This window comes from Acipenser ruthenus, chromosome 5 (assembly GCF_902713425.1).
Source record: "Acipenser ruthenus chromosome 5, fAciRut3.2 maternal haplotype, whole genome shotgun sequence".
NCBI classification, from domain to species: domain Eukaryota; kingdom Metazoa; phylum Chordata; class Actinopteri; order Acipenseriformes; family Acipenseridae; genus Acipenser; species Acipenser ruthenus.
This window is the reverse complement of record NC_081193.1, coordinates 85761272-85905450: the sequence shown is the minus strand read 5'-3', so window position 1 is coordinate 85905450 and position 144179 is coordinate 85761272. Positions and strand designations below refer to the sequence as shown.

The following is a 144179-nucleotide window of genomic DNA, read 5'->3' as shown; positions in this document are numbered from 1 at the left end:
GTATTTTATTTGTCTGTTAAAGTACAGTAGTGTGCAGATGTATTGGAACACCCTAAGATGTGTATCCTTTATATACGTACCTGCATGAGAATTTCCTCAGTAATCAGTAATATAGAAACAATAGGCACTCGTGTATGGCCTATTAAAGTAATCAATTCAATTTAAAAAAATTGTCTATCTTGGCAATTCTTTTCAGTTCCAGTGGTTTGATTTCATAGGCACAACAAATCAAAACTACAGAATATATGTCAGGGCTTGAATTTCAGCACGGAATCGCGCATTTTCCAAGTTGCTACCGCATATTTGCAACTTTCAGTGCGGGAAAATCCTGCAGAGATATTTGAAGACACCAAGCTAATGTATATTTCACCTAATTTAGAATGCCTGAAACGCTACAACAATCTCTGAGGAAGTGGGTGTCAGTGACGAAAGCACTATGAGCCGCATTCTGAGTAGTTCTGGTTAAAATAAATAAATAAATAAAAGTAGTGCTGAATATTTTAAGTGCCGCAAGACTTTATTCTATCGTACGTGATTCTAGGCCTCTATCTTTAAGCATTATAGAAACTCGGTACAATGTAGTAAGTAAACAGTTTTGAAAAAAAAATGTCTATCTAGGTGGTGTTTTGCAAGCGGTGACTTTCGCTTTAACTCTTAAAACTCACCGACGGTTACACACATATTACTCGGGCACTGTAAAAGCCACCTTGTTTAAAAGTACAGATTCTGGGCTTTCCAAAGACCTACTCAGTGTGTGTATGCGGTACTCCTAGCCGGAACTACAATCGCCTGAAGTTAAGCCTCTCATCATGTGACAGAGTTCACAGCTTAGGTTTTGTTTTGAGTATTGCTCCATCATTGCAGCAGCTAGAATGAAAGGGGTGGTATCGTTGGAAAGCTTAGAAGCTTAGCTCCCCCCCCCCCCCCATGTTCATTTCATATTGAGGTCAATGGTGCAATGGAGAGTTCTCTATCACACAATGATGAACAGCTGTTAGGTCTCCTGAAAGCAGCTTATTTTAAAGCAACACCAGTTGTGAATGATGATGCAGTAATTATATATATATATATATATATATATATATATATATATATATATAATGTATAGTTTTTTTTATATGTAAAAGTGCCTTTTTTTTTTTTGCCATTCCCCCTAAAATTTTGGAATCCCCCCCGTTGGCTGCAGCACAGGGGGAAATCCCCCAGCACACAAAAATGAAATTCAAGCCCTGGTATGTAAACACATTTGTAATGGAGTTAATGATTGCTGTGACTTTACAAAGCAGATGCAGTGTTTCTTTTGCCATACACACATAGCGCGAGCCATAAGTCTGCTGGATTAACATTTGGTGGCTTGATATTTTTGTATTTATTTTTAGTTTTGTTTATTATACTGTAATGTGGAAGGGAGGGGGGGGGGGGGGGGTCACAGTTCTTTGTGTTACACTGTTTGTTGGAGAAGCTTTCCAGTCTAGCAGTACCACAATAATGGTGTTTATTGTACAAGATCTTTTAAGGTTGGGTTGGAAACTTCTGTGGGTTGTTTTGCTGTGCCTGGCTGGTGACATTTTCGGTTCGTTGCATATTTATAGAGTTTCGTTTCATCTCCACTGGGGAAGGTATTCAACACATGGTTTTTTTTTTCAGTTTTTTTTCTTTTACTTTTTTTGAGATGCTGCCATTAATGTAAAGAATTACATTAATGGTCCACATGTAGTATATTTAAATGCACTTTGTATCTCTTTTATTACATAACCTGCATAAAAGCATTTCATATTTTTAAGTTGTTTAGAAATCTAAAATAATGTTTTTCAGACCCTGATCTTGCTCAAAAATAACCACAAAGTGTAATAAACCAACTGAAAAAGGCACTTTTCTGTTGCAAAATACTTTCTAGCAGCTAGAATGCTGATACCCACTCTGGTCCAATACAGCTGGTATACAGTAAACTCTGCTGTGTGTGGGTTTGTGACAGTATAGCCTAATGATTAAAGCTGACAACTGACAATACAAGACAAATCGTTTAGGAGTATTCCTATTTTACCTGGCAAAACATATTAATGCTTTATTCAGCCCTTTTGGACAATGCTCCTTCATAAACTAGCTATGAGGGTGTTGATCTGATCAGCCGATACCAAGTCAGAACAAGCAACAGATTTTTAGAGCATTTTACAGCACTCCCATGTCATTGCATCAAACACCTGTCTTTGGTTATCCTCTAAAAAACCATCTTATCCGGGCTGAGGTATAGCTGGAACAGATCAACCCGCAGGTGCTGTAGAAGGAGAAACGTGCCAGTTTGAATTCCTTTTTGTTCGAATGAACTGTTTTCTGTTTATTAAAGTCGTTGTCTATGGATACTCTCCTGCTCATTCATTCATTCTATCTATCTATTTATTTTCTTCTTCTTGTTAATCTTTGAAGGCGAACGGGAAGGGATCCCTGTGGTGTGTGGACCCAGAGTACAGACCCAACCTGATACAAGCACTGAAGAAGCAGCACTTCCCAGCAGCACATGCATTCTGCACACCACCTGCCTCTCCTCCAAGGTAAACGCCATCCATCAGTCTGGAGCAGTGAGTCTTACCAGCACACGTATACACCAAGCAGGGGGCAAAAAACTTATATGTAGGAAGAATCCAACAATTCTTATGGACAAGTGGATTAGGTCCCTGGCCACTGCTTCTTACATTCAGTGATGTAAATAAGACTCCTATTGCATAGCAGTTTCACCTTTGCCAGATAATTGCTATGAGCTTGATTAGCCACAGTGTGTAGGTAACAAACTCAGGTGTGTCTTATTAAGCCCATGGTAAAACCAGGAATGGATCAAACTGCTATGCACTAGGAGTCTTATTCACATCCCTGCAATGTAAGCCTTTTGTGCACATAGACCAACCAAGGACTGAAATAAAGGCTGGATATGCTTAACTTGCTCTAGATTTTGCTATCGCTTGCAAAGAATATGCTCTTTTGATAAAAAAAAAAAAAAAAAAAAAAAAAAAAAATTGTTTTCCCACATGGTGACCCAGTGATCATTAAAGGGTAGTCTTCCGCGGCAGTGCTTACCATAAATAGTTTTATATTAATCTGTGAAACAATCCACATAGGCTTCCTGCTGCATGAGCTTCCCAGCAATCCCTGGAATAATTAGTGCCGCACATCCTCGGGGAGAAACTAAAAAAAATGATCGCGGAGAACAGTTCTTACCCAGGTTGGTGTGTGTTACACTGAGATGTATCCAGTCGCCTTATTCGTTCTGCTACAGTGCAGCATGCTGTGCAATTAATTACTGCTCTCTTGGTACAGTCTGTAATGAAGCAAGCATTTAAACAACTGGAGACCTGCAGGTAAATGACTAAAGGGAATACGTTGGACGTAAATTAACAAAAGTAATGAAGGATTATCAGTAAAAAAAAAAAAAAAAGTTTTTAAAATGGTTAGGTTAAAATTTTACTGCAGATCTGATTCGACACACGTATAGAAAAGCCGGAATGTTTTCTCTTTGTGTCTTCAATGCAAAGTGGAGTTCTGTAGTGCTGCACAACCACATTGTGAGGATTGGCTGCAGTCTGTACTGAACGGAGCCCCAGTGCTTCAATCTCTGAATTGTTTTGCAAACTTGTGCTGGGTGGAATCTCCACTTCAGCCATTATGTTTAATTTATTCATGCAGAAATAATACAGGGTCATGGGACTGGGAGCAATTCACGACTTTTCATACAGCCTTGTATTAGTCGTGCAGCATGTGAAACCCAACACAAACCACGCTGCTTGATTCCAGCCATTTTTTTTTTTTTTTTTTTTTTATAAATGTGATTTTTCCCAGATCTGAACACCTCTTTACTGTGTGTTTTTTTTCCTTGCAGTGGTTCCTCACCTCCTCGACATTTGATTCTTCAAGATCAAGGATGTTCTCTAAAAGGTGAGATGTGAACATGGGCCTTCCTCCTTGTAAATCTACAGTACGGACGTGCAGTAAGACAATCTCTCTCAGTGATCATTTAACAAGTCCTGGCAGTGCAGTGTTTAAACCGTGTCTACAGGTAGGATGAGGGTCACAATAGTGTTGTAGGTAAACCAGACCAACTGAAGGAGGTGACTGAGTTCTGTTTGCACAGCTCTGGGTCTGTGCTTGCTCATTGTGCTTCAGGTGTTTGCTGAGATCATGCTGGCCTCCAGGTTGAACCACATGGCTAGCGTTTGTCACTGAAGCACAGATTAACATGTGGAGGAGCAGTTGCAGGCTTATCCAAATGCCTAACCACCCAAACTCCACCGTAATCGGAACCATTTTACAGCTGAGGCCAGTGTGTGGAAAGTACTGAAAATACCGGACCTGGGTTAAAATACAGCTCAAATCAAAGTGAAATTAGTTCTGAAAATACCTGACCTGGATTCAAATACAGCTCAAATCACAAGTGAAATTAGTTCTGAAAATACCTGACTTGGGTTCAAATACAGCTAAAATCACAAGTGAAATTAGTTTTCTGATGGTTGCAACCTTTTCCCCTAGTGGATGTTTGTCCACATCACAAAACTAGCACCTAGTTGAACCCGGTTTTGGTTGAATTATTATTATTATTATTATTATTATTATTATTATTATTATTATTATTATTATTTATTTCTTAGCAGACGCCCTTATCCAGGGCGACTTACAATCGTAAGCAAATACATTTCAAGTGTTACAATACAAGTAATACAATAAGAGCAAGAAATACAATAACTTTTGTTCAAGCAAAGTACAAGTGTGACAAACCACAATTCAATAATACAGCAGATAATAGTGATAGTTACATCAGGATATGATTAAATAGTGATAGTTACATCAGGATGTGATTAAATACAAAGTACTACAGGTTAAACACTTGGCAGATTACAGTATTCTGAAGTACAGGATTAAATGCAGTAAAATAGGGGGCAGATAAGAGCAAAATAAAGCACATTTACATGAAGGGTGATAGTGTCCCAGGATACAAACAGAGGAGTTCTACAGGTGCTCTTTGAAGAGGTGAGTCTTAAGGAGGCGCCGGAATGTGGTCAGGGACTGGGCAGTTGTCAGTCTCTGCTCGAGACAAGCCCAGGACTGAACGTTGGAGTGTTCACCATTGTACCTCACACTTTCATGAGCACTAACCAACCCCAAATCAATACACAGGCTCATTATTTTATCATTGTTACCTTTTTTTATTTTATTTTTTTAATCAACTCTCCTGTAATCACTGCAGAGAAATTTGGTGTAGAATTACTCTCTCTTTCTGTCTCTCTCTCTCTCTCTCTCTCTGTAACCTTGGCTACAAAAACACCATCAGCCAATTGGTTTTGCAGTTTGTGGAAATAGTCCTGCTTTTTAGCACAGGATTAATAATGTATACATTGGCCTCTGGGGGCTCTGTAGATTTCAATGCTGATGGGAATTATGGTAGAACAATACATCTCCTGAGTTTGTGTTTTAAAAGCAAAAGGGAAATACTCTGTGCATGAGTCTAAGAATAATAAATGATTATTCTTTTCTGCTTTCTTTCCTTTCAGAGTCTGATATTGATGCTGCCACTGCCATGATGCTTTTAAATTCTTCCCCAGAGCAACACAGGATGCAATGTAAGATATTTGATATTGCTGCTGGCCCACAGTTTAATCAATTAACGTAGCCAATTAACACGCTCTCTCTTTTCTGACTTGATTCTCTCTGTATAGGTTTGCACACTGTTGAATGTTTAAACAAATAACATTATTTTTATATATATATATATATATATATATATATATATATATATATATATATCTATATCTATCTATATATATATATATATATATATATATATCTATATATATATATATCTATATCTATCTATATATATATATATATATCTATATCTATCTATATATATATATATATATATATATATATATATATATATATATATATATATAATATAAATATTATAATGTGCCAGATCTTTTGTTTTTACCCCCCTTTCTGGACGTTTTAATAGTGCAACTTAAACCCTTGTGAAAACTCAGCCCTATAATAATAGTAGTGATGATGATAATAATCCTCCCAGTGAGAATACACTTCATTCCACTTATAATAATGCAGAAATAATAGGTTATTGTAGTCGCACAGCAATCAGGAGTCTTGAGCTCCTGTGATCTGATTTTGAGAGCCACTAGAAGTAAATTACAGGGTAATAGCAGGAATGGCTTGCTCCAAGTAGCAGCATTTGTTCAAATAGAGGGAAAGAGTAAAAGAGACCAGATACCATTAGTTAGCTCTGCAGCTCCCTCCCACTTTAGTTTTTGATCAGTTAATAATGTTTTAGTCTGTTCTTGCCTTAGGATTTCACTGTATCCTATAATCTCTCTCCCGCCCAACAGTACAGTTTTGTATGACAGTAGTAAATGTTACATCATGGTGGCCAGAACCACAAAGACTGTATTATAGATCGTTAGTTAATCGATTTTTTAATCCAAAGGTTGCGTTGCACCCAGTGCACTACACATTAAATTGGATGGTCCGCATGGTGTACTGTGGATCTCTTGGTGTTTTTTTTCTATTACAGCTGTGGCCAAAAGTTTTGCATTTCCCTGTAGAATTAACAAATTTTGCTTCATAAAGTCGTGGCATTATTTTTATTCATTTTTCCAATGTACTACTACTATTTTCTCCCAATTTGGAATGTCCAATTATTATTCAACCTGGCTCACCGCTGCAACCCCCGAACTAACTCGTCCACTTCTTTTTGCTCTGCAAGCCCGCCGTGCAGCCATATCCAGAAATTACAGCGTCCCAGGACTACGCAGTTCTGAATTGCATACAGGCAGGCCTGCAGGCGCCCAGCCAGCCACAGGGATCGCTGGTGTGCGGTGAGCCAAGGACTCCCCAGCTGACCTAAGCCCTACTCTGCCTGGGCAGCGCTTGGCAATTATGCGCTGCCCCCTGGGAACTCCCATCCACAGTTGGCAGTGGCATAGCTTGGATTTGAACAGGCAATCTCTAAGCTGTAGGGCGCATCTTGCACGCTGGGCGGAGTGCCTTTACCAGATGCGCCACTCGGGAGCCCAAGTAGTGACATTTTGAAATCAAACATGAAATACTGTACTACTATTATGGTTTCCGACAGACCTTTGCAATATTTGTAGTTCCTTTGATGTTAAATAAAACATCTTAATTATGTTAATATAGTTTTTTTTAATAATGTCTCAATCCTAAAATTCTAGGTGATGCAAAACTTTTGGCCAGAGCTGTATCCTACTAATTTTACAGCTGCTACTACTACGACGACGACTACTGAAACGCAAAAAGTGGTTTTGTTGGAATTGAACAGAATTTGACATTTATTTAGCTGTTTTTGTTTCACAGCTTGCAACAGAAGGTAAAAGGTAACGACCAGGAGTGGAAGGGACTCCTTGACCGGTTTTCATTTCTTTGTTGTTGCAGGTGGCAAGCCTCAGCAGTCCAGAATGCTGCCTCAAAAGAGGAGCTACAGCCACCACCACCATCACAGCAGCAGCAGCAGCAGCAGCAGTAGGATGCCAGGGGTGCAGGATAACCCTATCGATCTCTCCCGGCCAGAAACCGCCGTCGTCAGCAATGACCCCAAGGAGGATCACAACTACAGCGCCACTTTCCAGCACTGCGCTTCACGCTCTAGTGTGTCTCGCTCCAGCGTGTCATCCCTGTCCTCTGTCGACGAGGCATACGAGTACACCCCCCAGGCACGGCGGGCGGGCAGTGAGGGTTTCCATAGCGACGAGGACTCGGACCTGGCGGAGGAGCTGGAGCAGGCAAATGATCGGCTGGGAGACAGCGGCTACGGGACACAGCAGCGTGCAGCCAAGGGTCCAGCCAGCAAGAAGCCGCGCAAGGAAGTGAAGCAGGAGATCGACGAAGAGCTGAAGGAGGCAGCTGGGTCCTTGCTGCACCTCGCAGGCATTCGCACGTGCTTGGATGCCTCGAGACGCACGGCCAAGAGCAAGAGCAAGAGGCAAAGCAAAAAATAAGGAAGCCTGCGATTTGTTGTGGTGGTTTTTTTGTTTTGTTTTTTGTTGTTGTGTTTTTTTCATACAGAAAAAGAATCACACATGGCAATATTATCGTTCACAAAGGAGATCAAAGCCATATTGAGACTTTTACTAAGGGAAATGACATAAATAACAAGAACTGCTGTGAACATTTTCATCATTTTTCTTATATATATATATATATATATATATATATAATATATATATATATATATATATAAAACAAACAAGCAAAAAAAATGTGTTTCATAACTAGTACAATTGCATGCTTCCTTCCCATACAGTTTCTAGGTATACAATTGAACTATTTAAACAAGGATGAATGCATGGATATAAAATACAAATCCAAACACCTACCCATCATCGTAGTAGTTGTAGTTTGGTTTCTCCTACCAAGATGTTAAAAAAAAAAAAAAAAGAGGAAAAAGAATGTTGCCATTTTTTTGTTAGAAGACTTTGTTAGAGAATTGAGATACAAAGCAAAATGCAATAATAATTATTCCAAAACAAACTTTTTAGTTTATTTTTATATTATTCTTTATTTTGTTTTTCTTTGCAAATATACTACAGTATGGATTGCAGACACAGTTTGATGAAGAGACATGGATGAAGCAGTGTGATGCAGCTGAGAAAAGTGTGTTTTGGGCTTTGGCTTCCTAGAAAACAGATTGCAGCAGTTCCATACCTTACTTTTGGACTGAAAAGGAGAGAAATTGAAAGCGACACTGGAAGATTTGTCGGGGGACGAGGATAGGACGACTACAAATGTTGGACAATGCAGCAGAAGTCTTTCAGAATTGTGTAGGAAAGGAACATGGAGAAACCTGTATTTAACTGTCAAATTTACGACCAGGGAAAACTAATGCAGACATGTTTTATATTAAAATATGCAGTAAAACCAGGCATCAGCCCCATGTGGAAAGAAAACATTATACTCTATATATTACATTTACAAGATGCCATATGCATTTACATAGGTGTTCCATATATTTTACAATACAGTTTTAATAAACCATATATTTAAAATATGTGAAACTTCTACAATATAAAATGAAATGGGAGCTTTCTTTGAGGAAACGTCTTTACTTTTGAAAGAGTAGACCGCAATTCTGAAATCGTCCCTGTGTCGTCTGCATGACAAGTCAAAGCAGCTGCTCTCTCAATATTTTTCCTTTTTTCTTGTTCCGTTTTTGGCTTACTGAAAGATGTTCTATTATTAATATTGCTCTTTATTCTTCGTATTATTTTGATGTTGTTGTTGTTGGTTTATTGTTTCAATGAAAGATGTTTAGACGTGCTGGGTGAGTTTGGGTGCTGGTGTATTGCTGTTGTCCAATCCCCACCATGGTGCCCTGCTCTGAGCCTGTTTCAGAGGGCTTCTCGGTTCTTCCACCGCTGTCACTGCCCCGGCAATTGTGAAATGAGACCCTTTATTACAGGACCTCATGTAAAGGGATAATTAAACTAGCTTGTTATCTTTGTTTTTATCTGCATTTCTTTTTTTCCTTGAGCTCGTTCAGAGTCCAAGGCCACTCTTTACTGTCTGTTCAACTCCTGTGCTAAATGTTTTAATGCTGGAAGATAACAACAGATTGTAATGCTGAGTAAAAGCTCAGCATTTCAATACTTTTCTATAGATTACTACCAGGTACAGCTGACTCCTCCACAGATTCCACAAGGTCCAACTGGGCTTTGGCAAATCATGGTAATCAGCACTGAACATTCAATACTGCCTATTTTAATACATTTTTTTGTCAATTATTAAATTCTCTGAATTTGAAAATCTATAGTATGTTTTGCCTTTTACAGTCCATCTGTACACACTTACATTTTTACATGTACATAAGTTAATGTAGGTCAGTACTTATTACTGTAATTGATTTACAGCCATTCAAATAGTCGGTTTAGCATTTTAATATATTACAAATCACATTCGAAAAATAATTTGAATGGATATTTAGTGCCCTGCACTAAGCAAATAATGCCACTGCCCAGAATCTTTCAATTGTGACATATTGTACATTGTGTGATAGCAGCTCTGATTATGCATGACGTTTCAGTTTCTTTTACCCTTCCTAATGTGATCTAATGGACAGTAAAGATGTGTTTTAGACCTGCTGTTTGCTGGTTTAACTGCCACGTACTGGGGAAAGAAAGGGGTTGAACTTGCTATTTGTGCACTGAAAGCTAGAAAATTAAATTAGTGAATGTTGCCTAAAGCTGCTCTGTTCACTGCTTGTCTGTCTGAAAAATCTTGGTTTTGTAACAGGACATTCTTAAAAATCAACGACGTCACCTTGTGCTTTGCATTTCCTGCTGGAATCTTGGGAGAATCTCAAAAAAAACAAAGTCATAGGAGAAGCAGGGATTGACTGAAAATTCTCAGGCACTCAGTCTCTCAGCAGCCCTTGTAAAACAAACTCCCAGCAGCCTTCTAATTGCTGTGTCTCCTTTGAGTCACGTGTTCAAGGTGAAAACCGTTTCCGATGCAGTGTCAGAAAAAATATATATAGATGTTATTTACATGAAGTCTGTTTCATTACCAAGAGGCAAGCATGGTGAAAAGAACTGCATTCACAGTAAGGTTAGACAAAAATATATCCGTGGGAGTGGGGGTTGGAAAGTGTGTGACAATTAAATCCTAGCGACTCACTATTTTTGGAAAGCTCTGTTAAAAAATACCTCTAGAAACCAGGGGAGCGCAGAACTTCTTTTAAAAAATACGATTTACCAGGTTTTCTTAGTAGGCCAGGTTGTGGTAAATTAGCAGAACTGACGGATTCGTCACTTACAACATTTGCCATGTTGGTCCTATGGACTACTAAAAACAAGTTCAATCCGTTCTAGCCAGTTGCATAGTATTCCCCGATTTGAAAGTTACTTTGATGTTTGGAAGTTGTGTGTTTTTTCTTTTTTTTTTTTTTTGTCTTGATTATATTTTAGTTAGCTAGTTAAAACCATTTGCAGTTATTTAAAAAAAAAAAAAAGCAACAACAACAACAACAAAAAAGCAAACAGACTTGTAAAATGTAAGTGTCGGATGTCTTCGATTTGTTACTGTTCCTGAGGAATGATTCAGCAGCCAATGTGTAACAGTGCCATTACCAGATCCCGACACAGTTTCTCAAGGGTGTTGTATTTTTAGATTTTGTTTTGTATTTATTATAAAGATCAGTGAAGTCACAAGCTATCACAAACAAGGGGGTATATAGAACGGCTGTAGATACAGGGGTTCAAGGTACAACAGAGTAATTTACAAGTATTTATTTTCTTAAGCCAATTTGCCAGAATGACCAGGTTGTGTATTGTTATATATTTGCCATATAATATTAGCATTGCCTGATTTAAGTGATATAGGGTTGGCAAAATAAATCTTGCAGATAATCAAAGTTTGATTACGGACCTTTTTTTTTTTCTTCTTTTTTTTTTTTTTAAGGTTAAACTAACTTAAAGCTGCCAACACAATATCTGTTTGTGTAATTATGAGTTAAGCTGTCCGCAGTGTCAGTTAGACAGACACACTATGTTTTTTGTATGCGAACCTCTGTTAATAAAATGTTTATAAAGTTTATTTTCACCAAAGATATGCAATTGCATTATATATGGTATTGCTGAATAAAATGTTCTTGTTTTAACAATGCTGTGTGTTGTTCTGGGTGCATGTGATACAAAAGGTCCTATGTTTTAAAGCTGTGTATAAGACCAGTACAGTACTACTGGCACTAATGCAATAGACTATGTTTCACTTCCATTGAAGGAAAGTTGATCTGGTGGTCATATGGCTGGTTTCCTCACTGCTGTGCTGTTAGCTTGTGTTCCTTCCTCCAGTGCTGAAACACTCTCTTTATTTGCTACAGGGTTTTGCAGTTACACACAGTACCAATGTGGCCCCCGAGCGTTGCTCTCTTTAGACATGTCTGTGTCGCTTTACCCAGGCTCACTCTTGTAAATGGAAGGGGTTTGGCTGTCCAGAGGATAGTTCATGTGTGGGTTGCTGCCAACCACTTGTACCTCATTTTGCTCTGCTAGAAAAGATGTGAAATTGCTTCGAGCCTACACGTCAAGCCTCGAATTTAACCTAACAAGACAAGTCACGATTTATTTAAAAAATACATAAATATTTTAGGGGGTGGTGGTTATAAAAGTTATCATGTTAGTAAATGTTTTGAATTAATCGTTATCAAAATATACTTTAGTACAACACCTTTCTTCACATTGGGTGCTGCTATTATTAAACTGAATAGTTTCCATTTTACATGGTGTGTTGACAAGCACTACACAACTATAACACCAGCTAGTGCTTATCAGAGGAAAATGTGCCTCATTGAGTGATCTTTTGTGGTATATGGTTTTTATTTGCTGCAGGAGGATGTCCCAGTAAACCACAAGCCCCGACAGTTTATGTAAGGACATCCACCTAAGGTTTATATCAAGTATATATTTTAAAATAAATGGCAATAAAATTTGTCTCATTTAAAAATAAATAAATAAATTCATATGAATTCAATTAATTTTGGGGTTATTTTACGTGGCGGATCTTTAATTTTTAATAGACTATGCTACATTGCGGATTCATGTGGAACCCTGTTTATGGCCTCTTCGCAACCGTCTTTTTAGATAGAACCTTGAGCTCAGCCTGTCAATATCAGCAGCACCCCACTGGTTTGGAATGCAAGCAAAGACACATTCGAAACGTGCCCCGGCAAGCCTGTTATTGCACTGGAATAGTGGAATAACAATGTATCCCAAGCTCCATATACCCGCGCTTGTGGTATAAACAGAATTATGAGAGACGGCTTTAACTGAAACGCCAACTTAGAGTTGCTTGATCAGGAAGTGTAACACAGGTGCGTTTGAGAAAGCAACTTATTTGAATTGTATGGAAATAAACAGCACTGAAATTTAGCAACAGGAGAGGCATAGAAGCATAGTCTTCCGCTTAGGCTGCTCGTTTCTTAAGAGCAGCACACTAAATCAGCACTCGACCACCAGTTAGTCAGCATAGTCCGGCTCTATGTAACAGAATATGTTAGTAATCATGACTGCTTATAACGATGCCCGCTGCTGCTGAGATTTGGTGGGGGAGGGGGATGAGACACAAGCCCCTTAATGACTTGTTCAGACTGATCTGACTCGATACAGTGGTTAAAAGCCAAGGTTTTCAGAAAAGAGAGAGAAAACTGCTGACCACTACTGGCAAGATGAGGTAATAGGATCTACTATTAGGGCTGAACAAATGGAAGTATGTAGTAAACATACTGGCCTTGAATACAGTGCCTTATGACAGTCTAAAACTCGTTGTCTGTCTGTTTTAACCCGACTCTTATCCTGAACATTGTTTCCATCATAAAATGAAACACTTTTCTGCTGTTTTGGAATGGTGGAATGGGTGCAATTTACATAAAGGTGGCGGAAAAACTTTTCAGTATTTAAATGAAAACCTATATGTTAATGATGCAAATGACAGTTTTTACGTCTTTTCAGGATAGCAATCAATGGACAGGTGGGATTGAAAGGTAGTTAAAGGCGGAGAAAAACAAAACAGGTGTGTGTTTCAGGAGATACGGAGAAAGGAGAGAAGATACATTTAATAGAACACAATAAGCAAGTACATCAATCAGGTCAAAGAGAACAATAGTAAAGTTTAGAGAGATCCTATTTTAATATAGCCTAATTATGTATTATTATTATTATTATTATTATGATTATTATTATTATTATTATTATTATTATTATTATTATTATTAATGTCTTGGCTGACAGTCATCCTTATCCAGGCGACTTAACAGTTGTTACAAAATGTCACATTCCAGATAAGAGCAGTTATAAAATACAATAAAGTCAGTAGTAAGCAGTGGCGCACAGAGGGGGTGGGTGGGGGCTGAGCAGGCTGTAGCCCCCCCAAATGAACAGAAAAAGAGCTCAGCCTTGTTATAACGTTTCTTTCAACAGGTTACACAGCATCTGTGTTGTTTTGCTGTGCACGAGACTGACAGCTGACAGCTCTCTTGGTTAAAACCGAGGCGTGAGCACGGGGGGCGTGGCTAGACTGCATGTTCTGTGATTGGTTGTTTATGTTCTGTTAATATGTTAGGCACACTGGACTTGCAGGTCGCTTCTAGCCCGCAAAAGGTCAAAAAATCATGGAAAAGTCATGGAATTTTAAAACAGCGATTTCCAGGCCTGGAAAAAAGTATTGGAAAAGTCATGACAAGTCATGAACTGTCCTGGTGACAGTCCAAGTCGGAGGGGTTTGCCAGCGGTTCGACCTGCCTCATTCAGGGGGGGGGGGGGAGTAACGAGGCCACCTGCCGAGATGCCTCGCATTCTTGGTGTGATCGCTGTAGGATCTCCTCCACGGCTGGCCCAAAAGTATGTCCCAGGGATATGGTTGCGTCTAGCAGCGCAGCCTTATCCGCGTTGGGAACCCTTGCTTGCGACAGCCACAGCTGTGTGAGAGCCACAACCAGACTTGCCAGGCTCCGGCTTAGGGCTTGCCCTTGAAGACCGGAGATCTGGAGCAGCGTGCTTGACAGGAGGCGCAATTTGGTGGCCACCGGCTCCGGGAGCGGGGTCTCACGCAGTACACCGTCCATATAGGCTGTCAGCATATCCGCCGTGTTTGCTAGGCGGGTTACCTGTGCCTCCACTGCATACGCCCTCTTGAGTTTGTCTCCGTAACCCTGCATTGCGGGTTCGGGCACACAGGGTCTTTGGCCAATCCTCCCACCGGCGGAGCCTTGACCAAGGCCGATATAAGGGGCGATATAAGCATCGAGGCACTAGCACCGTGTGTGTTGGGCGTGTGCGCACCGGGTGCACCGAGCACCGTACAGCACAGTATGCACTTGCACCGAGCGCTGTGAACAACGTGTGCACTCTACACTGTTAGCACCAGGCACCGTGTGCACTGAGGTACCGAAGTACCGAAGCACTGGGGGGCAGCTATGCAAATGTGCCTACCCTAACCGCGTGGTCACACACCTGGTCAGCGCATAGCATGCACCAAGGAGACACAAAGGCCGAAGCCTCAGTGGGCGAGCTAAAAGTAAACATCAAACACAGTAGAACACACTATTGTTTGTTATGAAAGGCCCAACTCACCTAGGTGGTTGGGCCTATGCAACCGGCGAGGTCTACTCTACAGAGAGGTGTATGTAATACAGAACCCGGTGGAGGAATACACAGCTGGTTGACTGTTGTTGTTAACAACAGCCCTGCAGCTAATCCACAGCATGACCCACACAAGCAGGGTCGTGCAGTCTAATACACAGACAGGGGACGTGCAGTGGCTGCCAAAGAAACAAGGCCCAATCCAGCTGCCAGACAGCAGCTGGTGGAATCACTCGACAGTGGGGATGCGGCAAGGCCTAGCCCTGTGGAGGAACTGTATTCTCCCAAGAGTGTAGTTTTTAGAGAGAAAAAACACACACACACACTTCTTATAATACTGCACAAGCAGTCGCTCACATACGACAGACAGTAACAAAAAAGGCAGCCTGCAACACATGCGAGCAGGCTGCTGGAAGTGAGCAGACAGAAAAAGAAACAAGTTAGAAGTCCCTGCTTCCGGGAAAGCAGCAAGTCGGCTTTCAGCACGAATGCAGGGGAACTGCAGTCGACTCAGAAAGCTCTTTTTACAGACAACACTCAGTTTAACACAGAGGTATTACCATACCATCTTGAGAAGCAGAAAGAGAAATGGCTTCCTCAGTATGGCGGTTTTAATCTCTCGGTGGGCGGGACCGAGTGCGTCATCCTAGGAAGGGGCTATCGGCAGCTCTGATAAAAAGAGCTCAGTAATACCTACCCAATAGGCAGGCATATTCCATAGCAATGTTAGTGGTCATCTTCGAATTGAAAGGGAACCCTTCTTTACTCATCCGATATGTGGAATGCAGTGTCAGATAAATACATAAAGGGATCCCTATACAAAAAGAAAGATTCATTTTTATTACATCGAATATATTTAAGTAAAAATAAATGTCATGTCTTTTTCGTGCACATTTCAAAATGGCGGATCATACTGTACTGGCATTGAAGCTGCCGACACTGCATGCTGCATAGGAACAGAACAGTTTAATTGCGTGATAAATGGACCATTAGTTGTTTATAGTTAAAGCATGTTAACTGAAATTGCGTTAAACTGAAAAGAGTATCAAAGGTACATACTGATTTGGTATGCTGCAATCAGGATCTTGTTTAGTCTTTTAGCAGATGATCTACCTGTGATGATTAACTTCAGGTACGCTGCAATGAGGATTAGAAGGTGTACTAACTTTAGTCAAATCAAGTGGAATAAACCTGCTTAATCCACTAGTTAGACACAAGTGGACTACATTGGTACGCTGCAATTGACCCAAAGTGACATTCTCTGTGCTTATCTGTGTTTTCTTTTGTTCTGCTCCATGTGTTAAAAGCATTTACTGCCACTGTGTTGTGTGTGTGTGTGTGTTCCATTGTCTGTGACGTAGTTCTCCAGCGCCCCTCTTTGTAACCGCATTATGTTATTACTGTTGCTCTGGGTATGCTTTGATGAGTGGCTGTTAAAATATCTGTTCTTAATGGGTCAAGTTCGATGGTAGGGCCAAAAGAATGTGTGTGGGTTTCCTCGGAGGCAGAACCACGGGAACTAAAAAGGGGCTGTGCCCACCAGTCTTGATCTCTTGTTCCTGGAAGCAGTGTTAGTGTTAGGGCTGTGTTCAATCTTCAATAAAAGAGCATCCTTCTGTCTCGCCGACACGCAACAATACTCTTATGCAGCTTTATAAATGTGCAGTTCTGATCTGAAAGAACTAGCTTGCATGTTAATATGGGGCATTCCTTTAAAATGCCTACGTTCAGGGCAAGTGATGTACAAAATGCACTAGTAGACGTGCCCCCTCTTTTATATAAGCTGCAGAATCATTTATAAGACAATATGGTCACGGTTCCCCATAATACCATTTCACTTGCATATCCATTCTCATTATAATACCCAACTGGCAAAGTCTCTTAACAATGGCTTCTTACTACAGCTCTATAAAGGGAAGCACAGCAATTAAAGTAATCTAGAACAATGTATTATGTTGTCCTTCAGTGTAATAGTGGTCCTGTGACTTGAGCTTCACTACTGTCTGTGTCTTGGCATTCCTTCAGCAGCATTGGTCTTGACATACAAGCTGAGCAACTTTGAGCTGACCTTTCCACAGAAAGAATCTGTTTAGACAAGGGGCATCATTGTGAGTTCTTACATATGGGGCCTTTAAGCCCAAGTCTGTTATGAATTAATGCTTCTTCTTTTAAAATGGTTTCCTAAAAGCTGTTATGTTTTTACAAGTCTCTACCAAGCAGTTTTCAATAGAGACAGCAGTCAATTCTGGTATTTATAGAATTGGTGGGAGGGTGTAGGTTTTAATATTTGTTTTTAGACTAGACTCAATGTCAGACTAATTCTAGTAAGCTTGTTACAGAAAGGTAGTTATATATATATATATATATATATATATATATATATATATATATATATATATATATATATAGTATATATAGTGACTTCTTTAGCAAGGTATGCAACAACTTTTTACATGACATAAAAACATTTTCTAATGTGCACTGGGAATATAAAAGACATGTGCTTATCTTAATTTTCTGCTGAAATTCTAATTCCATTCATCTGTCTTTTTACAGAAACTCTTTAGTGACTAAACTGTGGAAATCCGGTAGGCAGCGCAGATACCTAAGCAGCGCCTTTTCAATCGTCAGTGAGGCTAAGCTGGACAGGCATTCATCGGCCTGGGTGTTCCGTGTGAATGTCTTTATGCTCTTTAAAGTCGAAAAAGATCTTTCCACTATGGCTGTAGAGTAGGGACAGGTTTGAATTAATGCTGCCTACTTGTTGACCTGAACTTTCTTCCTCTCTCTTTTTTGCCTTGGTTCATGTACACTTAGCTCCGACACCTCTTCCAAAACTCATCAAATGTTTGTCGCTTTCGGTGAATTCGGTCAGATGTCTTGCGAATCTGCTGAATACACCACACAATATCGTACATCTTGATTTGAAGCACATGGAACAACACGTCTGTCATTTCTAATATGTCACTGTAGAGGCAGAGGAGAAATACAAACTCAACATCGTCAAGCATGGTCAGAAAGCCCTTGGCTGAGGAATAGGATGGAGTGTCCCAGTCTGCTGGATTTTGCACCGCACTTTCAATTCGATCAGAGCTTCTTTGCTTTGCTTAACAGTTTGTAAAAGCCTCAAGTGAAAACAGAAGGAAGTCTTCATTTAATTATGTTGTGAATTATGTTAATTATGTTCCTCAGACCACTTTGTAGATCGAGAGAAAAATGCAGCTATTCCTTCAAAATCTTTGAAAAAAATCCTGCATTACCTAATATTCTTTGTTGCAAAACTAAGGACAAGATTTAAAACATGTGCATAGCAGTGAACAAAAAAGCAGTGAACTTTTCATGCACACGATTCTGAAGTCCACTCACTTCACCTGCCATTACTGCTGCACCATTGTATGTCTGAGCAACCAACTTGTCACCACATTTAAACATGTGGCACACCGCATCAACACACTGGAAAAGGACAGCTGCTGTCTGACAGTCACTAATATCAGTAAAACCAACAAAGTGTTCCACAACATCACTGTCCTTGGTTACATTACGCAGTACAGTCAAAAGCTGAAACTTATTGGCTATGTCTGAGATTTCATCAAGTAAAATAGCAACAAACAGTGCCTCCTCAGTTTCTTTGGCAGTTGCACATTACTCACTGCTTCGATTAGGTTATTCTGAATCTTGTTCAATGTCCCAGAAGAAACAGTCGAGGTTTCCAAATGCTGCTTTAGTAAACGATGAAACTCACTGACTAGTTGTAAGGTTTCGAGGGGGGCACTGCCTGAGTTTGGGGGTGATCCCAAAGAGGACCCCAAGGAGTTTCTCCAAATTTGAGTGAATTCTGCGGCATACTTGAAGAATGCTGGATTGATCAGCGAGATGGAACCCTCAAAGGGCATGCACTCAGATGGAGAACGTATAAAGGCAATGATTCTACTGGTTGGTATGAATTTAAAATTAGTTTTTTTAACTATTTTGATATATCTCTCAACAGCTCACAGCTCAATGACTAGAGCAGTCACCTGATGATGCCTTGGGCTCCTCCGTGATGAGAAACTACACCCAGCTGCTGAAGAAAGGGAGATTGGCACCTTTGTCATTGAGGTGCTGAAGCCAGAGTTGAGATGTCTTCTGCTGTGCCTTGTTCCAGGCTCCCTTGAAGATTTTATCCTCGGAGGTACAAAGGAAGAGAATTATCTGATGTTGTGCCAGAAAATAAATCTCAAATGAAAGGAAAACCAGACCTGAGGTCTGACACAAGTAAATTTAAAACTGAGCACAAAGGACGTGGGGTGCCATAAATGTGGGATGATTGGGCATTTATAATACAACTGCACCAAGGAGGGGAAGGCAGGATCATCACTAGAAAGAGTTTCAGACACTGTAGGTGTGGTGATACAACACAATCAAACCCCCCATGCTGTTAGAAGTCGCAGTTGAGGTTGGAAGCCTTGTGTTTTGTGGTCTGATTGATACAGGGTCATCAAGGACAATGGTTTCAGAGCAGGTGGTAAAGTGAGCGCCCACAGTGTGGGTGGTTTGCAGTGGAGATATTAAGCAAACTGTACTGCTGGCCTGCAATCAACCTTGTGAGCCACAGGGATTTGGAAGTCTTACTATGACTCTCTTTAACAAGACAAAGACAGGCTCAGAGCACTTGATGCCTCACTTGTTTGCAGAGGCACTGATTGGCGTCGATGTGATTGGGGAACTAGGGCTAATCATTGATATTGCTCATGGAAGGATTCAAGACTCTGATGGTGTGTGACTAAGAGTTTTAAAGCCAGCAGAGGAGAGTGTAGACCCTTCCACACCAGTGTAGTCTTTGAGTGAAGACAGTGTGCTTTCTTATGGGCAAGCAGAGCAGCGGCAATTCTGTGTTGACTGTCGCCATCTCACTGCAGTTACTGTACCAGATGCATTTCCCATGTTGAACATAAAGGAAATATATAAAGGAAATGGTATATTCAGTGTTTTATATCAGTACAAGACAGCCTTCATCACACACAAGGGACTCTACCAATTTTGTGTTATGCCATTTGGGCTTTGAAATGCACCCACCACATTCCAGTGACTGATGGGGGTGGTCTTTCAAGGTATGAGGTATAATTTATGTTTAGCATATCTTGATGACATAATCATTTTTCGAAAACCATGTTGAGCATCTCGGGAATGTGTGTTAATATTAATGACCACATAGTGTGTTTGAGTTAACTAAACACGGTTATTAAGAACTCTCCTTATTATTTTAAATCGTGGTTTAAGTTTACTTTTCTTTATTGTACTATATTCCTAAGGGGTATTTATCAGTGCACTGATTACTAAAGATAAGGTTTATTTTATGGGAGTACTAATGTTTTGTAAACCTGTCTCCAAGTGCTGCGAGTGAAATTTACTGTTGAAAAATGAATACTGCATGTAGAGCAGTTAATGTGTTAAATAAACAGAGACCTGGTGGAGAAAACAAGCCGTGGTGTCTTATGGCCAGACACAACTGCATTATTACATAGTAACATTAAGAGTTGGAGCTGCCGGGGCTGGTCAGTATCATTATTAGTTTAAGTACCACATGTAGTGTTACAACCATACCTGAAGGCTTAAATAGAAAGGAATAGTAGATTGTTACATCATTAACTACAGGTAGTGAACAAAAAATGGAAACACCAATGTAAAGTCACTTAATAGGGCGTTGGGCCACTATGGAATCCCGCTCTGTGGAGTTCTCGGCAGACCGTTTTTGATGAAACTGGCTGCTCGTGCCCCAGGTTGAAATTTGCAGTCAATTGATCTGCAGTTGCTTGCCTGTTTTGCCTTGCACTTCGAATTAATGCACGGATATCATGATCCTGGAGTATGCGCTTCCACCCACTGTTGCCCTTTGCCGATGATGTCTTTCCCTTGGAGTTCCATGCCAACATCACCTTAGACACCGTTGCTCGTGAAACATCAGCAAGTTGAGCTGTCTTGGTCACTGAAGCTCCTGCCAAACGCACCCCAACAATCACCCCTCTTTCAAAGTCACTGAGGTCTCCTCTTGCAGTCATGCTAGCCATAATTATAGGCAACCAGGCTTGTCCAGCATTTTTAAACACGACCCTAAGCATGCTGGGATGTTATTTGCTTAATTAACGCATGAGCCACACCTGTGTGGAAGCCCTTGCTTTCAATATACTTGGTGTCCCTCATTTACCCAGTTTTTTCCATTTTTTTGTTCACTACCTGTACAGTGGCTCTCAAAAGTATTCACCCCACTTGGAATTTTCCACATTTTATTGTGTTACAACATGGAATCAGAATGGATTTAATTAGGAGTTTTTGCCACTGAGCAACACAAAAAAAGCCCATAATGTCAAAGTGAAAAATAAAATCTACAAATTGTTCTAAATTAATTACAAATACAAAACAGAAAATAATTGATTGCATAAGTATTCACCACCTTGAGTCAATATTTGGTATAGGCACCTTTGGCAGCAATTACAGCCATGAGTCTATTTGGATAAGTCTCTACCAGCTTTGCACATCTGGACACTGCAATTTTTGCCACTTTCCCATAAAGGCCAGTTTTGTGAAGCACCCAGGCTATTGTTGCCGTATACACAGTGTCTCCCTGCTCAGCCGTGGAAGACTGTAACTCCTTTAGAGTTGTCATAGGCCTCTTGGTAGCCTCCCTGACTAGTGCCCTTCTCGCCTGGATACTCAGTTTTTGAGGATGGCCTGACCTAGACAGATTCACAGTTGTGCCATATTCTCTCCATTTCTTAATAATGGACTTTACTGTGCTCCGGTGGATATTCAATGCCTTGGAAATGTTCTTATATCCTACCCCTGATTGGTGCTTTTGAAGAACCTTATTCCGGATTTGCTTTGAATGTTCCTTCGTCTTCATGATGTCGTTTTTGTTAGGAAATGTACTAACCAACTGTGGGACCTCTCAGAGACAGGTGTATTTAACCTGAAATCATGTGAAACACCTTAATTGCACACAGGTGGACTCCATTCAACTAATTATGTGACTTCTAAAGACAATTGGTTGCACCAGAGCTTATTTAGGTGTGTCATAGCAAAGGGGGTGAATACTTATGCAATCAATTATTTTCTGTTTTATATTTGTAATTAATTTAGAACAATTTGTAGATTTTATTTTTCACTTTGACATTATGGACTTTTTTTGTGTTGATCAGTGGCAAAAACTCCTAATTAAATCCATTTTGATTCCATGTTGTAACACAATAAAATGTGGAAAAGTCCAAGGGGGGTGAATACTTTTGAGAGCCACTGTATGTAGTAAATGACATCAAAAACACTTATTAGATGTACATAGAAATAGAAGTGTAGTTACCATGGCATCAAAAGCCTATATAAGTACCTCTACTGTTTTTTTAAACACTCTTTCCCTTGGCAAAGGTATGTTAAACATACTGAAACACTGGGAAGTTGGTTCTTTTGAGCAAAAACTGTTTACTGAACTCTGTTTACATTTCTTTCTACACAGCTGAAGAAGGGCTTTTGTCTAAAACAAACTAAAATAAATTATTTTACACTGCAATTATACCTCCTTTCAAACCTCTCTCTCTGTCTTTCTCTCGCTCTTTCTCTCTTTCTCTCTCTCGCTCTCTTTTGTGTAGTCATACATCAGGTGGAGTGGAAGTACAAAAAAAGAAATGCGTCAGGATTGCTGTTTTTTTTACAAATGTGATGTCATAAAAAAACATTTCCTCTCCTGAAATAGAATGTCTGTCGTTGACTGCATTTTGTATGATCTTAGCATTTGCATTTTATTTTTTGTGTAAAAAACATACTGCAGAATGTTGACCCATTTTTTAAATTCTGAAATATAGATTTATGACTGAGGCTCGGGGCTTCCTGCTGAGTTGTGTATGAATTCCTGTGAAAAAAAAAAGGTTTTCCAGGAATCTGGAGCAGAAGGTGAACAGAATGTGTTTATTGTACTTAATAACAGGCATATACATATCTGTTACTGGGGAAATGTAAAATAAAATCTCTTAAGTGGTCAATGTAAATTTTTATAAGAATGTCTGTCCTAAGGAGTTTGTGATTGGCCAACCAAAGGTCCACGCTGTATGGTGGCGACCAATCAAAATGCATTTATTACACATGCATTAATCATACCACCAATCACGTCATAAGCTCTCCTCAGTGGTGTGGAGGTCTTCCCTGCGGAACCGGCCTGTGTACCTCGCTGCCACACCCGCCCTGCTGCCAGTGCAGCTGCACAGTGTGCTGGCAGGGTCTTTTGTCTTTGCCTTACAAATCTTGGGGGAGGGGGGGGGTTGTTATGGCAACTCAAAGGCCAAAAATATCTGGATTGCAAAATATGCAAATGACCTTCAATGTATGAATGATTGTGTTTTATCAATAGCCTTATACCTGCAATACAAAATATCGTAATGCATTTCATAATGCAAACAGATCTTTTTTTTTTTTTTTTGGCTAAACAAATGCTTCTTGGAAAATATTTACATCATCAATGCAAATGCACAAGTCATATCTGGAGGACTAAGTTGAGAATATCAAAGTGTTTTTATTCACAAGCAGGATAACGGATACCTACTGCACCAACTAGCTCTGGAAGACTTTTTAGTTCAAGGGGTGTCATCCTTGAACACATGACACGCGCAGTGTGTATCGGATCTTTACGTAAAGATAAGCAGCCGTGTAATTGTCCATTGAACTGCTGAGGTGCGCAAACATTTTCAGCACCCACACCAGGGCCCCCGAGAGGCTGTAAGTTCTCAGCCTGCAGTTAAATTAAGATAGATTTTTACTATGCAAAGAATCAAGGCGTCCCTGTTGTGAGTAAATAAATACAAACAGTCGTTCTAAAAAGGTCCAATTCCTCATTTGTGCAATACATTATTAAAGAGGTTGAATATGCACTTTAGATTGCTTAGGCCTTCCTTTAATTAGCAGGAAGTGCATCAGGTGAAAGTGGGTTATATATTATTCAGAAGCTTCTTTTCCCACAAATTGCTAACTAGCACAAGCAAAGAACTAATTGAGACTGCGTTAACTGACACAGCAGAGATCAGGGCATCCGCTGGGAAGTTCAAAGCAGATTTTCTCTGGTAACTTGTTTCAATAAGAAGTGTCCCTGGCCTGAACAATGGCTGTGAACCAGTTTCCTCATGATCATTTGTTTAGGCTTGTTGTGATGAATAGCATATTAACGACATATTGCTAGGATTGGATATGAAATTGCTAGGGCTTCAGGGTGTATAATAATACCACAAACTGGTGGAGCCGAGCAGTAGAATCTGACACTATCAATTCACTTTTCAACTGGAGGGAGATGATGTAAAATCTTGCAATTAACAGAATGAATGTGGAACAGTGTTCATGTAAATTAAATTCAACACACTATTGATGTTAATTGCACCAACTACTCTTGAAATTTCCTGCCTGAAAAAAATGAAAAATTATAAACCTAAACTAAACACGAGGGGTCGCTCTTAATCAGAAAACAATACGTTTCTAGATGCATGCGTTAGTCCAAGGATAACTTTTCCACTCCTAGTCTTTGTTCCAGCCGTGTTCTAAATTGTTTAATTGAACCAAATAAACCTCTATCCAGACCCTGAAGTAGTTAATTATATCATTTTACCTGTTATTATTATTATTATTATTATTATTATTATTATTATTATTTCTAGCAAATGGAAATGTGTTTTGAACTGCTTTTATGCTTACAGTACATGGTAAGATGTTTATTATTATTATTATTATTATTATTAATAATAATAATAATAATAATAATAATAATAATAATAATAATAATAATAATAATAATAATAATAATAATAATAATACGTAACAGACTGGAATCCAGTATCAAACAACATATTTTGTATTTTTTCACAATTTAATGAAACAGTAATTAGATAGATGAACAAATATACCCAGTCACTAAATATTAATATGATGAATCTATTAAATGGTCGAGGAAGCAAAGACAAATGCCCACACTAACACCTCACTCTCAACTTGACCATATAAACCAATGACCCTGTAGGCCCCGTATTCAAAAAGAAAATCCTTTTAGAGGGGTCTTGTACTAGTCTAAGTGTCTGAGTTAAGCACACAGTTTTCCAATTGCTATATTCAACCAAGACAATTTTAACCACATAATAGGACTCATGATCCTTCCCTTGCTAATTACCTAAGCACACAATTTGGTGAACGTTTCCAGAGTCATGTGTCACATCTCCCATATTCAAACCAACAATGTCTATATTTTAGAATCTCTAATGACAGTTTCAGTACTATTAAAAAAGTATTTGTCAAGTTTTGTGCTGTTATCTTGAACAAAGAAGACTACACGGTGATCTGATTCAAGCATTCAAAATTCTAAAAGGTATTGACAATGTCGACCCAGGGGACTTTTTCGACCTGAAAAAAGAAACAAGGACCAGGGGTCACAAATGGTGATTAGATAAAGGGGCATTCAAAACAGAAAATAGGAGACACTTTTTTACACAGAGAATTGTGGGAGTCGGGAACAAACTCTCCAGTAATGTTGTTGAAGCTGACACCCTGGGATCCTTCAAGAAGCTGCTTGATGAGATTCTGGGATCAATAAGCTACTAACAACCAAACGAGCAAGATGGGCCGAATGGCCTCCTCTCGTTTGTAACCTTTCTTATGTTCTTATGTTCTTATTTAAAAACATTGGATGGCTGGAGTCTCACCTTCAAGAGTGTGATGTGCTAATCAAGAAAACTACACTAGCACAAGTATGCTAGTCCTAAACAGAATAGAGATGTTCTTGTAGTATAACCATTGTAACTTCCACTGTGGTATCCAATGGTAAAATTAAGTAACTCTGACTGAAAAGTACCACAGGGGATACCATTACGCTAATAGCAGCATTGCCTTGATGAAATGTGCAAGCATAACCAGCAATGGAAACACACAGATATGCAATGAGAAACATGGCACAGTGGTCCTTACACAGTAGCACCGCTGGGGCTTATATATTAAAGGTAGAATGGGTTTAAAAACATATTTTTTTCTTATCTGGTGTGACCAATCTGGTTATTAGTCTCACCTGCAACACCTGTATGCTAAACAAATGCTTCTTGAAACATATTTACATCATGAATGCAAACACAGCAGTCATATGTGGAGGACTAAGTTGAGAAGATCAGAGTGTTTTCTCACAAGCAAGATAACGGACACCTACTGCACCAATGAGCTCTGGAAGATTTACTTGAGGGGATATCAGTCTTGAATGCATAGCAACACATACAGACACAAAATGAAATACATTATGTGGAATTCCTTAAATTACCATTTCGAGCTGCTTATTTCTACTTCTGTATCATTGATTAACATACATTTTCCCTTTTTTATTTTTGCACCAGAACACAAATCATCCTGTTAGTTTGCTCTGTTACACAGCTGAGAGATGTTTACACGAAGCAGCATTGAAATGCAGAATGGCCAGACGTGCCCCAAATTCAATAATGTAACCTTAATTCTGCTCGTTAGCATAATTGTTGGCAGAAATCCAAAACTGTCACTAAACCGACATGAAGGTTCATGCATATGCATATGAGATCTCCCTCCAACCCCCTCCCAAACCAGATGGGCCCCACACACACAGTCACCAGGCAACGAGACTGACTCCCAGCAGGCCAGGTTTGGTTTTATGTGTAAGGACAGTGTGACAGCAGGAACACTTTATGCTCGATAGCTGTATTTTCATCTGGGATTCATAACAAAGTTAAGATGCCCTACCCACCCCCAATGCCCTACCCACCCCAATGTTCTACCCACCCAAGTTCATCTAAGTAATGTGTTATATAGGTTATATATAGTGTGCTTATGTACCCTGCCTGGAAAAGCCACCACTGGATTTAGAAATGATCATGGTGGTTAGCCCAGGGTGACCCATTAAAATAGGTGGTTCCCTGTTTCTATAAAATGATTCAAAATATCCAGTTGCAGTTTAATCTGGTTGGGTATGCTGAGTAGATAAAGGTGTTAGCTAGCTAATGCCTTCATTACTATAATTCAGGATTTTGTCTCGTTTTGGTGTTAATCAAGGGAATTGAAAACACACCAATAAGCTCACAAATGCTCATTGATCTATCAAGAGCCAGCGGGTGTGATTTGAAGGCGTTTTGGGGCAACTTTTTTTGTTTGTTTTCGTTTTAATATCTGTCCCCGAATCCTCTATCATTATATAGCTGTATATTATGTATACATACAAAATGAAGCTTTGTCAGCTAAAACTATCAATGTTTTACAAATGTTGGAAGTGAATTGTTGTGTTCTTAGGAATAGTAAGTTTAGTGTTTTATGAAAGCACATTATCATTCCAATGTTACAGAATAGAAGATTCTAGATAAACCTATCCCAATATTGGGACTTTTATCTTATCTGGCTACAGATGACACTTTAGCAAAAATATTGGTATTAAAATATAAATATATACTAGAAAGAATCAAAACCTGTTGAATAGAAAGTACAAAAAGAATACGAATACAAATCTATACAGCTATCTTTCTAAATTGTAATATGCACCTCCTTCCACAAGAGGGGAACAATCTTCTACTTGCTGGTTTTGTTTTGCTATAGACCTCCCTCCCCCTCTAGTGTGTCGCTTTGCCACTAGACTTCAGTGTTCAACCTAATAACCGGAAATCCGACACAAGGGTCATGAAAGAGTCAGCTGATTTGCACCGTACAGTGAATGTTGGGGCTAATTTTCTCTGCCACCAGGAGGAAAACTGTACATTTGGATACATTGATATTTTGTTTATGCCTTTACATTTCCGCCCACGAGCGAGTTACGATAACAAATTATAACTGTCGTTGATGCATTGCTCACATACACTTGCTGCAGTGCTGAGAATAGAGAATAGACACACTCTATCCAGAGGGAGGCAGACCATCACCCCATAGTCAAAATAAATCGCACTGCAACTAGTGTAATATTAAACGTTTTTTTTTTTTTTTTTTTTTTTTTTCTGATGAGCATCGGTCATAGTGTGATCGCATTCTAAACATGCACGTAATGGCTTTCTTAAGCTGACATTTGGTTTGTTTTATGATACAACGTAATAGTGAACGAAAGGGTTAATGTCAAACCCTACCTGTTTATTCTCGTTATATTTCTTATGGAATACTAGGTGTTGTGTTAAGAAACACGGAATGGCTGCCGATTTGCAAGCGAAGTATCAGAAACTTGCTCAGGAGTATTCAAAGGTGGGTTTCTCTTCTCTTTCAGTCTTTGCTTTTTAAAACATGTTTTAAAGAATCATTAAATTAAATGTGTGTGTGTGTTTAATTATTTTTTGATCAGAGTTGTGTAGTTGGCTACAAATGAAAGGGACGTAGTTTAATGCAATGGCTACGTGTAAAACATTAGGATACAGATTTTCCCCACACTTCTACTGTTGGCGTTTTGTTGCTATTGTCCGAATATGATACTGGAATTCTGTACTCGCAAAATTCTGACCCTGATATACACGATCAATACACATATTAAAACAATACTGAGTAAACTTGTTGTGTTGCTAACGTACTCCATAAACTTTATGCGATAGAACTCCGAACCTGTTATAACAAGTCTAGTATAAATGCATTGGTAAATTACATTGAAAGGTATTCGTGTTTAATCATTGGCTAGCTGCGCTGTGCTGTCATGTGACAATATTAAATATTCATGTCATTGGGCCTTTTCATAATCGTACAACATACAGTCATAATTTCCAGCAGCATTTGCTCGGTAGGGGTGCTGGTCTCTGGAGCCTTGACACGTGTGTTCTTAGTGAAATCAAAATAAATGTAATGCCAGATGTTAGACTTTCTGATGCCACACTGTATGGCGTTTACTGTAATCTGTAAAACTAATATTCCATAGCATCCCCCGACCATTATCCCAGAATGTATTTCTGAATTCCAGAGGGCAGACCATGCAGAGAGCTCCCATGCTATATATGCAGGCCACACTGTATTGATTCTTGGCAAGCTGTCCAGCTTCACAAATTACAGAAGATCCAGGACTGATTTTGACATGAAAGCAGCAAATGGAAGAAGTTCTGGACCAGAGGACATTATATCGGATTTTGCATTTAAAAATGTGAAATCTAAATACAGCATCAAAACATACCACATAAGCCGCTGTAAACAACAAATTGTTACAAAATGCATGAGATTGTCAGTCTATGCTTTGTGAGCACCAGGCACTTCAAGTTCATATTTTGGACGATACAAGAGTTGCCTGAATCCAGATAAATTGCCCAGTGTGCAAAAGAAAAATATCAGTCCAACTCCTGGATGAGCAAAATATAATGATGCACAGATAAGGAAGCATGAAGGTTTGGTTAAATGTTTAGCAGCCGATCCTGGTTGTATGCCCCAGTAAATATAGCCTTTAGAATGCATCATTAACTGAGTTTTGGTTTGTTGTGTGTGTTTTTGATACAATTTGCAATTTTCTAGTTTTCTCCATGTAAAGAATGTTTGAGTGACTCATTGTGGTTAATGTCTGAATGATTGCAAGTTTGTCAGTGTACCGTGCAGAGCTGTGGTTCAACTCAGTGTCATCCTGTTTGCCCGAGGACCTTCTTGTACAAAGCTTTCAGGATCGTTTGTAGGTTTTGAGGGAACACATAAATAGTGGTGAGCGTAGAAGAAAAGAAAAAAAAAAACAAGGCAAACTGCCGGTGAGAGTGACAAAAAAAATACATGAAGAAAGCAGCATTACACTAATGTTCCAGGGGTCTATTTGAATGATCTAAGCTGCAGCAGATCTTAATACTGCCACTCCAGAACTTGCTGTGGACCTCTTTCCATTATTATATTCAGTAATGCTAATGAGAGCGTCTATAAATAACCCCTGAGGAAAAACAGAAGCTGATGTAATATAGAGTTAAAGGTTTCTGTTTAGACCTGTGAAATAAATCCACCAGATTCTATGCTGGCTCTTAACAATTGGAGCAAGTTTGGTTTTATGTTATGTGAAGATAAGGTAAGAAAGTTCTGAAACCCAGGGGGAGTGAAGGACTAGTGCAACTTTAAAGCCCGGTTGATGTGTTTTTGTTTTTTCACAAAGAAAAGAATTGAAGCTATCCTTCATGAATGACACATGCTCATTTTAGTGTCTTGTTTGTACAGCTACAGTAAAGCTGACCTCCAGTATCTGCACTATCCAATGCAGAACATTTTCAAATCTAATGACACTTTCCCCATTGTCTAATGTTAAGCCAGGTTGCCAAGCAAATTTGGTTGCTACAGCAAAGAGCTGTAGACAAGCAAAATATTTATTTTCTGAAAAGCAGAACTAGGGTCCATTACATTTATGATTACAGCAGAATTGTTTAGTGAAATTAAAATTACAATTTAAATGCTATTGTGTTCAATTACAATTAGTTACAATTATACTGTAGTCATTACAATTATAATTACAACTACACTAAAAAGTTACATAAACAACAACACATAAACATGTTTGCTCTATTTTTTCTAAAATACAAAGCAATAATCACAGGTACAAATACAGAAACATACTATATATCACTTTGCAGGAGCAGATAAAGATGAAGGACCAGTCCCTGAGGAAGGTGGAGCAGGAGATGGACAGCCTGACCTTCAGGAACCAGCAGCTGGCCAAGAGGGTGGAGCTGCTGCAGGAGGAGCTGGTCACCACGGAAACCAGAGGGAAAAAGAACAGGGTGAGCCTGCAGGGTGAGGGTGAGCGTGGGCATGGGCACCTGGGAAAGACTGGGGACTAGAGGCCTAAGCTCAGGCCACTTGATTCAAAGGGCTGTCTCTTCAGAATCTACCAACAAGTGTTCTTCCCCCAGTGAGTAATGTAGACATCATGTTCACTCAGTGTCAAATCTGTTTCTTAGTTTCAGATAAATATAAACACACACGTTAATTGAGTCCACAGTGTGTATCTCCCAGAGCATTGCTTGGGTCAGTGTAGCTTGTCTTAATACATTGCATATACCTGCGTTTTACTGTGCGTTCGAGTGGTGTGTTTCTGCAAAATGTGCCATTCCAGGAACACAAAGCAGGTGTCTTAATCAATAAGTATATACATATACTATAGCACAAGACTATCAGCAGAGGCCTGTTGTGTGCTGAGTTTTGTCTGTACAGTATTTGCGCTGTGGGTGAGGCAGGTTTCCTGTGTGTGTTGAAGATAACCCTGCTGCTTGTTTGTTTTCAGATAACCTGCATTAACATTATCTGTGTGCTAAATAAACATAGTAGTGTGGGTGTAAGAAGCAAATGTTGCTGGGTCTTATTTAAAAAAAGAAAAAAAAAAAGAGATTAACCATGCGATTTTTTTTTTTCTTTTCTTTTAGTTTTTTATATTGGATTAGGTTTATGGTACTTTTGCTAAAGGTGTTCATGACATTTTGTTTTGACTGCAGTCTTTATTGAGAGCCGAGGCCTTTTGTGTCAACTGGACTAAACCTACAGGATGTCATCATTTTTAATATTTATATCTCTATCGATGAATGTTGTTTTTAAAACCTTCTGGAGGAGGTTGTAAATATGTGGGGGTTTTATTTATTTATTTATTTATTTATTCATCAGAAAATACAAATCTATATTGCAGACCAATTAGGAACAGGTCTTGGGCTGCAGTGTCTGGCTTCTTTTGAACTTGAGTATTTGGTACAAAATACTGCTGCTTTAGGCAAAAATAGACTTGCTGCGTTGCTAGGCAACAGCAGTGCACATTTCACTGTCCCTGGTCCTCTGGAAAAGCAGAAATTTTAACAGCAGAAAAAACTAAAGGCCAAATTCAAGATAAGACAGGAAATGTGGTGTCTTCCAGTATTAACACTGACTGTTGTGTTTTTTTTTAATTTAATTTTTTTTATTAAAAGGCTTTAAAGAGCCCACAAATTACATGTTCAAGTAAACACAAAGCAAAAAAATAACTTGCATATTTAATTTAGTGGGTGTTTAATGTTTAGTTTAAACAGTTGGTAATAGTAAACTTTTTTTTTTTTTTTTTGCATATAAAGCTGGTGTTCTCTGTCACCCTTCCTGCAGCAGAAGTCCAGTGACTCCCCATCACAGCACAGTCATCAGCACCAGACTGTCTTCGACGAGGACCTGCAGAAGAAAATCGAGGAGAACGAACGCCTCCACATGCAGGTGAGCTGACAGCAGCGTCTGGAAAAGCCACACCTTGCATGCAGGCTTGCACTGGCCCTTCTGCTTAACCCCTTTAAACAAGAGCAAACTTGGTATCTCATTGGGACATACGGTCCATTCCATTGAAATGGCATGTTTTGTTATATCAGACTAATGGCTACATAAGACTAAGCATGGCAAATCATTTTTGATCATCAAAACGTTTTAAGATTGCTAGCTGCAGGGATGGAAATAAGACTCCCATTGCATAGCAGTTTGATCTACTCCTGGTTTCACTATGAGTTTAAGACGACACACCTGAGCTTGTTACCTATACACTGTGGTTGATCAAGATCTTATTAAAACCTGGAATGGGTGCAACTGCTATGTAATATGAGTCTTATTTCTATCCTTGCAGCAGCCTGAAATGAATGACTTATCCGATGTAGCAGGAGTTACATCTTCATTGCTCTCTATTGCTCAAACCCCAGCAATATTATACATCGGAGTTTGAAAAAAAAAAAAATGTATTCAAGAAACTTTTTCCCACCTAATCTGCAGTGTCTGGACCAGATTCAAGCCCTTCATTCTGCGTACACCCTGTTAAACTTTCCTGCAAAGCCCTGTGCTGTGTAGCTGACCCTTCTGTGTCCTAGTTCTTCGAGGCGGATGAGAAGCACAGGCAGATGGGGGTTCTGCTCCGAGAGAGGCTGGAGGTCCTGGAGACGGAGGGAGCACAGCACCAAGCCGAGGTTGATGGGCTGACCCAGAAGTACATGGAGAGCATCGAGAAGCTACAGAACGACAAGACCAGACTGGAGGCAAGACACCCCCTTTCCATTTATTAGTGTTTAGAAAAACAGTGCGTAACTCACCGGATCAGAATCTGCAGATCAGAACGTTTGTCAGCTTAGCTGTTATAGTTTTACCTATTTAGAATGTATGATTGTTTTAAGGTGTGTTTGTGACATTTGGGACATCCCACTTCCATGCTGTACATGTGCCGGACCCTACCCAGGTCTCGACCCGGTGTCACGTGGGTCGGCTACGTGATTTCACACTGCTTTTGAAGAAGCAGGGTCGACCTGGGTGACAGAAGCATACAACGTGTGTAGCAATTCCCTGGAAGCAGCTTGTTGCAGACACTTCCATCCAAGCTTCTCTGGATTAACCGTTTGCCCAAATATTGATTAGAGCAAATGTTTCTTTATCCCTGCTACAATCTGTCTCATGGTGTGTCTCAATCAACAAAAATATGGCTTAACAGAAATGTTCCTTGCAGAACTGAAACCTTCACGCAGGCGGTTTGTTATTTCGTTAGCTTAAGAACGGCCATCATGCATTTTGACACTCTTGACCTAGATCAGAGTGTCGACCTACATCCTGATGTGGGTTGCTGTCAAGCCAGGTACAACCTAGGTACGTGGTTTCACACTACATGGGATTGTGACCTGGGTAGCCAGAACCCGGGTCGGGACCTGGGTAGGAGCGCCAGTGTGAATGGGGCTTAGGATTGCTTGAATGCTTAAGCTGTGCCTCTCAAGCAAGTTTTGTGTTGTGAAAAGGAGAGATGTAAGCAAGGTTGTACATTTTAAATACAAGTCGTGGTCCCTCCAAATGGGCAACAAAAAAAAACCCAGTCCTCCTTCTCATGTATTAGAATGAGTGTGTTTAGTGAACCTCCTATATATTTCTCAGGTAAAATCCCTGACCCTGGAAAGAGAAGCCAAGGAATGCAGACACAGAACCGAGGAATGGTAAAAACAACTTCTGTATTTTCATCTACGAGCATCAGAGCATTTGATTATTGAAAGAAACCAGGTTTCTGGAACTTGTTAGAGGAGGCGCTTTACTCTTTCAGATAAGGTGTGCGCATCATGCCACACAGGATTGCTTTCAGAACATGCTGAATGTTGGTTCCTGTACATTTAATGGGTATCATAAACAATGACAGGAGTTACATCTGATTTTGTGGCGGCTCCCTGAATGCAGGTTCAGGGTTGGAAATAAGACTCCTACTGCATAGCAGTTTACCCACCCCAGGTTTTAATATATGCATGATTAGCCCCAGTGTATAGGTAGCAAGCTCAGGTGTGTCTAATTATTATACTCATAGTAAAACCAGGAATGGGTCAAACTGCTATGCAATGGGAGTCTTATCTCCATCCCTGAGGTTATCCATTGACATTCAGCCTGTTAATTGTTTAACAGCTGTGATACTCCCATCTTTAACCAGGCGCTGTGGTATCTAAGGCAGGCAGTGCTCAGTGGAGGTGAGCTGGCAGAGCTGTGAGGGGAAGCTCTCATGTAGTGCCATTGTTCCTCACTTTTCACGGGTCTGGTACAATTGACCTGTATGAGTAACCAAGCTGGCCAGATTACTACACTGCCACAGATGTGAAAATTATATAGCTATCATTTCCACTGCAAACGCAGGGTGTTGATGTCTCACTAAAACGACCTTGTGATACCAGCTGCCCCTGACCAGCCCCATCCCTAAGATCCTAATGACAACACTGCCTTGTCTGCCTTCTCTGTGCTGCAAACTGAAACATGTTGCTTTCTGTCTTCACAGTCAGCAGCAGCTAAAGAAATGTCACACTGAGCTGAACAGCCGCTTGGGTCAGGCTACCAGCGTCGTTCAAGAGAAAGTTCCCTTTAATGACACAAGTAAGTCTTTGAGAGTAAGTCTTTTACCGTTACAAGTATTTTCTTTCTAACTGACAACTGACTGGAGACCTGGAAAAACTTGTTGACCCACATTTATTTTTCTTTAGATAACCTATTCTTGATTCATTTTAACATTTAAATACAGTTATTTGAAAACTGAAAAGTTTGTGGGGTTAGCGAGTTTATCCACCAGATGTTTTTTTTTAATTTTTCAAAATGCATGTCTGGTAATTTTATGCAAAATCCTTGAATCTGAAATTGAGGGATATCAAGTTTTTTTTTCAGGACACCCCCTCAATTTGCCTTTAACTTTGCATTTGCACTGCATGTTTGAACGCATGGATGCCTATAGAAGTAGAATACTGTATTTCCTATAAGAATTTGGTTTGTTTCCCCTGCATATGTAGTTCCCTTTTTAAGATATGTAACTTTATCCCTTGTTTGTTTTACTCCCCGGTGAAAGTCGACCCAGATTTAATGCAGTAACATGTTTTCTGTGCCTTCTATTTTCATTTGTGTAAAACACCATCTGGCTCTTAATCTAATGAAAATATACAGGCCTATCACTGTGCTGTTGGTGGGTTGTTACATTTAAGTGACCTACATAAATAATTAGTCCTATTCCAAAAGTTAAACAGAGTTTGGGGAGGGCTGTGTAACTCTGACTAGCATTGATGCCAGGTCTGCTCCCTAGCTTTTAAGGTCGCTCAGGCCTTGTTGTAGGTCTGCAGTGAGAATTACTTTGTCTACTTTTAATTCGAGTTTACATATTTATATCATCGGTACTGCTCAGGGGTTTTTTATACTTTGGCACACGGACAATCTCTTCTGTGCTTACTGCTTAAGCTAAGGTACAATATAAAAGAAACTAATTCAAGTAAAGAAATGTTTCAGCCTGCGGCTCATTACTGGGGTAGAGGTGTGAGGGGTGGAAAGGGTGCACTGAAAAAAGGCACTAACTGAAACATTTTTGTTCTTGACTTACTCAAGTTTCTTAACATGGAGTTTTGTAGATGTGGATGATTTCCAACTGAAGCTGCTTTGTAACTGGAGACATGTTCTACAGTCGCACTGATGTTGGCTTCAATTATTACTTATTCAAGTTGTACACAAGGCTACCTTGGTGTTATCAATTGATTTCCATGATGTGAACTAAGATGTGGATACATAGGTTAAATATATATGACAAAAAATAAATGAAAGAGAAAAAAGCATACTGTAGTTTCCTACAAAAAGACCACCACCACTCCACACCACCTTGGTTGATAGAAATGTCAAATAAATTGTGTTAATCTGAAACGGCAAGCTGTAGTAAAGTGCTTTTATTTTTTATTTTACAAGAACATTGGCACTATAACACACTGAATGTCCCACCTCACAACAGAAGACATCAGGTTAGTAAACTGTTTAGGGTATTTACTGGTAAGAGGGGTGGTTATTGTGCTGGGTCAGAACAGAGTCCTCCATACACTAAATGCACTGTTTGTGATGTATTTTAATGAGAAACACAATTCAGCCACAAGGTGGCACTATAAAGGGAGAAAGGGGATTGAAGTTAGAAGCTTAACTTCACAACCAGTAGCAGTGCATTTGACAGGCATTTAAAAGTGGAAGGAGATACTATTGAATCAATGCTGTAGATAAATATCTTTAAAATGCCCCAGATGGTGAAGTGAATTGTAAAAGTTGTCAGTTTCACAGAAGTGACTGTTATTTTATGAACCCATAGCTGAAAGCAAGGCATATTGTTGGACAGACATTAATGTTCATTCAGGACCTCGTGGCTGCATTGCTGAACTTTCACACCTACACAGAGCAGAGGGTTCAGATCTACCCCATTGACTCAGCCACGGATACAATATCACCTTTAAACCAAAAGGTAGGACAACAGACAGTCATATTGCCTTAACCCTTTTAATGCATGAAATGTTAACAAACAGCTGAAGAAAGTAGTTTTGGACACACAATAAATATGTGTCATTGAAATGATTTCAGTTTTTTGCCATTGCTTTATATGGGGAAAAATGGCAACCTCATATGAAGTCATCATGCATTTGCGTCTTCCATATGTCCACATACAGACAAGAAGAGAGTCTTTTTTTTATATATCCGTCCCCATATGTGGTTGCCATGCAGGAAAGGGTTAAAAAGAAGGATTGTTTAAGCACCCAATAACGGAATGCTTTTTGTTGTAGGACACTGATTAAAACTCAGAAGACTAGCTGTGTAATACAGCTACCTTTTTAAAGTTTTCATTTTGTTAGATGTATTTGTTTATATGAATTATTAATTCTGCGTGCGGTACATCAACCCTTGCATGTGCTGGCGTTCTACAGACAGATAGCATCTCATTATAGATCCAAAAAAGTTTCTCCTTTCTTCTCTAGTTTTCTCAGTATCTTCATGAAAACGCAGCCTATGTGCGCCCTCTGGAGGAAGGCATGCTGCACTTGTCTGACAGTATTACGGAGGACACTGTAACTACATTGGTAAGCGGCCATTCGTTGCACTGATGCACTTCACTAGTCATCCTGTTGTTTCACCAGCTGGATAACTGATGGTGTGTTCTCTCAGTTCTTTCAAGGAAACAACTGTGAAACTAAAAGAATTTTCAAATCATTTCACATCATATACCTGCTTCCTACAGAAGATTCTTCCCTGTCAGTTGAAAAGGTATTTCTCTTTTTGCATCTCCCACACACAACATGTGAAATGAATCAGTAATCCGCTGGCATGAACGCAATATATATTTGCATTGCAGTGCTGGATGTCAAATACATGTTAGAAAAAAATATTGGCATGAAAACTGAAAGGAAAAAATATTACATTTCTTACTTGTGTAATGTGTCCTGTACGATTCTCTGTTGCTGTTTCTGCTTAGATTATTATTTGCCATGCTTACCAACTATTCCAACAAAAAATGCTTCTGAAAAGGCTCTTGAAGACAGATTTTGTATATCAGCGTTGTGCTGTGCACTGAAACTCATGGATGATTGTACACTGAATCCTACGCTACACAGATAAGCTCAGGAGACTTTTCAGAAACATTGTTATACTGGAATAGTTAGTAAGCATGAGATTTCACTGATGAGGTTGTGCAGTTCTTCATCTGTGTAGTCCCTCTCAGCATTCATCTCTCTTCTTTGTTGCCTCCTGTGCAGTCTGGAGGAGGAGTGCGAGTCCTCTCTTTGCACGTCCTCTTTAAAAACAAAAAACACGGAACTGCACAGCGACGTTAAAAAGATGACCTCTGTGTTTGAAAAACTGCAGAATTATATCGGCCTCCTTGCTTTACCGAGTGAGTAGTTTTTTGGGGGCTGGGTTACTCTTCTGTTTTCTTTGCAAGAGAGTTTTGTTTTTGATTTGTAAAACAATCATCTCAGTTAACAAAAAGAGTGGCGTACACCTCCCATCAGATCTGTAAATACACATGTAGAGCTTTTGGATTTCTCTGTCTACTGCCAGCTTCTGATACTGCCACTACTTTGTGCTAAAGAATGCCCTTTGCAAGTTTCATCACAATAGGGTAAGTGGTTCTCTAGATATGTGAACGGTTCTAAAGTGTGACGTCTGTCCATGTGGCCGGCTCCTCAATAGCCCATAATATTGACTGTTTCTTATGTCCAGCTTGTTCCCCTGACTGTGAACAGAAACGTCATGTGGCTTTTTTTCTGTCACTGTGTTTTAGGTACCAAACCTGAGGCAATCCTTCAGGCCAACTCCAGTGCTGTGTTCACACAACTGGCAGCTTGTCTCCACGGGCTCGAGGGTGTCATGAAAGGTAAACTTTGAATGCCTGTGACCCATGGGGGTACTGTAGTCCTTGAATGTGGTTATCTAAGGTTTGATGTCTTTTTCTTCCAGAATGTGTCCAACTGAATTTATAATCACCCTTGCTGTACTGTATAGCCCTACAAACAATAAATGGTGTATCTAGTCTAGTGGTTCTTAAGACAAAGGAACACTTAAGTAGTGGTCACACTGTGTACATAAATGTAGTTAAACCAATAGGAGGAATCTGAATACAACCCCAGATCATGACAACAGTCTTCTGTGTGTGGCTGCACAGAATCACCCTGGTGGTTGCATTTGAGGAACTGATTTGGTCCAATTGCTGTGTGACAGTGGGAGGCTTAGAAAAGCCTACCCCATTCACTTCATAGCTGATTAAATATCAAGAGGGATTTTGTGAAGAAAAAAAAGAGGATTGTTTACTGTAACTGCTTTGAATTAAAAATACAAAAATAAAAAGCTGGCACAAGCAGGCCTGACAGTGCTATTCAAACTGCTTTAAATTAAAATCTAATCTGTGTGGAAAAGAACAGCAATTCAAATCGGTCCTACCTTAAGCCTAACACTGCCCCCGGGAGCCGGCTATTGTTAGCAGTGTGTTCAAATGAAAGCTCTTCTGGGCAGCAAGTTGCCAAGGTACAGTATCGGTAGCTTTCTCTTCAGAGGCAGCTTTGTAACAGAGCAGCATGATGAAGCCCAGCTCTGTAATTGAAAGCCGCCAGTTGCCACAACCCCCTGTGGGCTGCTGATTGGAAACAGAAGCGTCAGGCTTTGTATTGCAATACAGAAATATATAACCAGCCAGGGCTCTGGCAAGGCATGTCGAGAGCTCTGGGAGTCTTGCTTTGTGCTCGGTTTTCAAAGCTTTTTTGTTTGTGTGGGTATTGCAACACTTAAGGTAATGGTATTCTGACTGGAGGAACACATTGATCAGGAAGGGTACTATAAGCAGTGCAGATAAATTAATATTTAATGGACTTTGAAATACATGCATGCCAAAAAAAAAAAAAAAAAGCAAACTGACCTGGAACACAAGGTGGTGGTGTGCGTGTTGAAGTATGAACAGCCTATATGTGTGCGTGTTGAGATATGAACAGCTTTTATGTGTGCGTGTTGAGATATGAACAGTCTTTATGGGTGCGTGTTGAGATATGAACAGTCTTTATGGGTGCGTGTTGAGATGTGAACAGGCTATACGTGTGCGTGTTGAGATATGAACAGGCTATATATTGCAAAAATGTGCATGCTATTCATTTTAGCTAATTTCACCATGTCCGTGTGTACACACATTTAAATGGATGTTTATTGAGTAATCCTGAAGCAAGCATACAGCAGTCTTAATGTATTTTTTTGTTTAGGGTAGAACAGGGTGTTTATTGATTGATAACTGACTCTAGACTAGCTCTTTTTGATGAACTCCACTTAACCATCTGCAACATTCAGCCTTTTGTGCTTGCTGTATCTCATAAATTTGAGGTCTATAATTTGCCAATAATTGCTTTTGAGGCTGTTTTCACTTTCATCTCTGCAAGAATGTGGTCAACATATGCGTCCAACTGCCTCAGCAAGTCGAGTGGAAGACCCCTCCAACTTGAATTCCTTGGCCAGCAAGAGTGTGTTGTACTCTCTCAACGCCTTCTTTGTCTGGAACTCCTTCAAGGCCACTGCTTTATGTCTTCTAGTGTACCTAAAGGAACCTGCAATGGTTCACTCGCCCCACACCCAATCACAAGGTCTTCACCCCTTTCTTCTATACCTCTTCCAAGTCGGCCGGCTGAACACCAGGGTGATGATCAGTGCCGGTTTCTCTCCAGTCCCAGGCACGGCTCCCTCCAGGACACACTGCAGTGCTTTAGGAGTCTGAACACCCTCTCACGTTCACGTGACCCAAAGACAGGGACGTGGTCTCTGGTGCTGACATCTCGCTCGCTGACGCTGATAACATTAATGACAGGGACGTGGTCTCTGGTGCTGACATTTCGCTCGCTGACGCTGATAACATAAGCAACCCCTTTTCGTGTTTTTGGTCTCCCGTGACTGACACATCCCTCACCCCTGAACCTATGTATGACCTTCTTTACTTAAATGTATGGCATCTTTTAAGTTTCTTGAAAATCACTAAAGAAAGAGTTTGAGGACTGAACAGCATTTGCAGACTTAGCTAATTAGGGGTTTCAGCCGTGAAGGATAGCATTTTAAATCATTGTTGCATTTATATTAAGGTAAAACCTATAAGAAGTTATGAATGAGCATTTTTTCCCTTTTCAGATATTTCTAAGCACTACAGCCAGAAAGCTGTACTTGAACAAGAACTTCTGACGGTCGCACAGAAGCTTCGAACCACCAATGAGTGTATCCTGACCTCCCTTGTGTCTTTGACCAACATTACTGGAAAGGTAACTGAGACACTATGCATGCAGAACCGTGCAGGCAGAGAAGGGGCTCTGAATCTATCATCTAAACAACGAATTAACTTAAACTCCGTGTGTATATACAGTGCTACCCTGTTATAATGCGGTTGACGGGGTCCTTAATTGGAGATCGCGTTATTTGTGTTTCGCCTTATAACCAATATTGGCATTTTTGTTCCCGAAGTGATTTATAATGCCCACAAGTCACGGTTTATTGGGATGATTACTTCGTGGGCCACACCAAAAACAACAAACAGTCTTGCACTCTGACAGCAGCACATTTGCGAGTCAAAATTGCATTAGGGGGGAAATGGGAGCGACCTTACCATGTTATAACCGATTCCACACTATAACAAGTTGCGGGTTAGCACTGTATTTATAATATGTATGTATGTATATATATATATATATATATATATATATAACCTGCTGGCTGAGGGGGATTTACAACTGTTTAAAAATGAAGTCTTAAAAGTATATTCATTAGAACTTACCAGTTAAATGCAGATGCCTTTTGAATGAGCACCATATGGCAACCATATGGTAACATTATTAAAATGCTGTATAATACTTACTTATCTTGCTACATCTTGCACCAGGACCTTGTGAGTGTTCATCCCCGTTCACTTCACAAAATAACAAAAGTGGATTGCGTTATGTAAATGTAGCTGGATGTGTATAGGGGTCGCAAAGTGTTGCTGATGCAATGCTTAATAATACATTGCATCTTTCAAGCAACCGGTGATTGGAGTGGGAGAAGCACCTTCATGAAGTTTATTGCTGCTCTTTTCCACTTGCATGTGAACCTGTTTATATAAATAATGGGAGCCCTGCTGTGGTGTTTTATGTGCTTGTTGCCTGGGAGTTGACGGATTGGATGTTTATATTTGCAAAGATAGTTATAGGAAGCCCTTTGACTGTTTGCAGAATAAATAGCTTTATTTTACAGATGTGTTGGCCTCTCCTGTTACAAGCTGAAATGTATGAATACAAAGTACAAGATTTGATCTTTTAAAATGTATTACATAATGTATTATAGGCCTGTGTCATGCTTAGCTTTTCAACTACAAGACACTTTAAGACTAAGGTGCAACAAGAGTTCCTGTTTGTAGTGATCTGCGGCTACCATAGGACTCAATCTCGATTTTAAATGGATTCATAATCAGAAGGATAATGTCCTGTAATAAACCTCAGAATCAAGTCTGCGTCCAAGTTGTTTTCTTACCTGTGCCTCATTATGGAATCTAAATAATGGCAGAGTTAAGTACTGCTAAATCACTAAATAGGACCCATCTTTGGCACATGTTTTTACAAACTGAAATGCACTAATGAAACTCACGTACATATAGTTATTATTTTATTTATTTATTTTTAAAAATGTAGTCGTCAATTATTTGTATTATTTTCTTCCAATTTGGAATGGCCAATTATTTTTAGGCTCAGCACACCATAACCACCCCTGCGCTGACCCGGGAGGGCTGTCCTCCGAAGCGTGTGCCGTCAGCCGACCGCTTTTTTTCACACTGCGGACTGACCATGCAGCCACCCAAGAGCTACAGCGTCGGAGGACAATGCCACTCTAGGGCAGCTTACAGGCAAGCCCGCAGGCGCCTGGCCAGACTACAGGGGTCGCTGGTGCGTGCCGAGGACTCCCTGGCCGACCTAAACTCTCCACCCCCCAGGCGACGCTCGGCCAATTGTGCGCCGCCCCCTGGGAGCTCCCGTCCACGGTCGGTTGTGGAATAGCCTGGACTCGAACCGGCAATGTCCCGGCTATAGGGCGCATCCTGCACTCCACGCGGAGTGCCTTTACCGGATGCGCCACTCGGGAGCCCCAAGTACATGTAGTTATAAAGTTAAATTGTAGCAATGTTACCGTCACATTTTTTAATGACTGATCCACAAATCGGAGCTTCATTTTATTTGTATATCTTTTTAACATGCTTTGTTTCTTTCCTTTAGATTGCTAAATATTTCAGCAACAAACTGGATTTCTTCACTGCCTCGACAGGCTACGGTCCAAGAGCAGGGACTGGGACAATGAACCCCCTTCATGCAGAGTCAATGTTACAGTGCAAGAAGAGAGCAGCTGGCTATATCCAAGCCCTGAAGAAGGTTGGTAGAATTGATTGCTTCCCTCTCCCTGTCTCACCCCAACAATGTTAAGCAAGCATACTGTTCAGTGGTAGGATAAAGGTTACACAGCGGTGACGGATGAGGGTGTGTTTGTTGTAATCTTGTAGCCACTTCATCCTGTTTAGTCTAAAGTTGTACATGGGAAAGAAAGCATTCAAGATGGAACATCTTCGTGTTAACAGAGTCCTGCTTCATCCCAATTTAAAAGCAGTGTCACTGTAGAGAACCTTGCACAGTTCAGGGCTCATACCCATCATCTCCTGACAACACAACCGCCTGTGTTGTAGAGCTTTAATCCATGCATGGAAGTGTTCTGAACCTGTGATGATAGAAAGGGTTCCTTGATTATGTGAAGAAAGCAATGTAGCAATTTTTTAATGGGGTTCACCACTTTGTTTTTTTTTTTGTTTTTTTATTTTAGCCACTGCCAGAATCTGTCTAACACAACAGGTAATGTTCCATTATTTCTTTTTAATTTGCGGTTACTGCACATAACAGTCTGGGGGCACGTGTCCAACGTTGGTAAGGCAGGGGTAGCTAAAACACCTATCTTAAGACTTGGAGTTCAAGTCCAGTTGCAAACTAGCCAGAAAACATTAAGTTTACTATATAACATCACATCACTTACCACTACTGCCTACACTTTTGGACATATTCCTTGATGGATGAAAAGGTAGCTGCATTAGTCCAGAGATGATAGACAAAGAGAAGGAGATGTGATATCTTTTATTGGACTAACTAAATAAGAATTAATCACAAGCTTTCGAGACCTCAAGGTCTCTTCAGGTGAAAGTAGGAAACATTGTAAACATCAATCTCACTTTCCTACTTTCACCTGAAGAAGAGACCTTGAGGTCTCGAAAGCTTGTGATTAATTATTATTTAGTTAGTCCAATAAGAAATATCACATCTCCTTCTCTTTGTCGGACATATTCCTGTAATATATTTTCTAACTACAGTGTAAATGTGTTCTCTGAACATCCTGTGAACGCTTTCTGTAACCATCACAGCATCTGCCGCTTGCATCCAAATTAAGGCATCACATAATGGGGAAAGCTTTCTAAAAGTCTCTTAAACAGTAAAAGGAGGGTTGGGTTTTCTTTGGCAGGTCCATCAGAGCCAGGAGAAGATTGCAAAGCTGGAGCAGGAGAAGGAGCACTGGATGCTGGAGGCACAGCTGGCCAGGATCAGGCTGGAGAAGGAGAACCAGCGGATCAGTGAGCTGGAGGCTAAGCTTGCGGACTCGAGCAGCGGCCAGCCCACCCCGGAGAGCCCCAGTGCCCAGACCACACCAGAGGAGGGCGAGGAGCCAGGAGAAAGGGGCCTGGGAGAACACTTCACCGTGCAAGCCTGGTGAGCCTCATCGTACTGTCATCCCTTGGCGTTTAGGGATGGGCCCACAGTATGCAACTAGCATGTTCTTATATTCCACACTAAAAGAAGGTAGATACAGGGTCCCCAGTACATTTGATTGAAGTTTCAAGTTCCAGTTGTAATGTCCTATCCCCTAATGTTTTCATGATCATTCTGTGGTCCTTATTACAAATACTAATAATAATTGTTTTTATATGTCTGTGTTAAGCTGAGGAAGGTGCTTCTACCTGAGTTTAGGAGCTGCTCTTCAGTAAAAGCTCTGTGTTTACTAGATTCCCATTTGCAGTTAGGAGAATTGGATAAAAGCCCTGGCAAATATTCTGCTTTCTTAAATACAACCCCCCCCCCCCTCAACCACACACACCCCGTAAGACGTCTCTTCTGGACAGCAGCATATAAGCAATCTTTTGTTTGAAGATCATTATTTGACTACCGTACTGTAGATCAGCAGCTTTTTCTAATTTAATCCAGAGATCAGGGGGGAGGGGTGGATAACAATAACCTGGAAAGGGTTCCTTCTGCTGTATCCAACTGGAAGTTGTAATGCTTTATAATAATCTAAAGTTCTGCTGCTGTGTTCCAGATCGGAATGTTGACAACTAAGAGTGAAGAAGTGAAGGTATGGATTGACTTTAAAAAAAATAAATAAATAAAGAAATTCAGTCAGAATTCAGTCAAAGTCCCTGCTTGTTCATAGATAATACTGTGTGTGTGTATCTGAATTACAAAAAATCATGAGGTCGAGTTTACATAAACTACCAAGCAGTTGATCTAACAGACTAATACTAGAGCGGTGTGGTATGTAATAGAGCTGTTTCAAGCATGCAGATTTCTTAAGTGGTTTTGACTTCCTTTAAGAACGCTCTCTCTCCATTGACTGTTCAGCATGTACTGGAACAGTATGTAGATCTTCTGTTCACTAATGTACTATCAGGGCATGAAGGGCAAGGCAATATTGCCTTTGTTGGGCGTGAAGATTCAGGGGCACCAAGGCAGTTCTAGGGGGCAAAAAAACATAAATCCAACCCAAGGCGATTTCATACTCATTCATAAAACAACAAACATATTAGTGGCGGTTTTTTTTACTGAATTCGGGAGCACACCACTGATTAATACACAGATTAGACTAGAGGCTTAAATACAGCCTTAGTGATAAAACAGCACAAATAAGCGATGTCAGTAAAGGGAAAGCTTAAAAAAAAGATTGATTTTCAGGCAAACTGGCTGAAGATTTACCTATGGCTGGAGTTTAATAATGATAGTGGTCAAATGAGTTGTTCGGCCTGCAGTGTAGTTTGCAAACCACTGTTACAAAACCTGTACAAACAACACAGCTTTGAAAAAAAAAATCGAAATAGAAACTTCGTCAAGAAATGGAGAGTGCGGTGCATCAGTGATGAACAGCTGGATGTACACAATGTCACATTTACATTTGAGGTACTTTGTACATTTCAAGAAACTATATAGTTGCAGAGGATTTACAGTTTTGTTATTGTGCATTGCTGGACACTCAATTCAAGAAAAAAAGTATGCTGTTTTTAAGCATACACAGTCTAACCCCTTTTGTGAAAGCACATGTTTTACTACTTAAAAAGCAGAACTACGTAAGGTAGTGAGAATGTCTTACACAAAAATAAATGAAAACAGAAATCGATCTACTTGTCAAGATTGTGTTTTGTTCACTATTATGTTATCTCTCCTACTAGTTTGATATCACAGGGAACTGCTACTTGAACCATGTCATAGCTACTTGCTTAGTTACTTTTTTTTGGTGGAAGAATTTGAGCAAAATTAATAATTATCTACCTATTTTGTGTTCAATTTTAGCATTGGTGTTTTGGGGGGAATAACACCAAATTACAAAACCGCAACGGTCATTAAAATGTCTATATAAATTAGCAATATTATACACTTAAGACATGAAAGGAGTTAGAATGTGTATTGCACCATTGCATTTTAAAGTATTGCAATTTTAAGCACGTTCTGTCACAATTCGATTTCATTCTGTCTAATCTTGTCCTTTCTGCAATACTGTATTTGACAACTGTAAGTTCACATTATTTTTACTCTATTATTATTAGTATTGTTGTTGGGGCCGAATTGTTGGGCACCCATTTCTTACCTGAACATTAGGTAATTCCTAGAACACTTCACTGCTGCTTTAGATAGCTCTTCCTTCTTTCTCACAGATGGAAAGATCACACAGTGACGCTACCAGTGAACATGTGTGATTGAAAATTCTGGAAGTGCGGTCATATTGAGCTCAGTCTAACAGCGTCCCTCCCTCTGTTTGCCCTTCATTAACCAATGATAGAGTACATCTTTCTCGTGGCTTAGTGCTGGGAGGTGCACAGTAAAAAGAATGACAACAATAATACATTATGATAATGAGTCATTTTCTCGCAGGACGAGATTAGACCAAATTAAATTGAATTGTGACAGAACGGGCCAGCTGACGCGCGGAGCAAGTTTGTGAATGGGTTGTAGATCAGATGTGCTGAGCAGGGTTGTGAATGGGTTGTAGATCAGATGTGCTGAGCAAGTTTGTGAATGGGTGGTAGATCAGATGTGCTGAGCAGGTTTGTGAATGGGTGGTAGATCAGATGTGCTGAGCAGGGTTGTGAATGGGTTGTAGATCAGATGTGCTGAGCAGGGTTGTGAATGGGTTGTAGATCAGATGTGCTGAGCAGGGTTGTGAATGGGTTGTAGATCAGATGTGCTGGTGCTGAGGGACACCGGCGGCAATGACAGGCGGGTTTACAGGCAGCTTTTGCAGTAAGTCTTTTTCAATTTGAGAGGCATTGGGGCAATTGCCGCCGGTTATTTCGCACCCTGTACTATTAACTCCAGTTAATGGAAATGTTCATGGACCCACAAAGATTATGCCTAAAAAAGCCATGAGCACCATGTATTTATTAATGTGTTTCCATTTAGTGCTCATGAGAGGTGAGGGTCAATGGCCCGGCTACACAGTGCCTTCAGTCTTTACAAACACTTCTCAATCCTGATGCCATTCAGTCCTGAGCACCTCTCGAGCAGACCTGTCAATTGTGCTGAATTGTGGGGTGGTTTTTGTGATCTGGAATGATTGCTATGGTGAAGTTGAGGCCTTGTGATCTGTGATGTGTGTGTGTGTATCTCTCTCTCTCTCTCTGTATAGGTCCCAGATGAGGAGTGTCTGGAGCAGCTCATTAAGAGTCACTACATGAGCAGAGTGGTGGAGCTGACGTCCCAGCTGCAGGTGGCAGACAGCAGTGTTGTTCATTTCAATGCAGAGGTTAGTCGCAACACCATCTGTGTGCTTGGTACCAGAGTGTACATCCACAGGCATTTAGTGCCCTGGAAAAGCACTGGGAGGACTGCCTTGAAGATGTGGCCTGTCCTGTAAATCAGAAAACATTATCGTCACGCCAGAAAACGTTGACTAATGGTTTAACATCTGCTTTGTTAACGAGAGTGGTTGGTGGATGACCTACCCAGTCTGGGTCTAGCAAACCAACAGTCTTTTTAAGGCTGGCCTTGGCAGTTTGTAAGGCAGCATCCTGACTTGGTGGCAGGTCACTGCTGGAAAACGGATTGCAAACTCAATGGGGTGTTAGTCTTTGATGATAGAAATGGAAAGACAGGAACAAGCCTCATGCCTGTTCATATTTTGGGCATGTGATTTTTTGATTTTTTGTGTTTGTTTTTGCTGTTTTTTTGCTTTTATAAAATTATTGTGCAGTTGCGATACAATATGCTTTATATTAAAGCAAATTGTCAAAATCATTATATGTAGGCAGTTGTGTTTAAAGCATGCATTCTATACTAATGCTGCCTCCTTTGTTATACTTATGCTTTCAATATCTTTTTCAATATAGTCTCAATAATAAGGGTAATAAGTAAGATAGGGGGTGAACAGATTAGAGTAAAAATATCAAAGCAATCTGGACAGGAAGTGAGTAGATGAGATAGCTGGACCACCATGAACAGGAGATTGCCTGCTAATGGAAAGACTGGATTGGATTTCCACAGCCTGCCTAATGGTCTTTCCACTTGGCAGGTTTCAGATCAGGTTTGGCAGCAGTTTCTGTTCCCATATGGTTCAAGTTATCAAAAATGTGTTGAATATATAAATATAAAGCTGCTTTGAGATAAAGGCAGATTTGTGATACTGGCACCAGTGCGTGGAATCTTTCATTGGTTTTTCTTTTTGTTTTAAATGTTATTTATCTTAACATGTAAAACATTTTAAGGCAAAAAAAATCTGATACTAGGACGGTAAATGTGGACATAAGAACATAAAATTTACGAACGAGAGGAGGACATTCGGCCATCTGTGCTCGTCCGGTTCTTTGTAGCTGATTGAGCTCAAACCTTTGTCAAGTTGGGTCTTAAAGGATCCAATTGCTGCAGCTTCAACAACATGACTATGTAACCCATTCCATACCCTCACCACTGTGTGAAGAAGTATCTCCTTCCCTCTGTCCCAAGTCTGTCTCCACTTAATTTCCAACTGTGTCCTCGGGTTCTGATTTCTGTGCTGTGCTTTAAGTATTGGTTAGGTTTAACTATGTCAACTCCTTTGAGATGTTACTTGCTGTATATTACTTTACACCATATGTAATAAGTCCACCTTGGCTGCAGTATTGAGTTCATTTTGACAGGTTTGCTGTTTGCACTGAGTGTTCTTGCGTTTTTGGTTCACAGTGCCGGGCTCTTGCTAAACGATTAACTCTTGCTGAGAAATCGAGACATATGCTGACAGAGGAGGTGAAGCTGGCCAGACAGAATGTCAGTCGCTTGCAGGTGAGCATGTATACAGACTTACAATGACTTTATATTTCAATTCACCATTTCAGATGCATGCCATTTTTAGTCCCAGTGTAATGTCGGACTTGGTTATTGATAGCTGGCCAGTGTTTTCTTTCATTGCTTGTGCCCAATATATCAAATAAGGAGTATTTTAACACCATAATAGTAAATACATCACATGTTATTAGTATAACAAGTTCCTAAGCTATAATTGTGTTTAAATAGATAACGTAGAAACCTGTATAAGCTTATGTTTGGTTTGGAGTGAGATAGTGACAAGTTTAAAACTGGGGTTTCCTGTGTCCCTACATCTGAAAGTGTCTTTGAGGAATGGAATCAGACTGGACTAGATAGATAGATAGATAGATAGAAATTCTAGCTCTTCATGTTCTAAAAGTGGTTTGTAACTGAAGGAAATGCCTTGTGCAATGAACTGTTGTATGTTTCTTTTAAAGATATACTGGGAGTAATGCCAGAAAGTGCTGAGCCGTGAGGAGATTACTAGGTCAAAAATGTGCAAGCTTTATTTGCATTAGAGCAGTAGATCTTCCTACTGAAAACAAAAAATCATCAGATACTGTAGACCTAAGACTGGAGTCTTATACAGGGGTGTAGAGTGAGGACCATTCTAGTGTAGGCATTTGTTACATCCATCTCATGAACTACTTTATTGAACTCTTAAGCAGTTCATCATTTAAAAGAGTAAGTAGCTGAGGTGTCATGCAGAGTGCATCTTATTGAAATTTCTCACATGTTCTGTGTTTTTGTTCTGTTAAGCTGCTTTAATCTGAGTCCTGAGGCTGCTCTTCAGCAGTTCTAGTTGCCTGTTCTAGGCTTATTAACCCAGATCAGCCAATGTGTTTTTATGGAAGAAACAGCCAGCGCCATCTGATGGATCAAGTTTCCTTTTGTATACCTGTAAATACAGGCACGGTGTTCACTAGATGGTGCTAGCTCTTGTTAACATAGACACACTGGCTGCCTGGGCTACATAAGTCTATAGCAGGCAACTGGAACTGAAGAGCAGCGTCTGAATTCAAAGTACCTAAACATAGACTTATTGAAAACAATATTTCTGTGTGTGCTTTTTAACATCTCTGATGATTGCAAACATAAAAATAAAAAATACAAAAACGGAACCTACTTTTTAAATAATAATAATAATAATAATAATAATAATAATAATAATAATAATAATAGTACTATTCTTTAATTTTTATATAGCGCCTAAATGCAGAGCATCTCAAGCGCTTTACTATATAAAACACAGGAACGATAAAAACACAGCAAAATTCATTGTAAAAACACAGCAGGTACATAGACAATACATATTTTTAGCTTAAAATATAAAACAAAGCGATATGTAGTTCCAAATTACATAAAAACCTAACTGTGATAGAATGCCAATCGGTAAAAATGTGTTTTTAGTTGTTTCTTAAAAATATCTATGGTTTTAGAGTCCTTGATTGCCTGCCCGATCCCCCATAGAACAAAGCTTAGCTCTGGGACTTCTTAACAACCAGAGGTCGCAGAACGCACATTACATGCAGGAATGTACTTTAACAGGTCTGAGATGTAGCTGGGAGCCAGTTAAGGGCCCTACAGGAACATTCTGAAGTCGATCCTGCTCTTAACAGGCAACCTGTGTGAAGAAGCCAGAACTGGTATCTTAAACATACAGTGCCTTGCGAAAGTATTCGGCCCCCTTGAACTTTGCGACCTTTTGCCACATTCCAGGCTTCAAACATAAAGATATGAAACTGTAATTTTTTGTGAAGAATCAACAGCAAGTGGGACACAATCATGAAGTGGAACGAAATTTATTGGATATTTCAAACTTTTTTAACAAATAAAAAACTGAAAAATTGGGCGTGCAAAATTATTCAGCCCCCTTAAGTTAATACTTTGTAGCGCCACCTTTTGCTGCGATTACAGCTGTAAGTCGCTTGGGGTATGTCTCTATCAGTTTTGCACATCGAGAGACTGAAATTTTTGCCCATTCCTCCTTGCAAAACAGCTCGAGCTCAGTGAGGTTGGATGGAGAGCATTTGTGAACAGCAGTTTTCAGTTCTTTCCACAGATTCTCGATTGGATTCAGGTCTGGACTTTGACTTGGCCATTCTAACACCTGGATATGTTTATTTGTGAACCATTCCATTGTAGATTTTGCTTTATGTTTTGGATCATTGTCTTGTTGGAAGACAAATCTCCGTCCCAGTCTCAGGTCTTTTGCAGACTCCATCAGGTTTTCTTCCAGAATGGTCCTGTATTTGGCTCCATCCATCTTCCCATCAATTTTAACCATCTTCCCTGTCCCTGCTGAAGAAAAGCAGGCCCAAACCATGATGCTGCCACCACCATGTTTGACAGTGGGGATGGTGTGTTCAGGGTGATGAGCTGTGTTGCTTTTACGCCAAACATAACGTTTTGCATTGTTGCCAAAAAGTTCGATTTTGGTTTCATCTGACCAGAGCACCTTCTTCCACATGTTTGGTGTGTCTCCCAGGTGGCTTGTGGCAAACTGTAAACAACACTTTTTATGGATATCTTTAAGAAATGGCTTTCTTCTTGCCACTCTTCCATAAAGGCCAGATTTGTGCAGTATACGACTGATTGTTGTCCTATGGACAGAGTCTCCCACCTCAGCTGTAGATCTCTGCAGTTCATCCAGAGTGATCATGGGCCTCTTGGCTGCATCTCTGATCAGTCTTCTCCTTGTATGAGCTGAAAGTTTAGAGGGACGGCCAGGTCTTGGTAGATTTGCAGTGGTCTGATACTCCTTCCATTTCAATATTATCGCTTGCACAGTGCTCCTTGGGATGTTTAAAGCTTGGGAAATCTTTTTGTATCCAAATCCGGCTTTAAACTTCTCCACAACAGTATCTCGGACCTGCCTGGTGTGTTCCTTGTTCTTCATGATGCTCTCTGCGCTTTAAACGGACCTCTGAGACTATCACAGTGCAGGTGCATTTATACGGAGACTTGATTACACACAGGTGGATTCTATTTATCATCATTAGTCATTTAGGTCAACATTGGATCATTCAGAGATCCTCACTGAACTTCTGGAGAGAGTTTGCTGCACTGAAAGTAAAGGGGCTGAATAATTTTGCACGCCCAATTTTTCAGTTTTTTATTTGTTAAAAAAGTTTGAAATATCCAATAAATTTTGTTCCACTTCATGATTGTGTCCCACTTGTTGTTGATTCTTCACAAAAATTACAGTTTCATATCTTTATGTTTGAAGCCTGAAATGTGGCAAAAGGTCGCAAAGTTCAAGGGGGCCGAATACTTTCGCAAGGCACTGTATAAAGTGAAATGGCCCTCGAGAGGCACCCCTAGCTTAATAATATTAACCTGCTGCCTTTCCATATTCCAGGATGAATTGACTACAACCAAAAGGAGTTACGAGGACCAGCTGAGTATGATGAGTGATCACCTGTGCAGTATGAATGAAACGCCGACAAAACAAAGGGAAGAAATTGACACTCTGAGAATGGGCAGTAAGGTGAACTTGATCGCGAGTTTAAGTTTTCTCTTATAAAGATTCACAGAGATTTGAAACGGGGCTCCTTACTTGCAGGAACAATCATGATCTTATACTTGGATTTACAAAAATATATATATTTTCTTGATAACAGTAATTTCAAAATGACCTAAAAGAACACATACTAACTAGGAGAAGCAAAACATGTGATCCCAAGCTCAATACTAAAATGATATGAGCACAAATGTAGGTGCCATTTTTTAGATAAGATAAGATTTGAATGCACTGTGCCACATAGCTCTTTATTGTTATTGTTCCAGGGTGTGTTTTTTTCATTCAACAACACTGCTATCTTACCCAGAATGTCGGAAGTAGCCATGATCAATACAAAGAGTTCTGCGATACTGGCCTTAATAAACACAAACCTGAGTTTTTGCTGTCTTGGCTGTCTGAGTGCTGAGTGTTATAGATTGCTGTGCCACTGAACTGGAAGATTTTTTTTTTTTCTTGTAACACGAGTTTGAGAAGGAAATCAATGTGCTCTAAAACTCTCAGGCATGTGAAAATGAAGGACGAGGAAATGGGCTGATGTGAAAAGCACCTGTCTGAGCATTGGGAAAGCACTTAACCTTGTGAGTTTAGACCAGGCCACCAATGATCGAATGACGTATGGAGGAAACTTAACAGACACAAAGCAGTTCATTGAGTTTGGGAGTCAACAGGGTGCACACACATCACTGGGTCAAAAGGTCATAGGTCATAAAGCTGTCGGAGTAGCGGAAGTCCTGTAGCTTGTCAATGAAGGCATTGAAGAAGACATACACTATTGTTGAAAGTTTGTCTACTGGTAACGTTTAAGCCCTTTTTTTAAAAACTTATAATGGTTTTAAAGTAATGCCTGAATAACACTGAATAAAATATAGGCGCACTGTTCCATCTTACTGATGAGATGTACAAGTAAGTTCTTGTCTACTTCAAGGGCCAAACCATTCCCCTGGGATTAGTGGAAGAAATGCATTATGGTCCTGGGGTCTTGGCTGATTTACTAAGGGTAGTAACGCAAACATTCCAGATCGCTGTGCATTGATCGTGGCTCATTCTGATGTTCATGATAAGACAACAATGTTTTTGAATTAAAAAAATATGCATAGACAGCCCCTGGACCATTATTAATACATTCAGTTGGCTTAATAAAGAAAGGATCAGGGATTCAAATCTAGTTCCACTTTTAGCATGCATGGTTGAACATCACAAAAATGGCACCTTTCCTGTCACTCTGAAAACCAAAAGCCAAATATTGGGTGAATGTAAGCAATATCATATACAGTATATGGCGACTGAGATGTTCTGTTAAATCCAGAGGCTACACCCCGTTGACTGTCTGCACCACACACAATCCAGCTGTGATTATTCCTATGATGACTGGTATAGGTATCGATAGATAAATAGATATGTTATATTGCATGGGAGCAGAGTAAACTTTTGTTTTTTTTTACCGTTGCAGGGAAATTCCAAGAAGAGTAAGAGTCGATAGGCAGCAAACAGCTGCTCCTTGAGTCTGGATTCGACAGCTGAGGACGTGACCAAACCTGAACACGGGGAAACTGAAAATGCCAAACAGTGGCCCCTTTCCTCTTTTACAGGACATTACAGAGTGTGGCTGGAGCAGCAGAGGGTGTATCTGAGAGCCAAGGATCAAAATAACCAACAAAAACTTGACTTAACTGTCTTAATTGAATTGCCAGCAACTGGCTTTGTGACGTACAGTACACCCTCGCTATAACAAACCTGTTGGGGGCCAAGCCTTTTGTTCATTATATCGAGGGGTTTGTTATAGCGAAAGAACAATCAAAATGAACAATAAACTGTTGGAGTAAGTTAATGAGATGATAGTGTGAATAAAAGTAGAATTACTTGTATGTGCTGGTCTCATGTATGCAGTATTCTGCCTTTGCTTTATCCTATTCGTTGAAGAATTAAAACGCAGTACAAAAAGCAAAAGTCCAGAATTGAATTCAAAATGAATCTTTTCAAAGTGCACCAAATCTTAATCTAACATGCAAGAATCCCAAACTCATCTTTTATTCCAAATCAACCTGACATGAAAAGTTCATCAGATCCTCAAGTTTTTTTTTTTGTTGTTTTTTTTTTTTCTTTAATCAATTTTGCTGTGCCGCATGGTTGCTGAACAAGCCAAAAAACAGAGTGCTTTTTGACAACCCATATTCACGACAGAGATATGCCTGCGTTACAAATTTTTTCAAACAATCAACATAGTTTAAAGCTTTCATAGTTACACAGCGCACGCTTTTTATTAAGACAGTAGAGCTGACCTCACTTCGGAGGTGGCATCCTGTGTGTGAGCCAACATAGGAAACAGGCAAATTAAGATTGAAAACCAAAGTAAAAGCATCATGTTCACAAGTAATTCATAAAAGTTTACAATCTTGTCCCCCATCATCAGGCTAATGCATTTTTGATAGCTTAAGCACAGGGGACAGGGAGGAGCTGTCACATAGCCACAGGCTCTCCAGGTCCTATAAATTCCAGGTCCAGTTTACAGGCGGTGGCTCTAACCTGAAATGTGTATATTCCTTCTTTTTAACCTGTTTCATACAGGTCCATTTACATTCTGTATGTAGACAAGGACCTACCATATCATCATGGAATATCAATGCATAGGAATCAATATTGGATTAACAGGAACATAAAAAAATAAAAAAATCATATTGTTTGTATCGTGCAGTTTTTAAATGACATTTTATTTGTTAATTAAAAGAAATAAAAGTTTGTATATTTTATAATCTGTATGTGTTTAGGTTTTTAGTTTTTTTTGCAGGGTTTTCTTTCTTGGCAGGCATAAATCTGGCCCAGTCAGTGTGAAAAATGATCTTCATCTACACTTTACTGTCTCATTAAAATACGACAATTGTTCTAAATAAACCGGTACAAAACAGCTACTTTTGAGTTCTATTTTTATTGAAAGCAACAATAACTGTGACTCTAGCTATCAAGCTGAATTCTTAACTATACCTGTACCACCTTGCAATAAACGTTTTTCTTTTCTGGAGAACTTATGCAATGTTTATTATAAAATGCACACAAAGAGATAGATGATTATGAAGAAGCTAAAACTTTTCTCTCATAAAACAAGTGTATTGGCATTCAAGTGCTCCAGAGAAAGAATGGTAGTTGGAGCAAAAGAGAAGCAGGAGATTAGGGTAGTGATGGGAAAAGTGAAGCCTCCTGAACCACTGAACCCTCTGAATCATTTGTTTTGCAAAAAGATTCACTGAGCCGAAGCACATGAAGCGCGTCATGCTCTTCAGTGCCGTCTCTTGGTAGATCTGCACAACTCAATACATTGAGAGTAAAGACAGACCCCTATCTCCAGAGAGAAGGCATTTAATAATGGGGACAATTGCACTGATGCTCAGAGAAGGCAATGTGTTATATAGTGACATTTCATACACTTTTGACATACAATATCAAGCAATTTCATTTTTTATTTTCTTGGTTTAATTGGGCATCTATAATTTAAACAATCGTTTCAGAGCTTTTTCTAAAGACAGCTCGGCCATTGCTTTTTTCCCAAATTGTCTAGAATATTTATTTTACAGATCAGCCACACGTGCGATTAACCAATAAAACCTTCTTAAGTAATCATACTAGAAATATAAAGGTCATAAGAACATAAAGTTACAAACGAGAGGAGGCCATTCTGCCCATCTTGCTCGTTTGGTTGTCAGTAGCTTGTTGATCCCAAAATCTCATCAAGCAGCTTCTTGAAGGATCCCAGGGTGTCAGCTTCAACAACATTACTGGAAAGTTGGTTCCAAACTCTCACAATTCCCTGTAAAAAAGTGCCTCCTATTTTCTGTATTTCTGAATCTCCATCTGTGACCTCTTTTTCTTTTTTCAGGTCAAAAAAGTCCCCTGGGTTGACATTGTCAATACCTTTTAGAATTTTGAATGCTTGAATCAGATCACGTTGTATTCTTCTTTGTTCAAGACTGAATAGATTCAATCATTTTAGCCTGTCTGCATACAACATGCCTTTTCTTTTTTTTTTTTTTTTTTTTTTTAATTTAGTCGTTGCCAATTATTTTTATTATTTTCTCCCAATTTGGAATGGCCAATTATTTATTACGGTCGGCTCACCGCTACCACCCCTGCGCTGACTCGGGAGGGCGAAGACGAACACACGCTGTCCTCCGAAGCGTGTGCCGTCAAGCCGACCGCTTTTTTTCACACTGCAGACTCATCATGCAGCCACCGAAGAGCTACAGCGTCGGAGGACAACGCAGCTCTCGGGCAGCTTACAGGCAAGCCCGCAGGCGCCCGGCCAGACTACAGGGGTTGTTGCTGCGCGGTGAGCCGAGGACACCCTGACCGACCTAACCCTCCCTCCCCCCAGGCGACGCTCGGCCAATTGTGCGCTGCCCCTTGGGAGCTCCCGTCCTCGATCGGCAAAGGAATAGCCTGGATTCGAACTCGCGACTTGCAGGCTATAGAGCGCATCCTGCACTCACGTGGAGCGCCTTTACTGGATGTGCCACTCGGGAGCCCAGACAACATGCCTTTTAAACCTGGGATAATTCGGGTCGCTCTTCTTTGCACTCTTTCTAGAGCAGCAATATACATTTTGTAACGAGGTGACCAGAACGGAACACAATATTCTAGATGAGGTCTTACTAATGCATTGTAAAGTTTTAACATTACTTCCCTTGAACACTTTTCACAATATATCCAAGCATCTTGTTGGCCTTTTTTATAGCTTCCCCACATTGTCTAGCTGAAGACATTTCTGAGTCAACATAAATTCCTAGGTCTTTTTCATAGATTCCTTCTTCAATTTCAGTATCTCCCATATGGTATTTATAATGCACATTTATATTGCCTGCATGCAGTACCTTACACTTTTCTCTATTAAATGTCATTTGCCCGGTGTCTGCCCAGTTCTGAATGCTGTCTAGATCATTTTGAATGACCTTTGCTGCTGCAACAGTGTTTGCCAGTCCTCCTATTTTTTGTGTCATCTGCAAATTTAACAAGTTTGCTTACTATACCAGAATCTAAATCATTAATGTAGATTAGGAATAGCAAAGGACCTAACACTGATCCCTGTGGTACACCACTGGTTACCTCGCTCCATTTTGAGGTTTCTCCTCTAATCAGTACTTTCTGTTTTTTATATGTTAACCACTCCCTAATCCATGTGTGTGCATTTCCTTGAATCCCTACTGCATTCAGTTTGAGAATTAATATTTTATGCGGGACTTTGTCAAAAGCTTTCTGGAAATCTAAATAAACCACATCATATGCTTTGCAATTATCCATTGTCGATGTTGCATCCTCAAAAAAATCAAGCAGGTTACTTAGACACGATCTCCCTTTCCTAAAACCATGCTAACTCTCTCCTAGGATACTGTTACCATATAGGTAATTTTCCATTTTGGATTTTATTATAGTTTCCATAAGTTTATATATAATAAAAGTCAGGCTCGGTATTACGTTTGCAATTCTCCATTCTGTCGGTACAACCCCTGTGTCAAGAGACTGTTGCATGATCTCGGTTAGCGGTTTGTAAATAACTTCTTTCATTTCTTTGAGTACTATTGGGAGGATCTCATCCGGCCCAGGGGATTTGTTTATTTTAAGAGCTCCTAGTCCCTTTAACACTTCTGCCTCTGTTATGCTAAAGTTATTTAAAACTAGATAGGAACAGGTCGACATGTAGGGCATGTTGTCCGTATCCTCCTTTGTAAAAACTTGTGAAAAGTAATCATTTCATATATTTGCTATTTTTTTTTCATCTATGATTTTGCCATTTGTATCTCTTAGACATTTAACCTCCTCTTTGAATGTTCTCTTGCTGTTATAATACTGGAAAAATATTTTGGAATTGTTTTTAGCCCCCTTAGCAATGTTCATTTCTATCTCTCTCTTGGCCTTTCTAACTTCCTTTTTGACTTGCGTTTGCAGTTCCAACTACTCTTTCTGTGTACTTTGTTTTTGGTCCCTTTTAAACCCTCTGTAAAATGCCTTTTTTCGCTGAATATTTTTTTAATTGCTCTATTAAACCATTTTGGCCATTTTGTTTTAGATTTAGATTTGTCTACTTTTGGGATGTAATTGTTTTGCGCTTCTAGTACTACATTTTTAAAAAACAGCCATCCTTTTTCTATGGATGTTTTTCACTATTTTACTCCAATCTACTTCTGTTAGTCTCTGTTTCATACCTTCATAGTTTGCTTTTCTAAAATTGTAAGCCTTTGCTTTTGTTGCTTGAAATAAAACAGCGTAATTTGATGAGACTTCAGCAACCATAGCGTGCAAGATGGTGTGAGGTTGGATATTTTGATTCATACTTACAAAGCAGATTCTTCGGTGGTGCACGTAGTATAGCTCTAGTTATGAAGTAGAGAGGTGGAAAATAGGGCATTCGAATCCCTGCCGTTTCCATTTTTAAAGAAATTGGGTATTCTGTATCCTTTATACACTTATAATAGATTGGAGGATTTTTTTTTTTTACCAATAATGTTCATAAAGAGTTCTGTTTGTACATACTTAATGCTTTTTTGTTTGTTGTTAATTTGAAGAAAAAAATATGTAAATGTTTATGAAATATAAAACAAAAAGCAGCATCTTCATTAAAAAAAAAAAAAAAGTTGCTTTCAGCTTGACTGAAACACCACACTGTGAGCACTGCTGACAAAAAAAGTACGTATTGGGTTAAACAATTAGTTTCCTTCCGATCAGCTGCTGCTAAAAACCGTTCATGGGTCACATGACCTAGCGTTTCAATGTAACACTGTTTGCTTCAATTGGTTCATGTGGGGTCGAATCAGCTAAGGCTTGGGTCCCATCATTAGATAAGGGTATGAGTGTCAGATCTACCACCAATATCATACTGTGTGACCTCGTGTGGGCATCCTGCTCCTCCACCCCACACAGCTGGGAGATTGGACAGGACCCGCACTCCCACATGTCTTAAGGGGAGTTGTGTCTATTCAGGGCATGTCATTTCTAAACTGAGATAAGCAACATTAAAAGGAGGTAAAGCATGAAGGAGGCAACTGACAAACTACTGTCTAGTCTGAATCAGCATGTTAAAGGGGTTTTGATGCAGTTGTAATTTTTTTATATACCACACATAATGGTTTATCAAGGTCTTTAAACCAAAATGCAAAATTCCCTGTTTTTTTTTTAAATACTTTGGAGTTGATTTGATCAACCTCAGTTTTTAATCTGCCAACACAAATGTGCTCAATTCGAACATCCACGGATGTATTCTGTTTAAAGGGATAAGTGTATCTTATAAGTATTATTATAAAACAGAAAAATGACAACACAGCACAAGCCTTGTCTTTATACAGATAGAGTAGACAAAATAATATTCCTCTGTCTCGCTGTCTGGGAAACTGATAGAATTCTTAAGGTGTAAATGTGTTTAGACCGCAAAGTAAAGACTGGGTTCTCCTTGTGGGAAAGTTTTACAATGTTTTTGAGATGCTGCTGCCAGCCAAAGCAGCATAAGGCTGAGAAAACAGCTGCCCTGACTGTAAAATAATAATAATAATAATAATAATAATTGCTGTTCAGTGATTTTTTGGGAAAGTGTTTTAAACACAAAAACAGTTACATTTACTTATTCAATTTATGGTCCAGAAATTCACCATACACAACAGTGAACTACAATTCTGTAATGGCTGCAGAAATTCATTCTGCTTTCTAATCTTGAGACTGGTACATGTCAATACACAGTCCTTCATGTATGGTATGTTGCATCTGCGGAGAACAAATATATGCAAATGAAAATAATGTTATTCGTCAGCATTGTTTAAAACGTGGTGAATTCCATTTATATTTGTATGCAGGGCCGGGGTCAATTCCTGTTTTTCCATTTCCAATTCCTTTTTAAAATCAATCCCAGTGCCCATTCCCTTTTAATCAATTCTAACACGTCATTGATCAAAATTGTAGTTAGCAGTATTCTGTTAAAATTAGCTTCTCACAGTGGCAACACATTACTTCAGTTGAAGTCACAGTCAATAAAATTGGCTTCAAATGAAAGCAGTTGAAGAATCACAATGATTATTATGTCTCTAAAATATAAAGTCCAATTCCAAATCCTTCGAAAGAATTGGAATTAGAATTGGGAATTGATTTTAAAAAGGATTTGGAAATGGAATTAGAATTGACAACCAGGAATAAATATATTACAATTTGACTATTCCAGCCCAGAGTTTAGGGCGAGGGAGCTGGCAGTCAGTGATGTGCTGATTCATACACCAGCTTTGATTTAGTCCAGCCTTCAGCGCGCATTACTAATGATACTCCGTTCCTCTCAGTCATGAGACTCAGAGCAATAAGTAACAAGCTGCTTCATTTCATCAGCTCAAAACAAGACAAGAGCTGGGATTCTTGCCAAATCTATATGCTGCTCTGCAAAACGTGTTTGTTTAAACCAAGTTTTGATGAATAAAATACAATTCTTTATGCATTTTTCAAAACTGTTGTTAAAGCAACCAAGAGCAAACCAAACAGTTTAGTGAATGTTGAAATCCTTAGTAGAAAATAGACAATAGACAAGTGAAATGCTGTGCATCAGGTCAATAGTTTCGTTAGAAAGTATATTCTATCAGCACAATGGCTGTACAGCGGTTAGTGCAGCATATTGGTCTTTCAATACATTCAGATTCTATAGCAACAGCACCGAAAGGGGCTAGAGTCCAATCCAGGATGATGTTACATCCTGGTCCTTTATTACCTAATTGAACACCTAGGTTCAATAAAACAAGTAGACTTGGTTTGCACAAGACTCTGGACAGCACAATTCAATAACTAAGTACAAGGTTGGAAAAAGATCATGAACTGGAATGGATTGAAGGAGCCACACGTAAGGAACACTGGGCTAGACCGAAGATTGAGCCACAGCTGTGGGAATCAAACACAACAGAACAAAGGCCGAATCTTTAACAAATGACGCACAGTGGCTGTAAGTCAAGGACTCTCTGTTGTGCTAAATAACACTACGTTCAAATGTCCATGCAAGGTTTGATCAAATTCAGGCAAGCTTCATTAGTGTGACCAATTACAAGCCAGAAACTATGCAGGACTAAGTAGGTCACCTTGAACTAGATTATAAAAACAGTTTGTATTGCACAAGCAATTCTTGTAATATATTTTAGGGCTGCACATGGATATAAATAGTACTGTACCTTGCCTTCCCTATTTAACGTACAGAGCAGAAGTGATTATAAACGTAACTGCATCTACTTTTTAACCCTAGAAGTTAGAATAATATACTTATGCAAATGTCTGTGGGTCTGCAGCATTCACATGAATCTTTCTGTTTTTCCAGTAGCTGTAAGTGTAACATCATTGGATTGTTTCACAGGGCCACACTGGTCAGGATTCGAGCTGTATGGATGGCAATGTTATGTACAGCGACTATACTGTATTGAACTGGTGTGGGATGAGAGATTTATTTGTTAAATAAGGCAATCCGACTTGCTGTAGAAAACTCCATTGATCATGGTAGGAATAGGTTTGCGTACAGCTACTAGCAGTTAGCACCTCGCCGTGTTCTGAAAGTCCAGGTGCTGCTTATCTTCTGGGATAATATTTAAGCCTTGCATGATGAGCTCCAATATATATTGTAGTGAACCTCAGTTCCTGCAAGCAGGGGCTTCTCACAGGTAGAGGTCGTACGTGAACCTGAGACCTCCCGCTTTGATGCATAGCGCTGATACCGCTGTACATAAAGAGCCAGGCTCCCTTCCAGAACCAGATATCGGGCTTATGTCTTCATGTTTGATTGTGTCACATACCAGCCCTGACCCCTACCCTCTACCCCCGTGCACGCTACACTCTCCCCTGCCAGCCTCAAGTCCGCCCTCAGACTTGCTCACCAGGCTACAGACTTCCAAGTGCATGCCGGGGTACCTGTGTCCACTTCTGACACCAATGTGGCGAACCTCGGTTCCCACAAGCAGGGACTTCTCACAGGCGGAGGTCGGACGCGAACCCGAGACCTCCCTCTATGAAGTATAGCGCCGATACTGCTGTACAAAAGAGCCGGCTACCTTGCAGGAGCAGATATCGCGCTCATGCCTTCATGTTTTCGTGCTTGGTGTGCGGTTGTCTTGCGAATGACCCCATTGCGGTACAGAAAATTCACTTAACCCGAACCTGGTCTGAAGAAGATCATTCAAAAACACAAGCTGTGAGCAGCAACGTCACAGTGCATGTCGGTCTTCTAATTAAAGTGACAGTACCACATTGGCTGCACAGTACACAGCACAACAGAATAAAATATTCTACATTTGTTTTAATTCTAACAAATAATCACATTAATAAAATAATCTGAGTAGTGCAACTGGTTCAAAATGATGCTAAATGCTGCTGCTGCAATAATACTGACAAGTACATCATAAATGCAGACCGAAGCTAAGCCTGCGGGTTTGATGTGTGTGTGACACATTACACTTACCTTTGCACATTGTCTCAGAAATCCTGACACAAGTTTGTTTATTTAATGGTGGTATGCATTGTTGGGAGCAGCGACAGGACTGAAAGCACATTCCCTGGTGAAGCTGCAGAATGCAGCACCACAGTGCGCACAGCACACTGACACTTTCAAGGGCTTTATTGGCCACCTGGCCATTCTTTGAATGACAGATTTATAATCTGTGAATTTCTGTGCGCCTTGCATTGCTCATTCACTGTGTTTCCCACAAGTCGTGTGGAATTTGCCATATACTGAATGAATTCTTTAGTCTGTCCAAGGTTAGTTTTGGAATATATATATATATATATATATATATATATATATATATATATATATATATATATAAATATAACCAAAAATAAAAAGGTAATGTAGGTACACAAAAATGTGAATAATTAATAAAAAAAATCTATTATATCAGGATGTTTCGGACTACAAGTCCTTCTTCAGCTGGATGAGAAAAGCAGTGCTGTAAAGAAGCTGTTGTTATGGAAGCTGTAGAGGGATCTTGTTGGAGAATACCAAAATGTCTTTGTATGATAGGTCACTACTTGTAAATACATCCACAACAACACAGTAATCAAATCAGTGGGTGATATTTTTATCATCCTGCATGATTTCTGTGCGGTATAAATAATTGACAAGAGTTTAAAATTAGACGACAGGGAAGCATAGTACAGCTCAGGAAAGAATAATGCACAAAATTGTCACGTTTAAGATTAGTAGTTAGCGTACAATTCTACTATACTTTTAAACACAAATGAGAAAGAAAAGCCTCTGTTGTCTTCTGGCACAAACTAACTGGCTATTGACAGCAAAGGAATGCATGAGGGATGCCAGTCAGTCAGCAGTGCTCCAGCGGCACTATCTTTGTCTTCCGACTCTGAGAAGAGTCTGTTGCGCCCTTCTCCGTGGTGGCGGTATGCTGCTATACAACTGAATTGAGATATTTTTCTTGTGAAATGTCTGTTTGTTTAAAAACTATCCCGTCTGGTATGGAATTAAGAGAACGCTTCCCAGAAGCAAATGCTTTCTAAGTTCCAGTAACTTCCTGACGTTGCAATGACATATCAGTAAGACTTGCCCCGAACATTTGTATGAAATAATAATAATAAAAAAGCAATACAAAAGAAATACACTCGTTTGGCAGCGCTGAACGCTGAATTATTTTGACAGAGGTTTTAGATTGATAACATCTTTCTGAGCAACATACACAGTACCGGTAAGTGCATTTATATTTTATACGGAATGTCTTTTTTTTTTTTTTTTTTTTTTTTAGGTGTGAATAAATAACGGTACGGCTTTTTTAAATAGATACAGTACTGTGTGGAAGACACGTTAAAACGATATTATTTTCAAGTGTGTTTTATTTTCTTTCTTTAGTAGATTACAGTGAATCGGTCAGTTAGATTATCGAGAACTAGTGGCTCGGTGACGTTCGTCTAAGCAAAATACGTTTTAATACCATTGATGTTTTTTGTTTTTAGTTAAAACTGTTTATATCGTTATTTTAGCTATTTAAATTAAACAATATTCTTTGGGAATATTATTTTAGGAGTATATACAACGACGTAAAACAACACTTCAGCATTTTCTTTTTTAGGGACAAGTTGAAAAAAAAACAAAGTTTTCACCCAAAAATGTTGTTTTACTTTGTAAAAAAAAAAAAAAAAAAAAAAAAAGGCATTGCCCTACTCCACTTCGTGGACTTTTCGGTGGGAATTTGAGAAGGCCTAAATAAATAATAAAAAATAAAAAATAAATAAACTGGAAATATACTAAGCTGCACAGTCATTAAACAAGCTCACCTGGCAAGAGGCGGAAGCGAGGTTTGTGTATGTTGCACTCGTTTCATTGCAAAACTGTAGCGTGCAGCCACCACTGGATGACCTTCCCATTAGGATAACATTTCTGCGAGTTAGTTACAGCTGGTGCTGCTGTTTTCATCTGCCATTTTGTGCAGGAATTACACGCCAAGCGGTAGAAGTTGACTGGGACGGGTTGCAACTAACGGGATTCCTTTGTCAACAATGATACAGTAACAATCCAGCGGTACTGTAATTATACACGACGCATTTACTGTGATTTCTTAAATGATAGCGGGGTAGGCAACGAGTTTTTTTTTTTTACAACTTCACTTTGCGTCAGATTACTAAAATAACGTATTATATGTTGTGTTTTTTCTTTCCCTGTCAGTTTACAGACGTGGGGTACAGTCCTGTAAATACAGCTACATTTGCATGCTTGTCTCAAGGCATTTCTCCTTCTATGGGGTTTACTGGAATGCAGAAGATAATTTGTTTCTTCATTGGAATTCTAATCATATTAAAAGTATTGATCTGTTGTAATACGTCTATTGAAAATTACATGTAGCCTATTCGTTGTAACTATATAACGTTTCGGTATGTTTATATACCTTTGTCAAGGGAAAGTGCGTTTGAAAACAAACATTGGAGGTGCTTATAGGCTTTGAATGTCATGGCAACTACTCTCTCTCTCTCTCTCTCTCTCTCTCTCTCTCTCTCTCTCTCTCTCTCTCTCTCTCTATTCATTAGTGTTGCAGAGTAGGGGGATGAAAGAGGAAACGTGTAGTCCACGGGTTAGTACAGGACTACATTCTCCAGAATGATTTAACAAACAATACATCTTTTGATTCATCTTTTGTACAACTTTTTACTTGAACGATAGGAGGAACCCCGGAGACACTTGAAAAGAAACAGAAAAACAGTATTCATACCACCATTAATGAGTCCAGATTCAGATCACTGAATTTATATATATATATATATATATATATATATATATATATATATATATATATATATTGCCGAATAACTAGTTTACAACTCAATAGCCTGTCTGCCAGTGCATTCGTCTATCAATTAGATAGCATTTTTGGCATTTCCTGTCTTATTCCTGCCATGTGATTGTGATTAAATAATACCAGTTGCTAAACATGTGTGCTAATAGTCAAAATTGTGTTGAGCATCAGCGAAGTTTCATTATAGAGCAGAAACCCATATTTCAACCATTGCATTAAATGTATATGTTTCATTGTATTTATTTGAATGGAGGTATGTACTGAAGATTTCAATTTAAAGGGCCCTGGCAAGTTGGCAGCAGGGTGGTACCAGATTAAAAAGCGATGCACAAATCCACACTTGCGCATTTGTCTCAGGTCAGTCACAGGTTAGATACCACACTTGTGCTGTTGGCTCAGGTCAGTCACAGGTTAGATACCACACTTGTGCTGTTGCCTCAGGTCAGTCACAGGTTAGATACCACACTTGTGCTGTTGGCTCAGGTCAGTCACAGGTTAGATACCACACTTGTGCTGTTGGCTCAGGTCAGTCACAGGTTAGATACCACACTTGTGCTGTTGGCTCAGGTCAGTCACAGGTTAGATACCACACTTGTGCTGTTGGCTCAGGTCAGTCACAGGTTAGATACCACACTTGTGCTGTTGGCTCAGGTCAGTCACAGGTTAGATACCACACTTGTGCTGTTGGCTCAGGTCAGTCACAGGTTAGATACCACACTTGTGCTGTTGGCTCAGGTCAGTCACAGGTTAGATACCACACTTGTGCTGTTGGCTCAGGTCAGTCACAGGTTAGATACCACACTTGTGCTGTTGGCTCAGGTCAGTCACAGGTTAGATACCACACTTGTGCTGTTTGCTCAGGTCAGTCACAGGTTAGATACCACACTTGCACATTTGTCTCAGGTCAGTCACAGGTTAGATACCACACTTGTGCTGTTGGCTCAGGTCAGTCACAGGTTAGATACCACACTTGCGCATTTGTCTCAGGTCAGTCACAGGTTAGATACCACACTTGTGCTGTTGCCTCAGGTAAGTCACAGGTTAGATACCACACTTGTGCTGTTGCCTCAGGTAAGTCACAGGTTAGATACCACACTTGTGCTGTTGCCTCAGGTATGTTTTTTTTAAAGCAGGTGACATCCACTATACTGAAACTCAATATGGTAAGGTTGATGTTGTGAATGGAGTTTCTCTGTGATGTGTGACATACAGCAGGCAAAACATGTGTTCTGATTGGTTGAAAGATCCTCAGCAGTCTATAATAGGAAATATAGCATCGTGTCACATGCTTGTGTGCACAGTACGTAAGCATTCGAGCACTTCACCATCAGTGGTTAGAAGCAAAAATGTATCTGAGCATTTTTATGTCTATTTAGGACTTGACAACAGCTCCAAAGTGTGGTTGCTGAAACATGAAAGAGTATTCGATAATTATCTACAGATCTGTTTTTTTCTGTCTATAAGTATATTTTATGTAACGGGAGCCTTCATTTAAACTATTGAATTACCTCTTTGATATCCTGTGATGTGTTTTCTGTGTTATTCTCTATTGTTGCTTTCAGTTAGATCATTATTTGCCATGCTTACAAACTATTACAGCAAAGAATGCTGATTGTGAGGGACTAATGCTGATTGTGAGGGACAGGCTGATTGTGAAGGACTAAGGCTGATTGTGGGAGACTGTGGAATGTAGGGTGCTCACCGATGTGATTCAATGAATGTGCACTTGCATGCATAACCAAATCGCTTTTGACAGCACTAGTTTATTGCTATTGAGCGATCTGTGCAGTGTGCACTGGTGTGTGCCCTATAGTGCAGCGCCTCAGTATTATTTCCCTAATGAAAGATGCATTTATAATGTTACAGTTTGCATTCAATACTGTACGATGGATGAGCAACTGTTGTGCAATTAAATGTTTTCAAAATAAAGAAAATCTATTCGAAAGCACTGTACTGTACAGTACCTTTTGCCCAGTTGCTTGTAGCATTTGATCAACTTCACATAATTTAATGCAGTATATACATTTATTTTAACATAACTGGCAAACAAAGAACAGAAAATCTTTTCCAGTGTGTGGTTACTGGGAGTTCAGCTGCTGTGATTATGAAACGCGTTGGGAATTTTAAACATGCTCTTATTTTCCTTGCTTTATCTGGATTTGGTATTACTGATTCTGTGCTAGGTGCTATGGATAGTTTGTAGATATGCATTTAGTGATGCCCTGTTTGTACAAAAGATAATCAGACAGCTTGTAGTTTTCTCAGTCATCAGTTAGCCCCTCCAGGATTCCGTGATTCCACAATCAGAAAAAATCACTGAATTTGCTCTCTCTTGCAGAATTTTCAATTTTTTGCCAAAAAACCCCCGAAAACTCAAACATTTGCTCCCTACTATTACTGTACGTGTCACTAGCGCGCATACATGCTATTTGGATAGTGAGAAGTGGCGAGGTTTCAGTGCAAGCTTTAGTTCAGCCATGGAGAGATTCCTAAGGCCATTGGTGAGCTCCAGAAACAAATCTAAATTAGCACCGAACAAACGGCAAAAGATAGGGAACAAATGCAGAATGGAAGTCCAGTATTTCCAACAACTCACTGTCATAGCTTCTGTTAAAACGGAAGAAGACAATGACAATGACCATGGACAGACAAACAGTGGCTACTGAAGAACGGAATAAAGATTTTTATTATTATTTATTTTTTTTACAAAAGGATTTCATTGTTTAGTCGCAAGTTCAAAGCGAAGCGTTGTTCTGTTACTCCTATGTGAAAGGTCAGAAAAAAACAATTAGGACCTTGCTTGCACTCCCTATGTTGCAGGTCATGAAAGATATCATTCTAATTATATATGGAAATACACACATTTTTGGTGTAATAACATGAATGCTCAAAAAGGAAGGCAGCGGTGAACTATATTAGACATTATCCTATTACTTGCGATGACTTAACAGTTTTGTGAACTTTTTAAATCGTTACTTTTCCGTTTGTTTTGTGGTATGTGATGGTAGCACTTTCACATTGCGGCCTTAGTCAAAGAAACAAAAAAGCTAGTTTATCAGCCAATCAGTGTCGCCTGTCACTGTTTCCAAGCGCTTGTCACAGCTTCCAAACTATTGCTATGTGCTCTCTGATGTGGACACGTTTTAAAATGACAACATTTTGGTGAACAACAAATTATTCTAAAAGTACCGTGTTAGATTTGTACAAAAATGCTCCAAGCCTCGTACACAGTAAACTGTGCGTTTGTAAAATTTACCAATGCTAATTTAAATCAGGGTTAAAATAACTGGGCACACTAAATTGAATTCCTGGTTTCTAGGTTATTGAATTACTGGTACAGTGGCACATGTGTAGTTTTAAGGAAAAGGAAGAAGCATATTTGGTAGGTTAGTGTAGCTACTCAGCAAGCACTGCTATGGTAGATCTGCCAGGGAGAGCCAGATACCAAGGAATGGGATAACTGGTTTTGTTTCAGGTGAAGAAATGAATCTGTTGTATTTTACCCCCACATTAAAGAAACAGGAGAACATTATTGAACTAACAGTTTTATATTAGAAAAGGGTTTTGATAATGTAGGCCATTCTGTAACCTTTTATTTTTTTATTCACACTAAAAGCTCTGAGTAATAAACACTTGTTATTAGTATATTAGTATATATTAATTAATTAATCCTTTATTAAATAACAATGTTTTTTTTTCTTCACAGAAGCAGTCGCAGCAAGAGAAATACTAAACTGAACTTGATGCAGGACTAGACAACTAAGGATCATGTGTTCTCCCAGCCACCCAAACTGGGTCACTTTTGATGATGACAATGCTACCTTCCAGTCACCGCAAAAGCCTTTACATTCTCCCAGCACCAGCATTGGGATCCCTAGGCCCAATGGCTTAAAACTGAATCTGCCTCCTCGATATGAACCTGCCAAAAAATCCTTGTCCACAAGCAGCAGCCCTCTTGCATCTCCTCTGAGGCACTTCAACGGGAGCCCCTGTGTGCCCAGCAATACACCGCTGTGCACTCCAGTGAGAGAGGCCCCAGAGAGCCCTTGCACTCCCTTCATAGGCATTTTTGGGTCCCTCTCATCCCCCAGCAGTAACCCGCTTTCTTCACCTGTTGCAGAGCTGGCTGTCAATCCATGCCACCAGCCAGATCTCCACACAATGGATCCAGGGACTCTCTCTGCAGCTCAGAGTTTGTTTACCGCAGAGGAGGGGTTGAGTGAATTCCGCCCTCTCCGTGATGATAGCGGCTACTCCAACCCATTCTGGACAGACAGGAATCAATCGGGCAGCTCCTCGTCAGATTCCGAACCCAACTCTGCAGAAACCAGCGATGCCCATCCTCATTTTTTCATTAGAAAAGAGAAGTATGATCCCCATGGAAGTCATATTGACCAGTCCTTCAATTATATTTGTCAAAAGCTGGAAAGTTTCCAATCCTGCGACGTAGAGGAGAGAGATGGGTCATCACCTGAGAAGCCCATTCACTGGCAGACCGGCGCTCCCACCTTCATACCGCGTGGTCTTTTCCAAAGTCAGAACCGAGACGGCTGGCCCCTCATGCTGAGGATCCCTGAAAAGAAGAACCGCATGTCGTCTCGCCAGTGGGGGCCCATCTACCTTAAACTCTTATCTGGTGGCGTTTTACAGATGTACTACGAGAAAGGCTTGGAGAAACCCTTCAAGGAATTCCAGCTGCATCCGTACTGCAGGCTCTCTGAACCCAAGCTGGAGAACTGCAGCGAGTCGGGGAAAATCCACACGGTGAAGATCCAGCACGTTTCCTACACGGAGAAAAGGAAGTGCCACCCCAAGGGCCACGAGGCAGAAATGGAGCAGATGCTCAAGCTGGGAACCACGGACTACAGCGACTTCACAGATTTAGTCTCGTCCATCGAGGAGGAGCTCATGAGACTCCCGCCTCACTCGCACCAGAAGAAGCACTATGAGGAGCAGGCACTGGGGCTGGAGATTGTGGACAACTTTTGGGGAAGACTTGGCAAAGATGGAAAGGTGGTTGAAAACGCAGTGGTAACCCATGTATACTGCCTGTCCTTTGTCAATGGCGGAGCAGAGTGCTTTTTAGCTTTAAATGACCTCCAACTGCACAGAGGGAACCCAAGCTATGCCGAGGAGATGAGCGAGGACTGGATGGAGATCTCAGAGCATTATTTTCACAAATGTGTCAAAGGAAACGAGTTTCAGAAGTCGAGGCTCATCAAATTCAGCCCTCCCGAAGCCTGCCGGGTGGAGCTGATGCGCTTCAAGACACTTTCAGTCAATGCCAAGCTGCCGTTCTCCGCCAAGGCGGTGCTTACTGTGCAGGGAGCCTATGTGGAATTACAGGCTTTCTTAAACATGTCCCCTGCCTTCACACACTCACTGCGTCAGGACTCCGCGCAGGTCTGCCAGAATGTTCTCGTTCAGGTCCCACTTCCCGGCGACTGGATCAAAGTCTCTCGCACTGTGAGTCTCCTTAGGCAGAAGTCGCTGAAGGCTAAAATGAACAGAAACGCCTGCCTTGGATCTGTCGCCACAGCCGATTCAGAGCCTGTGATGCAGGTCACTGTTGGGACGGTGAAGTACGAGAATGCGTACGGAGCAATAGTATGGAGAATCAGCCGACTTCCTGCCAAGAACACAGGTAAGCTTTCGGCTATAGAGCAAATGCATAGTGAAAGTAAGCACAGACAAATGTATGGCAAGTACTGCAATGTTTAAAGTCATTTTCTAGACGCCTCCCATCAATGCAGAATTGGCTACTTAGCTTCCATTCTGACAATGAGGTTACTAAAAGGATCGCTTGCTACAGCATGTTGTTTTTTTTAACCCTCCCCCCTATTGCTCCTCTGACTCTTGTTTTCCACTGCAGCTCCAGATCATCCACTCTGCTTCTCTTGCAAACTCGAACTGGGGTCAGACCAAGAGATTCCTTCTGACTGGCTGCCTTTCGTGACGATGGAGTTTGACGTCGCTGACACGACCGCTTCCGGGACCCGAGTGAAATCCCTGGGCACTGAGAGCGATATCCAGCCTCAGAAACACATCGTCACCAAGGCACACTATCACTGTCAGGTAAGGCAGAAAGAGACAGGCAGCCCAGAGCAACCAGTTTATCAGAGACAAAAACAGTAAAGGCCTATCTGGATTCACAAACCAGCTAAGAAGCTAGTACAAAAATAAAACATGACACACAGTGTAGATTTTTTTCTCCCCGAATAAATGACACCTAATTGGCACTTCTATGTGTATGAATGTAAAGTACGGTACCTATATTATTGTTACATTGGTGTTTTAGGGTTTGTACATATTGGGGGTGATTTCTAATGGACAGGCAGACAAGACTTCAAAGAAAGGAAGAGAAAAAAACTTTGTTTAAATTACAAACCAAATATAGGCACTTTTAAATCTGGAGGGGGGCTGGGGGTGATACCTCATTCACCATAGTATATTTAACACCTCCAATATTTTTAAGATTTCTTGAAATGAAATGAAGGTTACTGTGTATCTCCCTGTAGGTGGAAATCGAGAGAAAGGTGATAAGAAGTGATGATGAAGACACAAGGAAGCACAGTGACTGTGTGACACAATGATTTACCAAGTGGGAAGAAAGCACAGTCCTCTGTGCTATACAAAAAGCAGGCATCAGTGTTTCAATATTTGAGGATTTCTGTTTCGGGCACAGATTTACAAAGCTTCTACTGCAATGCTAAATTAGTCCCAATGTACTTCCAGGCAGTGGGTTGCTTTAAAATATGCACCCTAGAGATTTGGTGTAATGATCACTAGGTCTAGACACATTATCACCTGCCTCTTTTTGCCTGTGTTGATTCATTCGTCTGTTTGCTTGTTTAGTTGAGGATGTGCTCCTATATCAGTTAAAATAGCTTTATCTTCCTGGTATCAAATAACTTCCTTTGATTTCTTTCCAGTTCTGTCCAATGGACTAGGTGCATACAGACAATGTTACTACAGCACAGGAAGTACCCAGCTACCAGGAAGTAAAGCTGTGCTGCATTTTTTTTTTTATCTGAAGTGTTGTAAACTTCTGTACTGCACATGCAAATTAAAATAACAGTGTGAAAACGAGCACATAATTAAAAGGTGTTCATCATAATGAAAAGAGGACCAGTGATAAAGTTGCTTAAGCTAGTATTAAGAAAATAGTTTTTAAAGCCTTGATTCTATCACTCTCTAAAGCATCAGTGACACACAGTCCTCTTCTATTCAAAACTATGAATCTGCTTTTATTTTCTATAATGAATTATTTTGCTCAGTTTTATTATTTTTTATTTAGTTAATGTAAGTCACCAAGATTTGAAAACCAGTCCCTTGGTACGCTAAATCAATTCTGTTCTACAGTACATACATAGTCCTCCGTAGTTCCCTAAACGTTGTTTTAGCTGTAGGAACACAAGCTTCCCTCCCGATACCTTCTTGTAATATAACAACTCTGTGCTTTGTAATAAGGAAGGTCTCACTGTACTTGCTGCAGTAGAGGTTTATAAACCACTGCCCTACCTCAGGATTTTATAAACTTAAAAAGCAACAACACACTTAGTAATAGTTTACTTCGAGTTTTATTTTCACCTATATCAGAAAAAAAGTTGATTCAGACAGTATGTGCAAGGACAAAAAGAATATAACCATAATATGTGCAATACGTGTAGTTTTTCACCTCTGCAGTTTCTCTGAATTTCCACTATGAGGCACTCTATACACCATTGATGTGGGACAGTACATGGTGTACCAGACAGCCACCCTCTTCTAAGAATGAGCAGTGAGCTTTTCACAGCTGTTAATGCAATTCTTTTTGACTGCCCCTTCACTGCTTAAACCAGGCACTGCTCCAGGAGTTTTGAAAGTCAAAGTGCTACCTTGCCTGCTGTCCACACAATCAGTCTTTTCTCCTGCTGAACCTGAGTAACAGATCTTGCCAAGCCGCTGAACCTGAATAGTGGCTCTTGCTAAGCCACTGAACCCTGGAGGACAAGAGATCAGTCTGACTGGTCTCGGCCTGGCCTGTCAGGTGCCAGTCGAGTAGGGGTCGCTGTGGGGCAGTAAGACCAAGTAACTTCAGGTGATTATTATATTATTGTTTCCTCCCTATCCCATGGAAGAGCATAGGTCCAATAACTTTCAATTACAAATAAGTTATGTGGAGATCCAATACAATACAATTCACATTTCTATAGTGCCTTTCATTAGAAGGATCTCAAAGCGCTTCACACACACACAAAACTAAATAAATAATAAATAAAAAATGAGTCTAATGCAAATGAAGAGACAAAATGTGGTTTTAATTGTAAAATTAGAAAAAAAGATAAAAACTCAGTTTGTAAAAATAGAATAATTAAAAAGTGTAATAAAACAAAAAAGGAATACAACTGGAATTAAATAAGGATAAAAAAAATCAGTTTTGATTGTAAAATATATACTGATGCACAAAATAAACACTCAGGTCTAATGGATTTAATATAATATTTTAAACAAAGATATCAAACAAAATCACAGAAAATGAATTTATGAAACATTACACATTGTTAAAATGAAAACATTACAAAGTTAGTATTGGGTACGACCTCCCTGATAATTAACACAATCCTGGCAGCGTTGATGCATAGCCCTGATCAGCCTCATTTAAAAATTCAGCAAAAGCTATTAGTGCTGCTGCCATGTTGGCTTCTATAGCAACAGATACTTTTTTCCCATTTAAGCCTGGTGAGAGGGAGGCTTAAAAAATGACTTAAATTTAAGACCAGGCTCAAATTAAGACTTTTTGTGAAACAGGTCTTATTTATTTTGGGCTTAAATTTTAAGTCTAAGTCCAAGAAGTGGTCTTAAATGCATTTAAGACCTTTTGTGAAACCGGCCCCTGGTGTTTTTATGAAATCACATGACTTGAGCTCAGTATTTTGTTATACCAATGAACAATACTACTCAAACAATCTACAAACCTATCTGCTCACTATTTAAAATGTAAATTACGTTATGTATGTGCCCAATGAACTATTGATGTAAAACTTAGACTGTTTTCATTGTGCATCAGTATACTTATATACATACTTATATATAATTTGATCCACCACAAAGCCACCGGAGATAGGTAACTGTGGATTTGGAATGGATGTGGCATGAACTGTCCTTGGATTGTACCTGTTAGTATTTTATTCTTTGATTTCTGATAATACTATTCAGGTTACACTGATGAAGGCACTGGCCAAAGCATTTGTCTACTTGACTTGAGTTTCTTGTAAGTTTTAACTAAGATCTGAACATTCAAACTGACCCTGGAGGTTTCTTTGATATAGCCTCATGACAAATGGAAATAGAAAGAAAAGTCAGCAGTAATCTGGATTGGATCAGTTGAAGATTCTAATGAATCAGATGAATATTCTCGTGGGTCTGAGGAAACGTCTAGTGAACCAGATGAAGAATCTCGTATGTCAAAGAATGATCCAAGTGGAAGATTATTTTCAGTGATAGGTTCACAGCCTATAAAAGCAGATGCTTGTATACTTTCATTATACTTCTTTGTATGTTTGCTTATGTGTCACCTGTAGTTTGCCTAATCTGAAAAAGTACAAGAGTGCAGTCAATGAATAGGCTTTTTGTTTTTATCCTGAATGTAGCATACAATTTTATACATGCTTACATTTTCATAAAAATAAGATGTTAGCTAAATGCTCCACTATTTAAAAAACATTAAAGCTTATTTTACTTATCTGGTTTTAATGTATTTATTTATATTAATGTCAAGCTGTAAACAGTAATAAAGCCAGTTAATATTAATAACAGCATTACATTATTTTACATCCTTGGGATGATACACCATAGATGAGTGTCTTGTGTGGTTGAATCGATATTATTTCCATGAAAATGTTTTAAAGAAGAACTCTGATCTGCTCAATGCAGTCAGTTATGCATGTGCTTCCATCATAGCAATGCCTACACTAAGATGATTAAGTTATGATTAAGTTATTGCACCTAAACCACTAATCCTAGGAACATGATCAAGAGAAAATTACCTGAAATCAATTCGACCTGGCACAAGTCCTATACATTCATGTTAATTTCAGGCAAACTCATTTTAACCCTTAATTCTAATCTAATTAGTCATTGATTGATCACCAATAAAGCAATAAAGAGTAGTAGGTACAGCACTAAGAAATGGTCCTCTGCTCCCTCCTCTCTCTCTGTTAGCACATTTGAGTTTCACGTTGTTGAAATCACCTCCCCTTGTCACCTCCTTCTTATTGTACCATCCTCCTGGACCCCTTACTCTTGGCTTCCTCCTCTCCTCCCCTTTACCTCCACCCCTGTTGTTCTATTAGGTGACTTCAACATCCATCTCTCCAACCGTAACCACTCTGCTGGGGAGTGACTTCTTCACTGCTTCGCCTCCAGTCTCTCCCCCCCCCCCCCCACTCACACAGCGGGCGTGTGGACAACTGGACCTAGTCTGGACCTAGTCTTCAACAGGGACTGCTTCCCCCCGCCCTCTCATTCACTCCTCTCGATATCTCTGATCACTATTTTATCTCCTCTCTGTCGCTCCCATCCCTTCCTACTCCGCCGACCCACTCTGTCACCTTCAGTCAAAACCTCTGTTCCCTCTCCCCCTCTGTCTTCTCCTCTGCTGCTCTCTCACACCTCTATCGATTCCTTCTCCCAACTCTCTGTAGACTTGGTTACCTTCACCCTCTTCTCCTTCCTCACCTCCTCTCGACTCCCTTTGCTCCCTCACCTCTTGACCTGCCCGCCTCTCCCTGCCCCAGCCCTGGCTCTCCTCTGTGCTCCGCTTGGCTCGTATTGAACTGCGCTCTGCTGAAATGAAATGGAAGCAAACCAATCTCCCTAGTGCTTTGAATCTCTATTGCTTACTCCTCTCTTCCTTCTCTTCTACACTCACATCTGCCAGACGCTCCTACTTCCACTCTATCATTCAATCTTCTACTAACAATCCCGGCAAACTTCTCTACCTTCTCCAATACCGACTCTTCAATACCTTGCCTCCTTCCCCACCCAACCCCTGTCCTCTGCTCACTCATTCCCCATCACCCTCTGCAACCCCCACTAATTACCCTCCTTCTCATCCTTCTCACCTCTCTCAGACTTATCTTTGCTCCCTGCTCCAGGGCCACAAACCCACCACATGTGCTGTGGACCCCCTCCCCACTCACCTTTTCCAGGCTGCTGCCCATGCTCTACTCCCTTATATTTCCTCTCTTCTCAATACCTCTACTCTCTGGCTCCTTCCCCTCTGCTTTCAAACAGGCCTGCATCATCCCCATCTTAAAAAAAAAAAAAAAACCCTTGATCCCTTATCCCTCCAGAACTACTGTCCTGTCTCCCTTTCCTCTCTAAAACCCTCAAGTGAGTGAGTTATACATCGCCAGCACTCTGCTTTCCTGTCAAAAAAATCTCTGCTCGACCCCCTCTAATCTTGTTTTTGGCCAGCACACTCCACTGAAACTGCTCTTCTCTCTGTCACTAACTCTCTACTCTGTGCCCGTGCCACCTCCTTCTCCTCGGTCCTAATTGTCCTTGATCTCTCTACTGCCTTTGACACAGTTAACCACTCTATTCTCCTGTCCTCCCTCGATGACCTGGGACTCTCCGGCACTGCTCTTGCCTGGTTCTCCCACCTCACCGGTCGCATGTACCGGGTGTCCTGGCGTGGCTCACCCTCTGCCTCTTGCGTCCCCCAAGGCTCAGTCCTGGGACCCCTCCTGTTTTCTCTTTACACCTGCTCCCTGGGTCCCCTCATCTCCTCCCATGGCTTCTCGTATCATTTCTATGCTGATGATGCCCAGATCTTCCTCTCCTTTCCATCTTCTGACTCCTGCATCTCCTCCAGTATCTCTACCTGTCTCTCGGCCATCTCCTCAAACGCAACCTCCCTTTCTCCCCCCTGCTTCTCCCCCACCATTGATCTCTCTATCTCTATTCCTCTTGAATCCACAACCCTCTTTCCCTCCTCATCCAGCAAGAACATCGGTGTCAGCCTCGACCCCTCCCTCTCCTATTCTCAGCACATATCTACTCTGGCACGCTCCTTTCGCTGCTTCTTCAGAAACATACGCAGAATTAACCTTTCCTCACCAACTACTCCACGCAGCTCCTAGTTCAGGCCCTGGTAAATTATAAACAACAGTTCATTTTATTTTTTTTCCCCAGATATGGGAGTCTAAGATTATGCAATCCAAAGCAGTTGAAGGCTTTGTGAAAGATACCTTGAATCCCTCAAACTTTATATTGCAGCTTCCAGCAAACTTCAGTCAACCACTGTAAAAGTCAACTGATTCACCGAGATTGTATTTTTTTTAAATCCATTTTTCCTTTTATTAGTAACACTTCTATTGCACCTTTTAATCATTGTACAGTTGAGTTCCTCGTACATTTTGTTCAAGTTGAATAGTCTCTTTGGCCCTTGCCTATTTGAGTCCAGTGTTTTTTGGCGGACATGGGGCAGTGCTTTTCCAGTTAGAACATGTGACAACAAGACCTATCAAGTTAAATATGTCCTCCGGAAGTAATAAGCTCTCAAGCATAACTCATCATCAATAAGGCTGTTATGAAAACTTGGTAGAAATGAAATTTAAACTTGGCAATAATGAGATGAGCGCAGAGGGGTTCTGTGAGAAGGGTATATTTTGAAACTTCAGTTGTTAAAGATATAGAACAAATATTTTAAAATCTTTATACACCTAAGGCCTACCATTTCCCCATGCAGCACTTTGTGACACAGTTTTATTGTAAAGAAGGCAATCCATTTGCACTTTAAAACACAATGATATATTGCTCTTAAACTGCAAATGGCTCGCTGGCACCACCTTCTGGATGGACAGGACTTTATGCTGCATTTCACTTGGTTTGTGTTTAACCTGATCTGAGCCATCTTGTCTTGTAACACCCGTTACTGCTAGTAAAACTGTTGAGTTTCACCAATATGAATTGATCATTTAGTTATTTTGGTATCACTATTTTTTTGTTGTTTGCGGGGTCAAAAAACATTTTCTTAAATGCGGAAAAAAAAAACATTCAAGATTCTGCTACTGCATAAAGCTTTACATTGAGCAGACAACCATACAGCATTTACCCTGTTTAAAAATGTCCTGTACAGGATATATCTTCATGATTAGCTTAAAATGGATTCAGAGCCTTTTTTTCCTTGGCAGCTCAATGGCTGCAGAGCAAGTCAATAGGTCATGGTAATTGACACAAAAGTAATATCAAACTACTAATATAATTAATTGAATTTATTATTACAGTAGAGTTGCCACTGAACCAAAGCACATTGCACTGGGAGCCTATATATTGTTTTGTAAGTTTTCTAATTTCCACACATTATTTCTCTGGATACTAAAAATGCTCCATTTTAGACTCGGCATAATGTTTGTTTCTCTATGTATTAGCACAATTAAATTAAAATGGCTGACCTTGTTAAATGAAAGATAACAGGTTTTTAGTTTGACCTTCTAAGATTGTGTGTTAGTGGTGGTGTGGTCTTTCAAATCTTGCAAGGTTAGGTACAAAATAACAGTTATTTGTTTTGTCTGCTTGATCTTTTTTTTTTTTTTTTTTTTTTTTTTACTTTTTTATGTATTGCTTTTATGTTACTCTGTTTACAAAAGTGTGTTCTTTCAGATATCAGTTTCATAAAAAATTGTTGATCTGTTGCCCTCCATGATTTTCAATACCATTCAAAGGCTGGATTTAAAATGCTGAAGTAAACACTCATTGCCTCCTCTTCTCAGATCCGAGTGTCTACTATAGACAGAAGTACACATTATTGTAAGATAAATCATTTATAACCCATGCATACTACATTTCTGACTTCCAACACCTGCATTTTTTTAAATGTCAGTCTCCATAGTAATACCTACGGGTCAAAATGTTCAGAATTTTACAACAACAGATATGGTAAGACTGAGTGTGTGTGTGTGTGTGTGTGTGTGTGTGTGTGCGCGCGTGTGTGTGTGTGTGCGCGCGTGTGTGTGTGTGTGTGTGCGCGCGTGTGTGTGTGTGTGTTTGTGTGTGCGCGCGCGTGTGTGTGTGTGTGTGTGTGTGTGTGTGTGTGCGTGTGTGTGTGTGTGCGTGTGTGTGTGTGTTACTGTTTTAACTGCATGCTTTATAAAGTCCCTGGAGTGGAACATGGCATCTTATTTAAAAGCATTTCTAGGGGGCAGCCCTTTAAAAACACATAAATTAGAAGGCCTAATTAGGCAGAGGATGCTCTGATTATTGTGAGATTGGCATTTAGACAGTGATCATTTTAGTTCTGATGAATAATAATATTACAATAAATTACATTTTAAATGAGATCTTCCTGACCGGTGATGGGATTCATAAGAGTCAATCACACACGATAATACTGATTAGGCCTGATTTTATTTATTTATTTATTTACTTATTTATTTAGTTTAGTAAGTAAATTGGGAGGCATATACTTGAATTAGAGTAAAACTTAATTGCATCCTGGCAAAAGGGTGTGGGGCCACAGTAGACCGCTTGTAGTAAATTACATCCCAAATCATGTTTGCAACATAAATTCTGTTTTGGTGTGTGGTGGGGATACAAGCGGAACCACTTAAGTCATGTCATTGAAAAGAATCAAAAGGAAGGCTCTTTTAGAATAAAACAATAAACATAAATATTGACCTGTAGAATTATATTGTGTTTTCATGTAACCATGACCAGTATAATACTGTAGAGATTCAGCCAGGTTAAGCATTGAACATGGAACATCAGTGCTGAGAATGGAAATAGCTTTTCAGAACTATAAAATAAACTGCCTTTCTGGAATAAAAAAAACAAAGACAGCCTACGTATTACACTGTAAGACACTGTTATGTCTAGCAGTGCTTGGGTCATGCTGACATTGGTACTCAGTATAAAAACGAGAGTGAATTTAAAATTGGAATGTTGGTTATTTGGAGTAAAAGCACAGACTGTGTGGGGAGGGGGATAGATTACTAGCCAGGTTTTATAACTTTCTGCCTCGACTTTGAATACTGCACACCATCTTCCCAGAAAGTGTCAGTTATTGATAAATGGCTGAATAATTTACAAAAAGTACATGCTATAGTACCCCTGCCATAAATATCATACATTACAATTAACAATGGCAATGTCAAGTTATCATTGCAAAAGCTTAACTTGTTACACCTGTGACATTTCAACACAATTTAACCTGTACCATATCTAAAAAACAGTTATCTACAATGGTATAATAAATATTAATCTGCAGTTGAAGTATTTGTTTAGAATGGTACAATTCTACAACAATGCTTTGACATAATCCTGATATTGTAAGCAAATTACAAATGATTTAAAACATTGTTGCCTTCTGGAAATTCCCTTCCCCTTGTGTTGCTACAACTGTTTAAATAAAGTACCTGTCATTTCTCTTTTCGTTGTTTACATCTTGACAACATTTTACTCATCTAACTGACATTCCACTGCTGTGTTTTGACCTGCTAAGCAGCTTGGATGAAATCCCTGATCTGCAGCAATTTATGTCAAATCACAGTTCAGTACTGTTGAAGTGGTACATAAAGATGGTGGTGGTGGGGTAGTTGGTTTTGAAACATCTTGCAAATCTGAATACGGTGACGACAAGACAAGTAACCCAGAATATCAAGTGGACTGTTCTTCACAGGTAAGACATTTTTAAATGTAATGGTGTAGCACAATAACTAAAAACACTGTTCATTAGTAATCATGGTGCTACCTTTTTAAAATGAGTCAGATGTTTAATGATAGTTTGACATTGTTTCTTGGATTGTGTTTTAAAGCTTATGATTCAAATTAAAGACTTCAAGTATAATGCCATTGAAGATATATTACAACTCAATGGTTCTTATGATAATCTTTTGATGAGGATGTAGGAAATATGAGAGAAGTGGGGGAGAATGAATTCCTGGGAGCTAGTGATGCAGAAGACCAAAAGTCATTGGAAGACGAAGGTAGAAGCATCTACACTGAGAAAACCTCCAGTGATGGTGAAGATGTAGAAATAATCGAGGAAGTGAGTATAATCCTTGCTGTCTATGTATAGAATGGAAGTACAGAAATTGCAGAAACAATTTTGAGCAAATGGCTGCAATTTTGTTATAAACTTGTGTGTTATTTGGGGCGGCATGAACAAGGGCTCCTCCCCCTAATTCCTTCCTACCAATAACATCTGCTAATCCCCTATTTAAACCCCAAGCCTTGAGTTTGCTCTCTGTCTTTCCACCATCCTCCCCTCCTCCCCCACTATGCTTTCCTCTTCTATTCAGCTACTCCACCTCTGCAACTGTGCCCTCCTCTGCAACGGTCTCCCTCTTGGGTGTAAATGAAGCTCACTTCCCAACCTTAGAAGCCCAGCCACCGCTGGCTTCGTCCTCCGCGAGGATGGTTCTCCGAGTCAAAGGGGACCCCAGCCAAATTTAACTATCACTGTCATCTTCCCATTTCTCTCCTCTAGATCCCCCTTGGGGAAAGTATTGGTTGTTTCCCAGCCTCGGTCTCACCTCTGTGCCAAGGGGAATCTCCTTACTCTTCTCTAAGTTTTTTGCTTTTATCTGGAGAATAAACAGAATAACACACTAATGCTGCTAATGAATTGTCCCAGGCTCAAATGACAGGTAGTCCAGGGCATCCAAAAAAAAAAAAATCACAGACGGTGTATTTTATACAATAGTAAAGATAAACATTAGTAGACCATTCCTGTACATTATTTCAAATGGAAATTTCAGTGAATCGCAGCAAGTTTTAGTAAACCATTTTTTTTGCTGTTTCATGATAACTATCAGTAATTCTACTAATGGTACGTTCAGATAGAACACAGAGAAAGTTTCCTAATGCTGCAGTTTACTGTTGAAAGCACAGAGTCAATGAGGTTTGCTATATACCGAGAATGCCAGTACAATTTTCTTCTATATTCAATTTGATAACTTTTATAATAGTGTTACCTAAATTCGACACAAGATATGATTCTGTATAACAGGCATTTGCAAAGAAAATACATGAAATGAATTAATTGGGGCTATTGTGTATAATAGCCTCAATTAATTATATATATATATATATATATATATATATATATATATATATATATATATATATATATATATATATATATATAGTGTAACAGAACAAAGGCTCTATAGGTAAATAGTCTGGGTGTTGTGTTTTGGTGGTGGTTAGCAGGGACAGGGTTAATTCCCCTCCCTGCCAAAAAATGTGAGAATGTGGCTGTTCCCAAACAAGGTAATTGGTGTTAATTGGGAACAGCCACAAACTATAAAAGAGAGCTTCCAGGTCCTTTAGGAGTAATCACCAGGGAGCTGGCAGGAAGAGTTGGGCTGTATAAGGTAAATGTGTTTGTTGGCAGGTCAATGGCTTAGCCGTCCTGTGTGTGAGTCAGGAACCTGTCTAAGTAAAGTTAGACTCTACTTTGAACTAGATGTTTTTTCTGTTTATTTTAGTTTTGTCTTTATTAAAAATAGCGTGTCAACGCTTTGAAAAATTCAATTTCTGTGTGTTGGGTCTGATTTTAAAGGGGCAACGAACTGTGGAGGATACACCTGGTTTACTATATATATATATATATATATATATATATATATATTGTGTGTGTGTGTGTGTGTGTATATATGTGTGTGTTTCTTACAATAATAAATAACTAAATGTTGACTGTCTAAACCCCACTCTCAACACTGACGATAACAGATGAATGAAATATTCTGGAACATTCTGACATTTCACAATGCCTTCATTTCAAATAATGCTATTATGATTGACATTTTGAGTTGCATTATTTTTATTGTCTGGTGTCTATAGCATTTGAGCTGTTTAAAGTAATGTGGAGGAAGATGCATACACCGACTAGAGGGGCGGCATGTCTTGATTTAGTCTTTTCAAATAACGAAGACAGAATAACTAAAACAGAGAGGTCAGAGAGCCATTGGCAAACTCAGACCACAACATGGTCTCATTTGAAGTGATCTTTAAAACCCAAAAAGTAATGACTAAAGCTAACGTTTACAATTTTAAAAAAGCAAAATATAAAGGTATGAAACAGAGACTATCGGAAGTAGATTGGAGTAAAATAGAGAAAACGTCAACAGAAATAGGATGGCTGTTTTTTAAAAATGTAGTACTAGAGGCACAAAACAATTACACCCCAAAAGTAGACATCTAAAACAAAATGGCCTTAATGGTTTAATAGATCAATTAAAAAAATATTCAGCGAAAAGACACTTTACAGAGTGTTTTAAAAGGGACCAAAAACAAAGTACACAGAAAGAATACTTGGAACTGCAAACCCAAGTCAAAAAGGAAGTTAGAAAGGCCAAGAGAGAGATAGAAATCAATATTGCTAAGGGGACTAAAGCGGAGCAGCCCTCTAATGGAGAAACCATGGCGACGCGCTGACTGCAGGGAGGAGTTTGCTGGGTACAAAGGGGAAGCAGCTACGTCAAAACCTCCTCTTGCGCTGAGAAACTAGAGCGACCGGCCGGAGCTGGTGTTTGTGTTTTCTGTTTTGTATTGCGTGTTTGTTTGTGTTTGTTGTTCGAGGAGCAGGAGGACGGGAGGCTGTAGCCGCAGAGCCAGCACGTACCCCAGAGCACGCCCTCATCACAAAGGGAGATCGTGTCTAACTAACCTGCTTGATTTTTTTTGAGGATGCAACATCGACAAAGGATAATTGCAAAGCATATGACGTGGTTTATTTAGATTTCCAGAAAGTTTTTGACAAAGTCCTGCATAAAATATTAATTCTCAAACTGAACGCAGTAGGGATTCAAGGAAATGCACACACATGGATTAGGGAGTGGTTAACATGTAGAAAACAGAAAGTACTGATTAGAGGAGAAACCTCAAAATGGAGCGAGGTAACCAGTGGTATACCACAGGGATCAGTATTAGGTCCTCTGCTATTCCTAATCTACATTAATGATTTAGATTCTGGTATAGTAAGCAAACTTGTTAAATTTGCAGATGACAAAAATAGGAGGACTGGCAAACACTGTTGCAGCAGCAAATGTCATTCAAAATGATCTAGACAGCATTCAGAACTGGGCAGACACATGGCAAATGACATTTAATAGAGAAAAGTGTAAAGTACTGCACACAGGCAATAAAAGGCATGTCGTATGCAGACAGGCTAAAAGAATTGAATCTATTCAGTCTTGAACAAAGAAGACTACGCGGTGATCTGATTCAAGCATTCAAAATCCTAAAAGGTATAGACAATGTGGACCCAGGGGACTTTTTTGACCTGAAAAAAGAAGCAAGGTCCAGGGGTCACAAATGGAGATTAGATAAAGGGGCATTCAGAACAGAAAATAGGAGGCACTTTTTTACACAGAGAATTGTGAGGGTCTGGAACCAACTCCACAGTAATGTTGTTGAAGCTGACACCCTGGGATCCATCAAGAAGCTGCTTGATGAGATTCTGGGATCAATAAGCTACTAACAACCAAACGAGCAAGATGGGCTGAATGGCCTCCTCTCGTTTGTAAACTTCATTATGTTCTTATGTTCTTATGTTCTTATGTTTTAACCCTGCCAAGGATAAACTGTATTATACATATAGAGTACATGAAATAATTAAGATAGAACAGTTTATGTTTGAGTACATTTCACGGTTTGACTACATTTGTACGAATTTGATGAAGTGTCTACAATATGCAGCAGTTATAGGCCTTCAAGGAGAGAGTAGTTATGATGTTGGTATGCAAGATTCAGAAGAAGAACAAGGGTGGATCTATTCCAACATAAAGATTCTGAAAGAAAAAAAGTGCCTACTGTATTGTGCTTAATTCTTGAAAATGGTTCTTAGCTATTTGAAACGTGTTTCTGTGAAGCATGTAAACATTAACCCATTGCATCGGGTGAGGAGTTGCTTGGGATATTTTGTAATGAACTCTTAGAAAATGAAGTCCATCTCTTTTGGCGCAGCAGGCATAGTGTTTGTCTTGGGAGCTAGACCCTCAGTCACTGCCTCTATACCATGCTCAGTATGTTCTGAAAGATATGTTATTTGGATTAGAAACACAAGCAGCTCCTGCATTCAAAATGAGCTAAATTATATAAGCTATGTGCACTTAATTATATCTTTTGTCCGAAGCAGCTATTTTCTTAGGAATGAATTGACTTGTCTTATTTGCAGGATCCTTTAAATTCTGGAGATGATGTACCGGTAAGTGAACAGGATGTGCCAGACCTTTTTGATACTGACAATGTTATTGTTTGCCAGTATGATAACGTATGCTTGAGTTTCCCTTTATAAAGAACAAGAGGGTGAGGGGGGCACAACATCTGTATGAAATAAACTAAGCAAAATTAATTTAATTAGTTTAATTTATTTTAAATAACGTCATCTATCAAGTGCTAATCCAGTCCAAATAAACATTTCTTCACATTCACTCAGATAAGCTACAACGGCTACTGAATTTGTGCACAAGAGCAATGCTATGAATTGTTTTGCTTGCTTTGTTTATGGCTATTTCTCTTAACCTTGGTCATGTTCCTGGTTTTGTGTGTACAGTGTAAGGTCTGGGAGTCATCTCATGCCCACATGCTGACTTTCTGTCTATCCTGCAAACTTGTCTGCTGGTAACAAAAGTATAGGCACGCTGACATGCTACAACCCACATTTAAGATCAGGTTGAAAGGCAATGATTGAACTGCACATGGTGTGTGCATGTGTGCGTGTGTGCGTGTGTGTGCATGCGAGTACATATTGCTTATTTATTTTCAATACAGAGCACTTAATAGTCAATTAACTAAACACCTTTTGTGTCTTAGATTAATTGGAGCAAAAACAGATGCAAGTTCTATCTTAAAGATGGTGTTATGAGCATTGGTGGATGTCTTTTCAAGATCCATTGATGAGGCAGAGTGGTAAAATATAATGGAATAGCCAACAAATTAGATTTTCCTAAACAAAATGTCTACCAACGCAATCTGTGCAGCATCCATATCTTATATTGGTCAAGAGTATTTATTTCAATGCCATATTTAAGGCAGATGTTTAAAATATGCATTTTTATGAAAGAATATTTATTTTTGTTTGAGAAACAAATAGGATGGTTAACGTTTTGAAATGACACCATTTGACTGATAATATTTACAATCAGTTGTAATGGAAGTAGTATTTATTTGTATACAGTTCCTTGTCAATTCTAACTAAAAATAGCCATGTTATTGGAATAAAAAAGGACAGAATGTGTCATACAGTGAAAATGTTTGAGCCTGAATAATGGACATTGCATTTTAAAATAATAAGATTGAATTTACCAACTGGAGCCTTCTAACTTGAGAGTGTGGGTGTAACATACTTTCTCTATCAAGGAATCCCTTTAGCAACACCCCAGTACAGTATATTACTCAGGTAAATGTTATAAACGATTTCCATTACACGAGAGTAGATGTTAAAACTTCATGCTGATTTGAACTCGGCTCTCGCCAACATAAGCACCAACTAAGACGTAGCTTTACAGTAAACTAAAGTGATCCATCTGTGTCTCTGTCCATTTGCGTTCCCTTCCATATGATAATGTAGATCTCCTTCTGTCTGGTGTTGATGGCTGAAGTGTTATGCTGGCTCCAGGGATCAGCTTATTTGCCTCCCTGGCGCATCAGCACACACAATGGCTGCGATGCTGGCTCCGGGGATCAACCACAGTGCGGTCTCCCCAGCGCATCAGCATGACAACTGTTTGGATTGAGCGAAGTAGGGTACATCTCTGGGGTCTTCAAGTGGGCACCTTCCATCCTCGGTGTTTCGTCGACTAGCCCATGACACCTCAAGAGGGCTTGACGGTGATTCTGGCGTCCCAGCATCTCTTTCCAAGTGCACTTGCTGCTTATGTCTCATTTGGTAAAGTCAGGAAACCAAAAAAAGGAGCACCCTTTGGTATTTTACTTGCCCGAAGCCAGAACATGTTGATAGTTAGAAACCTTGTTATATGGCACAGACTATTTTTTCTGTGAAACTAAAGTACAGTATCATTCATTTATACCATGTTTGTGTCCTGAACAGTTTTGCATCACGCTGTAGAATTTACACATTTGCTACATAAAATGGAGTTAACCCTGCTGAATAATGTTACGCTAACATATTGAATTACACACCACTCTGCAGTTTTGTAACGAAAAACTGACAAATAGAAAGAAGTGACATTTTGAAATCTAACATGAGATACTGTACTACTGTTATGGCTTCCGGTAGACTTTTTTATGATATCATTTTGTAGTATATTTAATTATGTGATGTTCAATAAAAGATCAAAATTATGTTCATACATTTTTTTTATATTTGTATGATGTCTCAATCCTAATATTCTAGGTGATACAAAATGTTTGGCCATAGCTGTACACTGAAGAAAGGTAAATACATTAGGACCATTCTTTTTCAATTAGGAATATTTGCAGAGGTTCTGGTTTTTTGTCATGATACTCTATGAGATCTTGAGGTACAGTAAAGTATTTCTTAAACCCTTGGAGCAATACGAATGAATACATTTGTTTGCTCTGTTCTTGTTCCATACCACCACTTACTGACTCATTGTCAACATTGCTAGTTCCTTAACAATGAGAGCAATTTCCCAAGTTTTGGTTAAGAACATTGACAATGCATTGTGCTTCGTTATTATTATGTGTTCTATAACAGAACATTGACATTGCATTGTGCTTCGTTATTATTACGTGTTCTATAACAGAACATTGACATTGCATTGTGCTTCATTATTATTATGTATTCTATAACAGAACACTAACATTGCATTGTGCTTTATTAGTATTACTTGGTCTATAACTATTCTTGGGGGGGGGGGTTGCACAGCCTGAAAACACAGGGGCGACATTGAATTAGTAAAACAGAAAATCATTATATACATATTTGCTATCCTGTTGATGAATGTAGTTGTGCAATTTCATAATCACACTTCAGTTAGATAATGGGCAACAATAATTGATGCATTGCAAACTCTATTGTTCATGAGCCCCAGAACTAGGAAATGTAATATATAAAAAGTGATTAGAAATGAAGTTTGCAAATCACACACAAAGAAGTTGCTTGGTTGCAATAATAGAGAGATAAAATACAAAGTCAAATAAATGACCAAAAACCCTGTAAAGTACTGGACATCACATCAGATATCATTTTTTTAACATGTTTTTCATTAACACCAATATCCTGGGAACTTTTATACCAAAAAAAAAAAAAAAAAAAAAAATACATAAATGATAACATTAAGCTTAGAAATCTAAACAATTTTGAATCATAATGTCAGACACCTGCAGTGCTGCCTGGCAACTCCCATATGAAGCTCCATATGTTTGTACTGTATCTATACGCGCCCATCTGACACATTTGTGATGTCTGTCATTCTTAAAGTGATCTAAAGTTCTAAAAGAGCATTTTTAGTTGAATATCTTTATAATAATGGCAAATAATGCTGTTTGTATAAATGTTGATTTCCAGCTGGGAGGTGCTAATATCTATGACCCGTGTTTGCCAATTGCATTATTCTTACTTGTTTTATAATTATTCTTTGCCATTTTGTTCCTGATAGTGATGTAAGTTAATTCACTGGGGAAATGAACAACTGTGTTTTTGTTTATTATTTGTTTATTTAGCAGACGCCTTTATCCAAGGCGTCTTACAGAGACTAGGGTGTGTGAACTATGCATCAGCTGCAGAGTCACTTACAATTACGTCTCACCCGAAAGACGGAGCACAAGGAGGTTAAGTGACTTGCTCAGGGTCACACAATGAGTCAGTGGCTGAAGTGGGATTTGTATTAAAACATTTTCATTTATTTTGTCTAGTTTAGAAACTGGTGGTCCTACAACAGCATAAACCTTATGCATGCACCTGGGGTTGTTCGAATGAAGTGGCTTCCTCCAGGATGAAAGGAGATTCATTAGCCGACCCCTTACCTGCTGACAACAGTCATGATTTTTTTTTATTGAAAATTCACAGAAATAAATATGTAAAACAAAAAGAAAAAATTCACACACACAAAAAAATCTTTGACTCTTTATAACTGAACACTGATACAACAATTTCTGAAGGTTGAAACAGTTAAATACAAAAATGACATACTATACATTTTTTAGATACAAAAACAACCACCCCCAAACAAAAATAAATAAAATAAAAATAAAACAAGTATTCTATATCAGACATCTCTGCCTGCTTAACGCACTTTACATTTAACATTTTAACAAAAATAAGAACACATACAATAAACATGATAGTGTAACAAATACAAACATTTCAAACAGAAAATAAGCTTTTGAAAATATTTACAGTAAATACAAGACATCACAGAGCAATGAGAGGATGTTGTTCCTATTTAAAATATTAGAAACATTACTGAACAGATGACTAGTATACTGTAGTAATGCATTGCCAAGCTTGAATCCTTCTTTAGCATGGCCATTACACTTTAACATTAAAGCTTTATTTAAAAAATATGCAGCACATTTTCTTTTATTCATATTTCACACACTGTCATGATATTAACCTGCTTTATTAAAATATAGTTAAATACTGTACTGAATTTTGATCTGTATAAAAATCCCTGACATTAGCTCTCAAGATGCACTCCCAGAGTTCACACACTGTATCGTCCCAGTTAAGGAGGTCTGTAGCAAGGTTCTTCTTTTCCTTTTCCTGTAGGACACTGACACTTGAAGGTAGTCAAGTTTAGCATTGCTTGAGAGCTTCTATTGGCACTGCTCAAGGAGATAGCGTTCCTTATATTGGTTTTCTGAGCTGGGAAGCTATGCATTCTGTAGGCGTCTGCCTGTGCCTTGCACCAGCCGAACCTGTTCATTAACACAAAGAAATCTCTTCGAAATGCCTTTGTGAAGATTGCATACAAGAATGGATTTGAACAAGAGTTGATGGGGTAAAACAAAACCAGCAGAATCTTGGAGTTGCTCACGGTGATGAGTGGCACCTTGAACGCTGCAGAAATGGCAAAGAAAGTTATGGGTGCCATACACAGAAAGTCTGTGAAGATGAGCACTGCCATTCTTTTGGCAATTGTAGCATCGCTGTTTTTGGTTGCGAATTCCGGATTGCGTACAGTTAGGTAGATTTTAATATAGCAGGTACAGATTATAATAAAGGCAATGACATTGAGCATCAGAATGAATATAACATACCCCTGGGCTGGCGCAGTTTCGATATCCATGGGAAGGCACATGCTAACCTTCTTGTAGCTGCTCACTCCCCAAATGGGCATGAAAGCCACGACGAGTGAAAACAGCCATCCCCCAATCATAATGATGGCAGCATGTCTGAAACGCAGCTTTCTGTCCAGCTGCATGGCGTAGGTAATGGTGTGCCAGCGCTCCAGTGTGATCATGGTCAAGGTGTACACTGAGAGTTCACTGGCAAACACCGTTAAAAACCCAGCTGCACCACAGCCAGCGCCGGCCTGCCACTCTATTGCATGGTTATAATACTGGCCCTTTGATCTAGAATCAATAGAAGCAATGAGAAGCAAGTAAACGCCCATGCAGAAATCAGCAAAGGCAAGGTTGCACATGAGGAACCTTGGGATGGTGAGTTTGTAGTGACTGGTGAGCAGAACAAGCAGTACAGCAAAGTTTCCAGCAATGGCAAATACATTTATAATCCAGATAAGGATTCGAAGGAAGTCGTTGCCCAGGATGTCTTCGCAGGGATTGAAAGCATCTGGCTCTGGTGTACATCTGAAGTGAAATTCTGTCTTGCAGGTTTCCAGTTCTGGATACAGGTAATCCATGTCTTTCGAATAGTAACTATCAGCTGTATATCTGATGTTGAGAGTTCCAAGTTTTCCCACCCCCCAAAAAAGAAAGAACATTTATTCTGTTAAATCAAGGAACTTTCCTTTTAGACCCCCCCCACCTCACCCAACCCAACCCAACCCAACCCAACCCAACCCAACCAAACCCAACAACACATATTTAATTTGCCTCACTTTATCAGATGGTAATTTATATGTCTTTCTGCTCACAATTCATCATAATTGCATTTCTATTGAAGCAAAGTGGTGAGAAGTGTTTTGTGTGTGACTTACACGTTGTCATGAGCTGTATAGTCTTTACAATTATTGGAAAGGTTTCCAAATGATGCACTAGAAGAACTCTGCCTGGGAGAAGAAAAAAAAGCAAACACATTGTACATATTAAAAAGCCATGACATGCAGTATAATAATAATAATAATAATAATAATAATAATAATAATAATAATAATAATAATAATAATAATAATAATAATAATTTTTGTCCTTAAAGCACTAGAATAGGACCAAAGGACCCGTGTGGCTTGCTTTATCACAATCCACTCAGAGTACCATAATGTATACATGCTTCTTAAAGATACAAGCCAGGATTTACCAGGGCACATGATTTCTTCCATCACCCTTTAGTGCCCATTGTAGGCACTTCCATGTTTCATTTTCGAGTTTTATTGGTGTCACATCAGCCTAGCAGTGTTAGATTAAACGTTTTTTTAAAAAGCAGTGTCAGGGGTATGATATTAAATCACTCCCATACATCAATCAAAAGGTTTTCACTAGTGCAATATCATGTTTGGTAAAAATATTTTTGTATCTTAAACCCTTTCATCTCTGGGAAAGCAATTTTCTTCACCCTTTTTTTCTTTAAAAAAGTGGCTGTGTAGAAAAGAACCTTCAGAAATGAAGCAAACTGTCCGTGAGTGCTTTGCTACACAGGCAGACATCAGAGAGGACAGATGGCACCCACCATTGGAGATGAATTTATAACATACAGAGATGCTATATGGACCTTATTCTTATCTGCAGCATTTCAATTATTAAATATACAAAGTTTATAATGGATGGGGAAACAGCAAAAATTGCAGTCAAACAGAACTATGTCCCACATTGTAAAACATAGTAAAAGCTCTTTGGTATTTCCTTTCCATTACATAATTTACTGTATGAAATGCATCAGACCACAGCAAATAGGCTGTAATGGTTTAGACACACAGATGCAAAAAAAGTTAAAATACAATTTTAAAAAATGTTTTGCAAATTATGGAGCCTTAATCTTATACTGTATACATCTTTTCCAGATCTGTGACAAGAAAATTGTGTATATACAGTAAGTCCAAATGTGTGTTGCTAAGTCATTTTAACCCCTGTATTTAAGGGTTAACAGTACTGTCCAGAGACACACTTACTCTTTCTTTCTGTCCCAGTTTCTGAAGGCACAGCAGTGACTAGGATATGTTAAATTAGCCTCCTGTAGATAAACAAAGTTGTCCAGAGGGGGCAGTGTCTTAAGGGAGTAAGTATCCCGAGCAATAAGCACTTTCACCAACTCCAGTCCTTGGGTGGGCAGAACTCGGAGAGGTGTTGAAGAAATGTCTCTGTAAAACAACACACATCACCTTTTTCTCTTTTTTTTGTACAATTCTGTAAGTTTTATCTTAAGAAGAATTGTGTGTTTCCTGTATTCTGCACATAACTTATAATTACAGAAGGGTTAGAGCCCAGAAATGCATAACAGTGCTCCAGTACTTAAAAATGACAACTTTTACATGTTATTTCTTGTGCAAACAGCACTAACTTACAGTATATCAGGTCCTGTTGCTCCCCTGAAGGCATCGTTCTGTATTCGGTCTAGATATTTATTATCCTTAAGAACCCTGGTGATATAAAGAATTTGAAGTCTGCCACAGTAAATATCCCAAACATCAAACCCCAAACACAACACAATGGTTTATTATATTATATATATAAGTATTGTATTGAAGAAGGAACTGAAATACACTATGAAGATAAAAAATGAAGTGGATCTTATGATCGACACTTTAAGAACTTGCTGTACTCTTGAAAAAACATCATCCAGTATACTACATACCAGTCAGTAAAAATCATGATTTCTTCCACAGTGCCAGAGAGTCATAGAGACACTTCCAGTAAATTATTATTATTTATTTCTTAGCAGACGCCCTTATCCAGGGTGACTTATAATAGTTAAAAAATATTACATTATTTTTACATACAATTACCCATTTATCCAGTTGGGTTTTTACTGGAGCAATCGCACAAAAGTACCTCGCTCAAGGGTCCCCCACCTGGGATTGAACCCAAAACCTTCTGGTATTGGGTCCAGAGCCCTAACCACTACTATTATTATTATTATTTTCTTAGCAGACGCCCTTATCCAGGTTACAAGATATCACATTATTTTATATACAATTACCCAGTTATACAGCTGGGTTTTTACTGGAGGAATCTAGGTAAAGTACCTTGCTCAAGGGTACAACAGCAGTGTCCCCCACTGGGGATAGAACCCACAACCCTCCGGTCAAGAGTCCAGAGCCCTAACCACTACTCCACACTGCTGCCTGTAAATATTCCTTCTGTCCAGGGCAGTACACAATCAGGCTTCGTGCTCCCACACATCTCGCCTCAATGCATTAGTGTCAAAACTCAGGTTTTCAACCTTATTGTACCTAGTAGTTCTAATGGAGATGGATACTATTCTGCTTCAATTCCTGCCTCCAGAATCTGCACAGCATCTGTGTGATACTTCAAAGCATCAGCTCCTTCACAATTCAATCATGTTCATCTTGTCCTTTATTAAATTTTGGGTTATGTTTAATATATTGTATTCCTTGCCAGGAAGAACACCTGATACTGTCTACATGTATTATTGTCCCCACTCGTTGCTTGTGGTCTGCTTCTGACAACAATCACATGGGGCAGATTTATTAAGCTACCTAATAATTAAAATTGAGTTCAAAGGATATTGTTCTAATTTTCATACAGTAGTGTGCAAATGTATTAGAACATCTCAATATTTGTTATTTATAGCCTTTATAGAAATACCTGCATGAAACCCTCTGGGTGTGAGAATTTCAATTTCTGGTCAGTACTTAGTGATATAGAAACACAATAGGCACCCATGTGTGAAAATGTTAGACCATTCTGTGCTTTAATTAGGCATCTAAAACTATTTCTAAAAAGTCTCATGTATTTCACCATTTTTGACTATGTGTTCTTACTATTTTAAATGAATTGCATGTGTGACCTTTTAAAGTAATCAATTAAATTAGACAATTACTAATTTGCCTATTTTGACAATTTCCCAAGATTTCATAGTACAACTAATCAAAACTGCAGAAGAAATGGGGTGTTCTAATACATTTGCACACTACTGTATATCTAACTAGAACCTTTCTTTATAATGCTCACTGTATATACTACTGTGTAATGTAAGATATTGTATTGGTTGCTAATGTAATTCTATGCTGTTTGATTTAGAGGTGCAGTATTGGCTTTTCTGTGAATAAACTGGTATGCATGAAAGCCAAATTGACTAACAATTCACTGATGAATCTTCCATATTGGCATGCACTATATTGAATTCCATGAAAAAAAAAAAAAAGAAAAAAAAGAATTAAGGTATATTTTTTTATAAAACTAAACAAAAAATCAAGACTTTGATTTCATATCACTAAAATATAAATGTTACAGTAGTTCCACAATTCCTGTTTACTAACTTCTTTTTATTTAGGTCACTGATTCACCATTCCAATGATATGTCATTTATTTATTTATTTATTTATTTGTTCATTTATTTATTTAATGTTCCAATGCCAGCTGTTTAAACCACTTACTTACAAGACTTTGGAAACTTGAGATGACTTGTACATGCACCGATGGCTTATATTGTGAATGGTAAGACCCAAACAAGAAGTGTTACTGAATCAGCTAATTGCAATACAATCCATTACACAAACTCAAAGCTTCAAAGGTGATATCAAAGTGTCTGCTCTCAGTAATATTCTCCAAGTGTTTCTGCCACTCCACTCTCTACAGTAGAAAGCCTGGAATGTGAGAAACAAGAACACGAATGGACCAGGGTGAAGAGACATGGTTTTCATGGCATTCATTTGTGGATGGGATCAAGGAGAGGTCACCTTAAATACACAATATTTGTTTCTAGTGAAAAAAAAAAAAAATATATATATATATATATATATTTATAAAGTAGAAATATACATACAGTTTATTCAACTTTGTCCCGTTGAATGCATAGTTCTGTATGTCTTTGAATCCATTTTTAAAGAGATTCCTGAAAGAGAAATACAATACACAATTGAGAAATACCCATACATCATGTTATCAAGGCATTCAAGCATTCCGCTTAAATATGCTCCTATTAAAAAAAAAAAAAAAAAAAGTATATATGGTAGAACGCTACACCTTTAATTAGTTACCTATTGTATTGGCAAATTAAGAAAATAGCATTAAAAGATTAACAAAAAAAAGACTTACTCACATTAGTGAACACTCCTCAGCCATCCCCAGAAACGCATTGGGTGGTATGGTTGTTAAATGCATGTTGTCACAAATTTCCCTGGAGAAATAAAGCCATTATTAGTTGTTTACACAACATATAAAACCATTGAGAGATCTACTGTAGCATCCAATTACTTTTTTCTACGTGATACTGAGTAAACATCTTTTAAACCTAACCCTAACCCTAACCTTATCCCTAACCCTAACCCTAACTGTTGATGCCGTAGCACGACCCACTGTGTGAACATTTGATCCCATCTTTTAAAATAGGGTGTTTACCACTTACAGCATTATTTTCAAAAGCTGCAAAACAAGAATGTTTTGTATCATTAAATAAAATGATTTAGGTCTTCAACTTCCAAAGCACAATGGGCCAGATTAATCAAGGTATTTACATCGCAATGCAATTTGCTCCATGTATTGCTGAAGTAGAATCAAAGTGTTTATCTTTCAAAATAACAAGTTATGTAACATCACCAGTTTCTTTTTCACAAAAACGGCACTGATTGTATTGCAAGTGTAAAGACTTTGCTAAATCTTGCACAAACATAAGTGTATGTGTTGCACATTTCTAAAACTCACAGTCATCCAGAGATCTGCTATACATCAACTAGTTTAAATCTGCAGCGTTGCACAATCATGTTTAAAAACTCCTTGGCACCTTTTACTAGGTGCATTTCTATTACCGCATTGCCTCCCATGCACTATACCTAATCAGAAAGCTTGCCTTGTTGTTTTCATTCCCCAAAGGTAGTTTTAACCGTTATTAATAAAAACGGCTTTTACACCCCCAATGGAATATGCAAGGTGTATTTGTCGACGGTACATTTTCCAATCCAACTGCTTTTAAATGATTTTGCCTGTCGCTGTTGTAAGGCCTGTTGAGCTTCACTCTTTAGGCCTGGATGAGATGCATGAGTTGACAATCAAAGGAGGTTCATGTACTGTACCACACACAGGAAAATAAGAGCAATCAGAGCCCGTTACTCTTGGATGCCAAGTTATATTAAAGTTAGATTTAATACACGTTTCATGACGTTTCATGACATTTCATGATGTATCTCAATACTCACAGGAGAAAATAGAACTCCATAGAGTAGATCTTTGTTAAATCAGGGAATATAGTTATTCCAGTGTTACAAATACTCCTGATAAAAGAAGAACAGAAATACACAGTATGTGACATCTTATATTTATAGAAAGATTTAACAATGAACAGTAATTTGTCCAACTTAAGTACTTTTTAATTTGACGTACTAGCGGCTAAAATATATTACTAACACACAGATCTTAAACATGAATTTTCAATAAAAAATATATACCTACAAAAATGGGGTTGAAATGAGTTGTAGTTGCATATCTGCCAGTGTTTACCTATTAGCTACTCTTTTCTTAACTTTTCACATCACACATATAAACAACATATTTGAAGACTATGACAAATGAAAACAAGTCATTTATAAAATAAATCATATACCCAATTTATCAAAAAACATACTACAAGTGATGATTTGTCATTAAACTGCTGATGGAACTGTTACAAAAACAACTCACAATGATTCTTACAGGTATTTTAACTTTGGAAGATTTGCAAATGCCCCCTGTTCAATCATCACAAGATGTTTTGTATTTTGAATTGAGCTAAAATCAGAGAAAAAGCAAACAACAACAAAAATTAATACAGTCCAAATATCTCTGTAAAAATTGAAATATATACAATAGATGGCAGCCGATGTCTTTCACTGAATCGAGGCTGCTGTTGTAGACTTGTTCGTATGCTTGGCCATTGTATCCCGTGATAAGTCCTTGATATCTGACTAATAGCAAGCCTGCAGCATGGAAACACACAGTAGTTTAATATTGATGACCTCTCTAATGCAACAAACCTTGCATCTTCATGCAATGTCCCTGCTGTCAAAATGTAGTGTTGTTATTTTTTATTGTTTATTTTTTATTAAGAAGCCCAGAGCATACAAGGTGGTTAATACCACATGCACACTGATAAAGAAATACTCTAAGGTTTCTGGCAGCCAACTGCAGCTTGGAGTCACTTCAGATTTGTCATGGGCTACAGGTATTTATTGCTATTGAAGCTAAACTTTTTATATATAGCATTCACATTGACTACATAGCCAGAGGCTGACTGGTATGAAGACTTTATTTACTGAAGCCCAAGCCCAGCATTCACACTTTGTTGTACGGAGAATGTTATTTCAAGCATCCTGCGGGGAGACTGAATATTCATTTAGAAAAAGTGATTTTAAGGCTTGTAAAGGATCTCCTCCTTGCAACTGATGGGTGAATAATACTGACATCAGCATAAAGCACATATAGTAGTTACCCCTCGACTAGAGAGCTTGCTGTTTACAGCTTGCTCTTTGAATGGTAAGACGATTGTCTTTTAACTGAAGTTATTGGTTTGCATCAAGTTTAATGGGCTAAGATGCCAAACCATTACAGTGCTGTACAGTCGAGAGGTAAGTATGTGTCTTATGCTGATGTCAGTGTTATGAGCTCATCAGCTGCTAGCAGGAGGTCCATTACATGTTAGAATTAGGTTTGTGTGCAGAGGCTCCAGGAAGTGTGGATGTTCCTGGTGCATTTGTCTCAGAACGAAGCGGTTTCATTACAAATAAATGCAGCTGGAATACCTGTTTTCAAGTGATAAACTGTTCTGAGTTGGTTCCGTTTAAATTCCATTAATTGTCACTTATCTTAGTCAATTATCATCACTTGCAACAAACGTATTTATTGAAGCTGAAGACAAATTGATAAATTACAACTGGGACAGTTTAATTTATTTTCAGTTTAGTGTTCATGGTTTATCGCCATGATCCATCTGGTTTGCAACGAGTGGAGAAGTGAGTGTGGGGCTCATTGCAATCAGGACTACTAGTGATACCTGGCTACAAGTATCTGGAACACCATGAGAGACACTTTGCATTAGCACACCTGTCTTTCAGCTTTGTTTTGAACATGTTAGATAAATGACTTGTACTTACATTTCAGTAAGGCTGAGAAGGAACACAAAAGCTTGTGTTTTTATTCTCTTGACTGAGTCGCTCTGGGTAATTTCACTGTAAAAATAAATATGTACAACAGAAGTAATTTAACACATGTACTGAATATATATTAACACAGTGTTCTTAACGCAAAGGTAAGAGGGGTCGACTGAATCCCAGCAGCCAGAACACTGCCACAGAGCTGGTACTGGGATCTGTACTGTATAGATCTGAGCAGCAGTGTGTAGTAATGGTTAGGGCTCTGGACTCTTGACTGGAGGGTCGTGGGCTCAATCCCAGGTGGGGGACACTGCTGCTGTACCCTTGAGCAAGGTACTTTACCTAGATTGCTCCAGTAAAAACCCAACTGTATAAATGGGTAATTGTACTGTATGTAAAAAATAATGTGATATCTGTATAATGTGAAATATCACATTATATTGATATATAATGTGATATCAACTGTAAGTCGTAACAACTGTAAGTCACCCTGGCTAAGAAATAAATAATAATAGATCTGTATACTGGGATCTGTACTGTATAGATCTGTATTGTATAGATCTGTGATCTGTATAGTGGGATCTGTACTGTTAGATCTGTAAACTGGTATTTCAGTGCATTGTTAAAATCTGTCATATAAGCCTATGGGCAAAGACACATTTACAGAGAGGAATGAAACGATAGAAACTGTAATTTTATAACAAGCAATAATCTAGCAAAATAATAACTGATCTGCTCCTTCTTTCCTGTTTGTTTTACACTTTATAATTGTTTTAATCCCTTAGTATCTTTAGAATAGAGACCAATAAATCAGACCCAGATAATGATCATGCTTGGACACCACCTACTCTGTTAAGTAGAAACCACACTGATGCTCTGATTGCTCTGCAAAAAGTTCCCTATTGGGTTTATTTATTATGCAACAGCTAAGAGCCCATATTAATAGGTTGCAACTAGATGCACAGATTATGTTAAACAAAGCACGGCAATAAGAAAAATACAGTTCGAAATATTTAAGCCACAACTTAACACAGTGTCTTTTTTTGGGGGAGGATCAAAGTGGCTGCATTGGGTGTATAGTACAGAATGCATGATTTATGACCAATGTAAGTTTTACATGAACCATGATGTGTGAATACAGAAAACACAGGATACAGCAAAGGTAAAGTAACAAGGTGGTATACCTAGCTTTCACAAAGGGATGTACTGTAGTCAGAAGAGGTCTTACGGTTTGGTGTTTTGAGTTTATAATCATTGAGTTGTAACAACAATGAAAAGCGCTCTGCTGGAAAGGGCTTCCATGGTAATTTTCTGGCAAACTGTTGGTTGTATACTTAATAAGTACAGTGACCAGCTACCATTAGGACCATGCTGTCTCTCCCCTTTCAGAAGACCTCTCTCTGATATGACCAGCTCGCTATATAAGACCAATTTACACAATCCTTTTGGTGGACAGCATGAAGGGTGAAATTACCTAACTGAACACTTATCTTTCGCTAACTAAAATTCTGAGGAGCATATAACGCTGCCCCTCCTGCTCATCATTCCATTCCGCAAATACCACGTTTCTTTCTCTGTGAAGTTTAGAAAATTCCTTCTATGACGTCCTGCCAAATCATCTAGCTTGGGGTCGCCTTGCCCCTGCGCGTCAATCGAGTCCATACTGCTGGGATTCAACTGGACTGCAAGCCAAGGATTGGGCAAGGACCCGCAAATTGACATTAAAACCTGCAGACTCACAACAATCATTGTACAGCCCACAAAATACAACTTATATGTAAGATTCAATTTAAGGTAAGGTTTGTCATTATCAACGTATGATTCTACACTCCATTCATTGATGGGTTCTTAAAAAGTATGCAGTGTTATACGTCCCCACGTGTTGCTACAACTATTTAAATAACATACCTGTAATTTTTCTTTTCTTTTTCGTTCTTGCCTTATCCTGGACATACCTGAAGGAGTGGCCAGTGGCATGTCTCAGATACAAATACAACTGAAACAAGGGGGGGTTCTTTTAGTTTAGTTTTATTTTGAGATGGGTTTTCCTTCAGTATTTATATAAAGATGTACCTACACCCACTAGGACCGCAGTGTTCTATAGGACTGAGTAGGTTGGTTGACTCATAAAGTAAAGTACCGTGCAGTTAGACCAGGCTTGAGAAGTACTGTAATTATTGACATGTACTGAATATCTCCCGATCCCTGTATTTTCAAATTGGTAAAAATCAGTGATGATCGATGATGTAAATCAAGACCCCGGTGGGCTTCAGATGACATTGTGCCTCTAGCATTAATAAACATTAATAAATGTTTACCCAAAGCTCTTCCAGTGATCAGTGTTATATAAATGTGAATTTCTTTTCCAATTTCATTTGAACATATTATTTGTAGAATGTCACCAACAGCCTAATATATTGAGAAAAAAATGGTGTTGCCATAGAAACCTCTGAGAAAGGCACAGACAGAGAAAAACATATTTAATACATAAGACAGGAAATCATACATACTATTACAATGTGTTCAAATTTACCAGTTAGTTCATGAAAAAAGGTGAATCCCACATTGGTTTAGCAGTTTAGAATTATAAAGGAGTTGTATTGTTATTAAGACAAACACAGTCATCAGTAGAGTTTAGCATGACAGCTGCAATTTGTTGCTGTTTAAATGATTGTCTCTGGCACAACTAATTGGACAAAATGTCCCAAGAGCCATGTGTTTATTTATTCACAGGATAGAAGGTAACACAATTATTTTCCAGGGGCACTCAATGGAGTCGAGATCACCTTGTTTTCAGGGGGTTTTGTAGGCAGCTCAGAAAACCAAAACATACATACAGCTGCTAAATTACATTCACATGTTTTACATGCCAGAGCTGAGCAGATCCCTTTATAAAAATATCCCTTGGCGTGATAGAGGCTTGCAATATGAAGGTAACCTCTCTACAAAACAATGAATTCCAATCATTGTTTCATGAATTCCAATCATTCTCTGCCAATGAGATTTCTTTTTAACATACTTTTTTTTTTAAATTCACACTTGATCCCTTACGATACATGTTTAAACAATCTGAGAATATATCATGTTTTAAGCAGGCAGTAGTCAGCAAACACAAAACAAGACAAAGAAAACCCTCCCATATAACCCACCTAATCCACATGGCAACCTTACGGCAGACTACTCGAGTTCATAGTAATATTGTTATTATGTCAGAAAATGAGAATAAGGAAAAACAAACCATAGGGTTCTACATATACACAGAAATGCATGAACATATGTGTATAGAGATTGTTTCATTTATTAACTCACAGTCTCCACAGTTTCACATAGGACCGAAATTATAGCTGGACACACTCGAGTGTCTGACTCATCAGAAATTCAGCTCTGAGAAAGGCACACATAGAACAAATACTTTTGAGACAATGGCCCCGGTTAGAATGCATAAAGTTTATTCTAAACATGAAATTCTCTGCTAGTTCTGATCTAGACTGGTGTGTAAATGCTTATAATCACTCTCTTTCTGAAATAATTGATGACCTGGCTCCAATTAAGACCTGTAAAATGTAGTTCCAAAAAATTCCCTTTGGGTTCACAGATGAGTTAAGGGCTATGAAATCTCAAACTCATAAATTGGAAAAAGCTTGGAAGAAATCCCACTTAGTGATCCATGAGCAGATCTGGCATGAGCATCTGAAGAAATACAGAAAGGCCTTAAGGGCTGAGAAAATTAGGTATTTTTCTAATATCATCATGGAATCAAGGCAACTCCAGTCCTTTTTTCCACATTGTTGTCACCCCCTGTAAATTCTACTCTGCGTTCCTTTTCTGATGCCCATTGCCAGGAGCTTATGGATTTCTTTGTGTCAAAAATATTAACTATCAGTGAAGCTGCTGCTGTTTCTGCCCCTAGTGGTGATTTCTGTCCCCAGTTACCTTCTCTGAGAACAATAACATCAAATTTCTCAAACTTTTTACCTGTAGCATCTGTTATGTTTGCATCTGTGAAGGCTTCTGGATCGTTTTCCTTCTGCTCTTTTGCAGATTCAATTTGACAAAATTGCTTTTATTTTATTACAGATTATTAATTTATCCTTATCTTCTGGAAAAGTACCAGAAACTTTTAATTGAGCTATTATTACATCATTACATAAAAAAAACTAATCTTGACAGTTTTGTTTTTTCAAATTTCTGTCCGATATCAAATCTTCCGTTTCTGTCTAAGGTCCTGGAGCGGGTGGTTGCTTTGCAGCTGCGGGCACATTTCACTACAAATGCCCTTCATGAGACGTTTCAATCGGGCTTTAGATCCTCTCATAATCTATTGGATTTGTCCTCAGCATGTGATACTGTAGATCACTATATCTCGTTACAACGATTGGAATACGAAGCCTGTATTTCTGGTACAGCCTTAAATTGGTTTCGGTCCTGTCTTACTGGTTGTGGCCAATATGTCAGCTGAGGGTTGTTCCTCTCAAATTGTTGGTTTGACTTCTGGAGTATCCCAAGGTTCTATTCTGGGTCCAATTATGTTTTTAGATTTATACATTATCTCATGGAAGACTCCTACAAAATAGGGGCCTTAGTTTTCATAATCATGCAGATGATATCCAACTTTATGTTTCCACAAAACCCCATTTATCGGGGGCGGTTTCAGTGCTGTCGCAGTGTTTTACTGAGATTCAAAACTGGATGTGCCAAATTTTTTTACAACTAAATGTTGTAACGGAGGTTATGTGTGTTGGATCTCATAAAAATGTGCTTTCTCTCTTTTTATTAAATGTCACCTTGCGAAATTGCTGCTTTACTGTTAGCCCTGTCATTACAAATCTGGGAGTTTTGTTCGTTTCTGAATTATGTTTTGATGCACATATTAAATTTATTTGTAACTATTTTTTCCATCTTAGAAATATTGCAAGTGTCCACTCTTATTTGGAACGGTCGTCTGCTTATTTTGGAACTCTGAATAAGTCAGGGATGCAGACAAGCTCTTCCACTTGTTTTTAGATCCAATTCCAATGAAAATCCTCAAAGGCATTTTTAGTGATCTATGTGACTTTCTTTTTGAAATTATTAATAGATCTTTGTCAACTGGAACAGTATCAACTGCTTTTAAAACTGCTGTGGTTAAGCAGTTACACAAAAAATCTCATTTAGATCCTAGTTCTGAGCAATTTTAGACCTATCTCCAATTTACCTTTTATACCTAAGATCTTGGAGAAGGTAACAGCCAGTCAGCTTAATATGTTTCTTGATAACAGTAAAGTTCTTGAAAATTAGCAATCAGGTTTTCGACCTGCTCATAGTAGAGCGACTTCAGTGGTTAGAATTGTAAATTACTTATATATTTTCATTCTGGTTTTATTAGACCCAAGTGAAGCATTTGATACTGTTGATCATACCATTTTAATGGATTATCTTAAAAACTGGGTAGGGTAGTCTGGAACTGTACTAAACTGGTTTAAATAATACCTTACTGTCCCTGCAGAGTCACTTAATATTTTTAAATCAAGATTAAAAACTCACTTTTTTTAGACTAGCATTTTATACAAAATGTTAAAAGTGTTCTTCTCTTTTTATTTCACTACTAATATTGATTTTCTTTGGTATTTTGATTTATTTTACTATAACTTTTTCATGTTCATGGTTGACTTTTAAAGTGCTTTTAGATACTGTTGTATGAAAGGCGCTATATAAATAAACTTACTACTCTAAATAGTTGCTGATTCTGTACAATAGATTTTAATAAATATAACACCATGCAAAATGGTTCCTGTATGTTCACCTTGTCATTGTCAAACCTGCATAATTAGTTCATTTGTTTAATGATTAATGTAATTGCTGCCGCTGCAAATAACAGAATGTGAACGATCTTACTTAAAATAGAAAAAAATACTGCATATTGCACTGAAATATTGGGATTATACTGGGACTATGAAGTAGATGAACACACAGATATGCACAGAACACCATAATCAATTTTGCCTCATTGCCTTTTTGCAATACAATGAGATTTGTGACTGAGGAGTAGACGTACTAAGATGCGCCAGTCACATCGTAAACATACTGGAATTTGCAAAGTATGCATTTGGTCGTATGTACTAAGAGAAAATATGTTAATGAAGAGAGCCACAACATACTAATTTAAATATTTGTTGCGAAGACATTGGGGGAGTTTCCATGTGTGGTTATTTACATGTAAAGTGGCGATGCGTGTGCACGTTTGGGAGAACATCTTGAGAGGGTGAGGACTGTGGCCGCAGAGAGGGATAGGGTAAATCTCATTTACTCACGAGCATGACATAAAACATGGGAAATGAACGCTCATTTTCACATGGAAACCTGCACTTCACGTGAAAACATCGACTGCTCCGAATCCAGACAGCCTTGGAGCATACATGGAAGGTGTCTAGCACAGACCTCTATAATCCTACGTCTCCGTCGGTTTTCAGCCATGGTGATCTGCAATAGCTGGGTTGGACAGTTTCATTATATACCTCTGGGTTAATTATCTTCTTTTTTCTTTAATTACTACGTTGTGTGATAAATTAGTTGAAATATCATTCACTACTAAACAATTTGGACAAGAGCAGTAAAACATTTACAAATCACAGCTTTATTATATCAGCTTAACACTGTGCTTTAAAGTTTCACTCAAACAAGATGTCACCTGACAACCATGGATTTCCAGGTGAGATTCTCTCGTGTACCTGTTCTCTGTGCATGGAAACCACATTTTCCCGCGGTGTCAGCACGAGAGCACTACGCGTGGCTAATTTGCATATCGACCGCCTCCTTTCCCCTTCATTTGCATGACGTCAGGTGAAAAGAGGGTCTTCGAGTAAAATAAACTGAGCCAATGGGAACCCGAAATGCATAGGGTCATTTTTCATTTGGCTTGAGCACAATGTCTTGAGAAAAATTAGAACATACATGGAAACTCCCCCAATGTCTCCTTCTTGCTGCAATCACAGCGGCCATGGTTTGGGGATAGTGTTTTTCATACTGCCTTTAAAGGTTTGCTGACTGTTTAAAACATGTTTTCAAAAGTTCTTAACAAATTGATGCAATTGTAGGCCTAAGTGTCGCAATTGCCAGCAGCTTTAATACATCTCATTTGAGCACCCCTCATTTGCACTATCTCCAACTCATTTTTGTGAATTTATGCAGGAAGGCTGAACTGCAAAGAAAAACTGCTGCAGCAAAGCATTCCCTAAAAAGTCGCAAACAGCATTGCGCCTGTGTAGTACATTTCACCCTAGACTTCCGACTCATTTGAAACTGGTTTGCGACTATTGCAACACTGTAGTACACCTACCCCTGAATCTACAATCACCCTTTAACACAAATCCAAATGGTCTTTTAAGCAGAGAGGCACATGTTGTATGCATACATCATTTCCCATATTATCAGAATGAATCAAAGACATGTCATGAAATGGTTCTGTCTCACCAAAAGCATGTATTAAAGAGAATAAATATGTTTTAAACTTACATTCTCGACACGTTGCTCAGTCCACTAAAAGCAAAGCTTGGGATCACTTTGAATGGGAGATGAGATAATCTCCTGGAAAAAGCAAATCAAAGCAAACACATTTTTACACAAGTACAATCTGTAGCAGTTTGTGCCATTCCAAGCTCAGTATTGAGCATTAAAGGTGTCATATCATTCACTAGCATAATAACATTCTTATATACACATTTTTTTTTGTGTCTGCAAATCTCTTTCCATAATGCTTCATTCATTTCCTGTGTTACAGATAATAGGATCCCCGCTGAGCCTTGGACTTGGCATTGTGGCAAGATGAATGGGCTTCACTTGAATCTTACTGAAAATAATGTGGGAAACAAAAAGAATGAGACAATAAGAGACGGAGATATAATGTTGTCATTTTTTTATAACCTTGATTATTACACCTTTAATTAGAAACATCTAAGCTTCTTTGTCTATAAAACATGGTGGATAAATAGTAACAATAAAATGACTTTATTATAACTGCTATTCAAGTGGTTATACTCATTCCTGAAAACAGTGGCACTTAACCCTATAAGCTACCCAAGAGGGTTCACTATAATGACTTTGTTTCTTCTATAATAGGTTATTGTAAATCCCTGTTTGTAAGGGTTCCTGGAACACTCATTTATATGCTACATATAGTTCAGCTCACATTTAGACTTGTACCAAATTCTCTTATGTCCTGGCCTCTTAGAAATGGCAACAGGTCAAACATACAATTGTTTTTGAAAGCCCCTTCTTTATGTGCAAGAAACTGCAGGACTGTACTTGCTACATTAAGTCGCTGGCTGCTGGCTTCTTGCTCTTTATCACCAAGTTTATTATCACTCTTGTTGTTCAGTTCCTTTGACGTGATATTTAAAGGGCTGGATTGTATATAAAAATCTAAGGGAAAGTGCCAGTAACACTAGATCATTGTTGTAAGTTATGTGAACACTGGAGTGTGAAGTATTGATAAGGTACTGGTAAGGCTTACAGTTCTTGAATGATGAATACATGTGATTTACAGCTGATATGAATACATATTATACTTTCTCCATATCATGTATTGTATTATGAGCTACACAGAGAATTGTTGTTGAAGTAGTGTGGTTGAAGCTGACACCCTGGGATCCTTCAAGAAGCTGCTTGATGAGATTCTAGGATTAGTAAGCTACTAACAAGCAAACGAGCAAGACGGACCGAACGGCCTCCTCTCACTTGCAACCCTTCTTATGTTCTTATGTTCTAATGTGATCTTAGTGTATATTACACCCTACTGCAGTCTCCAGGACTGACACTCCAATTCCTTGCTTTAGCACCAGAATTCATCACCAAACCACAAAAGAACGAGGTAACACAAAATACAAGCCACATAATGGCACCGGAATGGCACATACCACTGGAAGGGGATGGGGAGCATTCTTGTTTGTTTTAGTTGCACTGTGCCCCGTGAGCGCGATGCTGCAGTGTGGTGCAGAGAACCATAAAAAGAGCATGACCCTTTGTTATACATTATACATTTCCTGGAACCGGTGTTGACCTTTTCAAAATGGAATACGAGAGGAGCCTGACCTATGATGCAATTTCAAGTCAACCTGTTCCAGTGTTGCACTCTGCTGTAACGTATTTGTTACTTTATTACTTAACTAGGAAAGTGTTTGTAATCCAGGATGTGACCATTCAAGATGGCTATTTTGAACCCACAGAGATTAAAGAAAGACAGGCGTCAGTTATCTCTGTTTTGTTACTGTATAATTTCACAAGCAGGTGCATGGGCTATTACTTGGCTATATGCTGTTTTGTATAAACATGCAATTGAAGAGGAAAATTATTGAATTCTGACGATATATAGTTAACTGAATACGAAATGCCTTTCAGTCTATAGCAGACAGTGATTACATCAGCTAAGGGTAACAGTTAACCCTCAAGATTCTGAATAACATTACACCCACCCTTAGGCCATCACCTCTGATAACGATGGCTCTGTTTTGATCTGATCTTGGGCTATACCCTATCTTACTGTCCTACTGAACTTTCTGATAGCAGCAGTTGTAAAATGCACCAGACACACCCTATCTTCAAGCTTGTAAAAATCCTGTATAAATATCTACGGTAATTCCATTTGTGTTAACAGTCTTTCCCAGACTCTTCCTACATTGATTAAAATAGCTAGAGCTGATAACACTATGTAACACAATTTTTGTTCCTGGGTAGTAAGTGTTATTTCCTAATTGCTTATGCCTCGAGGAGCCCTGTACATTGTTTTGTTTATTTTATTTTAGAACGGAGTCCCATCCACAGTTTAAAAAACTCGTGCAGAAGGCGAACCATCTCCCGAATTAATTACGGGATTAATTTTGTTGCTAATTGGGAGATGGTTCACCTTAATAAAAGCCTGCAGCTCTCGGCACTCGTGGTGGGTGTTGTAGGAGCGAAGAGAGCGAGAGCGGAGCGGAGCGATCGTGTGAAAATGAAACTAAATTAAATTATAACATACAGGAACAGTGACAGCAACTGCCCAGCCTGACCTGTATGGTTTATTTATTATTTATTGTTGATTTTGTGTTCGAGATTTGTTTTTGTTTACTCTTTTATTTTGCTCTGTGAGCGCCAGTGTTTTTGTTTAAATATTTTATTTATTTTTGCTGAATAAAAACGGCACAGCCGATTCTTTCTTTTGAACTGCAGTATTGGTGTCAGTTTGTTTTCATGCCTGCTTCTGCCGTGACGTCACCAATCAGCCACCCTGTCACATGTGGTCCTTCCCATCTTCTTTCCTCCCATCTTCCTTCCTCCTCTTCACTCCACAAACAAACAATTTGAAAAAATGTGAAAAAAAAACGAAAAACTGCAGTAACCTCTTCTACCTGCGTCCTGGAGGCGCTGCGATCCCACCGCTGCCACCACATGTGACAGGGTGGCTGATTGGTGACGTCACGGCAGAAGCAGGCATGAAAACAAACTGACACCAATACTGCAGCTCAAAAGAAAGAATCGGCTGTGCCGTTTTTATTCAGCAAAAATAAATAAAATATTTAAACAAAAACACTGGCGCTCACAGAGCAAAATAAAAGAGTAAACAAAAACAAATCTCGAACACAAAATCAACAATAAATAATAAATAAACCGTACAGGTCAGGCTGGGCAGTCGCTGTCACTGTTCCTGTATGTTATAATTTAATTTAGTTTCGTTTTCACACGATCGCTCCGCTCCGCTCTCGCTCTCTTCGCTCCTACAACACCCACCACGAGTGCCGAGAGCTGCAGGCTTTTATTAAGGTGAACCATCTCCCAATTAGCAACAAAATTAATCCCGTAATTAATTCGGGAGATGGTTCGCCTTCTGCACGAGTTTTTTAAACTGTGGATGGGACTCCGTTCTAAAATAAAATAAACAAAACAATGCACAGGGCACCTCGCCCTGTTACATTCCTCTTTCTTTATTAATGAAGGTACACAGAACAAGTTAAAATCATAGGATGGTGATTATTTAAAAAGTTGTTTGCCAATTCATTTACAGAAGCTAAATCAAATGTTAAATAATGCTGCATCCAAGTTGCACCCATGTTGGTTGGTAGTTGGTACAGTAGTTCACAGCTTGCTATTACTGAATACAGGGTTGGCCTTAATATCAAACAGGACTTTACACTGCTGTCAACAGGAGAAGACTGCCCTATATTGAGATACACAAAGTCATTCCAAACAACAAAAATACATTAGTTCACATAACTGTAATATTTCATAGTTGTATCAAGTTGTTCTTTAAAAGGTCCAATAGTTTTAAAAAGGTAACACTTTACATAAAGTGTCTCTAATTCCTGTGTATTATATAGTAGTTACTTAGTAAATCAGGATTTTCATAGGTCATCCAGAAAAAAACGATTTTGTCAATAAAGGAAGTGTTAACAATGATCAAGTTTCAAGATACATTCCGCAAACATGCAGTGGGTCCTTGTTTCCACCAGGGGACCCAATATTTAATAGCGTGTAGGTCACTCGGCCCTGTTACTAACACTGGCCAGTACATTTTAATAGATACTGGTGGAAAATTATGCTAATTCTCCTTCAGAGCGTTGGTGGTCTGATGCCTAAGGTGGCATTTCTAAACACCCCACAGTGGTTTGATGGAGTTTAAGATGTCACTCCAGCCACAGCAAATTTTCAACATTATTGTCCATGAATCACATGTCTAACACCTGGAGTATTCCAGTGGAAAAAGAGCATCTAGGAGCACGTGGTTTGGAGGGCCGTGGCGGGCTCATAGCTCCTCAGGCTGACAGGAGGAAGCTCGACTGAGAGACTGATATACATCGAATTAAGCACCAGTAAAATCTGGAGGAAAACAGAAAAAACGATTGGGCACACTAAATACAAATACCGGTAAATAAATAAAGAAGACTACAGTGGCTGTTCTCCATCAATTCTCCTTTAACAAAACAAGTTTCTGGAAGCGGTCACCCGACAGTCAGCGTCTTTGGAGGCTGAAAATCATGTCAGCAAAAGAGAACAGACGCTCAACAGGAGCAGATGAAGGAAGAATAGTATTAAAGCATACAGAGTGTTTCTGTATGAAAGGGTATTGCCACATCCTTCCTAGTGCCTTCAAAAAACATGAAGGAGCACCAACTCAGCTTTGTTGTTGCTGGTTGTTGAGGGAGTCATTATCTGGGAAACATTGTTGCTGTCACTGAAAACAAAGAAGTCATCCTCTTCATCAGGTCTCCTACAAGCAGATTTAGATATAAGACTCAGCTCTTCAGCAGCATGAAGCGTAAGCTGATGGAATCCCTTTGTTTCTCCAGCAAAACAGTGTGTCAGCTAGTGCATCTTAAACACTGAATTGTGGCCAAAATTGATTCATTAACCTCAGTCTTCAGCTTAAAAAAAACTGCAGAATCTTTTCTGGAATCCAGTTATGATGCCCTGCAGTAGATAGGAGCACTGATGTAGGTTCATGGCCTGCAATAACGAGTGGGGATGAGATCACCATAGCAACAGGATTTCTGTCCCTGAAGGCAATATATAGCAGTGGCAATAAGCTTCAGCACTCCACAGTGGGAACTCAACTGGGGAACTTTCTCATGGATAATAATTATTATCATACAATAATTCCATCAAGTAGGGCATGGACTAATCAATTGACAATGGCAGTGTAACAGGGCGAGGAGCCCTGTACATGATTGTTTATTTATTTTTAGAACGGTATCTTCCCCTCCACCCCTATGTTTCATTTGTGTTGTTTTGTATTATTATTATTATTATTATTATTATTATTATTATTATTATTATTATTTATTTATTTATTTATTTATTTATTTATTTATAAATATGATGGTGTAGCCGTGTTTTGTTATTGTTTTACATATGACGGCAATGCGCCGTGTGTTATTGTTTTTGTTTTTATTTAAAATGTGTTCTGGCAGAGGTGAGGTTGGTAGCTTCCCCCCTGACAGGATTAATTAGAAAACTCGTGCAGAATGTGACCGAGGGATTATTATTAATAAATAATTGATAGGTAGTTAATCCCTCGGTCACTAATATAAAAGCCTGCAGCTCTCGGCACTGGAGGTGGGTGTTCAAGAGGTGGAACGAGAGCGAGCAAGGAGTGAGAGAGAAAATATAAAAAAACAAACCAGAAAGTAATTTAGGATCAGTGAAGGCTACTGCCCAGCCCAATCATATTATTTTGTGTTCGTGATTTGGTTTTGTTTACATCTTTTGTTTCGCCCTGTGAGCAGTGTTTTTGTTAAGCTTTTTATTTTATTTCTGTATTATTTAAATAAACGGCGCACAGAGTCTTTTGAACTGTAGTACTGCCTCGGTGTATTTGGATCCTGCATCTGGCCTGACGTCACCACAGCGTCATTCCTGTCACAGGCAGATTTCCAGAATTATTTCAGATGTTTTTGGTCGACCAGATGCACTTCACTTGAGCTGTGTGTTTTCACTCCTTAAATAAAAATATAATCATAATAATACTAATAATAGTATTAGCAATAAACTACTGAATATAACATACACTTTTCTTACCTGATGTGCTGACAAGTTAAGGGTTTTCTTTGGGCTGCTGGCTGGAATTCCTGACTGGACAAGTTATATGTACACAAGGAAGAATTTTGAGGAAAATTGCACTTTTAATCAGATAATAGTCAAATTGTTTTAGATACAAACCATACGAGAACAGAAAAAGAAACATATTGTTGTATCTAAAACGTTTTCAAAACTCTATGTTGTTGCGTTCTCACAGTGAAAAGGTTGTTTGCATCTGAAGTCCTGCAATGAACTTCACTCCAGACGGCACAGCAGCAATGTATTTTTGAGCATTTTGAAATTACAAAATACTCCAGCACGTGTATTTTCAATACAAAATACTTATACATTAGCATTTGCATTACAAAGGACAAAAATACAAATGTAATGAAAATACGCATTTCAATTACATGTATTTTCAATACTGCCCATCCGAGTGCACATGTATTTTACTATGTAAATACACAGTAATTAGAGACACTTAATGTAAACTGTTACCGGTAAAGATAAGTGCATAGGCTTAAACTTGATACACCTGAGATCTTACAATACAATGTGTGCTTTACAATTAATGCAATGCACATGTGACATTTTCATTGATTAGATGTGACTGTTATTAGCACTGACTCTTCCTTCACAAGTCAATCATATTAGTTTTATCTGTAAAACTGTCAAACCACTTCTGCTAAAAACAGGTATTTTATTGGTTAGTTGTCTAATATAGAGGGCGAGAAGACAAACATGCGATCATGACGTGCATGATAATAATTTCTCAGGGTGCATGACTTCTCAATAGCTGTACTTTATAGGATATACTTGGCTCACAAAAAATATATGAACTTTCAATTACTGGGAATAATACAGTACCACAGAGAGGTTATAATGGTTTTCAAAAGGTACCCTAAATCCATCAGCACCTCCAGCTGCTTATCCTATACACTGCTGTGCTCTACCGGCAAAACCAAGTTGAACATAAAAAAGAGATCTCATCATTTTTCAATTGTATAAGTCTGTTTGCCAGCTTTTTCACAGTACACGACAGTCCCTTTAAAAAAAAAAAGTGTAGCACACAATGACATTGGACTGTAAGACACTCTACTCAGGACCCACAGAGTGCATCACACAATGACATTGGACTGTAAGACACTCTACTCTGGTTCCACAGAGTGCAGCACACAATGACATTGGACCGTAAGACACTCAGCTCAGGACCCACAGAGTGCAGCACACAATGAGACTGGACTGTAAGGCATTATTTTTCTTGCACCCTTTAAGACTGTGGCAGGGCGATTGCCCTGCACATAGGGACATTAGTGCTGGTAATTAATATGGGGAAACTGGTTTGTTTTGTGTGCTTTTTGGAGTTCTTGTGTATGATTAAATTATTGTTTTCAGATGGGTGCTTGTTTGAGACTTGCTGTCTGCTAGACTTGGTTGAGGGGAAGAGCAACGAGTAATTGGCTGTGCCGGTCCTCAATCAGCAGGTGGGCGGGTCTCGACTGAGTCAGCATAAAAACATCCCGTGGGGATCGCTCTGGGCGACTGCACCACCATGCTACAGAGGGGAGGTGTGTATACTCAGGAGGAGTGCGTCTGCTCTGCAGGAACTACAGCTGAGCAACCCTGAAACTGCAACACGGTACTTGTGAAGGCAATGCCCAGCCAAGGCTGTATGAAGCAGCAGGAGTCGTTGTATGGATACCGGCTCATAAGTAGGTTAGTTTAGGGGATAGTGATCCCAAGTAATGTATAGCAAGGGTTATGCAGTGTAGCAGGTTCCTGGAATGGGACGCCTCGTTTAATAAGGCTAGCGCTCGCCCTGTGTAGCACCTTTTATTTGTAGTTTTTGTACTGTGTTTATTTTGCCTTTTGTACAGCCTGCTGTATGTGTCCTCTGTGCGCTACCATTGTTGGTAACGTCACATGACCCGTTTGTTTACTTTCTGTTAATAAATCCTCACTAATTGGAGAATGGCCACACCTGTGATATCAACCCTGTCCCTGCCATACACCCAGATAGAAAGGCTAAAGCACATGCAATTAATGCAATTATAGGCGGCTCCTATACTCCTCTGGAACACATTGGAATTAACTTTGATTTTTAATGTTGTTTCATATAAATCATGAAGGCTGCCTGTGTGTGTCACAGCTCAAATACATTATGGCTCACTCATGAATGAAGAGAAAAATGACTTTGCACCTTTGGGCCTGTCAGAAATAAGAGTCCTGCTCTGGTGCTAAAGCACACATTATACTGTATTAGGAGGCTATTAGTCACCGGCAGAATGATGCTTCAGTGTTGGAAGAAAATATGTGACCCAGGTCGAAGGACTAATAAGAAATGATTTACAATGTCAATGCGGATTACTTCTCTTCTTACCACCGTCTTCAAGCTTTTGTAATACATGTTGTTACGAAAATATTCAGGTGTATATTTTTAAACTTTAATACACTGCACATTATTATTATTATTTATTTATTTCTTAGCAGACATAGTTACTCATTTGTAACATAAGAACATAAGAACATAAGAAAGTTTACAAACGAGAGGAGGCCATTCGGCCCATCTTGCTAGTTTGGTTGTTAGTAGCTTATTGATCCCAGAATTTCATCAAGCAGCTTCTTGAAGGATCCCAGGGTGTCAGCTTCAACAACATTCAGCACCATTCCATCAGCACCTCCAGCTGCTTATCCTATACACTGCTGTGCTCTACCGGCAAAACCAAGTTGAACATAAAAAAGATATCTCATCATTTTTCAATTGTATAAGTCTGTTTGCCAGCTTTTTCACAGTACACGACAGTCCCTTAAAAAAAATAAAAAAAATAAATAACAAAAAAAAAGTGTAGCACACAATGACATTGGACTGTAAGACACTCTACTCAGGACCCACAGAGTGCAGCACACAATGACACTGGACTGTAAGACACTCTACTCAGGTTCCACAGAGTGCAGCCCACAATGACATTGGACCATAAGACACTCAGCTCAGGACCCACAGAGTGCAGCACACAATGAGACTGGACTGTAAGACATTATTTTTCTTGCACCCTTTAAGACTGTGGCAGGGCGATTGCCCTGCACATAGGGACATTAGTGCTGGTAATTAATATGGGGAAACTGGTTTGTTTTGTGTGCTTTTTGGAGTTCTTGTGTATGATTAAATTATTGTTTTCAGATTGCTGTCTGCTAGACTTGGTTGAGGGGAAGAGCAACGAGTAATTGGCTGTGCCGGTCCTCAATCAGCAGGTGGGCGGGTCTCGACTGAGTCAGCATAAAAACATCCGGTGGGGATCGCTCTGGGAGACTGCACCACCATGCTACAGAGGGGAGGTGTGTATACTCAGGAGGAGTGCGTCTGCTCTGCAGGAACTACAGCTAAGTAACCCTGAAACTGCAACACGGTACTTGTGAAGGCAATGCCCAGCCAAGGCTGTATGAAGCAGCAGGAGTCGTCGTATGGATACCGGCTCATAAGTAGGTTAGTTTAGGGGATAGTGATCCCAAGTAATGTATAGCGAGGGTTATGCAGTGTAGCAGGTTCCTGGAGTGGGACGCCTCGTTTAATAAGGCTAGCGCTCGCCCTGTGTAGCACCTTTTATTTGTAGTTTTTGTACTGTGTTTATTTTGCCTTTTGTACAGCCTGCTGTATGTGTCCTCTGTGCGCTACCATTGTTGGTAACGTCACATGACCCGTTTGTTTACTTTCTGTTAATAAATCCTCACTAATTGGAGAATGGCCACACCTGTGATATCAACCCTGTCCCTGCCATACACCCAGATAGAAAGGCTAAAGCACATGCAAATATAGGCGGCGCCTATACTCCTCTGGAACACATTGGAATTAACTTTGATTTTTAATGTTGTTTCATATAAATCATGAAGGCTGCCTGTGTGTGTCACAGCTCAAATACATTATGGCTCACTCATGAATGAAAAGAAAAATGACTTTGCACCTTTAGGCTTGTCAGAAATAAGAGTCCTGCTCTGGTGCTAAAGCACACATTATACTGTATTAGGAGGCTATTAGTCACCAGCAGAATGATGCTTCAGTGTTGGAAGAAAATATGTGACCCAGGTCGAAGGACTAATAAGAAATGATTTGCAATGTCAATGCGGATTACTTCTCTTCTTACCACCGTCTTCAAGCTTTTGTAATACATGTTGTTACGAAAATATTCAGGTGTATATTTTTAAACTTTAATACAGTGCACATTATTATTATTATTTATTTATTTCTTAGCAGACATAGTTACTCATTTGTAACATAAGAACATAAGAACATAAGAAAGTTTACAAACGAGAGGAGGCCATTCAGCCCATCTTGCTAGTTTGGTTGTTAGTAGCTTATTGATCCCAGAATTTCATCAAGCAGCTTCTTGAAGGATCCCAGGGTGTCAGCTTCAACAACATTACTGGGGAGTTGGTTCCAGACCCTCACAATTCTCTGTGTAAAAACATGCCTCCTATTTTCTGTTCTGAATGCCCCTTTATCTAATCTCCATTTGTGATCCCAGGTCCTTGTTTCTTTTTTCAGGTCAAAATAGTTCCCTTCTTCAATTTCAGTATCTCCCATATTATATTGATAATGCACATTTTTATTGCCCGCATGCAATACTTTACACTTTTCTTTATTAAATGTCATTTGCCATGTGTCTGCCCAGTTCTGAATGCTGTCTAGATCATTTTGAATGACCTTTGCTGCTGAATGTGTTTGCCACTCCTCCTGTTTTTGTGTCGTCTGCAAATTTAACAAGTTTGCTTACTATACCAGAATCTAAATCATTAATGTAGATTAGGAATAGCAGGGGACCTAATACTGACCCCTGTGGTACACCACTGGTTGCCTCGCTCCATTTTGAGGTTACTCCTCTAACCAGTACTTTCTGTTTTCTACATGTTAACCACTCCCTAATCCATGGGCATGCATTTCCTTGAATCCCTACTGCATTCAGTTTGAGAATGAATCTTTTATGCAGGACTTTGTCAAAAGCTTTCTGGAAATCTAAATAAACCATGTCATATGCTTTGCAATTATCCATAGTCGATGTTGCAGCCTCAAAAAAAAATCAAGCAGGTTAGTTAAACACAATCTCCCTTTCCTAAAACAATGCTGACTGTTTCCCAGGATACTGTTACCATATAGGTAATTTTCCATTTTGGATCTTATTATAGTTCTTTTTATTTATTTATTTCTTAGCAGACACCCTTATCCAGGGCAACTTACAATTATTATAAGATTATTTCCATTTCCATTATTTTTTACATACAATTACATTGTTTTTTTTACACATTATTTTTATATACAATTACCCATTGATACAGTTGGGTTTTTACTGGAGCAATTGAGGTAAAGTACCTTGCTCAAGGATACAGCAGCAGTGTCTCACACCGGGGATTGAACCCATGACTCTCCGGTCAATAGTCTAGAGCTCTAACCACTACTCCACACTGCTGCCCCGTTGCAATGTTCATTTCTCTCTCTCTCTCTGCCTTTCTGACTTCCTTTTTGTCTCACGTTTGCAATTTCAAGTACACACTGGTCCCTTTTAAATGTTCTGGAAAGTGCCTTTTTTTCCCTGAATATTTTTTTTAATTGATCTATTAAACCATTTTGGACATTTTGTTTTAGATTTAAATTTGTCTACTTTTGGGATGTAATTGTTTTGCACCTTTAGTACTACATTTTTAAAAAACAGCCATCCTTTTTCTATGGATGTTTTCTCTATTTTACTCTAATCTACTTCTGTTAGTCTCTGTTTCATACCTTCATAGTTTGCTTTTCTAAAATTGTAAACCTTAGCTTTAGTCATTACTTTTTGGGTTTTAAAAATCACTTCAAATGAGACCATGTTGTGGTCTGAGTTTGCCAATACTGCCCTGTAACACCTAAAATTGCCTTGGATAAAGGCATCTGTCAAATAAATAAATAAATAAATAAATAAATAATATGAACAGTGTTGTCAGTCAAAATACAATAATGCAATTCTGCGCTGCTCTGCATTTTTCTGCCTTGAACTGATGTACAGTGTTTCATAGTAAGTACTATTCATTCAAACAAACTGTTGTATTAAGTTGGCTACCAGAGTGAGGCTGAGACACTACAAGTGAGGCCGGTGAGAGGGTATCAGGAAGTAGTTTAAATCTGCAGTGCAGTGCTTGACAAATTTTCAAATTCCCAATTGCAGTTAGAAACAAACAATAACAAGCGTGCAATGATAAGGGGACCAGACTGCTGCTGAGTATTAAGAAAATTGATTTTAATTATTATTAAGCAGACACTTTTATCCAAAGCAACTTACAAAGACTAGAGGGTGAACTATGCATCACAACTGCTGCTGCAGAGTCACTTACCATAAGACCTTGGTTTTACATCTCATCCGAAGTACAGAGCACAAGGAGGTTAAGTGACTTGTTCAGAATCACACACAGCGAGTCAGTTGTTGAGCTGGGATTGAACCTAGAACCTCCTGGTAACAAGCCCTTTTCTTTAGCCACTGGACCACCAAGACTTGTTTTGGTGGTGTGCTCTGGGTCAAGTAGTACTCAATGTAAAAAAAGGTCTCTACAAATGGATTTGGTCATGCAGAAAACAAATCCAACGTATCTGTTTTTAATTACAATATTTCAACACAAGGCTCCTTCCTGATATTTCAGTTCTGCACTTTCACTGCAGCCCTGTGTTCTGCTTCTAGACAAGCAGTCACACGGAGGAATGTAGAAACTATGTGCATCATTGGAAATGCAACAGGTTAAGAAATGTATTTGAGAAGAAACCGTTTGAACAACCGCTCAATTCCTTGCGTACCTTAAGGGGTTAAACACACTACTTACTCCATGTACATAAATCTTCTCAATCTTAATTGAACAAGATACATTTCTATTACATCTCAACAGCAATAAAAATGCAATGAAATATAAAGCAGCTTGGAGCTACTCTGATTGGCCACTGACAAACAAAGCAATACTGCATCACTATATCTGAACGACTGAAGCATTTCAGTGACCCTGAATTCAGTAATGACACTGTTTCTAGAGCCCTTTTCACACTGGCATGTTCTACCCGGGTCAGAACCTGCCTGGGTCAGGTCCTGGTGTCATGCGGGTCATCTACGCAATTTCACACTGCTTTTTGATAAAACATGGTTGACCTGGGTGTCGGATGTCACACAAGTACACAATTACGGACGCTTCCATCCAAGCTTCTCTAGATTGAACCATCGGCCCCAATCTGGCTCATGGTGTGTCTCAATCAACAAAAATATGGCTAAACAGAAATGTTCCTTGCAGAAGTGAAACCTTCATGCAGAAGGTTAAAATACTCAATAATAAACTTAAAAATAAACACAAAGCAAACAGAAATCAAAGAAAGGTGTCATAAATACCAACTCTTCTATTATAATAAATCAATTGCTTTATATGTCATTTCCGAAATTTTGGCTTGAATACACTCTGTGTACAGTAAAAAAAAATATCTGTGTGTTTGTTTATATAACTGCTTGGTACAGCATGACATTAGACTTATTTAAAAATAAGTTTCACTTTTCACTGTTCTCTTTTATTTAACGTCATTTTAAGTTTTGAACAGGCATTGTTTTCAAACAAGAGAACAGACTTACCACAATTACAAAAAAGGCGATTTTAAAAACTTTTGGTTAGTAACAATAACAGAGCTCGAAGACGTAATTCATAACCTCCTACTGCTGCAAGTAGTAACAGCAGCATGCCTATCGCTCACTGACACGTGCAGAGAAGATATTCAGAGTTGAGAACGCCTTTGTCCCTAACAGTCTTCGGGAAATGTCCACAAACAAAGTGATTTTTGATTACAAAAGAATATGGGATCACAAAAGAATATGGGAAGTTATACAATGTTCAACAGACAGTAAGGGAATCCATATACCGTTTAACTGTAAATTATCAGCGCTTTACTTCACAATATTTTTAAACATTGGGTTCAGACGGCACAAACTTATCCAGACATACAGTATTATTATTATTATTATTATTATTATTATTATTATTATTATTATTATTATTATTATTATTATCAAAAAGATACACGATGATTTGCTATGACTAAAAAAAGTATTAGGCTACAATATACTTACAAATTAATATGACCGTTTTCACTTTTTGATGCAAGTTGTGTTTCCCTTGAGCAGCTGATGGTCCTTTCAGTACAGTTGCAAATCTCCGGGCACATAAACCGAAAAGCAGAGAGCGGTAGGTACAGGTTGAAGGTTAAAATAATAGCAAGACAAAGTCCGAATGAAGCCATTGTGCCACTACTGGTCACATCAAAACGTGAAGTTGTATTGTTCTCCCTGTGATACAATGACTGAGGTGATGTTGAGCTTCACATGTTTCACTCTCGACACGGACTGTACTTATGACCGATTTGTCATAGCTGCGTGTTTCTTCCTTCTCTATAGCACTTCTTTACGAAGACGAAACTGTACTTCGTCATCAAATGAAAACAGTCGAGTCTATTCGGTGCAGTGAAGAGCAACACGGGGCGCTAAGTACTTTTATCCGAGGTCACTGAAAACACTGAAACATGTCTTGATACTATTAGGTTTGCATCGCATAAACACGACCCTCGCCTCAGTTGTCTTAAATACATATATATACCTTATGTCCATACAGCATTATTCACGTGTTACTTTACAACTCTCTGCGTAGTAACGGGAGTGCAATACTAGTGTTGTCAACTCCACTTTAGGAGACTGATTTTTCAATTCAGCACAGTGACAGGGGCATTTCCTTAAAACCGAACAAGAAATCAAAACACGGCATTCTTCAGCGCTAGTGAAACCGTGAGAATGTCCAGAGATCATTTAAACTTTCAGGACTTGGACAGAAAGAAAATAGCTGCAACTCCAATATGTAGCACACACTTGCATGCAAATCGCCTGTCGCCCTCTTGTATGTGTAATGCAAGTGGAATCCAGAAATGCATTTTGTAATAAGTAACAGGTGTATCTCAATGTTATCAGTTTCAGTCAGGATGGTCAAGACAGCACTGTTTCAAGAAGGTCATTCGGGATTCCAAGGAATGGTCATTGTTCACATAAACTCATGGTGGATAAACAGGTGCTTTTATTTACTTATTTATTTATTTATTTGTATATTTTCATTTATATACACACTTAGATTAACCTTATGTAGAATACGATACAAAAGTAATAGAACGCATGCGTGAAAAGGAAATGTAGTCAATATACTAGATTTTAAGTTTGGCCATGTTATAGTCCCTATATATTATATATACATGCATACAGGTACATGATTTACCCCCGCCCCCCATGTTTAAGAAGCGTGTTGTGAAGAAAGTAGCTTATTTTTTTGTTACCCCCCCCCCCCCCCCCCCCATGCATCGTTTGAACACATCTCAACAGATGGCCATTTTTAACCATTTTACAATTCTCCTTTTATAGTGAAAAGGAATAAATCCTTAATTCTCTCTCCCCATGCAATCTCACACACCACCAACACCCTGTCTGTCTCGGGGAACAGGATAAGATCGGGTTACTTTGAAGTTTGGGTGTAAGATCCTGGTTTTCAAGCTGCAATATCCCCTATATAGAGCGGATTTGTGCATAGGTATTAAAAACATGATCACACCCGATAGAGTCAGGTTCCCACAGACCAGCTGGGTGGGGGGCACATAAAAGTACCAACACCTAACAGGTTGCTTTATCATTGGTTAAGTGCCAGAGACAGGGGAGGGGAACCAACCTGTGTTAAGGGGTATTTAACATCTTGTAAGGTCAAAATAATTTTGAATCTGTCTGTTCTGTGCTTGGGACATGATTACCTGCATGTTTTATAATAAACCTATTATTAATTGAAGAAAGGGACGTTGTGTATTTTCTTAAGAAACATTGGCACTCACTTTTAAATCAACATCAGTTGGTGCTTATCTTGGCGAGAGCTGAGTCCAATACCAGCATGAAGTTTTACCACCTGCTCTCATGTAATGGAAATCATAAATACACAGTAATGCAAGACACTTCATGTAAAGTGGTACAAAAAAAAATGGGGTTCCCAGAAAGATGCCAGAGGTTCTATATAATAATAATAATAATAATAATAATAATAATAATAATCTTTATTTATAGAGCGTCTTTCATACCACAAGGTTCAAGGCGCTGCACAAAAAACAAAAAAGAAGGTAACAGAACACAAAGATTAAAATCAAAGTTAATAAAACGGCATAAATTGATGAATAAGTTAAACAGGTCAAAAAAAACATCATATATCGCAAAAAGAGAAAAAAGACACAGTTTAAAACAACTAAAAACAACAATATATAAAATCAAAAAGCTAAATTATAAAAATAGGTCTTAAGCCTAGATTTAAAAGTAGCCACTGTAGGTGAACCTCTGACATGGTCGGGGAGAGAGTTCCACAGCTGAGGAGCACGAACACAAAAAGCAACCTCTCCTTTCCTCCTGAGCCTCACCCTCGGAATACAGAGGAGGCCAATATTAGTCGACCTCAATGCACGCCGAGGCTGATAAAGAGACAGCAACTCTGAGAGGTAATCTGGTGCCATTCCATTTAGTGCTTTAAATGTAAGCAATAGAATTTTAAAATCAATTCGATATTTCACTGGAAGCCAGTGCAGAGAAGCAAGTACGGGAGTTATATGTGCTCTCCTTTTGGTTTTGGTAAGGACCCTTGCAGCTGCATTTTGCACAAGCTGCAGCCTTAATAAAGCTTGGCTAGTAAGTCCAGAAAAAAGAGCATTACAGTAGTCCAGTCTACATGAAATAAAAGCATGGATTACTTTTTCAGCATCAGGTAAAGACAGAAATGATCTAATTTTGGCAATGTTTCTTAGATGATAAAAACATGCTTTTGTAATCATTTTAATATGCGACTCAAAACTTAAAGTAGAATCAAAAATAACACCCAAATTTCTCACTTCAGACTTCAAATTAGGAGTTAAGTCCCCCAAATGTATTTTTGATAAATCAATTTGTTGCTGAGAGCCTACTATCAACACTTCTGTCTTATCAGAGTTTAATTGCAGAAAGTTTAAGGACATCCAAGTTTTGATGTCAGTGATACACTCAAATAAGGCTGATGTTGTGCTAATGTCACCAGGTTTCACAGAGATGTATAACTGTGTATCATCAGCATAGCAGTGGAAATTTACAGCATGTTTATGAATAATCTGGCCTAGAGGTAACATGTATAAAGAGAATAATATTGGACCAAGAATCGAACCCTGAGGGACACCACAGGTAATATTTGCTAAACCCGACACAGACTCCCCAAGTGAAACAAAGAACTGTCTGTTTGTAAGGTAGGATCTAAACCAGTTTAGTACTTTACCATCTAGGCCCACCCATCCCTTAAGACGATCAATTAAGATGGAATGACCCACAGTATCAAACGCAGCACTAAGGTCCAAAAGAACAAGAATGGATATAGCATTTGAATCTACACTCATTAATAAGTCATTTGTTACTCTTACCAGGGCAGTTTCTGTACTGTGATTTGAACGAAACCCAGACTGAAACTTTTCAAACATATTATTAGTAATCAGGAAGCCATTAAGTTGTTTAAGCACTACCTTTTCAAGAACTTTTGCTGGAAAAGGGAGATTTGAAATGGGTCTGAAGTTACTCAGAAGTGAACTGTCTAAGTTGGGTTTTTTAAGTAGGGGCTTAACCAGAGCAATTTTGAAAGAAGCCGGAACTATTCCATTTTCCAGCGAACTATTCATAATGGCAAGAATATCATTACACAAGTAACTAAGGACATCCTTCAGAAACCTTGTTGGAATGGGATCTAACATACAAGTTGTGGATTTCATGTGCATGACAATCATGTTTAGTTCCTGTACAGTAATACAAGAAAATGATTCCATCACTGTTTTCCCCAGTCTATCTGAAATAATTAAATTAGAACCATAAGATGGAATTTGTTCCCTAATAGTCTTTATTTTATTTTCAAAGTAGTTGAGAAATTCTTCACACTTGGACGAGGACACTTCTATGTTGCAGATGGGTGAGAATGAAGGATTTATCAATTTATCTATTGTTGAGAAAAGCACCCTGGAGTTATTTTTATTTTCCTCAATCAATTTGGAGAAATATGCACATCTTGCAGATCTTATAGCTTCATTGTACCTCTATAAATAATCTTTCATAATATCAAAATAGATATGTCATTTTGTAGCCCTCCATTTTCGTTCCATCTTACGACAGTCTCTTTTTATTTGACGGATAGTATTGTTAATCCAGGGAGCATTATGTTTAAGTGAAACTAATCTAGTCTTGACTGGAGCAACTGTATGAAGAGTAGTAGTGCAAAGGTGGTTAAATCTGTCAACTAATAATTCAGTAGACAGAGACTGCAAAGGAAGTGATGGAGCTGAACTTATTATTTCAGAAAACCTTTGTACAGTTGAAGAATTAATGACACAGCTTTTAATAGTGTGGGCCCCACTCTTTCTGGGTACCGATACAATGGCTTCAAATAAAATACAAGAGTGATCAGAGATATTAGGATCAATTATGGATGAGATATTAACAACTAGACCCCGAGAGATGACAAGATCTAAGGTATGGCCATGATTATGGGTGGGCCCTGAAACATGTTGAATAAAATCAAGAGAGTCCAGGAGCCTTAAAAAGTCAATAGCCTTTGAATCAGCTTTGTTATCAATGTGAAGGTTAAAATCTCCAAGTAAAAGAATCCTATCATAATTAGTTGACAGTATAGACATATATTCAGCATATATCCACCCCCTCGCCCTTCTGAATGAACTTTCTGAGCAAAAGTATAATTTAAAGGAGAGGCTTCAATCAAGGAGATGTTATCATCTAAACTAAGCCAAGTCTCAGTCAGAAACAGAAAGTCAAGTTTATAATGTGAGATTAAATCATTGATAAGAAAGGATTTGTTTAATAATGAGCGAATATTGAGTAAGGCAAGGCATAATTTTACATCTTCAACTACTGGAGGTGTAGCTGTGATGGTCGGGACTCTAATAAGATTATTTACATTAACCCTTTGGGGTGAACTACCGTGCCTACTGCTATAATGCCTGGATGTTAATTTAATAGTCTTAATATGGTTATTACAGGACAGCTCAGAGATTATATTGACATAATGTTTTTTCTGTACAGATAAGTATTTAGAATCCGGAAGAATACCAGGATTGGGGAAATGTAGTCAACACTTAAGAAGATAAGAAGTAAAATTATTTTCCAAATTCTCAGCAAGAAGAGTTGAACCCCTCCTGCTAGGATGTAATCCATCTTTTCCAAAAAAAACTAGAAAACTAGTCTTTCCCAGAAAATATCCCAGTTGTTAATAAATCCAATATTCTCCACAGCACACCAAACTCCTAAAGGTTCCACATGAAATACAATGTGTTAGAACCACTGCAAAGAATGCTGGCATAGTAGAAAGTGCTTTTTGTAATACATGCTGTATGGATGGCATCTTAAAAAAAAAATTATATATATATATATATATATATATATATATATATATATATATATAGTGAATTGGCCGGCACCACTCATGGTTCTTGCCCCTTTAAAAACTAGACTCAGACACCAGAAATGGATTTTTACAGCGCTGACGCGCTATTTTTTTAATAAACACAACAAACAAAAACAAAACACAAAATAAACACCTAGCTCCTCAATGAGCACTAACACAAAATCAACTTTATTCAAACCACGCAGGTTCACACTGCACGTTGTTTCCTCTTGACTGCTAGGAAGCAAAGCACCTCTTCTGCCTCCTTCTCCACCACAGCCCCGAGCAAACTGACTGCCCTCCTTTAATACCCTGCACCTGGTTCTAATTTAACAATCCACACCAGGTGCAGGGGATAATTAATAAAACAATTAGCAAATCAAAATTAAACAATAAAGCAAAACAATCAAACAATAAAATGAAACTAACTAATAAATTGCCTGCGCACATATCCCACTCCCTGCTGCCTTACACATCCCCCCCCCTTGTCTTTTCAAGACACCGGCCACTCGACGGCCACCTCCCTCCACCCTTAAAAGACCACCCACCCTCAAGTCCAGCATTGTCCATTGCCGCCCTCTTCCACGGGCGGGCTTGAGGGTGGGTCTGTCCCTCTGGCGCTGCCAGGAAGGGACAGCGACCCGGAGACACGGGACCCCACCGGGATGACAGGGCCAACTGCAGTGATGGCCGGGACACCAGAGACTGCAACAGCTGCAGCGACGTAGCGATGTCCGATCACCCAGGGGGAGCGAAGCAGCGAACAGGGGGAGCACTAGCGACGTCTGGCAGCAGCCCAGCGACGTCTGGGTGATCGGAGAGAGCGGAGTGGGGAACCAGGTGAAGATGGTGTAGGCTCCTGGGTTCCAGGTCTAGCGCCGGGAGGTCTAGGCAAACCGGCAGGGTGTCCAGGAGCAAAGGGTAAAGGACTGTACCTGGCAGCACCGGATTAGACCGCAGGGGTGGTTGTTGTTGTGGTGGTGGTGGTGGGCTTCCCACCTCCTTCCCCTTGTCTGTAGCTGGCAACGGTACCTCTTGCTCCCTTGGCTGCCCTTCCTCTGGCTCTCGGGACGGCATCTCCACCCCCTCTGGCTCTCGGGACGGCAGCTCCTCCCCCTCTGGCTCTCGGGACGGCAGCTCCACCCCCTCTGGCTCTCGGGACGGCAGCTCCACCCCCTCTGGCTCTCGGGACGGCAGCTCCACCCCCTCTGGCTCTCGGGACGGCAGCTCCACCCCCTCTGGCTCTCGGGACGGCAGCTCCACCCCCTCTGGCTCTCGGGACGGCAGCTCCACCCCCTCTGGCTCTCGGGACGGCAGCTCCACGCCCTCTGGCTCTCGGGACGGCAGCTCCACCTCCCATTTCTGGAGCAGCAGGTCCAGCTCTGTAGGCTCCGGCTCCGGCAGCCCTACTCCACTCTCCACTTCTTGTTTTGCTCTTCCTGAGCAGCGGTATTCCTCTTGATCCTCTTGATCAATTCTTTAAAATCCATTTTTTTTTTACTGGGTCGTAGGGGCGCCCACACTCACGGTTCTTGCCCCTTTAAAAACTAGACCCAGACACCAGAAATTGATTTTTACAGCGCTGACGCACTATTTTATACGCACAATAAACAAAAAGAATACACAAAATAAACACCTAGCTCCTCAATGAGCACTAACTAACACACAGGAACCTAACTAGCACAGGACAGCTAAGCTGCTTACCTGTCACACAAAACCAATTTTATTCAAACCACGCAGGTTCACACTGCACGTTGTTTCCTCTTGACTGCTAGGAAGCAAAGCACCTCTTCTGCCTCCTTCTCCACCACAGCCCCGCGCAAATTGACTGCCCTCCTTTAATACCCTGCACCTGGTTCTAATTTAACAATCCACACCAGGTGCAGGGGATAATTAATAATAAAACAATTAGCAAGTTAAAATTAAACAATAAAGCAAAACAATCAAACAATAAAGGAAACTAAAAAATTGCCTGCTCACATATCCTACGCAGGGAGGATTTTAACCCCCCTCCCTGCTGTCTTACAATATATATATATATATATATATATATATATATATATATATATATATATATATATATATATATATATATATATGAAGAGCATTGGTCTCAATTGATTTAAAATATAAGAACATAAGAAACATAAGAAAGTTTACAAACGAGAGTAGGCCATTCAGCCCATCTTGCTCGTTTGGTTGTTAGTAGCTTATTGATCCCAGAATCTCAGAATCAAGCAGCTTCTTGAAGGATCCCAGGGTGTCAGCTTCAACAACATTTGAAATTCAAGTATATATATATATATATATATAGTGTACTATACTATTTTTTTTTAAATGTAGGAAGACAATGTATTTTTGCGACATTAATTAAAATCACGGTTCCCCTTTGGATTTTAGAAAGAAATCACATAACTGAAATCCATGTGTGTTTTGTGCCTTTTAGAAGAAAGAGATCAGTAATCCCTTCTGTTACCATAGGAACCAGATGCTAGAGTGTCTGAGAGTGTCTGACCGCAAAGGTGATGCAGACCCTTGGTGGAAAAACAGAAGAAAAGCAGAACAATGCTGAAAAAGGAAAGAGAAAAGAGGAGAGATTCACATAGGCACACACAGTATAAAGCCAACGTGAAAGAAGCGATGAAAGGTAAAAGGAGCATTGAAATATAACAAAGGGACCTCTCATTTTAATAAGAAAATGGGTAACAGGTTAAAGCGTTTCAAAATGCTTTATTTATCTATTTTGCCTCTTTAATTTTTATGGCAGTGTATTATTAGTGGACAAATATTGTCTTTGCAATTGCCAAATGCTGTAAATAGTATATGGGTTTCATATACCCAAAACAAAGGGGTATACAAAACACTCACAAACGTAAACAAACACAGACATAAATACAGTACAGCACGGAACACAGAACACAGACCTTCACCTCCACTTCCACATCCACCTGCACCTGCACCACCACCTCCACCTGCACCTCCACCTCCACCTCCACCTCCACCTGCACCTGCACCTACACCTCCACCTACACCTGCACCTCTACCATCACCTGCACATCCACCTGCACCTCCACCACAAACTCCACCTCCAGCTGCACCTCCACCTCCACCTGCACCTGCACCCGCACCCGCACATCCACCTCCACCTCCACCTGCACCTGCACCTCCACCTGCACCTCCACCTACACCTGCACCTCTACCATCACCTGCACATCCACCTGCACCTCCACCACAAACTCCACTTCCACCTGCACCTCCACCTCCACCTGCACCTGCACCCGCACCCGCACATCCACCTCCACCTCCACCTCCACCTGCACCTGCACCTACACCTCCACCTACACCTGCACCTCTACCATCACCTGCACATCCACCTGCACCTCCACCACAAACTCCACTTCCACCTGCACCTCCACCTCCACCTGCACCTGCACCCGCACCCGCACATCCACCTCCACCTCCACCTCCACCTGCACCTGCACCTACACCTCCACCTACACCTGCACCTCTACCATCACCTGCACATCCACCTGCACCTCCACCACAAACTCCACTTCCACCTGCACCTCCACCTCCACCTGCACCTGCACCCGCACCCGCACATCCACCTCCACCTCCACCTCCACCTGCACCTCCACCTGCACCTGCACCTGCACCTCCACCACAAACTCCACTTCCACCTGCACCTCCACCTCCACCTGCACCTGCACCCGCACCCGCACATCCACCTCCACCTCCACCTCCACCTGCACCTGCACCTACACCTCCACCTACACCTGCACCTCTACCATCACCTGCACATCCACCTGCACCTCCACCACAAACTCCACTTCCACCTGCACCTCCACCTCCACCTGCACCTGCACCCGCACCCGCACATCCACCTCCACCTCCACCTCCACCTGCACCTGCACCTACACCTCCACCTACACCTGCACCTCTACCATCACCTGCACATCCACCTGCACCTCCACCACAAACTCCACTTCCACCTGCACCTCCACCTCCACCTGCACCTGCACCCGCACCCGCACATCCACCTCCACCTCCACCTCCACCTCCACCTGCACCTGCACCTACACCTCCACCTACACCTGCACCTCTACCATCACCTGCACATCCACCTGCACCTCCACCACAAACTCCACTTCCACCTGCACCTCCACCTCCACCTGCACCTGCACCCGCACCCGCACATCCACCTCCACCTCCACCTCCACCTGCACCTGCACCTACACCTCCACCTACACCTGCACCTCTACCATCACCTGCACATCCACCTGCACCTCCACCACAAACTCCACTTCCACCTGCACCTCCACCTCCACCTGCACCTGCACCCGCACCCGCACATCCACCTCCACCTCCACCTGCACCTGCACCTCTACCATCACCTGCACATCCACCTGCACCTCCACCACAAACTCCACTTCCAGCTGCACCTCCACCTCCACCTGCACCTGCACCCGCACCCGCACATCCACCTCCACCTCCACCTCCACCTGCACCTGCACCTACACCTCCACCTACACCTGCACCTCTACCATCACCTGCACATCCACCTGCACCTCCACCACAAACTCCACTTCCACCTGCACCTCCACCTCCACCTGCACCTGCACCCGCACCCGCACATCCACCTCCACCTCCACCTCCACCTGCACCTGCACCTACACCTCCACCTACACCTGCACCTCTACCATCACCTGCACATCCACCTGCACCTCCACCACAAACTCCACTTCCACCTGCACCTCCACCTCCACCTGCACCTGCACCCGCACCCGCACATCCACCTCCACCTCCACCTCCACCTCCACCTGCACCTGCACCTACACCTCCACCTACACCTGCACATCTACCATCACCTGCACATCCACCTGCACCTCCACCACAAACTCCACTTCCACCTGCACCTCCACCTCCACCCGCACATCCACCTCCACCTCCACCTGCACCTGCACCTCTACCATCACCTGCACATCCACCTGCACCTCCACCACAAACTCCACTTCCAGCTGCACCTCCACCTCCACCTGCACCTGCACCCGCACCCGCACATCCACCTCCACCTCCACCTCCACCTGCACCTGCACCTACACCTCCACCTACACCTGCACCTCTACCATCACCTGCACATCCACCTGCACCTCCACCACAAACTCCACTTCCACCTGCACCTCCACCTCCACCTGCACCTGCACCCGCACCCGCACATCCACCTCCACCTCCACCTCCACCTGCACCTGCACCTACACCTCCACCTACACCTGCACCTCTACCATCACCTGCACATCCACCTGCACCTCCACCACAAACTCCACTTCCACCTGCACCTCCACCTCCACCTGCACCTGCACCCGCACCCGCACATCCACCTCCACCTCCACCTCCACCTGCACCTCCACCTGCACCTGCACCTGCACCTCCACCACCACCTCCACCTGCACCTGCACCTCCACCACCACCTCCACCTGCACCTGCACCTGCACCTGCACCTCCACCACCATCTCCATCTGCACCTTCACCTGTTTTGACAGGGAGCAATTTAAAACCGCTTACGCCGTCCTGACCCGCAGGTGGAACATGGTACTGCAATTACAAATTATATGTCAGAAATCATCTGACTCAATATCAAAAATGTTGTTTTCCTACCGTCAAACAGCAAAGTAATTTTCCGAATTCACCATTTCAATGCTGAGATATCCCCTTCGCAATGTGTCGTATACTGTCGACTAGCTGTGCATTTTGCATAGTAAAGAGCAAGACCATGTCTCGTCTGTGCTGTGCTGCTCTATACGGTCCCTGATCTTTATGATACAATAAAAGTTGCAAGAAATAATTGTTGCTTCCTGGCCATCTTTATTATTTTTTCATTGATGTTCATTGATTTAGATTATTATATATATATATATATATATATATATATATATATATATATATATATATATATATATATATATATATATATATATATATATATATATATATATATAGAGAGAGAGAGAGAGAGAGAGAGAGAGAGAGATTTTTGCTCAACAGATCCAACTTCCCAATGTTTCGGTATGTTTAACATACCTTTGGCAAGATACACTGACAAAGAGCACCTTGTATATGCTTTATTTGCATATTTATTTTTGTGTGTATATATATATATATATATATATATATATATATATATATATATATATATATATATATATATACAGTGCCTTGCGAAAGTATTCGGCCCCCTTGAACTTTGCGACCTTTTGCCACATTTCAGGCTTCAAACATAAAGATATGAAACTGTAATTTTTTGTGAAGAATCAACAACAAGTGGGACACAATCATGAAGTGGAACGAAATTTATTGGATATTTCAAACTTTTTTAACAAATAAAAAACTGAAAAATTGGGCGTGCAAAATTATTCAGCCCCTTTACTTTCAGTGCAGCAAACTCTCTCCAGAAGTTCAGTGAGCATCTCTGAATGATCCAATGTTGACCTAAATGACTAATGATGATAAATAGAATCCACCTGTGTGTAATCAAGTCTCCGTATAAATGCACCTGCACTGTGATAGTCTCAGAGGTCCGTTTAAAGCGCAGAGAGCATCATGAAGAACAAGGAACACACCAGGCAGGTCCGAGATACTGTTGTGGAGAAGTTTAAAGCCAGATTTGGATACAAAAAGATTTCCCAAGCTTTAAACATCCCAAGGAGCACTGTGCAAGCGATAATATTGAAATGGAAGGAGTATCAGACCACTGCAAATCTACCAAGACCTGGCCGTCCCTCTAAACTTTCAGCTCATACAAGGAGAAGACTGATCAGAGATGCAGCCAAGAGGCCCATGATCACTCTGGATGAACTGCAGAGATCTACAGCTGAGGTGGGAGACTCTGTCCATAGGACAACAATCAGTCGTATACTGCACAAATCTGGCCTTTATGGAAGAGTGGCAAGAAGAAAGCCATTTCTTAAAGATATCCATAAAAAGTGTCGTTTACAGTTTGCCACAAGCCACCTGGGAGACACACCAAACATGTGGAAGAAGGTGCTCTGGTCAGATGAAACCAAAATCGAACTTTTTGGCAACAATGCAAAACGTTATGTTTGGCGTAAAAGCAACACAGCTCATCACCCTGAACACACCATCCCCACTGTCAAACATGGTGGTGGCAGCATCATGGTTTGGGCCTGCTTTTCTTCAGCAGGGACAGGGAAGATGGTTAAAATTGATGGGAAGATGGATGGAGCCAAATACAGGACCATTCTGGAAGAAAACCTGATGGAGTCTGCAAAAGACCTGAGACTGGGACGGAGATTTGTCTTCCAACAAGACAATGATCCAAAACATAAAGCAAAATCTACAATGGAATGGTTCACAAATAAACATATCCAGGTGTTAGAATGGCCAAGTCAAAGTCCAGACCTGAATCCAATCGAGAATCTGTGGAAAGAACTGAAAACTGCTGTGCACAAATGCTCTCCATCCAACCTCACTGAGCTCGAGCTGTTTTGCAAGGAGGAATGGGCAAAAATTTCAGTCTCTCGATGTGCAAAACTGATAGAGACATACCCCAAGCGACTTACAGCTGTAATCGCAGCAAAAGGTGGCGCTACAAAGTATTAACTTAAGGGGGCTGAATAATTTTGCACGCCCAATTTTTCAGTTTTTTATTTGTTAAAAAAGTTTGAAATATCCAATAAATTTCGTTCCACTTCATGATTGTGTCCCACTTGTTGTTGATTCTTCACAAAAAATTACAGTTTCATATCTTTATGTTTGAAGCCTGAAATGTGGCAAAAGGTCGCAAAGTTCAAGGGGGCCGAATACTTTCGCAAGGCACTGTATATATAATATCTGTTCAATAAAGAGTATTTTTGTTATACACAGGACTGGTTTAAACACTGCTTTTTTCCTAGCTGCAGGAGCAGCGGACTGTTCTACCGAGTGTTTTATTTCTGTGACCAGTATTGTTTAAAGCGCTGTTTGGTTACTAGCTGCAGGAGCAGCGATATGTTCTACCCAGTGTTTTATTTCTATAACCAGGACTGTATAAAACGCTGCGTGTTCTTGGCTGCAAGGGCAGCAAACTGTTCAACCAAGTGCAACGTTTCAATGACTAGGACTGTTTAAACACTGTTTGGTTTCTAGCTGCTGGAGCAGCGATCTGCAAGGTGGGAAGTGTTTATTAGTCAAGAAAGTGAAGCACAAGACGTGGTATTGGAATATTGTTTATTACTGTTGGAAGGTGGCTTCTTAAGCAGTCACAGCAGTGATAGCACAAGTGTGACATCATTCTGCTTCAAGAAATTCAATATTCATCCGTGTTTGTTCTGGGACCTGGTGGTAGTAAGGAGTACTAAATATCTTGCTTGTGGTGCGGGCCTACTCCACACGAGGGCACCATTGTTCTCTCTTGCTGTGTTTCAGGAGATAACCAACAGAGGGATCCCAACCTCTACTCACCTGTGTTCCTGGTTCACTCCACCAGAAAGAGCCCAACCGCAACTTACCTGTGTTCCTGGCTCGCTCCACCAGGGGGAGCCCAACCTCGACTTACCTGTGTTCCTGGCTCGCTCCACCAGGGGGAGCCCAACGTCGACTTACTGGTGTTCCTGGCTCGCTCCACCAGGGGGAGCCCAACGTCGACTTACCGGTGTTACGAGCTCACTCCACCAGCGGGAGCCCAACCAGAACCTTCCTGTTGTGCAGAATCAGGACATTCTACAGGCAAAGCCTGTTTCAGTCTTGTCATCTCGCAGTAGTATAGAGAGGGGAGAAGAAGTGAGATAGTTAGTAGCCCGTACAGGGCAAAAAAACGCTTGGGATTGATTATAATTTTGTGTAAATATTGTAAATAAAAGTATTCACCTGAAATACGAAATGGGTTCTCTCCAGAGAATTACTAAATGTAATTAAAATTGCATATGTTATACGGTTAAACTCTACAACGACTGTGCCAACAAAACATCGAAGAATAAAAGTAAACACCAACTGTTTTCCTACCTTACTGTCCCTGATCTACCTTATTTGCATAAAATAAACTGTAAGTATTAAACGGTACTGTATGTATTAAACTGTATGCATTCAACACAAAAGACCTGCCTGTGGAGCAGGAAAACTAGCTGTACGTATTAAGTGCAAAACATATGCCTGCGGAACAGGAAAACTGTATGTAATAAACGGTATATCTGTTATAAGCGAGTCTGTTTCAACCAGAAAATTCCCTATTAAAACCCATGTTGTTTTTATGCGGAACATACAAAACCAAGATGACATTGTAATAAAACCTGGAGCAGTAGTTGTCTGGAATAAAGACCTCTATACAAAAGAAGCCCAACAACAACTTTCCGACATTAACCTGTCAAAACCCCAGCCCCTCACAGACAATTTCCGCCTGGGGGGCTGTGCCCTTAAATAAATCACAATATCTTCCAAAGTATAGACAGCACAGGCATGGTTCAGGGCTTGAATTCAAGGTAACCCCTTGGGCATCAAGACTAAAACCTCAGGTGTGATAAAAGTTTTACTCAGTACCACACTGGAAGGAGATATCCAGAAAAAATACATAAAAAAACAACAAACGCTTTTCATTTTTTTATGTTCTATAGTCATTTTTTCAACTTATAGCATATGAAAAGAGCCAGATTTTTTCCAGTGCTTCACCAACATGTCTACTATACTGGGTAAAAATTTGGAACTGTTTGAACAAAGGGATCAAATTCTACAGGAGTTTTTACAAAGCTAAGCCCAAGGGTCCCCAAACCTCTCCAAAAATAAACATTGTGTAAATCTTTATGTCCAGTGATACACTAAGTTCTAAAAGGGATGTTAAATTCTGGCACCTCACATGCTATCCATTGCCACATGCATTAGCCTTTGTAAGGCTTTTTTTTTTTCCCTTATCTCATTCAAGAGGTGGGCGTGTTTGTTTGCACATCGATTACTCTGTAATGGATTGGGCTACAAACAAAGTAAAGGTATGTATGGAAAGCTTGTGACCTCCCCTACAACGTGATCAGGTTGCAAGACCAGAGCAGCAAAACGCAAGCTAGTCGATCACATTTGTTTTGGAAACATGGGGGTACTAGACACATTGCGAATGGGATATCTCAGCGGTGAAATGACGGATTCGAAAAATTCCTTCGCGGTTTGACGGTAGGAAAACAACGATTTTGATATTCATCAGTTTTTTTTTCTCTTTTGCTTTTGTAATAATATTACAAATGAGTTATGAAATATAATGTTTACGTGCAGTTCCGTGTTCCGCCCGCGGGACTAGAGGGCGTAAGAGGAGAAAAAAGTTTTTATTGAGAAAAAAATTATATATTAAAAATACAAAACTGAAAGATCATAATTGGATAAGTCTCCACCCCTCCTGAGTTAATACTTGGTGGAAGCACCTTTGGCAGCAATTACAGCTGTGAGTCTGTTGGGAGATAGGTCTCTACCAACTTTGCACACCTAGATTTGGCTATATTTGACCATTCTTCATTACAAAACTATTCAAGCTCTGTCAAGAGTCTTGGGGAGTGTTGATGGACAGCAATCTTCAAGTCATGCCACAAATTTTCAATTGGATTTAGGTCGGGGTTTTGACTGGGCCACTCAAGGACATTTACCTTTTTGATCCTTAGCAACTCCAGTGTAGCTTTAGCTGTGTGCTTTGGGTCATTGTCATGCTGAAAGGTGAACTTCCGGCCCAGTTTCAGCTTTCTTGCAGAGGGCAGCAGGTTTTGGAGATCAGTTCTGTTGGACAGGAACAGGCTGAACAATTGGGCGGCCTGAATTGTTTGGTTTGTGGATTTTTGGTAGTAAGTAAAAACGACTGCAACAGGGGTTTCCACTATTAGATTATGTGAAGACGTGGGTAACACATTGTTTGAGATAGCATCATTAATAGTGGAAATGACAGTGGCCTGTAAACAGTGAGTGAGATCTTTGCAGTTCTTAAATGCATGAAACTCTGAGGCACTGACACAACAAAATGTGAAAAAAGTTTAAGGGGGTGTAGACTTTCTATAGGCACTGTATATATACATATACTGTGTGTGTATATATATATATATATATATATATATATATATATATATATATATATATAATTCAACAATATACATATTATTCAACATTATTAAGCCTAGAAAATTGTTCTAGGCTTAATAAATTCAATTCCTTCAACCTATCTTCAAAGCTCATTAATCTGGAGAGAAAAACTGAACATTTTGTTCACAAATGTATGCAGTAATATTACACTAAAAGTAAAAAACAAAATAAAAAAAGATACATGGCCAGATTATTTTCCTTTTGTAACTGCAGATAACCTTGGAATGATTTCCACTAGACCAGATCTGGATTCCAGCAGCTTTAGCTGAAGCATGGCATTGGGTGAATAACACAGTTTTTATCTCTGTGGAATGTGCATGGCCTTCTTAATGTGTATATTTTACAGCAGAAAAGACGAATGTAACCTTGCATACCGAAGAAGAAATACATCTGACTGCTGAATGTTGAAAGGCTGCTGTTTGCTAATGCTTTCCCTATGACAATCAAGTCATAGTTTTTAAATAACCTTTTAAATAGGGTAACATTTTACATTAAGTGTCTCTAATTACCTTGTGTTTACATAGTAGTTACATAGATAAACATAATTACAATGTTATTATGCATTGTTACAACGTGTAAATCTTTTTGCACAATATATGTAAGTACACAAGTGTATCAGAAAAGGGTTAGGTTTAGAGTTAGGGTTAGGGGGGGTGTGGCAGGATGACAGAGGTTTGAGGCTCAGAGACAAATAATCAAATAAACAGGCACAAGGGCCAACAAAAAGGTTCAAACAAAATACAGAAATGTAGGCTGGGCATTAGCCTTCACTACAGTTTCTTTTTCAAAAAACTAAACAGCACAGAACACCAACAAACAAAACTCACCCAAAAACTCCTCTCCCACAAAGGGTTTCACCTGCCCTTTTATAGTCTGTGGCTGGAGCCCAATTAACTAATGATTAACAATTAAACACTTAAGGCTCCAGCCACATTCTCACATGCACTTTACAGGGAGGAATTTAACCCCCTCCCTGCCAATCCAAAACAAAACAAGAATCACAAAAACATAATGAAAACAGTAAAAATAACAACAATAACAAAACACAAATTATTGGAGCGAGCTGGCACCCCATCACAGGGGGTTAGGATTAGGTTTAAAGATAGATTTAGGGTTAGGGTTAGGGTTAAACATTAATATGCATTTGTTACATATGTTTCAAATGGTCATATGTTAATTATGTATTTAATATATTCTAAAATAGGCCAGCCTCCACTTATAAGCCCCTGTTCGAATCTTCTGAACCAGGCACTGTTCTCCATGATAAATGAGTCTTGGCATGAGCCAGGGTACTTAGCAACTACATCCGTGATAATACATTGAGCATCGCATAAAACTTGCAGTTAAACAATGATGTTTTCATTCCTTGAATCTGGGGATATTGCAACATGTGTGCAATCTATTACACCAAACACGTTTGGGAAGCCAGACAACTGATAATATTTGTGTTTGGTTCTATTTTGTTCCACATCCCCAATTGGAAATAATATATACCCTTGCCCTACGTCAGTACATCAGTCAGTATCTTTGACATAGAAGACTGACAGATACCGGGTCTGTCCCCAGCTGTTGTCTGAATGTCACTTGTTGCATGAAAATGAATCACTACTGTAACATTTACAGGTACAGATATAGCTTGACTGCGGGCTATTTGTGATTCTAAATCAAACTTAAGCAGATCACACAGCTCTGTTATAGTGCCTATATCCAATCTGTATCGACGCATAACTTGTTTTATAGTTAGATCTAGAACTGTCTGACAGGGAGGAAATATTCTTTGTTTAGTGTAGGGTTGCTTTTTCCTCATCCCTTCCCTTCCCTCTCGTGCTGCAGTCGAATAATTGGAAGCACTTCGATATTCTCCATTGTTGATTGCAGCTCAGTAGCCCTGTCAGCGGTCTCAGTTTAAAAAGACACAAGAGGGGGCGTGTCTCAATTAGCAAGTGTATTTTGGTGTTTTGCACCTTTTGAAAATAAGGCATTATTTGCCAAATAGAACCAGTTATGAATTTCAATTACTTAACAAGCTGTAATGCGAGTGTATTTTCAAAAAAGCGCAAAGCCTACAATTCCATTGCGCCACTGACTTATACGATTTTTGAAAATACATTCTGCAACTTATCTGGTGTCGCAAAGGTGTTTTGCGACCTGTTTTTCCCTTCTGCCCCTTTTAAAAATCATAATGTTAATGTAAAGTGTTACCTGAAATAGCTTTTGAATAACACACGTTTAACCTTTAAAGATGAATAACTCAACACAGTAGACCCGTAAACCACTTCCAGTTTTGGCTCTATATAACTCTACTGAGACTTAAGCCTTATTATTATTAGTTATAGAAGGATTGTATTATTGCAAAGTTACTTACTGCTGAAATGATTAAAATGGCATGCTTCCTGTGTTGAAGAATTTTGACATTTCTCATTTGCATGGCTGGAAGCAGACTGTCTTTGTAGAGCCGGCATGTCTTCTTTTACATCTACCTGTAGGAGAATGGCTGCTCTACTCTGAACCTGGCTGGCTGAGATCCAGGTTAAATTGGTCTGAGAAAAAAGTAAACTGTTTGTTTTCTAAACAGTTATAAAAAGTTAAAAACCTTGGGATTTTAAAGAGTAGAAGTAAAGGCCAGTAAAAATGTGTTCCAATTCCCAACTCTGAGCAGGTCACATGAGTGGACAAAATATAGTGTGTTACTGTCCACACTATTGTAGTTTGTACTCCTACCAGCAGATGGCAGTAGTAAAATTTGACAGCAAATACATCTTTTTAAATAATGTTTCATAGATGTTTCATGTTTACAAAATAATATACCCTCATTCCAGCCACTGAGCATGTCAAGAATTGTTGCAGGCTTTGCAAAATAACGTATAGCCTAAGCGCTATACACTTAGGGTTCATGGTGAACTGAATATAGTCTTTACAGTTCCCAAGCGTCATTCTTTTTGCTTACAAACATATAAGCCTATGGATAAAACAGGAGTTGCAGACAACACGTTTGGGGCCTGCATTGCTTAGCAACTGTCTAGTGCGCACCCTTTCACACATTGTGAGTGATATACAGTTAAAAATGAGGTGTGCAGTATACTTACAGTATTTTTTTCAGCTGAATTGTATACTCATTTCTCATTCTATCTAGTTCTTCAGCTTCCAGATACTTGAGTAGTGTTTCTAATGATTCCATTTTGGACTTGTCAGGATAGAAAGGAGGAAGCAGAGTGTGTGTGTGTGTGTGTGTGTGTGTGTGTGTGTGTGTGTGTGTGTGTGTGTGCGTTTTAATTAGGCTCATGATTAATAGCTTTGAAATAAAAGCCCTTCAATCAAACTTTGAATGATCTGGAAGAACATGTTATAAAGTTTCTGTGCCCTCTGTTTTGTTTTTCTTTAGTGAGACAACGCTAAATATTTCCAAGGCATCATGCTATAAAATTAAAAGTGCATTCATAACTATAAAACACTAAATAGTGGTGAATTTAGAAATGCAAAAGGAAACTTAATGACAAAACTTTCGACTAAAAAAACAAAAATGTGAAAATGTATTAAGTTTCTGTTAGCATTTCTAAAAACAATTAAACATTTCTGATGCTTCCTAACTCCTGTTGTCATTTTCATTCCACTGGCCATTTAACCTATTGCAATGGAAGGGGTCAGATACCGAAAGATGCACAATATCAATGGGTTTACCAATACTATAGCATTAATATTATCGATGTTTCCTATTGGATGAATATAGGCTTTCTAAAGGGAGTTTAAACTTTTAACAATCAGGTGACAGCCCTAAGAAGAATACCAGAGATCTGTGTGTCATTGTGTGTTTCTATGAGAGATAATTCTAAGCTTAAAGAAAACTCAGGAACCAATTATTCACCTCAGATTGCAAAACAGCTGGATTGTTTCAGGTTTCAATGACCTGCCCTACGAAATCACAGCCTGTGTATTTAAACAAGCTTGTGACACACGTTGCCGGAAATAAAAACAGTAATAAAAGAATGACTGATTTAGGAAGGTAGCGCCAATAGCTTTCAAATAAAAAAAGTATACATTACAATTCAACACAGAACACAGAACTGTTCCTACCTTCATTAACTTAACTCACATCTCAAGCTTCACTTTATTAGTTTCTCTCTCCTGTTCTTGTTCTGTGTTAAATTCTCTCTACCCCTGACCTGCAACAGTGCTGAAGCTAACAGGGGAAACCAATATAAAATACCATTGCTATACATACCAACAGGGTGCAATTTGTCAAATTTCTAGTCCTGGGTGCGTGCAGTAGTGCTTGTGGTGGGTGATAATAATTAAACAGTGATTGGGGTATAGTGTTGCTCCTGTTAGTGCTGGCCCAAATGCGACAGCTCCGGAGACGTGTTAGCCGTCTAGTGATTTTCATAAAGACAATTACTAACAACAACGAAACAAACAAAACACTCACAAACTCTTTTCTCAATACAATTGTGTTTGGTAACTCTCCCGGTCCTTCCAGTTCCGTGCTCCTCTAAACCAAGCGAAGGAAAAGATTTACGATCCACCTTTATGCTATCACGCATGACCCCTTGGTAAACGATTGCAGTTGTCTCTACTGTCTGCAGCTGCTACATTGTTTACCTTCCGGGTCAATACGTTCCTGCAACAGAGTCTCGCCTTCTTCTAGACTGACCAACTTCCCGTCCCGGGAAAGAACTGTCAGGCCAACCCGTCCAAATCCTTCCACCCATACATTAGCTTGCAGATAAGTGGAGAACTTGACTGTAGGGAAGCCATAGGCATTGGGGCATGATAGCAGGTGGAGGCTGGGGAGGAGGAGGCAAATTGACATAAGAACATAAGAACATAAGAAAGTTTACAAACGAGAGGAGGCCATACGGCCTATCTTGCTTGTTTGGTTGTTAGTAGCTTATTGATCCCAGAATCTCATCAAGCAGCTTCTTGAAGGATCCCAAGGTGTCAGCTTCAATAACATTACTGGGGAATTGGTTCCAGACCCTCATAATTCCCTGTGTAAAAAAGTGCCTCCTATTTTCTGTTCTGAATGCCCCTTTATCTAATCTCCATTTATGACTCCTGATCCTTGTTTCTTTTTTCAGGTCGAAAAAGTCCCCTGGGTCGATATTGTCAATACCTTTAAGAATTTTGAATGCTTGAATCAGATCACCACGTAGTCTTCTTTGTTCAAGAGTGAACAGATTAAATTATTTTAGCCTGTCTGCATATGACATGCCTTTTAAACCCAGAATAATTCTGGTCGCTCTTCATAGCACTCTTTCTAGAGCAGCAATATCCTTTTTGTAGCGAGGTGACCAGAACTGAACACAATATTCTAGATGGGGTCTTACTAATGCATTGTAGAGTTTTAACATTACTTCCCTTTATTTAAATTCAACACTTCTCACAATATATCCGAGCATCTTGTTGGCCTTTTTTTATAGCTTCCCCACATTGTCTAGATGAAGACATTTCTGAGTCAACATAAACTCCTAGGTCTTTTTCATAGATTCCTTCTTCAATTTCAGTATCTCCCATATGATATTTATAATGCACATTTTTATTGCCTGCGTGTAGTACCTAATGGGTTGAGGTAAGATATAAATCCTTTCTATGTCGATCATTGGACATACTGTTTATCTAAAGACAAATAACATACTAGCTATTCGAATAATGATTTGTTCTGGTACTGGAAGTGTAAAATATGCTTGATGTTTTTATGATTTGATTTCCATTACACATTTTTTATGAATTTCATTCATAAAAAATTATCTTACATCATGTTTTTTTCTACTTTTTGTATACTTTTTCTAATTTAGTATATCTCAATCTCTTTGCTTTTAGTTTTCAGGGGTAGTCTCCATACAGAGCAAACTGGTTGGTAATAAAGGTTGTGATGATGGTAAAGTTGTCTCCCAGTTATGTCCCAAAATCAGCATTTGTTTGAGGGTAGCATAGTGTATACACGAGGCAAGATGTGATGTTTTTACCAAACCCTTTTCAAAATAAAAATTTTAAAAATGTCATTCTCAGAAAAGCTGACTTTAATTTCTATTCCTCTTGACTCCTCTTATAATTTCCCCATTTCTCTCTAACAAAGATACTTAAAAAGTGATCTCTCGGGTCACTCCGACCTTGCATGCACTGAATGTGCTGAGTAAATGAAATAGAAGATAAGGGTGCTGCATAAAAACACAGTTTAAGTGAATTATGTAATTATATATTTAAATGCCTTGATTATGTAAATTACACACTCTCAATTAGAATTTGGAAGACCGTACATGTTTATATGAAACTTATATATTACTATATTATTCAATAAAAGGCATTGAGAAAGACAATGTCGTTAAATTTTATGTTTCTTTAATATTACTACATATACCAACATTGAATGTTTTAGAGTTATGAATGACCTATTGTACAGCAAAAGTACCTAAATTAAAACATGTCTGTAATAGATTCACTCAATA

At 39.5% G+C, this 144179-nt stretch overlaps 4 protein-coding genes and 1 pseudogene across 11 annotated transcripts in view; 3 read left to right on the top strand and 2 right to left on the bottom strand.

Annotated features, from left to right (window-relative positions):
- Positions 1 to 8218, top strand: part of LOC117403284 (forkhead box protein N2) — a 25227-nt gene extending 17009 nt beyond the window's left edge. For both annotated transcript variants that reach the window (XM_034005319.3, XM_059024698.1), the window contains exons 3-6: positions 2425 to 2549; positions 3869 to 3924; positions 5535 to 5603; positions 7444 to 8218. In XM_034005319.3, coding sequence (XP_033861210.3) covers positions 2425 to 2549; positions 3869 to 3924; positions 5535 to 5603; positions 7444 to 8006 — 813 coding nt within the window. In that variant the 3' untranslated portion in view covers positions 8007 to 8218. The remainder of the gene's footprint in view (positions 1 to 2424; positions 2550 to 3868; positions 3925 to 5534; positions 5604 to 7443) is intronic.
- Positions 8219 to 27807: 19589 nt separating this feature from the next.
- LOC117402857 (protein phosphatase 1 regulatory subunit 21-like) lies at positions 27808 to 55881 on the top strand. Its single transcript, XM_059024697.1, has 20 exons — positions 27808 to 28364; positions 30689 to 30835; positions 32181 to 32282; positions 32918 to 33082; positions 33960 to 34018; positions 34837 to 34931; positions 36273 to 36325; positions 36661 to 36810; positions 37319 to 37420; positions 37516 to 37604; positions 38093 to 38229; positions 38620 to 38712; positions 40992 to 41119; positions 43097 to 43249; positions 44379 to 44612; positions 45228 to 45257; positions 47805 to 47921; positions 49334 to 49432; positions 52818 to 52946; positions 54430 to 55881. Exons 1-20 carry the CDS (start codon positions 28239 to 28241, stop codon positions 54457 to 54459), a joined length of 2238 nt encoding a protein of 745 aa, XP_058880680.1. The 5' UTR covers positions 27808 to 28238; the 3' UTR covers positions 54460 to 55881.
- On the bottom strand, positions 40285 to 40644 carry LOC117402930 (mth938 domain-containing protein-like; annotated as a pseudogene).
- Positions 55882 to 64301: 8420 nt separating the features above from the next.
- Positions 64302 to 75986, top strand: LOC117402929 (stonin-1-like). 6 transcript variants are annotated; one of them, XM_059024693.1, is made up of 4 exons: positions 64302 to 64663; positions 69972 to 71906; positions 72135 to 72337; positions 72781 to 75986. In XM_059024693.1, the coding sequence occupies exons 2-4, from the start codon at positions 70031 to 70033 to the stop codon at positions 72853 to 72855; spliced, it is 2154 nt and encodes a 717-aa protein (XP_058880676.1). In that variant the 5' UTR covers positions 64302 to 64663; positions 69972 to 70030; the 3' UTR covers positions 72856 to 75986. The 6 variants fall into 6 exon arrangements, with proteins under 6 accessions (XP_058880676.1, XP_033860498.2, XP_058880677.1 ...); XM_034004607.3 differs by having other exon boundaries at positions 64303 to 64663; positions 69969 to 71906; XM_059024694.1 differs by lacking the exon at positions 64302 to 64663 and adding an exon at positions 65210 to 65493.
- A 14307-nt stretch (positions 75987 to 90293) lies between these two features.
- On the bottom strand, positions 90294 to 121820 carry LOC117402858 (lutropin-choriogonadotropic hormone receptor-like). Of its 2 annotated transcripts, none has more exons than XM_059024695.1 (11): positions 121242 to 121820; positions 107098 to 107169; positions 99607 to 99681; positions 98171 to 98245; positions 97678 to 97752; positions 96585 to 96662; positions 96309 to 96377; positions 93865 to 93939; positions 93472 to 93660; positions 92344 to 92415; positions 90294 to 92077 (listed from the first exon to the last, which is right to left on the bottom strand). In XM_059024695.1, the coding sequence occupies exons 1-11, from the start codon at positions 121409 to 121411 to the stop codon at positions 90907 to 90909; spliced, it is 2121 nt and encodes a 706-aa protein (XP_058880678.1). In that variant the 5' UTR covers positions 121412 to 121820; the 3' UTR covers positions 90294 to 90906. The 2 variants fall into 2 exon arrangements, with proteins under 2 accessions (XP_058880678.1, XP_058880679.1); XM_059024696.1 differs by lacking the exon at positions 121242 to 121820 and adding an exon at positions 101515 to 101602 and having other exon boundaries at positions 107098 to 109514.
- Positions 121821 to 144179: the final 22359 nt, after the last annotated feature.

Excerpts from the sequence above, each read along its gene's own strand:
- LOC117402857 (XM_059024697.1), top strand. The coding sequence starts at position 28,239 with ATGTCAAACCCTACCTGTTTATTCTCGTTATATTTCTTATGGAATACT. Across the intron at positions 32,283-32,917 it reads ACGAACGCCTCCACATGCAG|TTCTTCGAGGCGGATGAGAA; the intron begins GTGAGCTGACAG and ends TCTGTGTCCTAG. Across the intron at positions 38,230-38,619 it reads CGGCCTCCTTGCTTTACCGA|GTACCAAACCTGAGGCAATC; the intron begins GTGAGTAGTTTT and ends ACTGTGTTTTAG.
- LOC117402929 (XM_059024693.1), top strand. The coding sequence starts at position 70,031 with ATGTGTTCTCCCAGCCACCCAAACTGGGTCACTTTTGATGATGACAAT. Across the intron at positions 71,907-72,134 it reads ACTTCCTGCCAAGAACACAG|CTCCAGATCATCCACTCTGC; the intron begins GTAAGCTTTCGG and ends TTTCCACTGCAG. Across the intron at positions 72,338-72,780 it reads AGGCACACTATCACTGTCAG|GTGGAAATCGAGAGAAAGGT; the intron begins GTAAGGCAGAAA and ends ATCTCCCTGTAG.
- LOC117402858 (XM_059024695.1), bottom strand. The coding sequence starts at position 121,411 with ATGGCTTCATTCGGACTTTGTCTTGCTATTATTTTAACCTTCAACCTG. Across the intron at positions 97,753-98,170 it reads CTTCCAAAGTTAAAATACCT|GAGTATTTGTAACACTGGAA; the intron begins GTAAGAATCATT and ends TTCTTTTATCAG. Across the intron at positions 93,940-96,308 it reads GGGACAAAGTTGAATAAACT|GGTTCTTAAGGATAATAAAT; the intron begins GTATGTATATTT and ends TTATATCACCAG.